Raw genomic sequence first — 144,179 nt, forward strand, 5'->3', positions numbered from 1 at the left:
ACAGCATAATGTAGCTGTCAACTTGTCCTCAGGCTATACTGCTTGGATATGTCAGATACCTCAATTGGCAGCGCACCGAAAAGGATGAGAACTTAGAATTTTATATATTCAATCATTCATTCATTCATTCATTCATTTTGCACACCGCTTATCCTCATTAGGTTCGCAGGCGTGCTGGAGGCTATCCCAGCTGACTCTGGGAAAGAAGCGGGGTACACCCTGGATCGGTCGCCAGGCAGTCCCAGGGCACATAGAAACAAACAAACAGTCACACTCACGGACAATTTAGAGTCTTCAATGAACCGAGCGTGCAAGTTTCGGGGACGTGGGAGAAATCGGAGTACCCGGAAAAAAAAACTCACGCGGGCACGGGGAGAACATGCAAACTCCACACAGGCGGGGCCGGATTTGAATCCGAGTCCACAGAACCGTGGGGCGAATGTGCTAAACGGTCCTCCGCCGAGCCGCCTGCCGATGTTCCGTGCATTTGGAAAAGGATTCAGACAAAGGTTTGTTTGCTGCAGTATTTTACAAAGGCAGTTGTGTTTGTTTTGTTTTTGGAATATGTGAGGAAACGGGAGTACCCGGAGAGAACATGCAAACTCCACACAAACGAGGCCGGATTTGAATTTAGGTCCTCAGAACTGTGAGACAGATGTGCTAACCAGTCTTCCGCCATGCCGCCCTGATTTTATGTTAGCCTAATAGCATAAATAAGTCATTTTGGAACATTTTCAGAAAACAAGAAAAAACCAACAAATTCAACAAACAAGAATCCAGTTGCCTCGATTCAAACTTTGCAGAATTACCATGACAAATCTACACAGACATGAAGAAAATCCAAATATTTGTTTTGTGTGTGACAGTAACTTCGGCAATGATGCTACTAGGCTAACGATGATGTCATTTAGACTCTGGCCATATCTTTTGTGGTCCTGATATTTGACAGACCATTAATGCTGCTAATTATGCACCGTGGTCATGGCCTCAGGTTGAAGACCTACTGTATGGACAGTACTATACGTCTGAAGCAGAAGTTGCTCTGTTCAAATTGGACATCATGACGCTTGTGAACTGAATAACGCAAACACACGAGTGTCCCTCAATTTGTCCATTTTCTTGGTGACTACAATAACGCTGACTGGTAACGTGACAGTCTGCTCGAAACAACACCATTCTTATTATTATTGGACACTGAGTGGGGGTTTGCCAACTGTTTTGTTTGTTGCCCTTTAGTGCCTGAGCAATTCCTTTCTGACTGAGAACTGCAATCCAATACAGTACATGTAAATAAACATCCCCATCTACAGGCAGAAAAGGTCATGGAACCTGTAAAGTAACACGTCCCAAGAATATTGTATTTAAATATCTGCATGTTTCTGACCATTGAGTAAATTCAAGAGAAAAATGATATCATTTTAAATCTTCTCAGAGCATTGAATCGATCGCAACTGGACTGTTCTGGTTGTCTTAGAATGGATTTATTCAATGCAATGAGAATGAAATAACCTGGATGTATGAGAATTTTCACAGGCATTTTAAATATGTGAAACATCAGCAGATGTAGTTACTGACAGAAAAAAACGACTTCACACGTGTGTCCAAAGTCATTATTAAATTGAGATCACCCAAACTCGTCCTTTAGATATTTGGAGAATAAAAACGATTCAGTTATGACCAATAATCGCAACTAAAAAAAGAAATCAATAAAAAAAAAATACACAGCCACGTTGTTGTTTTCAAAGTTAGAAGGTTGGTCCTAAGTCCAAATGTGTATTTGTGTCCATCTGTTTCTGTAATACAACTCGGTGTGGTAATTGAGATTGTAATGACAAGTATAAATAAATAAATAAAATGCCTCTGGGCACAAGTGTCAGTGGTCCAAAGGGTGAAAGAAAACCTCCCTAGGGTGTGAATAAAAATACACATCTATAACACAATTTATGCTCACTTCTCACGAGGTTTATACAAGCACCGCATAGCCGATGAACCTCCGCTCCCCTCGAAGTCGAAAGCCAGCAAGTGAGCTCATCTGCTAAAATGTAGTTACTGTAATGATATGGCCCTGAGGTTCGTTTTACATCAAATGCAAATGCAAAAGCGCCTTAAATAAATGAGCAATTAGAACATTCATTATACACATGCATGAGTTGGGAGTAAAATTGAACACAAATTATTAAAAATGATTTCATTTAAGAAGAAAAAAAAGCCTATTTGTGCCTTGCATAGTATTCTTTAGACAGACCTGAAAGATCGAGATATAAAATCATGACATTCCCAGCTCTAAAACGTAACAACTGACTGCAAATATAAAGTAGTGAAACATAATATACAAGGTGTCCCCCCAAAATTGACTCCCCATTACTCATATTTTTTCACTAATTTGAATGCAATTAAATAGTCTTTAATGTAACATTCTTTTCTTTAATTGACTTTCATAGACTCGTGCCTACATGAATTCTTCCTCTATTGGATTGGCTCATTTCTCTAAACTGAGATTCTATGATCATAACTCTAAAATCAACTGTCTTACAGTTCAGCACAACACCAATGCTCACTTGCAAAAGCTCATATCTCTTCCAAAGCAGTTCAGTCATGTGTCAGAACAAAATTCCTCTCTCACCTAAATAGTCAGTGCCCCCAAAATGCATCGTCCACTTTAGCATAGCCGAACAGTTTTTCTCCACTGGTTTGGCTCTTTCCTTGTGACAGAAGTGAATTTAGCAATGTAGCTTTAGCAGTTCAGCAAAAGAACATAGCTCACTTGCAAAGCTCATATCGCTCCCAAAACAGTTCACCCTTGTGTCAAAACTGAATTCCTCTGCCACCAAAATTCATCATGTCTTTGCCGTTGTATAAGCCCTATAAGTGGCAGAGTACCATTGAAGTAGCCCTCATGTCCACCTCTCACTCCTAGCCCGGAGCTTCGTAGACAATGGCTACTGTACTTTTCTCGTCTAATAAAATTGTGTATAAAACAAATAAACAAGAAAAAGGGATATTACAGGAAGTATTTGACAGCATACATTGCACTATGCTGCCAAGGAAATTGTAACCATTTTATTCACACCCAAGTACTATACATATCCATATATACAGTGTGTGTATGCATAACTATGTTTACATGCAGACACGCACACATTCTACTGAAGATGCAGTATAAATGTATATAATTCACAATCATGAACAACTCACTAAACATACTGTTTGATTGGCCAGCTGAGATGTGTGAAATTCCTCCCTTGTTAGTCTAGTTCTAGTTTCTCCTGTCAAATGTGTCATTCATTCATAGTATTATTTTTCATGTCAAATTTTGACATTGAACAGACTCTTGTGCATGTGATGACTTAAATAATGAAATGATGTGGTCATGCACAGAGATCTTTTGGGGAGAACAACCTCTAGACTGAGAATTCCTCATGAGTTTAGATCAACACGATCTATCCTAAGCCACAGGTGTCAAACTCAAAGCTCAAAGTTCAAAAGCCAGCATCTGTGATGGTATGGGGCTGCGTTAGTGCCAATGGCATGGGGAACTTACATTTCTGTGAAGGCACCATTAATGCTGAAAGGTACATACAGGTTTTGGAGAAACATATGCTGCCATCCAAGCAACGTCTTTTTCATGAACGCCCCTGCTTATTTCAGCAAGACAATGCCAAACCACATTCTGCACGTGTTACAACAGCGTGGCTTCGTGGTAAAAGAGTGCGGGTACTAGACTGGCCTGCCTGCAGTCCAGACCTGTCTCCCATTGAAAACGTGTGGCGCATTATGAAGCGTAAAATGCGACAATGAAAACCCCGGACTTTGAACAGCTAAAGCTGTACATCAAGCAAGAATGGGAAAGAATTCCACCTACAATGCTTTAACAATTAGTGTCCTCAGTTCCCAAACGTTTATTGAATGTTGTTAAAAGAAACGGTGATGTAACACAGTGGTAGACATGACCCTGTCCCAGCTTTGTTGGAACGTGTTGCAGCCATAAAATTCTAAGTTCATGATTATTTGCTAAAAACAATCAAGTTTATCAGTTTGAACATGAAATATCTTGTCTTTGTCGTGTATTCAATTAAATTTAGGTTGAACATGATTGGCAAATCATTGTATTCTGTTTTGATTTATGTTTAACACAACGTCCCAACTTCATTGGAGTTGGGCTTGTATTTGTCACACTTAAATGCTTCCCATCATCACACAAACTTAAATATTAGGCAAAGACAACACAAGTGAACACAAGATGCAGTTTTTAAATGAACGTTTTTATTATTAAGGGAGAAATAAATCCAAACCTACATGGCCCTGTGTGAAAAAGTGATAGCACCCTACGCCTAATAACTGGTTGGGTCACCCTGTGCAGCAACGACTACAATCAAGCATTTGCGAAAACTTGAGTCTCTTACAGCGCTGTGGAGGAATTTTGGCCCACTCATCTTTGCAGAATTTTTGTAATTCAGCCATCTCAATAAGATTCAGTTCAGGACTTTGACTAGGGCACTCCAAAGTCTTCATTTTATTTTTCTTCAGCCATTCAGAGGTCGACTTGCTGGTGTGTTTTGGATGATTGTCCTGCTGCAAAACCCAATTTCGTTTCAGCTTGAGGTCACGAACAGATGGCTGGACTTTCATTTTTGGTAGACGGCAGAATTCATGGTTTCATTTATCACAGCAAGTCTATCAAGTCCACAAGCAGCAAAACAGCCCCAACCAACACACTAACACCACCATATTTTATTGTTGGTATGATGTTCGTTTTCTGAAAGGCGGTGTTACTTTTACACCAGATGTAATGGGACACACACCTTCCAAAAAAGTTCAACTTTGGTCTCGTCAGACCACAGAGTATTTTCCCAAAAGTCTCGCAGATCATTAGATGTCTTCTGCAAAATAGAGACGAGCCTTGTTCTTTTTGCTCAGCAGTGGTTTTTGTCTTGGAAATCTGCTATGCAGGCCATTTTTGCCCAGTCTCTTTCTTATCATGGAGTCATGAACACTGACCTTAACTGAGACAAATGAGGCCTGCAGTTCTTTGGATGCTGTTGTGTTTGTTGTTGTTGTTGTTGTAGTAGTAACCTCTTGGATGAGTCATTGCTGCGCTCTTGGGGTAATTTTGGTCGGCTGGCTACTCCTGGGGAGGTTCACCACTGTTCTGTGTTTTCGCCACTTGTGGATAATGGCTCTCACTGTGGTTCGCTGGATTCCCAAAGCTTTAGAAATGGCTTTATAACCTTTTCCACACTGATAGATCTCAATTACTCTCTTTCTCATTTTATTCCTGAATTTCTTAAGCTCTAGGCATAATGTCTAGCGTTTGAAGAGCTTTTGGTCTACTTCACTTTGTCAGGCAGGTCCTATTTAACTGATATCTTGATTGAGAACAGGTGTGGCAGTATCAGGCCTGGGTGTGGCTAGAGAAATTCCACTCTGGTATGCTAAACCACAGTTATGTTTTAACAGGTTTTTGGCCCTTAATAAAAAAAAAATAAAAAAAAAAACAATTTTCTTTTAAAAATGCATTTTGTGTTTACTTGTGTTGTCTTTGACTAATTTTTAATTTGTTTGATGATGGGAAACATGCAAAAAAAAAAGGTTTTTTGGGCCAAAAAAAATGTCACACCACTGTATATGTAATATGATGAAGCATTGATATGGTTTCACAGTCATAATGGCCCTTCAAAGGAAACTGTAACTACAGTGTGGCCCGTGACAAAAATGCATTTGAAACCCATGCCCTGAGCAAATGAGGTGGTCACTGATAATGTGGTCAATTTTCTTTCCTCCTTGGAAAATTTCACATGTATAGTATTTAGTTTTCCAGTGAAGGATCTCTGAACAAAAGTGCAACCAAATCAATTCTTTACACCTACTTTTAAAATACAACTTTTAAATGACCTTAAAGGGGCTTCTATGCGCAAGACATGCTATCCTCCTACTAGACTTCAGTAAATAATCATGACTGGTGCATTAGGCAGGCAGGACTGACACAGAAAGCTTTCTTGGTCCAACTAAACTTCCTCTGACATGTTGTGGATGGTCTCAATTATCTTCATCTTCATTCGCTTTACTTTGTCTGGAGGGGTCTCATTAAGACACTCCTCGACATACTTCAGGAAACCAGCATGTGGCAACATTATCTGACTTTGATAGAATGTCTTCATGAAGTCCAGAACCTCAATTGTGGCAGGCGGCGGGGGTTTGTTAACACGTTTTTGTCCCAGCACGCCGCTGTCGGTGTGAGATGAAGATGTAGAGGACAGGGATGAGGGCATTGAGTGCTGGCTGTCTATTGGAGGAGGTGAGGGTGGAGATTCAAGCATCTTCATTATGTTAGGTGTTTGATTGTTGGTTTCAAGTGAGTCTTGGCACTGTTGGGAGGAGGAGGCGAGGGGGGCTTGGTTGTCTGGAGGAGGGATGCTGGCGTCCGCCGGTTGTTGAAAGACGACATCTTTAGGCTGCTCCTCTTCGTCACAAGATTCACAAAGGAACATTAACTCTCGATAGTGTTTCCACTTGGGGACATAAAAGTCTTCTGAACCACAGGTTTTGTTAGAGTTCACTGTCTTATGTTCACGTTGGAAGATGGTTCGCAGGTTCCTAAACTTTGTCTTTATGTCCTCCACTACGGAAAGAACAACAAAACACATTTCTCCCATTATTGTACATAAACCCAAAGCTGTCCAATGAAAATATTGTGTAGTGGAACATTTAAATGAGCTTGACCCTCAATTCAGACAATTTGGAGTTAAATCAATATCTGGAAAAATAACATCCCAAAGTTGAACAAAGTCAGACCTTTGAATATTTTGCAGGACTGAAGCCAACCTTGCTTTCACATATCTTGTGCAACTTACCAGTGGGTACCAGTGATGACAAACAGGGGAAAACGTGGTGTATTGACCATATTACAGGACATTTAACAGCAGTGGCATCGTGGCTCCTTAGTACAACATGACAACAACAACTTCACATCCAGTGTTGAGTGAGATTTACTTTATCACACCTATGGACAATTTAGAGTATTCAATTAGAATGTGGGAGGAAACTGGAGTAACCCAGAGAAAACCCACGGAAGCATGGGGAGAACATGCAAACCCCGGAATAGAATCCATCCATCCAGCCATCCATTTTCCGAGCCGCTTCTCCTCACAAGGGTCGCGGGAGTGCTGCAGCCTATCCCAGCTATCATCGGGCAGGAGGCGGGGTACACCTTGAACCGGTCGCCAGCCAATCGCAGCGGATTAGAACCCATGAATTCTGAACAGTGAGGTGGATGTGCTAACCACTCACCCACAGTGCCAAGTGGTTAGCGCACACAGTCCGACACACAGCGATTTTATTAAGCAGTAACAATATTTTTCTGTTAGAAAACGAATGGATGTTTTCAAGGGTGCCTCTATCGAATGTTACCTGTGAAAGAGTCCTGTTCATTGTTGGAGAGTAAGATGCTCAATGTCTCCAACAGACTCTGTTTCATTAACTTGTTCCTGTACCTCTCAGACTTATAGTTCCACAAACAGTCGTGCTCTGTAGATATGGAACAAAACAAACGAACGAGCGTTTAAGAAACACAAACGTAGATGCTGTTCGGAATGTTTTTTGAAGCAATGTCATATTACAATATAATAACAATAACTCGCATATACTGTAATGACATCAGTTTGTATTTATAAAATATTACAAAACGCTTCTTAATGGCAGATGAAAATACACTCTTGGCACAACATGAGGTACAACTGCAGAATGTAATGATTCAATACAATTATAAACAAAATCTGCCATGCTCAATTTTGATTGACACCCCAGAAATACATTTAAATAATGATTACATTATATTTGGGGTTCTGCTTCATTCTGAAAGGTATTTGGTCCACTTCAATTGCTAAAGTAACCAAAATATTAGACAGACCACTCAGTAAACTACAACATATTGCTGAATAGTGTTGTGCTCAAGAACACACTATAAGAGACCAAGACTTCTCCAAGACCAGAGCCTACCGAGACCAAGACAAGCCAAGACCAAAACCATAAAAAACTATTTGAAAAACCATGACAAGGTTGAACAGTTAAAGTGCATCCATCCATCCATTTTCCGTACCACTTATCGTCACTCGTGTCGCGGGCGTGCTGGAGCCTATCCCAACCAACTCTGGGTGAGAGTACAGCCTGAACTGGTCGCCAGCTAATCGCAGGGCACACATAGACAAACCACATTCACCTTCACACCTACGGGCAATTTAGTCTCCAATAAACCTACCATGCATTTTTGGGGGATCTGGGAGGAAACCGGAGTACCTGGAGAAAACCCAGAGAATAAGCAAACTCCACACAAGTGAGGCCGGATTTGAACCCGGGTCCTCAGAACTGTGAGGCTGATGTGCTAACCATGACGGTCCGCAAGCAGCTTGCTGCGGACCGGGTCAGCGCCGCCCGGACATTCTTCCACACCACCTGGACTCCGGAGGTGATCCTGTATGGAGGGAACCGCCATTGCCTGCTCCTGTATTTTGAACAGTGGGGGTTGGAAACCGTAGCAAGCCATGTACGGGGACATACCGGTAGCGGAGCTAGTGAGAGAGTTGTGGGCGTACTCAATCCACGGGACGAATGAGCTCCAGGATGAGGGGTTACGTGCCGCAACACAACGGAGGGCTGATTCCAGGGATTGATTCGCCCGCTCCGTTTGGCCGTTGGTCTGCGAATGATACCCTGAGGACAAGCTGGCTGCTGCGCCCACTGCTTTACAGAATTCCTTCCAAACCTGGGAGGAGAACTGAGGACCTCTGTCAGAGACAATGTTGATGGGTATACCGTGGAGTCTGAAGACATCCTGGACAAGGAGGTTAGCGGTTTCTAAGGCAGATGGTAATTTGGGGAGGGGGACGTAATGGACATATTTGGAAAAGTGATCAACAATAGTGAAAATGATAGCGTTACCTTCAGAGGGGGGTAGGCCGGTAACAAAGTCCAGAGCGATATGTGACCAAGGTCAGCTTGTGATAGGCAATGGACGCAGCAGCCCAGCTGGGGGTAGGTGTGAAGACTTCCCTCGGGCACGCTGCAGTTCTTTGTGGGTGGTGGAAGTGGGCCAGTTAAGGACAGCTTGGATCTTGGCAGGGTCGGGTTGTAGTTGTCCTTTAGAGATAACGTAGCCCAGACAGTGTTCGGAGGAGAGGTGGAATTAACATTTTTCAGGTTTAACATACAGGCGGTTTTCAAGGAGGCGCTGGAAGACTTGGCGTAGATGACGCCGATGTTCTTCAAGGCAGCAGGAGAAAATGAGAATGTCATCCAAATAGACAAAAACAAACCGGTTTAGCATATCACGGAGGACGTCGTTAATGAAGGTCTGGAAGACAGTTAGTCAATCCAAACGGCATGACCTGGTATTCGAAGTGTCCGAGAGGGGTGTTGAATGCGGTTTTCCATTCAGCCCCGTCTCGGATACGGATGAGCTGGTAGGCGTTTCGTAGATCCAATTTGGTGAATATCCGGGCGACACAGAGGGGTTCAAACGAGGAATCGATGAGGGGAAGCGGAGATTTATTTTTGACGGTGATGTCATTGAGACCACGGTCGTCGAGACATGGGCGGAGAGTGGTGTCTTTCTTTTCAACAAAAAAGAAGCCGGCCCCTACTGGAGAAGAGGAAGGTCGTATGAGTCCAGAAGCCAGAGAGTCATGGATATAGTCCACAAACTAATAACATAACGACCGAAATAAAATGCATTCACAGCACGCTTGTAGCCTTACTACTATCGAGACACAACTTCAGGAATTGCAGTCCAAAATCCCCACCACACGACAACACATGGCTAACAAAGTAGTCAATTCCTGATCGCTAAGCAACACGCTAAAAGTAGCCATTTTAGTTTTCGACGCTTGTATTGCAGCTTTAAACCAAAATAGGCAGGCCATAACCACGGTGTTGTCCGTGCTCCTAAACGGTTTATCCTCACAAACAGATTGCTAACATGTTGACAAACGACAGGCTATATGAAATTGCTCCCGTTCTAGACAAGTTAGCAATAGATAGAATTCTCCCACATTTGGGACCTCTCGACTTAATTAAAACTATCCGGTCTATGGTCCTGACAGGCCCCACTAATCTGGCCCACCTTGGATTTTTCCTTACAAGCCCCCAGCAGCTCTGCATGTCAATCCTGAGTTCCGAGGAAAAGCCTTCCTTGTCGCTCGCTCAATCAACGACGCCCTCAAAGATGCCACTTTGCATCTTGAGGATGTCACTTGGTACCACCTGCCCTCTGGCAGTTACGACAGCCAAATTGTGATTTCTAAGCTTTTCAAACACAAATTTAAATTTGACTCCCAAATGCTTGAACAAATTGAATTTGAAGGAACTCAGGCAATTGACATGACCAAACCAAAGACACCAGAACCCCTGTTAGCGCATTCCTGGTCTGCTACGGTCTTCAACTTAGTGGCCCTAACCATCCTCGACCACTACATGATTTTCAGCTCTACTGAAAAACCCAGAAGCTGCGGCACTGCTTAGAACAGCACTCCAATGCTTGACTGAGGTCTTCCGTAGGAAAGGAATAGCTGAACCAGACATTGACCCAACTCAAACTGTGCAGGGGGATCTTAAACTTATTAGCAGCTTCCTGTCAAATCTGGATTCCAGTCTTCAAAGACTCCTTCTTTTGAAGATAGGAACCAAAAGGTTGGGAGATCCTCTGTCCAATAAGACCAAGATTTTATTTGGATAAACCACAGATTGGACTATTACTCCTGGACGTTGAGTTATGTTTAATCACCGCCTTTTTCAGGGACGCAAATACAGCAATGAACTATTCGTTTAATATTAAAACATGCATAGAAGGCGCCGCCAAACGCCCACTGGGAAGAATTGCTGGGAGACAGGGTGAGACCCTCTGGCGTTTGAGAGTTACTGCAATGTGGACTTCCATTCAGGGTTTCGTTAACTGAAGAAAAATGTCTGTTTTGACATTTCATGAACTCTGCAGAAATATTCCAAATGTATGTCTGGATGTCTGTCTCACTGTCAACTTTACAGGTCCAGCTGTAAGATTTGAGAACTGTTCGTCTTGATTTGGAGACTAAGACTAAACTTTAAATAATCATTCTATGTGCTTGATCTATGAGTAAGAGTACAAAGTTGGGAGTATTTTATGCTAATATAATGATTTTTTACACCATTTTTATGGCTTAATTGGAGACTAAAATTCAACTCGATGGGCGTGGTCTTCTCCGGTTTCCTATTGGACACGACTCTCGTCTCTTGGGTTTTGCTCTCGTGTCCTCCTTCTCTGCTGTTCCTCCTGGCTAATCGCTTTCTTTTCTGCTGTCCTCCGGTGCCACCAGGTGCCACCACGTGCGTGAGCGCCCGCCTCAACCAGACGGTGGCGCTTTCGATCGAGGAAGCCGGCCATGTGGCTTCGATCGCTTTTCCTAGCCGTGGTCTGTTGGCGGAGCCTCAGTAAGCAATTACCGACATTCCGTACTGGTCACGCAAAGCCACAAGTTCAATCGGCAGGAAAGTTACGAGCGCATTGCAATGGGACAACTTCTTTTCATGTTTCCTCCTGTATTTGTTGTATTTTTGTGCATCCTTTTTCTTCAACCAAGCTTGCCTCCGTGCCTCCAGAGACAACTGGGACAGACCACCCCAAAGACCCACGGATCTACGGTCGTGAGTAGGACACCGCAACCGCTGCCAGAATGTGCAAAATTAGTGCCTTATAATTTGGGGGAAAATACTAGCTTCGCACAAGTTCCACCTTTGTACACCTCAACACAGTGCAACCTTTTCACATTTTCCTTTTTCCACACAATGTCCTATTTCCCTTTTCGTACGCCTATTTTTCTTTCACCATTATTCGTTTACCCTTAGTGTTATTTTCGTTTTGTAGTTAGACCCCTGTGTGTTTCTCTATAGATCCCTCATAGATTTCATTCAATTTTCTTTTCCTTTCGGCTTGTCCCGTTAGGGGTCGCCACAGCGTGTCATCCTTTTCCATGTAAGCCTATCTCCTGCATCCTCCTCTCTAACACCAACTGCCCTCATCTCTTCCCTTACTACATCCATCAACCTTCTCTTTGGTCTTCCGCTAGCTCTCTTGCCTGGTAGCTCCATCCTCATCACCAATATAATCACTCTCTCTCCTCTGGACGTGTCCAAACCATCGAAGTCTGTTCTCTCTAACTTTGTCTCCAAAACATCTAACATTGGCCGTCCCTCTTATGAGCTCATTTCTAATGTTATCCAACCTGGTCACTCCTAGAGCGAACCTCAACATCTTCATTTCCGCCACCTCCAGCTCTGCTTCCTGTTGTCTCTTCAGTGCAGTCTCTAATCTGTACATCATGGCTGGCCTCACCACTGTCTTATAAACTTTGCCCTTCATCCTAGCAGAGACTCTGTCACATAACACACCCGACACCGTCCTCCACCCATTCCAACCTGCTTGGACCCGTTTCTTCACTTCCTTACCACACTTGCCATTGCTCTGGACTGTTGAACCCAAGTATTTAAAGTCCTTCAACCCATCACCACTGCAAACAGGAAGGGGTTCGGGGCTGAACCCTGATCCAGTCCCACCTTCACTTTAAATTCCTCTGTCACACCGACAACACACCTCACCACTGTTCTGCTGCCCTCGTACATGTCCTGTATTATTCTAACATACTTCTCGGCCACTCCAGACTTCCGAATGCAGTACCACAATTCCTCTCTGGGTACTCTGTCATAGGCTTTCTCTAGATCCACAAAGACACAATGAAGCGCCTTCTGACCTTCTCTGTACTTTTCCATCACCATCCTCAAGGCAAATAATGCATCTGTGGTACTCTTTCTAGGCATGAAACCATACTGTTGCTCGCAAATTGCTTCTGTCCTGAGTCTATTCTCCACTGCTCTTTCACATAACTTCATTGTGTGGCTCATCAACTTTATTCCTCTGTAGTTCCCACAGCTCTGCACATCACCCTTGTTCTTAAAAATGGGCACCAGCACACTTTTCCTCCATTCCTCACCCGCTAGTATTCTGTTGAACAAGCTGGTCAAAAGCTCCACAGCCACCTCTACTAGATGCTTCCATACCTCCACAGGAATGTCCTCAGGACCAACTGCCTTTCCATTTTTCATCCTCTTTAATGCCTTTCTAATATCCCCCTTACTAATCATTCACACTTCCTGGTCCACCACACTTGCCTCTTCAATTCTTCAACTCCTCAAATGATTCTTTCCATCTGTCCAGCACACTACTGGCACCAGTCAACACATTTCCATCTCTATCCTTAATTACCCTAATCTGCTGCACATCCTTCGCATCTCTATACCTCTGTCTGGCCAACCTGTATAGATCTTTTTTCTCCTTCTTTTGTGTCCAACCTGGCATACATGTCATTATATGCCACTTCTTCCTGTACTTTGAGGTTCCACCAAGTCTCCTTCTCTCCTTTCCAGCCAGAAGATACACCAATTACTCTCCTGCCTGTCTCTATGATCACCTTGGCTGTAGTGGTCCAGTCTTCTGGAAGCTCTTCCTGTCCACTGAGAGCCTGTCTCACCTCTTCCCGAAAAGCCGCACAACACTCTTCCTTTCTCAGCTTCCACCACATGGTTCTCTGCTCTGCCTTTGTCTTCTTATTCTTCCTCCCCACCACCAGATTCATCTTACACACCGCCATCCTATGCTGTCCAGCCACACTCTCCCCTACCACTACCTTACAGTCGGTAACCTCCTTCAGATGACATCGTCTGCACAAGATGTAATCCACCTGCATGCTTCTATCTCCGCTCTTGGACCTCACCCTATGTTCCTGCCTCTTTTGGAAAAAAGTGTTCACTACAGCCATTTCCATCCTTTTTGCAAAGTCTACCGCCATCTGTCCCTCCAAGTTCCTTTCCTGGATGCCGCACTTACCCATTACTTCTTCATAACCCTGTTTCCTTCACCAACATGTCCATTACAATCTGCACCAATCTCGACTCTCTCTCTCTGTCTGGGATGCTCAGAACTACTTTGTCTAGCTCTTCGATAATTTCCCTTTCACCCATAGGTCACATCCTACCTGTGGGGCATACCCGCTAATCACATTATACATAACACCCTCAATTTCAAGTTTCAGCCTCATCATGTCAACCAACTCCTGAGATTTTCCTGTCATAGTCCCGACATTCAAAGTCCCCACATTCAGTTCTAGGCTCTGTGCTTTCCTCTTCTCTTTCTGCTGAAGAATCCGCTTTCCACCACTTCTTCTTCTTCTTCGACTTCGACCCACAGTAGCTGAATTTCCACTGGTGCCCTGCAGGTTAATGGTGCCAGGGGCGGACGTTGTTAACCCGGGCCACGACTGATCCGGTATGGAATTCTTTACGCGAACGCTCATATTTGTTTGGCAAAGTTTTAAGCCGGATGCCCTTCCTGACGCAACCCTCTGCATTTATCCGAGCTTGGGACCGGCCTACAGTTTTCACTGGCTTGTGCACCCCCCATAGGGCTGGATTTCGTAGATTTCATTAAATATTCTATAGAACTCCGCTATTTGTTGTGTTTTGTGTGTTTTTTGAGTTTAATAAGGAAACCTCTGTAATGTAGCATGTCCTAAATCTAGCAACCTTCAGATTATGAGACTGATCAGTTTTTTCGGCACTTTTTCCGAGATTTTATACATAATGGATGGATGGATGGATGGATGGATAAAAAAAGAGACGTGTTGCTCTTTCGAGAAAAACATTTGTTTAAATCTAATGTCAAACGTCTGTCGGACTAAACCGGAAGTGAACACAGGCGTTCACCTTCAACGAATTGATTTCTTAAATAAATTATGTTTTATCCAACGCCAATATACAATACAATCCTTTACAATATATTGGCAAGTAACACTGGCTGTTGGGCAACTGTAATGTTTTATTTCAAGGAACTGAGGGGGGGGGGGGGGGGGGGGGGGAAAGCAGTTCCTCTTCACGTCAGTCACAACACCATTAAGGTTCCAGTTTAGGAACCTGCGATTACGGGGGGGGGGGGGGGGAGTTTATTAACACATGAATTCAATCTATTTATTGTTTTTACGTGGCACTTTTCCCTAGTATCACATTAAAGAAGTTGAAAAATAGCAGATCAGTGCTGGTCTCGACCAGTCTTGATGGAAAATCCCGAGTCCGGCCGGTTCGAGACAGAGACAAGAACAAGACCTTCAAAATGCGGTCTCGAGACCGGTCTTAAGTGTTACAACACTATTGCTGAACTAATAATAAGAGTATTAAAGTATCACATTTAAAAATCCTGCACTTGCTCTTTTCGATTTGGCCAGGTCTACCTAATGTAGTGTTTGGTGGGTGTAGGTGTCACTCAGTTTGAACTGTAGCCTTTGCTACAATCATGGAAACGCACAAGTTTTCTCCTTTCCTTCAGTAGCAGCTCCGTCACAGCTAATAACTGATCATAACCACAACGTGCTACTTTCATGTGCAAGACCAGTCTTATTTACCATATCAGATGATGGAAAAAAGTGAAACAAATGACACCAAAATAAAACTGCATTACGATATACTACAAAAGCAAATTTTAAGAATCTAACATCAATGTAGGACATAAATATATAACGCCTTTTACTGTGATGTACATACCGGAGTAAAATGATATGAGCTGGTGAACTTTGGTCTCATTCCACTGGCAGCGCGTGTCAGAAATCAGCCCACATTCTAGTTGAACTGGACTGGAGGGAGGAACCTTTACAGGGGAATTGTTTGTACAAGGTTTGCAATTCAGTGGTGAACTGGATCGGGAATTTAGGAATGTGGAAGCAGTTTTTTGATTCTGTAGTTTGAGGTAATCTGAAGCTACAGAGAAGATTTGGAAGCCCCCAATAGTATTGGTGTAGGCATCCGTCTGCCTGACGGTGGAGGAGGTGTTAGTTTGGGTGGAGCATGAGGAGCTGCTCGGGGTGGAGAATGGTAATTTGTTTCCATGTTCCAGCATTTGTGCTTCCTGTAGCATCAGTATCTGCAGGTCGTCTGGTCTTTCTTCATTTTTGCACCACTCGCAGAGGAAGAGCAGCCGCTGATAGTGTTTCCATTTAGAGTGGTAGAGTTTATCAGATGTCCTGCTCACTTGCACCACTTTGTATTCACGGTTAAAAACTGTCCGAAGATTCTTGAACTTGCATTTTATATCTTCAACTGGAAGACAATACAGACAGAACAAAAATCACTTATTTGATTAAAATTGTTGTCCCAACAACCACAACTGCAGTATGTGTGTGGTGCATGAGTGCCTTTAAGGGGCATGGCGTAGTGAGTGACATCAGGAACCAGAGTCAGTTAGGCTGGCCGGATAGTTCACTGTGAGTATTTGCTTCTTCCGACTGTTCTCATTTTGTATTTGTGCGCCTGACCGTTTGTCCTGTTCAACAAATAGGTGAAAGCGCATCAGCGACTGTGGCTCTGCTTGCCCACACGCGTGTCTGCCATGTGTACTACTCAAGTACCAGTGACTCTTGCAGGCATATTCCTCGTGCGAAATGTTGGTGGAATACCTACATAATTGTTCGATGTCAGGGACATCCTACAATAGATGTTCCAATTACATTGTTTGCCATATAGAGTTTTGTAGACACTCCCACAGAGACCACAACACTTTATATTGTATAGACTGCAACTAACTAGAAAGGCCCTCAGTAGATATCCTACTGCTACGAATACTGAAAATAAAAATAATGATCGATTTCTCCTTCCTTTCGGCTAGAAGATACTTACTTGAGAAAGATGCAGAGTGGTCGGACAACCGCCTCCTCAGAATCTTCAGAAGTTTCAAGCGGAGCAGACGATTGTTGTGGTTTTTAGACTTCTTGTTCCACAGACAGCAGTGTTCTGCACAAATGTAAATTTACAATTTGCATACAGTTGATATGCTATATCCCCCCAAAAATAAACTGTCTTAAAATAGTTTTTTTTTTTTTTTATAAAATATTTTATTATTTTCCAATTGCGATAAGCACATGAAATAGTAGCCCGCTACTTATTTTAAATGACAAGTGTGAGCCGTCAACTCATTTAGACTACTGGTGAGCAAGCGAGCTAGCCCGCACCTACCTTGTAAAGTCCGATAAGCCAGTAAACTCCTCCCTCCGCAAGTCACCCACAGCTTTTCTTTTTACACACATTATCAATGCTGCTGCTACATTTGTAATGGGAATAAAACCAAAAGTTGTTTCTCGAGTGACATCTCAAAATTATGATGGTGTGTGCGTGTGTGGGAGGGGGTTGTCAATACCGCTGACTGCAAAGATTGCCTGCTTAATTTGTCTCGTTTTCATTTCACCCATTATAACAAACAGTCATGTGCAAAGGTTTTCATAACTTTGTTATGAAGCTCGTAAAGATAACAAATCTGTCTATCTATCTATTCAAACCCTGTGTATACAGTAGCATAGACATGTGAAGATACTTTTGCTGTGTCTTGAAGGCGTTAAAGCCTCGATGGCATTGAAATTTCTGAATTTTAATGATAAGAAAACAGAAGTGGCGGCACGTTGGACGACTGGTTAGCGCGTCAGCCTCACAGTTCTGAGGGCCCGGGTTCAATCCCCGGCCCCGCCTGTGTGGAGTTTGCATGTTCTCCCCGTGCCTGCGTGGCTTTTCTCCGGGCACTCCGGTTTTCCTCCCACATCCCAAAAACATGCTTGAATTGGAGACTCTAAATTGCCCGTAGGTGTGACTGTGAGTGCGAATGGTTGTTTGTTTGTATGTGCCCTGCGATTGGCTGGCAACCAGTTCAGGGTGTACCCTGCCTCCTGCGCGATGACGGTTGTGATAGGCTCCAGCACGCCCGCGACCCTAGTGAGGAGAAGCGGCTCAGAAAATGGATGGATGGATGTTTTGGACTATGATTTCAAATAGGTAAATTGGTTTGTTTTGCTAGTAAATTACTTAGTGTGACTAATCATAAATGGTACTTTTATATGGTGGTGGTACACTTACATACTGTAATTGCTCGTGTATAATGTAAATTTTTCCTCCCCAAAAATTGTCAAAAGTCAATAGTGTGCATTATAGATAGGTATAGGGAAAAATGAAAAAAACTTTATTTTATAAATGTATGCCGCCATCTAGTGGTTATCAAAAAGCTGTACATTTCATTCCAATATGTCATTGCCACCTAGAGGTCATGAGACAGGTGTCGACTTTCATTCTAGTATGCCACCGCTACCTAGAGGTTATTTACTAAATAAAAGTAGGGCTGTGAATTTCAAAATAAGAGCAAGTGAATAAAAAGAAAGTAGCATGTGTTCAAATAAAGTGCTTAACTTCAGAGTAATTAATTGGAAGAAAAAAAACTAACAAAATAAAGATAATACTTCATGTTTCAAACACATGTATAGAAGCAAAATCATGCATTGTAAAAATGTATTATACATCGGTAGAAGGGTTTTCCAGAATTTTGAGGTCAACTTTGGGGGTGCGCATTATACACAAGAAATGACGGTAATCGTTATTAAATGTATGTCAGTCGTATGGTTGTGGTAATGCTCAAAGTTAAGTGTTTATTTTTCTAGTGGAAGAGCGTGCTCACTAAAAGAGCTGGCTGCTGGCCCATCTGAGTCAAACAAATGATCAAATAAAAGTAAAGCCTTTGTTGTTGTTTTTCATTTAATTGACCTGTTTTGTCTGCCACTGCTTGTTGCAAACTTCTTGTTCATAGGAAAATATTTTTGCAAATATCCCATCTCGAGTCAGGCAGCACGGCGGACAAATGGTTATCACATCTGCTTCACAGTTCTGAGGTCCCAGGTTCAAATCCGGCCTCACCTGTGTGGAGTTTGCATGTTCTCCCCGTGCCTGCGTAGGTTTTCTCCGGGGAGTCCGGTTTCCTCCCACATTACAAAAACATGCATGAAGATGCTAAGTTGTCCCGTAGGTGTGAATGATTGTTTGTCTATTTGTACTAGGGTTGGGCATCCAGAATCGATTGGAACTGTGACTAACATTCCGGTTCTCCCGGAATACAAAGGTTTTGCTTCCCAGTTTCGATGCCTACAGTCCGCCAAGCCCAAAGAAGAAAGTGGCGAAAACCAATGAAAGAAGAACGCGCACAAAGACATGCTAGTGCCCAATGGCGGCAGAGAACAAAAGTGTTTCTTAACTTTGTTAAAATAAATGACGTCGCCTCAATGCAACACTTCGAGTAAGATTGTATTGTTCAAAGGAGGCTTTCACAATGCGTAGAAGTCAGACGTGCTCCCTCCCGCTCCGAGCCTCGGCTTACACCACGCGGAACTTCAGTCAATTGGGTGAGTGTGAAACAATGAAATACCAACTTTGAGGCAGCTACCAAGTTAAACGGTGGGTTGCACTCTTGCACTGATGCGTTTTAGCATTTATTTTAATCTTCAAAACAACATAAGAGCTGATGCCAGGCACAAAAATAAAATCTACATTATTTGACCATACTGGAGACAAAGTAGAAAGAGTCGCATTACAAGCTTAACACTGAGGTCAAACTAGCAACTTTATATCACAATGAATTGGGACAAATTTCACATAGTCTCACAGCGACCTTGTGCCTCATCGGTGGGTAGGTCAAGGGATCGTTTTGCACATAATTTGATTCCATTAATTGCTCTTTTTCACGCTGTCTTGTTTTACTTTCATTTTCACCGGTGTCGTCAGCCAAAATGCTGAGTTCCTGTGTGTACCCTTCAAAATAAAAGGCTACACGATTAAAACATCAAGTCAAGTTAAAACTTGCACATATAAACCATTTGACGTGATAAAACAGTCGCAAACAACTATTTTAACAATCCTATATTTAACTTTTAGCTGAAACATTCATTAACAAATATTAAATCAATTGGGTTAGTTCCACACACATTTAGTTCATAGGTTTGATATTGATCCTGGTTATAAAGAACTCTGAGTCAAATGTTCATTTTAGTCTATGCTGCAGGCTGCTAAGAAAATGGATGTTCAGAATTCGGACACCTCTTTAAACCGTGCAAACTTTTTTGACCCAGCCCTCTAAAAGAATCGCAATTGAGACTCATTTAGAACCGGAATCGGAACCCAAATTGCTCAAATTCAAACAATGCCCAACACTAGGTTGTACCCTGCGATTGGCTGGCAACTAGGTTAATGACCGGTCGCCTCAGTGCAACACTTGGAATAAGATTATATTGTGCAAAGGAGGCTTTCACGATGTGTAGAAGTCTGAAGCGGTCCCTCCCGCTCAGAGCCTCAGCCTACACCACACGGAACTTCAGTGAAGTTAAATTGGGAGAGAGAAACAAAATACATCTATGCAAACATTGAAGCCGCTAACGAGGTAAACGGTTGGTTGCACTTTTGCACTGATGGTTTTTAGCAACTGTCACATAGCGGACAATGACTGTATACGTACTCCGTGATGAGAGGTTGCGGGGACTCATTGTTTCCAGACATGTGCATCCTGGGACTCACATAGTCTCAAGTGTAAAATGACCTCCATCCATCCATTTTCCGTACCGCTTATCCTCACTAGGGTCGCGGGCGTGCTGGAGCCTATCCCAGCTATGTTCGGGCGACAGGCGGGGTTCACCCTGAACTGGACAGCAGCCAATCGCAGGGCACATATACAGTGCCACCAGAAAGTATTCACACCCCTTCACATTTTCCACATTTTGCCATGTTTAAAGACTTATTCTAAAGATGATTTGAGTATAGTTTTTTTTTTTTAAATGTACATAAAACATCCCATAATGACAAAGACATTTTTTTTTCAGACATCAAGTTGGTTTAAGTTGAGAGGCAGCTCTAATTAGCCTTAAGTTTGTTACTCTATAAGTCTTTAATTAAAAGGTTCAGAACAAAACCGTTGGTCTTTTTGTTCCATTTCCAACCACACCTCAAAATGGGAAGAAAATATGACATGGGAAGGGAAAATTCTTGGCTGATTTTACATGGAATGACCCAAAACATTTTCACTTTTCTCAGCACAAACGCATTGCATTAATTTTGCGGGGATTATCAACCTATGCTGTGACATTAAGAGCTGCATTATTTACCCAAGTAATCGGTTGTTTAGCATTTGCCTAGGCTCTTTGGCAATCTCTCAGCATTTACAGTATGTGCTGATTTATTCAGAGCAAATTATTTAAACGTGAAAGAATGTTGCCTACCTGCATAGAAATCAATAAGGGCACATTCCTTCTCTTCAGTCCAAAATGATTTAGCTACCATGTTTGAGAGGATGCAGGATGACGACGAGGTGGTTGTGGTGGGGGATTCAGGGGGAAGGATGGAGATGATGAGTCCTGGGGTGGTGAGGACATGCTGGCTCTCCTCCTGTGAAACAATGAATGAGGACTGCAGTGGAGCATCGGTGCAGTCGTCCGGGCCTGCAGCCTGCAAGAACATCAGCTGCTGATAGTACTTCCACTGCGGTACAAACACATCCGAACCGCACGCCTCACTCCCCTTCACCGCTTTGTACTGCCGTTGAAAGGTGGTACGAAGGTTCTTGAACTTGTTTTTGATGTCTTCCACTGGATAGGGAAAACAGATCAGTGTAAGATGGGGGCGGGGGGCGGGGGGTTGGCTGGTTGGGTTCTGCTACATAAACTACATTTCCATCAGTCGTTTAGACATGCCTGTGAAAGGAGCTGGTGGTGGCTGAGCAGACAGAAGAACTCTCAAGTGTTCCAGCATTTTCCATCTCAGCTGTCGATTTTTGTAGCTTTCCAATTTATGGTTCCACAGGCAACTGTTCTCTAGGAAATCATACATGTTAGTCTCCACTCCTCATAATCCTCACTAATACAGTACTGAACTTTTTGTAATCTCAAGAATATAATTACAGTACTGTACTTCTAAAATAGACATACTACACATTTGTTTGGAATGAAAATGATAGAGATTGACTTGGTTGTTTCATTTCACAATTAATGGGGGTACAGATGCAACTATTTGTATACAAGCAATTTAAAGTTAATGCTAGTACACTGACACAAACTTGGCTGAGACTATACATCACGTCCTTCACATGGTGGCCGAGACAGGTCACAGCAATTGCAAACACCAAAACAAATGCAAATGCATACACTCAAACCACAATACAGTGACATTAATGTACTCCCGCCGACTGTATAATTCGTCCGGGTTACTGGGGACTCACGGGTTTCCCTTTGTCTTTAATAAGGAAAAATATATTAAAAGATTAAAATTGGGATTAGAACTAAACACTCACTCTACCCAGATCACCAAAAGCTAAAGAAAACACATTTCCGAACCTTAAACGATATAGATATCGTCATTACAAGGATACTTTGATTACAAGTGACTGAGGCAGGAAGTTGCACAAGTTTTAGTGAATGCAGTTGGAAAAGTAAACGAAAGTAAGCTATTTTGGGAAGTAAGCCCTTTCTGCTTGTCATAAATCCTCCTTATTATATATCATGCATTTTACTTAGACAGCGCTTTCTAGACATTCAAAGACGCTTTACAATTTCACACATTATTCATTCAAAACTTCAAACTTCAAACAGTTGTCGAGGGCCACACCAGCATGCTAATTTGAATTGAATGTCTTTTTATGAAGCAGTATATTGAATTGTTTTAATTAGGGCATGAACGATTAATCGCACGGATGATTTATTCCGCCCTTTTCAAATCTGCAAAAATTGCAGATTTCTTGCATGTTTTTTTCATACATTAACACATTACGAAATAAGACAAAGATAATGACATTCAAACAAACAACAATACCAAGATTTCAGTCAATTTAAGCATCTTTATATATTATCTATTTTTAAATTAATCAGCCGATTAATCAGTTATCGGAATTTTAGTCGGCAAAATATCAGAATAGGCATAAAAAACAAAATCCATATCGGTCGAGCCCTAGTTTTCAGAAACTGCTTGTGTAGCTGTGGCATATGTTAAGATTAGGAAATAAAACTGTTTTAAAATTCTAAATCAGTCACATTAAAATTCTATACACTATGATTTTAAGTGATTTCCCATTCTAAATCCATATGGTTTGAGATGATGTTGGTCTACCCTTAGCAGCTGTAACACCTTCAACTCTTGTGGGAAGGCTTTCAACAAGGTTTAGGAGTGAGTTTATGGAAATGCATGCCCATTCTTCCAGGAGCATATTTGTAAGGTTACACATTGATGTTGGACGAGAAGGCCTGGCTCACTGTCCACTTGAAATCAACCCAAAGATGTTCTATCGGGTTGAGGCCAGGCCAGTCAAATTTATCCATACCAAATTCTTCATGGGCCTTGCTTTGTGCACAGTCATGTTGGAAGAGGAAGGGGTAATCCTCAAACTGTTGAACTGTACAAAATCTCTTGGCATGCTGAAGCATTCGGAGTTCCTTTCTTTGGAGCTCAGAGGCTAATATTTTGGACATTTACAATTTTGTGGCAATAGTTCGGAGATGGCCCCTTCCTGTTCCAACATGACTGTGCATCAGTGCACAAATCAAGGTTCATGAAGACACTGATGAGAAACTGATGTGGATGAACTTGATTGGCCTGCACAATGCGGAGACTGAGAGCCAGGCCTTCTCGTCCAACATCACTGTGTAATCTCACAAATCGCTTCTGGAAAAATGGTCATAAATTCCCATAAACACACTCCTAAACCTTGTGGAAAGCCTTCCCAGAAGAGTTTAAGCTCTGATAACTGCAGAGAGGGCACCGATGTCATATTTAAACTCTATGGATTAAGAATGGGATGTCACTTAAATGTATAGGAGTCAAGGCAGGTGAGTGAATACTTTTTGCAATATAATGCATCTACACATATTAACATTAGATGAGTATTTAATCCACATGCACAATAAGCATGTCTACAGGGTCCATCATTTTGTATATTTTTTTAAAGTGTCAAGCTGTGATCTCCAACACTCAGTGGAGTGGTTCGCAGCCGTGTGTGAAGCGCTTGGAATGAAACTCAGATCCTCCAAATCTGAGACTGCGCCATGACCTCAGATAAGGGCAAGAAAATGGATGGATGAATAGTTCACTGCGATACATACATTGGGCTCACATTAAAGTGAATGCTTTCAGTGATTCCTGAAATACCATAATGTCACGTTTTGAATTTGAACAGAGCAAAAAGTCAAGGGTACCACTTGTTTTTCATAGCAAACATTTGTGTTGTGAAAAACTTTCACTTTCAGGAGAGGAAGTGTCCTCCACTATTCTGATAAAGTTATAACAGTATTACAATAGACGCCCAACAAACTACTGATTACATAGAATTGGTACTGTCCATTGAATAATTAACTGTTATATTTGCTTCCTTGTTCTCATTAAGTTTTCCACAATTAAATATAAGGTCAGAATATGTCATTCATTTCAATTCAATTCAAGCACTTCTTTCCGACTTTCACAACTGTACCGTCTTCTGTCGTTCGTGTTTCGGCTGCTATGTGACGCCAATGTGCCTCAAATTGCTGGTCGCCATTGCTGTGACCTGTCAGTTGCTCATTGTTGCTCACACACAACAACAATCGGTCGAAACGAGCAACGGTTGCCAAATAACGAACAACCACACTGTCACACATCGGGACACAGTCCCAACTTTAAGAAATTGGTACTTTTTTGAAATAAATATGTTGCAATTGTGGCCATGTTCACTTACTGGAAAAGAATGCTATGAGTGTCCTTTCTTTCTCCTCTGTCCAGTACCTCTCCGGCTTGAAGCTGTTTGGCGAGACCTCCATATTCGTTGCTGCTGTTTGGTCCCCGTTCTGCTTGACTCCGTGATCACGTGATCGACAGCCCAGGCTCTGATTGGACATCAGTTACACGAGGTTCACCAATAGTATTGCACATTGCCCAGTAGAGGTCGCGGTTTAACGCAAATACACGCTCCAAGTACGTCTGCACAAGTACCATCAAACTGCATTACTCCAGTAGAAGTTGATTAATTAGAATGACTTGAGCGTGACAACCAAACTAGCTTCCTGCACAAAATCATGTAATACTCGAAATACTCGCCTGAAAGCGCAAAACATATTTGTGCAAGGGGTGGGTTCTGGGTGGGGTTATAACGACTGCAGATAACGACTGCAATAATAATAAAAGTATTTTCAATGATGTGGAGCGACCCACAGGTCCCCAAATCCCTGGCGGTGTATTTGTGAACGATGAGAGGCTATGTGTATGATGTGAATGTAGGCTCCATCATACCCGCGACCTTAGTGAAGATAAGCGGTGTATGGATGGGTAAATCTTTCCAAGGGTTAAAAAAAATCAACAATAACACAAGAGCACAAACGTGCAAGGTGACACAAAAGTGATTCGCTTAAGGTGGTGTCAATTTATATTCTGTTTTAATTTCTACTGATCAGCATTATGCCTGAACATATTGAGAACAGACATTTTATTGTACAATTATTTCAGTCACAAACATTTAACTCCGTGTACAGTATTTACAGTGGTGAGACACTTTCACTGGTTCAGAACTCTCATTAAAGTGGGTAACAATCAAATGACACTGTTGCACATGCACATTTTCATTCGTACTTGTGAAAAAAATATATGAACAACAGTTGTCTTTCATTTTTTTGGATGTCACACTATATGTATGATATGATATCAGTGGTGAGGGCATTGTTTTGGTGTTATGATTGTGACATGTGATGTTAAAGGTAGGCTTCCAAAAGAAATGTTGACGGTGAAAACATTATGACTATTTTAAGATGAGCCATTATTATTATGATGATGATATTGTATTTATTTATTGATTTGACTAAATTACCTCTCACTAAAACCAGGTTTCCATCTTTTTAACTAAAAATCCTAGTTTCAGATGATGGATTTTCTAGAATATTGTTAACCTTTCACTGCTCAGGTACACAAGTCTTCGTAATAGCCATTTGAATAACCCCTTCATTCACATGTTCAGTTACATTTTTTAGGTCATGAAGCAAACGCTTATGTACACTGTGCCACTTATCTACAGGTAAACTCTTGGACATTCCTTCTTCAATCTTCTCTCTAAAGCTTTCATGAAGTACAAATATAATGCCTGCATTGCATAGTAAAACAATTGAAGGATTGTGGGTCATGAGATGCACTGAGTTGCATCTTGAATTGCCAGAGAATATATCTTTGTGACAAAGTGACAAAGAGATTTCTTCTGTGTGAAGCCGATTTGTTTTTTGTTGTTTTAAATGTGCGTAAGTAGTAGTACACTGGTGAGGAACATTTGGGAGAACATTCACAATGATGATAGCAAAATGGATGTTATTTTGAGAATACATTTGTAACATGGTGGTAATAAATTGTATGGGCAAGAGTTTCATGTTCACAATATAAACAATTTAAAGAAACGACGTCCTCTACTGCTGAATTAGCACCAGAATATATGCAACAACAATGTTAAGGTCCTTCAAAGACAATTACTCAGAAGCAATTTCACACTCCCATTTTCAATATAGTATATTATAAAACAATTCTAATACATGACAAGTAAACAGGTTGAATGTGATCTGAGGTAGTGAAACAAACATGGCAACTGACTTCAAATATAAGCAGATGATCTGTTACTACCCACCTTAAAGTTTATTTCGCTTTTCAATATTTTCCAAAGATAAATATTAATGTATTGTATATTATTTAATACTTGGTCTCCTTCCCACATTCCCAAAAATGTAATTTAATGTGAATGTTAATGGTTGTTTGTCTATTTGTGTCCTGCAATCGACTGGCGACCTGTCCGGGTTGCGCCTCGCCTCACACCCAAAGTCAGCCGGGCGGGCTACCCTCCAGTTTGCCCGCGACCCGAAGGAGAACAAATAAGGTATGGAAAATGGATGGATGGAGTGATTTCATAACTTTCTTTTGGGTTATTTTTGTTTGTTAATAAGGAATTTACTCTTCCTTTAGTCATCGCCTTACTGTGGTGGAGGGCTTTATATGCCCCTGGTGGGTTCAACTCGGGCAAACAGGTCTTACGAGAGGGACCAGACAAAGCACAGCGTAAGACCTCCTGTGAGTACTAACAAACTTGAAGTGTGTTTTTCCTTTCCAGGACAGAGGCAACCAGGGCTCCCCTCAGGAGCCAGGCCTGGAGGTGGGGCTCAATGGCAAGGGCCTAGTGCCTGAGCCCATGGGGCTTGCTCAGACACAGCCTGACGAGACAATGTGGGTGTAATGTAAGCCGGGTGGCGGGCGAAACATATGGCGAGGGTCTAATGAGAATGTCTGGGGAGGAGTTTCAACTCCCATCTCCAGCAGAACCTTGACCACGTCCCGGGGAAGGTGACGGGGACATTGGGTCCGAGTAGGCCATGTTCCAGATGGATGGATGGAATTAAATATACACCTTGACATTTACATTTATTTGATGTGGCTGACTCATCTTCTGGATTATCATAGCATCTCGTATCTTATTCTTGCTCATCAAGTAGAAATGTACAAATCAACACAGAAGCTTTAGCAGCCGTAAATATGTTTCAGACATGTTTCAATTATACAACAAGCAATAAGAAAAACTAGCAGTACAATTCCGCTTTAAAACGATACAGCTGAATATGATAACTTCCTTCAATAAAAAAAATAAATAAATATGTCTTCCACTTTCAGTATAAAGATATACAACAATCCCACCTTAAAAACTTTGTCTTTCAGTTGAGCTAATGAATGACCAGAAATGTGACACAACATTTAAGAAAACTCTTGGGAAACCAAAAATGTGGATGCTTCATCTTTCGATCAAATCAAAACCTGGTGACATTATTGTCGTTCACAACCTCATTTTATCAACCAAATACTTGTCTTAATCCAGTTAAACACTAGCTTCACATTTGGAGCACTTTGCGGCTGCCATTCTGTTAAAATGACTGCTGGCGATGCTGGTCAGTCCAGTATAATGCCAGTCCCGTCCTCCGGTAAAAGCTTCAATGCGATTGGAGCATCATGCTGTCAATCACAAACGTCAGACGATCAAGTCACTGAACCTTTACTCACCCAGCAGCAATGGAAATGTGCTCTTCTTTTACACAAAAACCAATCAATCCAGTTAAAATGTTAGTCGCACACGCTGTGGTCCTTACGCTGGTCCATCAAACAATACTGTCCTGCAGCAGAGGCTCAAAGTCCTCATCACTGGTGGTAGGAGGAGTTTCTTCGTCACTGCCTGGGAGAGGTGTGTTGATATGGACGCCTGCCAGTGAGGACAGCGACTCTTTGCTAGCTGGGCGGGGCTTGTCACTAAGAGGCAGCTGAGAGGATGGAGAGCCAGAGGATGCTTTCTCTGGGATGAAGAGAGCAACGAGGAAGGCGACAACCACTGTACATGCCCCCAAAAGGAAAGGTGGGCCAGGGATGAGCGTTTGCTGATAGAAACAAGAAAAACAATTATTCATTTTGTTTTTTTTATCCTTGAACAATTATTCATATTTTTTTTATCCTTGACTCTAGAGCTCTGTACTGGCTGCCTTGCTCAGTTGGTAGAGTGGTCATAGCACAAGTGGAAAGTTGCAGGTTTGATACCCTGTTACAAGGCGGGCTTGAGGAAACTAAAAGAGAAGACCCGGAGAAGACCCACGCAGGCACGAGGAGAACATGCAAACTCCACACAGGCGGGGCCGGGATTTGAACCCCGGTCCTCAGAACTGTGAGGCAGATGCGCTAAGCAGTTTTCCACCGTTCCGCCGGCATAATATTAAATAACTGCAAAATTGTGTAGGACTGATGTGAAGTTCCGCGGTGGGGGCACGTTCTCTGTTAGGCAGATGAAACAGATGGAGTCCCAATAACGGAGAAAAGAGGAGATAACAAAGAATAATATAAGGTTTAGTTTCTGAAACCCCAAGGAACTCCCAACTAGTCAACGAACATCAAAATATCGCTTGTGACTAAGGGTGTCTGTTTAATTTCTTATACATACCTCAGTGGGACTGTGAAGAGGTAGGGGATCAAAGTCTCCCTGGATGGGATCCATGGTGTTGAGCTCCACATCAAAGAGGAAGAAGATGAATCCATACAGAGCTGGACCTAAACCATTACACAGACCTCTGATACCTGTTATCATCCCCTGAGCCACACCTGTGGGGAAAGACAAACTCAGGTTAACATATTAAAGCTGTAGTATGTCATTTTTGGCATCCCCCTAAGCTCCAATTCTGCATTACAACAAAAGAACAGAGCCGTCGCCTTAATATGACATAGGCAATGCATGTTATGCCCCTTATATGTTTTTCTACAACATTTTTACTCGGTTTTGAAAAGACTCATTTCCATGCCGTCATTTTCAGCGCGCCACCAACCAGGCCAGCGAGGGAAATGAATTGGGCATTCATCCATCCATCCATCCATCCATCCATCCATCCATTTTCTGAGCCGCTTCTCCTCACACGGGTCGCGGGCGTGCTGGTGCCTATCCCAGCTGTCGTCGGGCAGGAGGCGGGGTACACCCTGAACTGGTTGCCAGCCAATCGCAGGGCACATACAAACAAACAACCATTCGCACTCACATTCACACCTACGGGCAATTTAGAGTTGTCAATGAACCTACCACGCATGTTTTTGGGATGTGGGAGGAAACTTGAGTGCCTGGAGAAAAGCCACGCAGGCACGGGGAGAACATGCAAACTCCACACAGGCGGGGCCGGGGATTGAACCCCGGACCTCAGAACTGTGAGGCAGACGCTCTAACCAGTCGTCCAACGTGCCGCCAGGGCATTCACTAATTGCAAAAAATAAGATACTGACAAATACAGCTAGATGTTAGAGAAGCGGAATTACTTAATCAGCATTGTGTCATCTTCTACAGTAGTGGCTTTTTTTTTTTTTTTTTTTTAAACAAAAAAAGGTGTGGATTTTAACTTTAAGTCAACTTAGGCTATGTTCACACAGCAGAGGATGATGCCCAAATCAGATGTTTTCCTTAAAGCCAATCATTTTATGTAGTCATTCACATTACAAAAACAAATACGGCTTTTGCTAAGGACGGACTGTGACGTCACATGCATGCGCACAAAACAGGACGTCACATTGCGCGTGCGCACAGCCACGAGACGCCGTGTTGACAGAAGTAAATAGGGCCCCTCGCATAGGTCTTGTCATGACACATTTGTGGTAATTTCAAAAATGTTGTGCAACCACAGCCAACATTTCCTTATATTTATCAGTTTTAAAGCATCTTCGTTTTGCCACTGACTGTTTTCTGCCATTTGCTTTTGTCGCGTGTACAGGTCGGATGCATGCCCTGTGAGCGTCCATACTGCACTCGCGTCGGATACATATCCGATTTGTATCCGCATATGAAAGAGGCCTGGGTCGGATATGAAACAATCGGAATTGTACTGTTCACATTGGCACGAAATAATCTGATAAGTGTGAACATACCCTGAGTTAAGCTCGGAGTTTATCAAGCTGCAAGAACATGACCAATCTCAATGTTGAAACAGTGACCTATTGATGTGAGGGAGATGAAAATACGGTATAGCAAAAGAGGGGGCGGGGGGGGGGGGGGGCTCTCTTTGTCACCTTGTTTGTCAGGATCAGCAGACTGCGACACCAGAGCTGAGACCGCAGGGAAGGTTATGGAGGACATTGCTGCGACAGCACCAGCTGCCCACATCATCCTATTAACAAACACACAAACACATGCACAATGGCAAACATGTTTACGTGGGGGGAAAGAAACGCATTGTTAACAGACGGTCTGAACAGTGAAGATATTCACTCAAAAAAGAGTAATGACAAATCTCACCAAGGCTCTGATCCAAAGCCATACCAGGCCAGCTGAAGAATTTGGAAACCGAGACCCAATAGAACAGTATTTTTATTACCCAGAGTCCTCATTAGCAGTGTGAGTACGAGGGTCTAAAGAGGAAAAACAGAGACAATTTTTAGTACCAATGCATAATGAATAAGGTTCAGTGCACGAGCTGCATTAAATATTTGGTTGGCTGTGTCTTTGAAAATTCCGCCTGTATGAATATACGAACGCTGTCACATCCTATATCAGTTTCTGTGAAGAGGTGTGTGTACCAACAAAGTCATTTCGCACGTTAAATAACAAACCATTGTTCACTGCCAAACTTAAACAACTTCGCCAGGCTAAAGAGGACGCATATCGAAGTTGGGATAGGGCCCCGTATAATCGCGCTAGAAACCAGCTGACTAAAGAAATTAACTTTGCAAAGAGAAACTATGCAGTAAAGTTAGAAAAAAGGTTTACCGCTAACGACTCTAAATCAGTCTGGCATCCATTACAATCGCTAACCTATTACAAGCGACCAACCCCCCAACCTGAGAACAATAAAAGACTCGCCGACGACTTGAACACCTTCTACTGCAGATTTGAAAAGGACACTTTCACACCCCACACCCACCCAGCCGCACCACCGACCACAATCACACCTCTGTCTTCTGCGTTGACTATCCACGAACAGGATGTGAGACGCATCTTCAAACAACAAAAGATTTAAAAAGCGGCAGGCCCAGACCTTGTGTGCCCATCCTGCCTCAAAGTCTGCGCGGACCAACTCACTCCAGTCTTCACGCAGTTCTTCAATAGATCTCTTGAACTGCGCGAAGTACCATCCTATTTCAGACGCTCCACCATCATCCTAGTCCCCAAGAAACCTGCAATCTCGGGTTTGAATGACTACAGGCCTGTCGCCCTGACATCTGTGGTCATGAAGTCCTTTGAACGCCTCGTGCTGGACCACCTCAAGAGCGTAACAGGTCCACTGCTGGATCCCCTGCAGTTAGCCTATCAAGCAAACAGGTCTGCGGATGATGCAGTCAACACGGGACTGCACTTCATCCAAGAATACCTCAACGGCGCGGGGACCTACGCGAGGATCCTGTTCTGAGACTTTCGCTCTGCGGTCAACACCACCATCCCCAAACTCCTCTCCTCCAAGCTTCTCCAGCTCAGGTGAGGCTGGTGTGCAGCACCTCATCTACATGCACCATCAGCACCGGGGCACCCCAAGGTTGTGCCCTCTTCTCTCTCTACACGAACGACTGCACCTCAACGCACCCGGCTGTCAAACCCCTGAAATTTGCAGACGACACCACCGTCATCAGCCTCATCAAAGACGGTGACGAGTCTGCGTATCAACAGGAAATGGAGCGGCTGCAGCTGTGGTGTGGCCAACACAAGCTGGAGCTGAACACGCTCAAGACTGTAGAGATGATGGTGGACTTCAGGAGGCATCCTTCGCCGCAGCTGCCCCTCACACTGTCCAACTGCCTTCAAGACCTTCAAGACCTTCAAGTCCCTGAGAATTACAGTCCCTCAGGACCTGAAGTGGGAGATCAACATCAAGTCCATCCTCAAAAAGGCCCAGCAGAGGATGTACTTCCTGCGGCTTCTGAGGAAGCACGGGCTGCCATAGGAGCTGTTGAGGCAGTTCTACACAGCAGTCATCGAATCAGTCATGTGTTCTTCCATCACAGTCTGGTTTGGTGCTGCTACAAAAAAGGACAAACTCCGACTGCAACGGACAATCAAAACTGCTGAAACCCTTGAGGACTTGCACGCTGCCAGAACTAAGACAAGAGCATGCAAAATCCTCTTGGACCCTCCACAACCTGGTCCCCACCTCTTCCAGCTCCTTCCCTCAAGGTTGGCGCAACCGAACAATGCAAACTAAAACAAGCAGACATTCCAACAGCTTCTTCCCTCTTGCCATTAACTTCTTAAACAGTTAACTTACAATTCCATTGCAAAATGCTGCCAATTTTTTGTCTTGAGTTTGTTGTCACATCTCTGTCGGGCCAATTATACATTACTCGTGCACTCACTGTAGTAGTCTCGCTACGCTGCACTATTTGCATATCTGTTGTTGACCAATACTGGCCACTCATGTGCCAGAGTAGCATCTGCAACATTTGCACAATCGACATTGTCCCACATTATTGCACAGCTACTCACTTGAAACTGCATACATTTCCTGAAGTCTCGGCGCCCTTAGCACAATGGCTATTGGACCGAACTATTGTTCTATTAGTCACTTCAAACTGCTCTAATTGCTAGAGGACTCTGCATCTTTTTGCACAATTGTGAAAGAAAAGAAAAGGAAAATGTACCGGCATTACCACGTTACTGGCAATCTTTTATTGCTCAGTGACTTATTTTTTTTTTTAAATGTCTTTATGTCTCCAAAGTATTCTCTGTCAATTGACTGTCTGTTGTCGTACTAGAGCGGCTCCAACTACCGGAGACAAATTCCTCGTGTGTTTTTGACATACCTGGCAAATAAAGATGATTCTGATACCAATAGTATTGACTGTAAATGTGTTGACTGACAGAGATATGTCGTATTATTCACATTCTTCTTCTTTTGCTTTCGTCTTGTCCCGTTTGGGATCGCCACAGCGCGTCATCCTTTTCCATGTAAGTTTATCTTTTGCATTTTCCTCTCCAACACCAACTGCCCTCATGTCTTCTTCCCTCACTACATCTATCAATCTTCTCTTTGGTCCTCCTGTAGCTCTCTTGCCTGGCAGCTCCATCCTCATCATCCTTCTACCAATATACTCTCTCTCCTCTGAATGTGTCCAAACCATCCAAGTATGCTCTCTCTAACTTTGTCTCCAAAACATCTAACCTTGAATGTTCTTCTGATGAGCTAATTTCTAATCCTATCCAACCTGGTCATGCAGAGAGAGAACCTCAACATCTTCATTTCTGCCACCTCCAGCTCTGCTTCCTGTTGTCTCCTCAGTGCCACTGTCTCTAACCTGTACATCATGGCTGGCCTCACCACTGTCTTATAAACCTTTCCCTTCATCCTAGCAGAGACTCTTCTGTCACATAACACACCTGACACCTTTCTCCACCTGTTCCAAACTGCTTGGACACGTTTCTTCACTTCCGGACTCTCACCATTGCTTTGGACTGCTGATCCGAAGTATTTAGAGTCCTCCACCCCCACTATCTCTTCTCCCTGTAGCCTCTCCTTTTCAGTGCATGCCTCCACTTTTCTAACTGTTCCTCCACCTGCTCCCTGCTCTCACTGCAGATCACAATGTCATCTGCGAACATCATGGTCCAAGGGGACTCCAGTCTAACCTCATTTGTCAGCCTATCCATCACCACTGCAAACAGGAAGGGGCTCAGGGCTGATCCCTGATGCAGTCCCACCTCCACCTTAAATGCGTCTGTCACACCTACAGGACACCTCACCGTTGTTCTGCTGCCCTCATACATGTCCTGTACTATTGTAACATAATTCACTGCCACTCCAGACTTCCGCATGCAATTCCACAGTTCCTCGCTGGGTACTCTGTCATAGGCTTACTCTAGCTCTACAAAGACACAATGTAGTTCCTTCTGACCTTCTCTGTACTTCTCCATCAACACCCTCAAGGCAAATAATGCATCTGCTGTACTCTTTCGATGCATGAAACCATACTGTTGCTCGCAAATACATGTGGCTCATCAACGTTATTCCTCTGTAGTTCCCACAACTCTGCACATCACCCTCTATTATTACTATCGCTACGACTATTACAACAACTAATTAAGGCTTGGCGATATGGTCTTATAATATATTCTCATTTACAAAAAAACGACAATCCGATTTCCAATTTTCCTGTTTTGCCTGGAGAAAATGAAAACGACAATGGCATGATTCAAAACAAGTTTTGCTTTTTGTCTAGTTTTTCCCTGCTTTATTTCTCGTTATATCAAACAAGCTTTGACACTTCAACAGAAATACAAGAGGTACCTGTTTTTCTTTATTATAGATAATGAGAAAATACAGTATATGCTTCCTCTTGGGAAAATGTCCCTTTTGTCAAAACATACATTTAAACACAATCCCTAATAAATCAACTGCCAAACTGTATGGCTTGACTGCTCCATAATGTAAGAGTGAGGCCACAGCCCCTCCAACTCTCTCACACTCTTTTCTCATGTACAGGTGAGTTGTACAGGTGAGGCAGAGTGACCTCAGCAAAATGTTTGTGGCTTGGAAGCACATAAGTCTAAAGTTTTGATAAGGTCGATAAATCAATGCTTTTGCAATGTATAAATGGGACAACATGTCTCTGGCAATGTTCAGCGCGGTTGACTCCATGATTGCCTTCCACCCGGCTTGTAAAAGCCCATAACATAAAAACAGCCATAATGTAATCAATTTGCCCTTTTTAAAATGGAACAGGCCCATAACGTAATAACTCATAGATCATTTTACACGTGAGACTATGTGAGTCCCAGGATGCACATGTCCAGAAAGAATGAGTCCCAGCCCTGGAACAATGAGTCCCTGCAACATATCATCTGTGAGTACAGATACAGCAATCCGCCACTATATGACGGTTGTTGCTTTGTGGTGCCACTATATTGCAAATTTCTACTTGTACAATTTGTACAATATTTTTTGGATTATCCATTGCTCTTGCTCTCTCTCATTTTATTATGTTTCAGCCTGCCCCGACAGCAAGTTTTTTAGGACAATATATGTTCCCAAAAACGCTCACAATAAACGATAGTGTCGTTGATGTCTTTTTTGTTAATGCCACGGATGTAATTATATTTGAGAGCATAATAATTCAAGTACATCCTTTTTAAGAACAATTCACTTTCAATTCTAAAGAACATTGAACATTGGCATTGTAATGTAGAACAACAAATAAAATATCTTAGATAGAAAATATAAATAAATCAGTCGAGCCTCTTTTCGCAAAAATTGCACTTTGCAATTGCGGCTGAAATAAGTATTTAACACATCACCATTTTTCTCACGAAATATTTCAAAAGGTGCTTTTGATACATCCAATGAAAGTTGAACAAATAAGCAAATAAATTAAGTTTTCTGTAATAATGTGAAATGACACAGGGAAAAAGTATTGAACACGCCAACTGGCATTTATTTAATACTTTGTACAAAAGCCTTTGTTTGCAATGACAGCTTCAAGACGCCTCCTGTATGGAGAAACTAGTCGCATGCATTGCTCTGGTGTGATTTTAGCCCACCTATAACATCCACTACATATGGAGATAGTTTGAAAGAGTAAGGAGCAGCAGACAGGACGAGAGATCATGCTAACCAAGTTAAATACAAAAAATACATGTTTAAAGAGAGAACGAGAGAGACAGAGATGGATAGAGTATGTATTTTCACAAAAATGTCTAAAAATAAAAAGTTAAATACAGGAAGTCCTCGATTTACGAACGAGTTCCGTTCCTGCGCTGGCGACGTAAAACGATTTTCCGCGCAAGTCGGATTTCACCGTTAAAAGTCGAAATTTACGGTGAAATACTTCTATTACGGGTATTGTCCCATGTGATTGTGACAGCAAGCTCAGTGTGTGTGGGCGTGTGCGTCAATGTGTGAGTGAGACGGGACTGCGCTGGCGTCGTCCGGCGGGACTGCGAAGGAGGAAAGAGTGCGCGCCGGTGCGAGTGTGTACAGTCAAGTGTAGTGACGGCGACCGGGGAAGAGTAGCGATTAGCGCAGGACCCGTTGACGTTGATTGTGTAGAGGAGCAAATAAAGCCATTCAAGCTTCGTGCCTTTATTGTTGCCGCCACCCAGCTCAGTTGTGCAACGAGAGAAGGGAGTTAACCCCTGCGTCTCCCGACCACGGTCAGGTGACCGTAGCAGGAAAGGTTAACACTTTGTATAAAGAAACTAAAATACATTAAAATGAAAACAATGAAAAGATGCTGTGCTTACCATTACTGCTGAGTGTGTGAAAAAAGGCAAAGATACTTCCGCCGAACAAACACAGACAAGCACTATGCCCTTGCTAAGCAGAAACACTATGGTGCTGGGACAAAATGGCGGACGAGGCAGGGGCGTCGTAAAGTCGAAACGTCGTAAATCGAGGACTTCCTGTAAAGTGATATTATATTATGGGCTCAACTATTACATTTGCAAAGGTTTTTTTTTTTTTTTTTTTATTTTAACCTGGCCAACAACATAATAACCAGCCAATAACAAAATAAGTTATTATGTTATTGGCCAAAAGTTATTACATTATGCGATCAGGACTTTTATTAGATTACTGGCCAGTTAATATGTTATGGGCCTAGTATATTTTAAAAAGGGCAAATTTATTATGTTATTGGCCGTTATTACGCCGGCCGACTGGTTAGAACGTCTGCCTCACAGTTTTGAGGACCGGGGTTCAAATCCCGGCCCCGCCTGTGTGGAGTTTGCATGGCTTTTCTCCGGGCACTCCGGTTTCCTCCCACATCCCAAAAACATGCAGGGTAGGTTCATTGAAGGCTCTAAATTCCCCGTAGGTGTGAATGTGAGTGCGAATGGTTGTTTGTCTATGTGTGCCCTGCGATTGGCTAGCAAACGGTTCATGGTGTACCCCGCCTCCTGCTCGAAGATAGCTGGGATAGGCTCCCGCGACCCTTGTGAGGATAAGCGGCTCAGAAAATGGATGGATGGAGGGGGCCGTTATTACAATATGTGCTTGCTTCTACAGGGCTCCTTTCTTGTCCTACACAACACAATGTGAAAATTATTTTGCTTATGTTGTCTGTTTTTCAGCACAAACTAAACTAAACTGTGAATCAGTCTGTAAAAAAAAAAAAAAATAGGGGAAAAAAAAGTTCAATTGGCCACACTGATTCTGCTTTTGTCAACTAGCTCCTCTCTATTTGAAGCTATGTTGTTAGGGTCGATTAATCACCCAGCCCTACGACTACTACTACTAATAATACTAGTAATGATACCAATCCATCCATCCATCCATCCATCCATTTTCTTTACCGCTTATCCTCAGTACGGTCGTGGGCTGCTGGAGCCTATCTCACCGATCTTCGGGCGGGAGGCGGGGTACACCCTGAACCGGTCGCCAGCCAATCGCAGGGCACATACAAGTAGAAACAAACAACCATTCGCACTCACAGTCACACCTACGGGCAATTTAGAGCTGTCAATGAACCTACCACGCATGTTTTTGGGATGTGGGAGGAAACCGGAGTGCCCGGAGAAAACCCACGCAGGCCCGGGGAGAACATGCAACCGCCACACAGGCGGGGCCGGGGATTGAAGCCCGGTCCTCAGAACTGTGAGGCAGATGTCCGAACCAGTCATCCACCGTGCCGGCCAATAATACCAATGATAATAATAATAATTTTTAAAAATACATTGTATGTGTTGTACAATGCTAGTTGGGTTTTCTCATAATTTAGCTTCCTGATGTCATGCAAATATCGTCTCGAGTGTTTGTGTTACCTGTGCAACAATGGACAGAATTCCCACAACTCCAATAAAAACAGCAATTGTTGTCGAGGAGAAATTGACGACCTGCAGAGAAATTACAAAAGTGAATGTGATTTCACATGCTGATGAAATAGTACAAGGCTTTACAATGAAAAGATGTAGTTATTTTCCACCGTCTCTTCTGTCTCTTTCACGTTTGGGATATGACCAATAGATTATGACGAGGCAATATATAAACAAACCCTAATGAAGCTTTCCTGTCAAATTAATCGTTGTATTAGTAAGTATTAGCTCAAAATATCTTAAAGGGAAATTACATTAAGTTCCCTGACTTTTGGGGTCAGATTAGTACATAAAACTATATTTTATAGTACAACCCAAATTCCAATTCAGTTGGGATGTTGTGTTAAACATAAATAAAAACACAATACAATGATTTGCAAATCATGTTCGACCTATATTTAATTGAATACACTACAAAGACAAGATATTTAATGTTCAAACTGATAAACTTGATTGTTTTTAGCAAATAATCATGAACTTAGAATTTTATGGCCGCAAGACGTTCCAACAAACCTGGGACAGGGTCATGTTTACCACGGTGTTACATCACCATTTCTTTTAACAACATTCAATAAACGTTTGGGAACTGAGGACACTCATTGTTGAAGCTTTGTAGGTGGAATTCTTTCCCATTCATGCTTGATTCACAGCTTCAGCTGTTCAACAGTCCGGGGTCTCCGTTGTCGTATTTTATGCTTCATAATGCGGCACACATTTTCAATGGGAGACAGGTCTGGACTGCAGGCAGGCCAGTCTAGTACCCGCACTCTCTTACTACGAAGCCACACTGTTGTAACACATGCAGCATGTGGTTTGGCATTGTCCTGCTGAAATAAGCAGGGCCGTTCTTGAAAAAGACGTTGCTTGGATGGCAGCATATGTTTCTCCAAAACCTGTATGTACCTTTCAGCATTAATGGTGCCTTCTCAGATGTGTAAGTCACCCATGCCATTGGCACTAACACAGCCCCATACCATCACAGATGCTGGCTTTTGAACTTTGCGTCCATAACAGTCCGCCACGCTGTTGACACGACGTCCACAATTTCCAAAAACAATTAGAAATGTGGACTCGTCGGACCACAGAACACTTTTCCACTTTGCATCAGTACATCTAAGATGAGCTCGGGCCCAGAGAAGCCGACGGTGTTTCTGAGTGTTGTTGGTAAATGGCTTTTGCTTTGCATAGTAGAGTTTCAAGTTGCACTTTCAGATGTAGCGCCCAACTGTATTTACTGACATTGCTTTTCTGAAGTGTTCCTGAGCCCATGTGGTGATATCCTTTACACATTGATGTCGGGTTTTGATGCAGTGCCGCCTGAGGGAGCGAAGGTCACGGGGATTCAATGTTAGTTTTCGGCCTTACCGCTTACATGCAGTGATTTCTCTGAACCTTTGGATGATATTATGGACCGTAGATGATGAAATCTCTAAATTCCTTGCAATTGTACGTTGAGGAACATTGTCCTTAAACTGTTCGACTATTTTCTCACGCACCATCTGTGCTTGTGAATGACTGAGCAATTCAGGGAAGCTCCTTTTCTACCCAATCATGGCACCCACCTGTTCCCAATTAGCCTGTTCACCTGTGGGATGTTCCAAACAGGTGTTTGATGAGCATTCCTCAACTTTCTCAGTCTTTTTTGACCACCTGTCCCAGCTTTTTTGGAACGTGTTGCAGCCATAAAATTCTAAGTTCATGATTATTTGCTAAAAACAATCAAGTTTGTCAGTTTGAACATTCAATATCTTGTCTTTGTAGTGTATTCAATGAAATATAGGCTGAACATGATTTGCAAATGATTGTATTCTGTTTTTATTGATGTTTAAAACAACGTCCCAACTTAATTGGAATTGGGGTTGTAATTCATGTACAGAGCTTGAACCCTGACAATTAGTTTAATTAGCTTAATTAGTAGACATTAGCGAAGTGCCAGTTTGAAGGGAGCTATGATGTATTCTGATTGGAAAAGATGTTGTTTGGTTATTTATGATTGTATTATTATTATTTTATGTTTTCTCCATATGTTTTTCCACCATTAGACAGCTCGGTGGGTTTCATGTTGGTTACACCACTAACTAGTATAGATGTACTTAAACATTCAGGGCGATGCATCATTTAATGAAGATAATCAGATACACCTGGGCAACAAAGCACACCTGCAAATCAAATGTTCCAATACTTTTGCTCAGATGAAAAATGGATAGATTCAGATTTAGATATGAAGACCTGAAAATTAAAGCTAAAATGTTGATCCCATGTTCATCTTTTGATGTAAATGTGTGTGTGTTTTAAGTCAACAAGAAAAATAAAGGAATTGGCCTCACTGTTCCAATACATTTGACGGGGAGGGTAACTTCAAGCAGCAGATATGTTAGTGGATCTATTATGGAGAAGTGGTGTGTGTGTTTGTGGGTGTGTCTTACCTGTCGCAGGTAGAGGAAGAAGCTGGAGTACTGTCCAGCCTCTGGTAAGTATGACAGGAACACAGTGATACAGATGAGTAAGACTGTGGGGTCCTGGCCCACCTTCCTCAGAGACTGACAGAGGGAGGGAGCAAAAGAAGAATATAAAAGGCGGGAAATAAAGCACACTTTCGGGCTGCAAAAGCTCTGACTCAGTTTCTCTTTTTTGAATTTGTTTTCTTTCTCCTTTATTGTATTTTTCTCCCCAATTACAGTTTTCTGGGTCCAAGATCTATTGTCAAAGAATATCAACGCTATGGAACTTTTCTACCCCTAGTTTGCGATGCTTCGCCGACAACCGCACGGAGCTAGTGTTTTGCCTATAGCCTGAAGCCGGGCAGCGTCCCCTTGGCGAAGAATGCATCCCAGAGGAGATATAAAGAGGGACGAGAGCCGGCGCTAAATTGAAGTAACTTAAAATGACGTAGAGGATTGAATTGGACAGGAAATTTCAACCGTTTCTTCTCTTGATCATTACGGGGAATGTGAGGTTACTCACCAACAAAACAGACATTCTAACTGCTTTTAGTAAACATGCAGTTGTTTGTGTACACCCAACCATCAACTGCTGCAGCTGACGCGATTGACGTCATGTTCGTGCGATTCCAATTTCAGCATCACGGCGCCCTGACACTGGTCAGTGAAGACTTCAATAATGCTCCTCTCTCTCATCTACTGATAACTTCAATCAGCATGCAGACTGTGAAACGGGAGGTAATAAAACTCTGGATCGTATACCGATCTGAAGGGAGCATACGGCTCTTCTCTCTATTGGAAGAATCTGACCACGACTGTAGAGATGATGCTGCCCCTCACACTGTCCAACTGCCCTGTGTCAACCGTCGAGACCTTCAAGTCCCTGAGAATTACAGTCCCTCAGGACCTGAAGTGGGAGATCAACATCAACTCCATCCTCAAAAAGGCCCAGCAGAGGATGTACTTCCTGCGGCTTCTGAGGAAGCACGGGCTGCCACAGGAGCTGTTGAGGCAGTTCTACACAGCAGTCATCGAATCAGTCCTGTGTTCTTCCATCACAGTCTGGTTTGGTGCTGCTACAAAAAAGGACAAACTCCGACTGCAACGGAGTCCATAACGCCTACAATTTCATTGCAATATGCTGCCATTTTTTTTGTCTTGAGATTGTTGTCACATTTCTGTCGGGCCAATTATACGTTACTCGTGCACTAACTGTAGTAGTCTCGCCACGTTGCACTATTTGCGTATCTGTTGTTGACCAATACTGGCCACTCATGCCAGAGTAGCATCTGCCCCACTTGCACACTGACTGAGGAGTATCTGCAACAATTTCACAATCAACATTGTCCCAGATGATCGCACTACTCGTCACTTTAAACCGCATACACTCCTTGAAGTCTCGGCGCCCTTTGCACAATGGTCATTGAACCGGACTATTTCTATATTATTCATTCGAACTGCTCTAAGTACTAGAGGACTCTGCATCTTTTTGCACAATTGTCAAAATAAATAAATAATTTTCAAAGAACATATTGTACCGGCATTAACCCTTCATTGCTCAGTGACTGTTTGTTTTTGGTCAATGTCTTTCTGTCTCCAAAGTGTTCTCTGTCAATTGACTATCTGTTGTCGAAACAGAGCGGCTCCAACTACCGGAGACAAATTCCTTGTGGTTTTTTTGGACATACTTGGCAAATAAAGATGATTCTGATTGTGATGTTTCATCTTTAATTTTTATGTATGTACAGAATTTTGTTTCGGCTGCAGCTTTTTTTTTAATGTTAAGTTGAGTTCAACCACTCATACCTGAATGTATGCGTCCAAAATATAAATGTGATTATTATTGGGCTAACCTTGCACAAATGCTAATCCTCTAAAGTGAGGCAGATGCAAAAGGTATCTGTGAAGGTAAATTGGTAATAATCCAAAATAGGGTTTTTAGTGACAGTACTTACAGCGAAGGGGTCAGCCTGTTCCCAGGATATAGGCGCTCCCCAGGTGTTAAGCCTCATCTTGTCTGGCAGAGACTCGGGTACGGCAAGCAGGATGAAGCAGATGTCGACGAGAGCGATCAGTGTAGCCACCAGAACCACCAGGTTGTCTCCATACCATGCTGACAAATATGCCCCGATTGCCGGGCTGGTCACCAGACTGCCGGCGAATGTAGCCGACACCTAGATGGATTGGATCATAGGTGATGTTTAAGGAAAGGAACATTTCAGTTTGAACTGTTCGAGAGACTTTTATCATCACATAATTTTATGCATTCATAAGAGTATGCTGTAGTGCACATCAGCTAAGACTGTGTTGATGCTTTACATTATTATTCCAGCCCATCAGTACTATCTCAAGGCATTTATTTGAAATGTAAAACTGCTCCATAATAACATCATGAGACCTAATGTTGCGTGTAGAATCTGGTCCTATGGTGGGAACCTATGATATTTCACTGGCTATTAAAGCCCAATCAGCAGTGCTTTTAAATATTTCAAAACAGGACACTACTACTACTACTAAATCTATTAGTATTCTCTAAGAATCAGTTTTTTGGGGGGGTTGGAGGTGAGGGGGGGTTGGGCAGTCAAAATGGCAATTCGAGGCAGTTAGATTCTCTCATAGAGGCAGTTAGATTCTTTTACATGGTAGATTTTATGGATCACATAATTGAATATGAACAGTAATCGATAAAACTGATTTGTGTAATGATGTGCAAAACGATATTGACAAAGAGTTGTTCGTCACGTTTGGCATCATTTTGTTGCACAGACAAGATAGACTACCACAAATACCATTATTAATCAGAACAACAAATAACATACAATTTCATTGTTTGAGACCAGAAAAAAATATTGCTGCTCATTTGAAATTTGCAAAAGAGCGCCTGGATGTTCCACAGCACGACTAGGAAACGATTCAGTGGACAGGTGAAATCAAAATTGCCAACTGTGAAGTACAGTGGGGTTTTCATAATGGTTTGGGGGCTTTTTTGCTCCTTTGGGGCCTGGACAGATTGCTATCATTGACAGAAAAAGTTTATCAAGACATTTTGCAGGAGAAGTTAAGACCATCTATCCACCAATTTAAGGTCAACAAAGGATGGGATGCAACAGGACAATGACCTGAGGCACAGAAGTATGTCAACACAAGAATGGTTTCAACAGGGAAAAAAATGACCTTCTGGAGACCTAATTGCAATGCTGTGATCTCAAAAGAGCGATTCCCATGAGACATCCCAACATTATTGCTGAACTGAAAAAGTTTTATCAAGAAAGGTCCAAAATTCCTCCTCACCTTTCTGCAGTTCTGATCTGCAACTACAAAAAAAATCTGGTTGGCTGTTATCACGGCACGGGCAATTTTGAGTTTTCAATTAGCCTACCATGCATGTTTTTGGGATGTGGGAGGAAAGCGGAGTGCCCGGAGAAAACCCACGCAGGCACGGGGAGAACATGCAAACTCCACAAGAGTAGAGCCCGGATTTGAACCAAGGTCCTCAGAACTGTGAGGCAGATGTGCTAACCAGTTACCCACCGTGCCACATCACTGATGATGTCATTAATATTTTTTCAGCACAGTACTATTATTAAAAAAAAAATTTTAAATCGGAGGAGGAGGGAATGATTTGCAACAATCTACAACCCCAATTCCAATGAAGTTGGGACGTTGTGTTAAACATAAATAAAAACAGAATACAATGAGATTTGCAAATCATGTTCAATCTATATTTAATTGAATACACTACAAAGACAAGATATGTAATGTTCAAACTGATCAACTTTATTGTTTTTAGCAAATAATCATTAACTTAGAATTTTATGGCTGCAACACGTTCCAAAAAAGATGGGACAGGTGACGAAAAAAAAAAAAAGTTGAGGAATGCTCATGAAACACCTGTTTGGAACATCCCACAGGTGAACAGGCTCATTGGGAACAGGTGGGTGCCATGATTGGGTAGAAAAGGAGCTTCCCTGAAATGCTCAGTCGTTCACAAGCAAAGATGTGTCAAGGTTCACCTCTTTGTGAACAAGTGAGAAAATTGTTTACGGACAATGTTCCTCAACGTACAATTGGAAGGAATCTAGGGATTTCATCATCTACGGTCCATAATATCATCCAAAGGTTCAGAGAATCTGGAGAAATCACTGCATGGAAGCGGCAAGGCCGAAAACCAACATTGAATCCCCGTGACCTTCGATCCCTCAGGCGGCACAGCATCAAAAACCGACATCGATGTGTAAAGGATATCACCACATGGGCTCAGGAACACTTCAGAAAACCAATGTCAGTCAATACAGTTCGGCGCTACATCTGTAAGTGCAACTTGAAAGTCTACTATGCAAAGCAAAAGCCATTTATCAACAACACCCAGAAACGCCGCCGTCTTCTCTGGGCCCGACTGATGCAAAGTGGAAAAGTGTTTTGTGGTCCGACGAGTCCACATTTCAAATTGTTTTTGGAAATTGTGGACGTTGTGTCCTCCGGGCCAAAGAGGAAAAGAACCATCCGGACTGTTCTGGACGCAAAGTTCAAAAGCCAGCATCTGTGATGGTACGGGGCTGTGTTAGTCCCAATGGCATGGGTAACTTACAGAAAGAATTCCACCTACAAAGCTTCAACAATGAGTGTCCTCAGTTCCCAAACGTTTATTGAATGTTGTTAAAAGAAAAGGTGATGTAACACAGTGGTAAACATGACCCTGTCCCAGCTTTTTTGGAACCTGTTGCAGCCAGGAAACTCTTATCCATCCATCCATCCATTTTCTACCGCTTATCCGAGATCGGGTCGCGGGGGCCGTAGCTTTAGCAGGGACGCCCAGACTTCCCTCTCCCCAGGCACTCCATCCATCTCTTCCGGGGAGATCCCGAGGCGTTGCCTCGGAAGGATGTAGTCTCTCCAGCGTGTCCTGGAGAGACTACCCCTGCCCGGAACACCTCACCAGGGAGGCATCCGAATCAGATGCCCCAGCCACCTCATCTGGCTCCTCTCGATGTGAAGGAGCAGCGGCTCTACTCTGAGATCCTCCCGGATGACCGAGCTTCTCACCCTATCTCTAAGGGAGAGCCCGGACTCCCTGCGGAGGAAACTCATTTTGGCCGCTTGTATCCGGGATCTTGTTTTTTCGATCACGACCCGCAGCTCGTGACCATAAGTGAGGGTCGGAACGCAGATCGAGAGCGTCGCCTTTCGGCTTAGCTCCTTTACCACAACGGATCGATACAAAGTCCTCCGGTGGAGGAGTTCAAGTATGAAACTCTTAGTTCATGATTATTTGCTAAAAACAGTCAGTTTTATCAGTTTGAACGTTAAATATCTTATCTTTGTAGTGTATTCAATTAAGTATAGGTTGAATATGATTTGCAAATCATTGTATTCCGTTTGTATTTATGTTTAACACAACGTCCCAACTTCATTGGAATTGGGCTTGTGTATTCACCGAAAACAGACAGGTCATACATACAGTGCAACTCCTTGTGCAGCAACGTTATCTGTTTAAAGGCTCTCCTGTTGTCGCGTGATTTTCAGCCACAGAAAAAAATCTTCTGGCTCAGTGTGGCGCTGGGACAGCCGGTCCTTGTTTTCGGCCTACCACAGCAGGGGGTTCTGCATGATGGGAATTGGCTGTGTTTGTAAATAATCACTGACCTCTTCATGAGTGGTGGAATAATTTCCCTAAGCTTCTTTCACTTTGACAGAATGGGCCGAATATTTTTTTTTCCAAAATCCTGCTCAATCCCCGGCATTTTTCCCCTTTATTGGTTCTCCCTCTCTTACTAAAGCTTGCTTTCAGAAACAGAAGACAATTTCAATCAATTAAGTTTATTAAGTTCAGCCTCCACCTCAAGTCAAAAGCACATTCAGCAACTAGTTAATGTCACGCTCTAAAAGTGAAGTGGAGTAGCACACACACAACCCCTACATAAAAATAATCCGCAATATGCGGAACGCCCCTAAAACAGGTTAGCGGACTTCCTGTGTATGTTGCGATAACTGGAATAACTATGGGTTTATGACATGCCAAACTTCCTAAAATATTGTTTTGTTATGGCTGATGTCCGGACAAAAATAGCACAATTCGTGGATTTTCTGTGTTTCCTGTAGATTTGGAAATGTAGCTCCAATAATAGACAGGGGATTAGTGTAACAGAAGTGCTAAAAAAATCAACTAAAATTGTCACAGTGCACTTTCATATCAACTGTCTGAAAAGGCAACGGCAATGTCGAAGAAGCTGTTGGAATGTGTGGTGATTCGGAGTGTCGTCTTCAATATTGCCTACTAGATGGAAGGAGATGGAAATGGTAGGGTCGAGTCCGAGAAAATTTGATCTGTTTTTGAAGCATGCAAGTCATCGACAGTGGGTTGGGTGGTCATCGACGATCCTCTCTGCAGTGTAATTTCAGTCTGTTCATCCATCCATCCATTTTCTACAGCGCTTATCCTCACCAGGGTCATGGGTATGCTGGAGCCTATCCCAGCTAACTGCGGGCAAGAGGCGGGGTACACCCTGAACTCAGTCTGTTCATTACAGTCTAATTTTGTAGCACAACCAAATCAGACTGTGATGGAAGAATTAAATGACTGTTCTGTAGAACTGCCTCAACAACTCCTGTGGAAGGGTGTATTTTCTCAGCGGCCGCAGGAACTACGTGCTGTGCTGGGCATTAAGGTCCTGAGAGATTGTCGTTCCCAGGCAGTCGTTTCCTGAAGTCTACAATCATCTATGTGGCCAGATTTTGCCGGCTGCACCAGAGCGGCAGATGCTCCGCTTCCCATCAATATGCAGGCTTAGGAGTTTGACAGCTGAATGTGTTGAGGAGCAGTCAGTGGTGTTACTGCAACTATGAATATTTGGACTACATCAATGAGAAAGAAAAAAACCCCGGAAACATTGCCTTGAAATAATAGCTCCTTTAAATGCACATGCCAGATAACCCAGCCCATAATATTCCAGTGAGTCACTTGCTGCCATTTCAAGGGAAGACAAATTACGGCAATGAACCGTTCACACTGCATGGTTCGACAAAAGTCAAAGGTTCGCTGATCTTTAATGTGTCCTTGTGCGCTCATGATGAAACGTTAAAGAGTTGTAGTTTGATAGCTACAAACCGTATTTCAGTATGATTTGCAACCTGCTACATACGTGTCATTGTTTTGTTTAATTTAGCATTTTCCTTTGAATGCCTCCAGTTAAAGTTAAAGGAGTAGTATGGAAAAAGTAATTCCAAATGTTCCTCTTCCAGAACTACCTGCTACAGTTGAGAAGCACAAGTCCTTTTACAGCCACAGTGATGAAATAAAAAGATACAAAATACACAAAACTGAAAAGAAATGCCTTTCAAATACACATTCCAGTACCTACCAGACCGTAGGCTGTACTCCTCTCTCTCTCGTCCGTCACATCTGCAACGTAGGCAAAGATGACAGAGAAGGTGACAGAGAACGCCCCCGACATGGAGATCATGGCGAAGTACCACCTGTAAAATTGCACAGATATATTGGCGAAAAAGGCCAAGCATAATGTCGGTTTGAGAATTTCACTTGTCCTTCATAGAGTATGGTTATTTTTGTAGCTCTATTATAAAGGTTATGATTAGTCAATATTTCAGGAGAGGGTTTCATGCTTACAACAATTGTCATCTGATAAGTTCAGTCAAGGAAAACTGAGACTCATTAAAGTTTGAGGGTGACTTGAAAGTCTTCGGAGACTATTTGGTTGATACGCAAGCACTGTTTATTCTTAATGGCATCGGTGATAAGTTGGCCACATGCTTGCGGTCACGGAGTGAGCAATGTTGCTTGTGTACTGCTAAGCACAAACACTGAAAACACACAACACAGTCTGTATTTAAAAAAAAGACCACACTGTGACCTACCAGGGGCTGAGTCTCATTAGGGGGATTGGGGCACAGGTAAAGAAGACAGTGACCAACAGGAATGAACGCCTCCCCCACACGTCCGACAATGCACCAATCAGAGGGGCAGACATGAATGACAGAAGACCCTTCATAGCAAGAGCAAAAGTCAGTGAGAGTAGCAGACACTTTACAGTTGACAGTCACAACAAGTCAAGTCATCATTAGGTGAATCGCTTGAACAAAGGTTAAAAACAGTCTTAACAAAACCAAGATTTTGTATAGCATTGTTTTATAGTTTGCATATTCATTTCCATTTTTGTTCGATGAATTGAATTCAACTTGTGTTGGAAATTTCTCTTTTGAAAAATAATGAAGGAAGCAATTTACATGGAGACAGCGGGAGAAAGAAGCAGGAGACGAGAGCAAGAGCGAGATGCCCGGCTGTCCTTTGAACCAACAACTCGCAAGAACTGATGAGAAGGAAAGTCCTTCAGTCAGATTCAGTGACTCTCCCTCATCAGGACATTCCCACCAGCTACCCAGCCAGCTGCTGTAGCCCGCTTGTGAATGTCCTTGGATGAGACAAACAATGGCTTGCTGCTTCTAGCAAGGCTAGACATCTCAGAGAACTTGCGCCAGCGTTATGGAACAATACAAGAACACATTAGAAAGGAAAGGCATTCAACCTTATAATTGTGAATATAAGTCATTTTGCCAACTCAATCGATATCATGATAAAAACGTGGGTTTTCTGATTATAAATCCATAACAAGGGTTTTTCATCTAAGGTTAGTCAAAAGTTGTAGTTGTGTAAATTAGCCCTGCTCTCTCTAGAAAGCGCGAACCTCCATTTTTGCAATGGGTACATTTCACGCTGGATTTTCATGACATCTGATTACTTGAAATTTACAGTGTTAAATTAAACAAAAGCACATTTTTACCTTCACGCCTTGAATGAGTCCATTCATCAGGAACGTGTGCTGTGGAAATGTTTCATGCAGCACCTACACAGAAAAACCATGAAGATAGATCAAGTCTTTTTTCAAATCATTTTCATGATACACTCACGACAATTGCATCGATGCTACACAGTATACAGTGGGTACGGAAAGTATTCAGACCCCCTTACATTTTTCACTCTTTGTTACATTGCAGCCAGTTGCTCAAATAATTTAAGTTTATTTGGTCCTCATTAATATACACACAGCACCCCATATTGACATAAAATAAAACTGAATTGTTGACATTTTTGCAGATTTATTGAAAAAGAAAAACTGAAATATCACATAGCTGTAAGTATTCAGAGCCATCCATCCATCAATTTTTTACCGCTTATTCGAGGTCGGGCTGCGGGGGGAGTAGCTTTAGCAGGGACGCCCAAACTTCCTTCTCCCCAGCCACTTCATCCAGCTCTTCTGAGTTCCCAGGCCAGCCGAAAGACCTAGTCTCTCCAGTGTGTCCTGGGCGGTGAACAAAAACACCTCACCAGGGAGGCGTCCGGGAGGCATCCGAATCAGATGCTCCAGCCGCCTCATCTGGCTCCTCTCAATGCGGAGGAGCAACGGCTCTACTCAGAGATCCTCCCGGATGATCTTCCATTCCATTCTTCCCTCACTCGTGGACAAGACCTGGTGAGGACACGCCACCCTTTTCCGACTGTGGACCATGGTCTCAGATTTGGAGGTGCTGATTCTCATCCCAGCCCCTTCACAGTCGGCTGCGAACTGCTCTAGTGAGAGTTGGAGATCACGGCTTGATGAAGCCAACAGAACCACATCATCTGCAAAAAGCAGAGATGCAATACTGAGGCCCCCAAACCGGACCCCCTCTACGCCTCGGCTGCGCCTGGAAATTCTGTCCATAAAAGTTATGAACAAAATTGGTGACAAAGGGCGGCCTTGGCGGAGTCCAACCCTCACCGGAAACGAGTCCGACTTATTGCCGGATATGCGGACCGAACTCTGACTCCGGCCGTACAGGGAGTTTGGTAGCCCATACTCCCGAAGCACCCCCCACAGGACTCCCCGAGGGACACAGTCGAACGCCTTCTCCATGTCCACGAAACACATGGAGACTGGTTGGGCGAACTCCCATGCACCCTCGAGGACCCTGCCGAGGGTGTAGAGCTGGTCCACTGTTCCACGGCCAGGACGAAAACCAAACTCCTCCTGAATCTGAGATTTGACTTCCCAGATCCATGAGTATTCAGAGCCTTTGCTTAGTATTTAGTAGAAACACCCTTTTGAGCTAATACAGCCATGAGTCTTTTTGGGAATGATGCAACAAGTTTTTCACACCTGGATTTGGGGATCATCTGCCATTCCTCCTTGTAGATCCTCTCCAGTTCTGTCAGGTTGGATGGTGAGCGTTGGTGGACAGCCATTTTCAGGTCTCTCCAGAGATGCTCATCTGGGTTTAAGTCAGGGCTCTGGCTGGGCCATTCAAGAACAGTCACGGGAGTTGTTCTAACGCCACTCCTTCATTATTTTAGCTGTGTGCTTAGTGTCATTGTCTTGTGTGAAGGTGAACCTTCAGCCCAATCTGAGGTCCTGAGCACTCAGGAGAAGTTTTTCGTCCAAGATATCCCAGTATTTGGCCGCATTCGTCTTTCCTTTGATTACAACCAGTCGTCCTGTCCCTGCAGCTGAAAAACACCCCACAGCATGATGCTGCCACCACCATGCTTCATTGTTGGGACTGTATTGGACAGGTGATGAGCAGTGCCTGGTTTTCCCCACGCATACCACTTAGAATTAAGGCCAACAAGTTCTATCTTGGTGTCATCAGACCAGACAATCTTAAATCTCACCATATTTGAGACCTCCAGGTGTTATTTAGCAAACTCCATGCGGACTTGCATGTGTCTTGCACTGAGGAGAGGCTTCTGTCGCGCCACTCTGCCATAAAGCCCCGACTGGTGGGGGGCTGCAGTGATGGTTGACTTTCTAGAACATTCTCCCATCTCCCAACTGCATCTCTGGAGCTCAGCCAAAGTGATCTTTGGGTTCTTCTTGACCTCTCTCACCAAGGCTCTTCTCCCCCGATTGCTCAGTTTGGCCGGACGGCCAGCTCTAGGAAGGGTTCTGGTTGTCCAAAACGTCTTCCATTTAAGGACTATGGAGGCCACTGTGCTCTTAGGAACCTTAAGTGCAGCAGCATTTTTCTTCTAACCCTGGCCAGATCTGTGCCTTGCCACAATTCTGTCTCTGAGCTCTTCAGGCAGTTCCTTTGACCTCATGATTCTCATTTGCACTGACATGCACTGTGAGCTGGAAGGTCTTATATAGACAGGTGCGTGGCTTTCCTAATCAAGTCCAATCAGTGTAATCAAATACAGCTGGACACCAATGAAGGTGGAGAACCGTCTCAAGGATGATCAGAAGAAATGGACAGCACCCGAGTTCAATATATGAGTGTCACAGCAAAGGGTCTGAATACTTGGCTGCGTGATATTTCAGTATTTCTTTTTTAATAAATCTGCAAAAATGTCAACAATTCCGTTTTTTTCTGTCAATATGGCGTGCTGATTCATGAGGGAAAAAAATAACTCATGATTTTAGCAAATGGCTACAACATAACAAAGAGTGAAAGATTTAAGGGGGTCTGAATACTTTTCGTACCCACTGTATATCAGTGATTCTCAACTGCTGGGTGGGGACACAAAACTGGGTCGCTGACCCATTTTGGTGGGTCGCGTACAACCCGTAAAATTACAGGCGTCCCTCAGTTGACTATGGCCTTTCAACTTGCGTACATATTTGGCTTATGTCGTCAGTGTAGTAGCAGTGAAATATTTAACATGCATCCCTGGCGACCAGTTCAGGGTGTACCCCGCCTCTCGCCCAAAGATAGCTGGAATGGATGGATGGATGGATGGATGAATCAGACACATTATCATTTGCCTCTTACATAAAAGATGCCATGGGTGTTTTTATAGCGTAATCATTTAGACTGTTATAACTGTTACGGTTGCTTTGGTCTGCACTCTTTGTTTCCTAAATAGAAGACAAACTATTGAATTTGCACTTTTCTAAAAAGAAGAGATATTCATTTCTGTACATGCAGTTGTCATATGTCAGATTTTTCACTTAAAATGAGACATTTTGGCACTAAAATAACTAGTACAAAATGACTTAAGATTTTTAAAACAAGATCTTGTATCTTAAAACAAGTGTTTATGGTTTGCTGAAAATATAGAAAAAGTAACATCTTTCATGTGTTAAAATAAGATTAATAATAAAGTAAGAATTTGCGTTTTTGCATTATAAGGTGCTCTGAAAGGCAGTTCAAATATCTCAATCTTTTCAAAGGCTATTTTTGAAAAATACATTCTCTTTATTGTTCTTATCACTGGTTAAAGTGGGTCATGACTTGACAATGACAATGGGAAGCTGTGGGTCCCGATGTGACAACTTGAAAACCACCGTTTCCAAGGCTGAAATGGCTCTAAAGTGAAGTGCTGCTCTTGACAGCAATTAATAAAGTGGGCCACAGATGCTGTCACTGTTGATGAGTGTTGATGAGTCCCTATGCTGGCATGATGTGACGAATCTTGAATTGCATCTTCCGCCTTCCCTCCCACAAAACATTCTTACTCACTGTGAGCATGGGTGTGGTCAGCAAACCCCAGGCGAAGAACTCCAGGAAAATGACCACAACTGCATGGTACACACTGGGTCGGCCTATACCCTGCTGGAGCTAATACACACATGCAATACATACATACATTTTAATTAGTAATATAGTTACAGCACACAGCACACACAGCAATACAGCACACAATCTAATTCTGTCACTAGTACACTTAATTGTTGTAGTTTGAAGTGTTCAGTTTTTGATGAGTTGTGTAATATTTCCAAAGGCGACATGAAAATTTCACCAGATGTTGGGAACAACCCAAGTAACATTCAAAACAAAAAAGTAGACCAAATAAGATCAGAAATTAAGTTGTGTGCAAAAATTAGGCTTCACACAATCAGGATTTTTGGGGCCGATCACCGATCAGCGAGTTTAAAAAAACGATAACCGATCACCGAACCGATCACAAGACGGAGGAATGTGTCTATTTAAATGACCTGGTCATTTATTGTATATACGTGTACTTAATTGTTAAAAAATATATATTTACAATAAATAATAACAATATCTTTGTTACTCTATTTATGCCCGTGAGGCATAGTGACAGACAGAACAAATGAATGGTCTTCTATTAGATGGCAGGAAGTAAATACAGTCATTAATGAATCCACTTTTTGTGGCATTTTTGTTTGTTGGTGTGCAATTACAATTTTTCAATTGTAAAATATGTTCCTTGGCTCCATAAAGGTTGGAAATCACTGCTCTCGTCAGAGCTTGTATTCTCATCAGTCAGGTCAAACCAAAATTACATGACAGAAATAATGGGTGATAACTTACTGGAATTAAATGACTTTATTTTTAATTAAACTACTTCACCCACACCGAAACTAGAGCATGATTCGACAGAACGGCGGCATGTTTACAATCAACCGTTCGTGCTACCACTAGCTTGCTGGGTTACATAACATTTTATTGCTTGCTTGTGAGCCGTACCGTTTTAAAAGTATGTGAACATACATCAAGCAAGCCTAAACGAACGTCCTCTCCTGTCCTGAGCACCGGTGACCACCACCACCCCTTTTTCCCCATTTTGTCCTTATAATACATTGGACTCGCTGCACTCTTGCTGTCGTCGCCACGGTAGCGCGTGTATCTGGTCGCATTTGAGTTGACAAGATAAAGCCCAATGATCGTAAAAAACGGGATGCAGTGGTATCGGAATACAAGATTTTATTGCAGTAGTCTGCAAGAGCAAATTTGCCTTGTAGTCTGATCCGGGCATTACGTGTTGCCTGTCTCCGTCTGTCCCAAATGTTGTTTTTTTTAAATAACTTTATTGGCCGTCAGATATTTACAGTACTATGTCAAAAGACACTCGACAAGGGTAAACATAAACTACCTTTTGGATTCAAATATACTCTGCACGTGGCGACGGAGTAAATGTCTTTTGCGGAGGCGATCAAATCGGCGATCAGCATAAAATGCTAAATATCGCCGATACCGATCAGCCCAATAAAATCGGTGTAAAGTCTAGTAAAAATGTGTAATGACACAGGGAAAAAGTATTGAAAACATGAAGAAAGGGAGGTGCAAAAAGGCATGGAAAGCCAAGACAACACCTAAAATCTATCAATAATCAAACAGCAATCCAGCCCCTTGTCAGTGCAAATGAATATCACATAGTTCAGTCCTAAAAGGTCTCATTGCCAAGGTGTGATTCAAAACACATTTCATGATGTGTAAGAGCAGAGAGCTGTCTCAAGACCATCGCAAAATATAACGATGGCATTGGTTACAGGCACATGTCTAAGCTTCTGAACATTCCAGTGAGCACAGTTGGGGCCATAATACGTAAGTGGAAAGCCAATCATAGCACCATAAATTTGCCTCGATCAGGTGCTCCAAGCAAGATTTCTGACAAAGGAGTACAAAGAATAATCAGAAGAGCCAAGGACCACGTGTGGTCAGCTTCAAAAGGACCTGGAATTAGCAGGTACTGTTGTGACAAGAAAACAGTGAGTAATATACTCCGCCGCCATGCCCTGTATGCACGCTCACCACGCAAGACCCCATTGCTGAGAAAAAAAGCATGTCAAACCTCGTTGAAAGTTTGCTGAACAACATTTGGACTAGCCAGTTAAATACTGGGAGAATATAGTCTGGTCGGATGAGAGCAAAATTGAACTGTTTGGATGCCATAATGCACACCACGTTTGAAGGAGAAATGGCAGTGCGCATCACCCCGAAAACACCATACCAACAGTGAAGTTTGGAGGTGGGAACATGATGGTGTTGGTCTGCTCTTCAGCATATGGTACTGGAAAACTTCACATTATTGAAGGAAGGATGAATGGGCAAATGTACTGAGACATTCTTGACAAAAATCTGCTGCCATGATGAGAATGTGGCTGGATATTTCAGCAGGATAATGATCCAAAACATACCTCCAGGGAAACTCTCAATTGGTTTCAAAGAAAAAAAATAAAGCTGCTAGAATGGTCTAGCCTATCATCTGACTTGAATCCAGTCGAAACTCTATGGAAAGAACTGTAACTTCAGGTCCATAAAAGAAGCCCACAGAACCTTCAAGATTTGAAGACTGCTTGTGTGGATGAATGGGCCAAAAACAAACCAGAGCAATCCATGCGACTAGTTTCTCCATACGTGAGGCATCTTGAAGCTGTTATTGCAAACAAAGGCTTTTCTACAATGTATTAAATAAATACCAGTTGGCATGTTCAATACTTTTTCCCGGTGTGGAAATGGTTGTTTGTTTATATGTGACCTGCAATTGACTGGCAACCAGTTCAGGGTGTACACAACCTCTCGCCCAAAGTCAGCTGGGATAGGCACATGCACGCCCGCGATCCAAGTGAGTATAAGCAGTACGGAACATATATATATCTGGGGTTGAAGTCACCAAGGTGGTTAAAAAGCTCCCTGGTAGCAGGGCCCCGGGGGTGGATGAGATCCGCTCCGAGTTCCTAAAGCCTCTGGATGTTGTAGGGCTGTCCTGGTTGACACACCTCTGCAACACTGTGTGGACATCGGGGACAGTACCTCTGGATTGGCAGACCGGGGTGGTGGTCCCCCTTTTAAAGAAGGGGGACCGGAGGGTTGTTTCAACTACAGGGAGATTACACTGCTCAGCCTCCCCGATAAGGTCTATTCAGGGGTTCTGGAGAGGAGGGTCCGTCAGGAAGTTGAATTTCAGATTTAGGAGGAGCAGTGTGGTTTTCTTCCTGGCCATGGAACAGTGGACCAGCTCTACACCTTCAACAGGTTCCTCGAGGGTGCGTGGGAGCTCGCCCAACCAGTCTACATGTGTTTTGTGGACTTGGAAAAGGCATGCAAAGTTTAGGAATTCCTGTGGAGGATACTCCGGGTACCGGACCCCCTGATACGGGCTGTTCACTCCCTGTACCAGCAGTGTCAAGAGTTTGGTCCGAATTGCTGGTGATAAATTGAACACGTTTCCAAGGGGGGTTGGACTACGCCATGGCCATGGCCGCCTATGTCACCGATGCTGTTCATTACCTTTGCAGAGAGAATTTCTAGGCGCAGCCGACGTGTTGATGGGGTCCGGTTTGACGACGTCAGTATTATGTCTCTGCCTTTTTAAGATGATGTGGTTCTGATAGCTGCATTACATCTTCAACAGGCAGTGATCTTCAACTCTCACTGGAGTGGTATGCAGCCTAATGTGAAGCGGCTGTGATGAAAATCCGCACCTGTAAATCTGAGACCATGGTCCTCAGTCGGAAAAGGGTGGCGTACCCTCTTCGGATTGAGGAAGAGATCCTGCCCCAAGTGGGGGAGTTCAGGTATCTCAGGGTCTTGTTCAAGAGTGATGGAAGAATGGAGCGGGAGATCGACAGGCGGACTGGTGCTGCATCTGCAGTGATGCAGACTCTGTATCGGTCTGTCGTGGTAAAGAAGGAGCAGAGCAGTGCGTGAGAAAATAGTCGAACAGTTTAAGGACAATGTTCCTCAACGTACAATTGCAAGGAATTTAGGGATTTCATCATCTACAGTCCATAATATCATCAAAAGGTTCAGAGAATCTGGAAAAATGCATGTAAGCGGCAAGGCCAAAAACCAACATTGAATGCCCGTGACCTTCGATCCCTCAGGCGGCACTTGCATCAAAAACCAACGTCAATGTGTAAAGGATATCACCACATGGGCTCAGGAACACTTTAGAAAACCAATGTCAGTAAATACAGTTCGGCGCGACATCCGTAAGTGCCACTTGAAACTCTACTATGCAAAGCAAAAGCGATTTATCAACAACACCCAGAAACGCCGCCGGCTTCTCTGGGCCGAGCTCATCTAAGATGGACTGATCCAAAGTGGAAAAGTGTTCTGTGTCCACATTTCAAATTGTTTTGGGAAATTGTGGACGTCGTGTCCTCCGGGCCAAAGAGGAAAAGAATCATCCGTGACTGCAAAGCTCAAAAGCCAGCATCTGTGATGGTATGGGGCTGTGTTAGTGCCAATGGCATGGGGAACTTACACATCTGTGAAGGCACCATTAATGCTGAAAGGTACTTACAGGTTTTGGAGAAACATATGCTGCCATCCAAGCAACTTCTTTTTCATGGACGCCCCTGCTTATTACAGCAAGACAATGTCAAACCACATTCTGCACGTGTTACAACAGCATGGCTTTGTAGTAAATGAGTGCGGGTACTAGACTGGCCTGCCTGCAGTCCAGACCTGTCTCCCATTGAAAATGTGTGGCGCATTATGAAGTGTAAAATACGACAACTGAGACCCCGGACTGTTGAACAGCTGAAGCTGTGCATCAAGCAAGAATGGGAAAGAATTCCACCTCCAACGCTTCAACAATGAGTGTCCTCAGTTCCCAAACGTTTATTGAATGTTGTTAAAAGAAATGGTGATGTAACACAGTGGTAAACATGGCCCTGTCCCAGCCTTTTAGAATATTTTGTTGCAGGCATCAAATTCAAAATAAATTTTGTTTGAACATTAAATACCTGGTCTTTGTCGTGTATTCAATTGAAAATAGTTCGACTATTTTCTCACGCACTTGTTCACAAAGAGGTGAACCTCGCCCCATCTTTGCTTGTGAATGACTGAGCAATTCAGGGAAGCTCCTTTTCTAGCCAATCATGGCACCCACCTGTTCACCTGTGGGATGTTCCAAACAGGCGTTTGATGAGCAGTCCTCAACTTTCGCCGTCTTTTTTGCCACCTGTCCCAGCTTTTTTGGAACGTGTTGCAGCCATAAAATTCTAAGTTAATGATTATTTGCTAAAAATAATCAAGTTGATCAGTTTGAACATTAAATATCTTGTCTTTGTATTGTATTCTATTAAATATAGGTTGAACATGATTTTCAAATCATTGTATTCTGTTTTTATTTATGTTTAACACAACATCCCAACTTCATTGGAATTGGGGTTGTACGTTCCTACCCTCACCTATGGTCACAAACTGTGGGTCATAACTGAAGGAACAAGATCTCGCATACAAGCCGCCGAAATGAGTTTCCTCAGCAGGGTGTCCTGGCTCTCCCGTAGAGATAGGGTGAGCAGCTCGGTCATCCGGGAGGGGCTCAGAGGCGAGCCGCTGCTCTTCCGCATAGGCATGACGTGGCACAGGCATCTGGATAGGAGGCCTCCCGGCCGCCTCCCTGATGGGGTGTTCCAGGCACGTCCCACTGGGAGGAGGTCCAGGGGACGACCCGGGACACGCTCGAGAGTTTGTCTCCCGACTGCCCTGGGAACGCCTCGGGATACCCCCGGAAGAGCTGGACAAAGTGGCTGGGGAGAGGGAAGTCTGAGAGTCCCTGCTAAAGCTACTGCCTCCACGACCCGACCTCGGATAAGCGGAAGAAAATGGATGGTTGGATGGGCGTATACATACGCAGTGGGTACGGAAAGTTTTCAGACCCCCTTAAATTTTTCACTCTTTGTTATATTGCAGCCATTTGTTAAAATCATTTAAGTTCTTTTTTTCTCCTAAATGTACACACAGCATCTCATATTGACAGAAAATATTGCACTTAAGGTTGCACTTAAGGTTCCTAAGAGCACAGTGGCCTCCATAATCCTTAAATGGAAGACGTTTTGGACGACCAGAACCCTTCCTAGAGCTGGCCGTCCGGCCAAACTGAGCAATCGGGGGAGAAGAGCCTTGGTGAGAGAGGTAAAGAAGAACCCAAAGATCACTATGGCTGAGCTCCTGAGATGTAGTCGGGAGATGGGCAAATGTTCTAGACAGTCAACCATCATTGCAGCCCTCCACCAGTCGGGGCTTTATGGCAGAGTAGCTCGACGGAAGCATCTCCTCAGTGAAAGACACATGAAAGCCTGCATGGAGTTTGCTTTAAAAAAAAAACACCTGAAAGACTCCAAGATGGTGAGAAAAAAGATTATCTGGTCTGATGAGACCAAGATAGAACTTGTTGGTCTTATTTCTAAGCAGTATGTCTGGAGAAACCCAGGCACTGTTCATCACCTGTCCAATACAGTCCCAACAATGAAGCATGGTGGTGGCAGCGTCATGCTGTGGGGTTGTTTTTCAGCTGCAGGGACAGGACGACTGGACTGGAACCGAAGGAAAGATGAATGCGGCCAAATACTGGGATATCTTGGATGAAAACCTTCTCCTGAGTGCTCAGGACCTCAGATTGGGCTGAAGGTTCACCTTCACACAAGACAATGACACTAAGCACACAGCTAAAATAATGAAGGAGTGGCGTTAGAACAACTCCCGTGACTGTTCTTGAATGACCCAGCCAGAGCCCTGACTTAAACCCAATTGAGCATCTCTGGAAAGACCTGAAAATGGTTGCCCACCAACGTTCACCTTCTAACCTGACAGAACTGGAGGGGATCTGCAAGAAGGAATGGCAGACGATCCCCAAATCCAGGTGTGAAAAACCTCATTCCCAAAAAGACTCATGGCTGTATTAGCTCAAAAGGGTGCTTCTACTAAATACTGAGCAAAGGGTCCGAATACTTCTGGCTGTGTGATATTTCAGTTTTTCTTTTTTAATAAATCTGCAAAAATTTCAACAATTCCGTTTTTTTTCCTGTCAATATGGAGTGCTGTGTGTACATTAATGTGGGGGGGGGGGGTGAACTTTAATGGTTTTAGCAAATGGCTGCAATATAAAAGAGAGTGAAAAATTTAAGGGGGTCTGAATACTTTCCGTACCCACTGTAACCCTGAACTGGTCGCCAGCCAATCACAGAGCATATATATACAAACAACCATTCAAACACACATTCATACCTACGGGCAATTTAGAGTCGCCAATTAACCTACCATGCATGTTTTCGGGATGTGGGAGGAAACCGGAGAACCCAGGAAAACCCGAAGCAATCACGGGGAGAACATGCAAACCCCACACAGGCGGGGCCAGATTTGAACACGGGTCCTCAGAATTGTGAGGCAGATGTGCTTACCAGTTGTCCACTGTGACACATATACAGTATATGTAATTCAAGGCAGCTATACATAAAAGTGAATTTATACAAGCACAAGGGGGAATGTCAAATCCAACGTTATTTTCTTGAGCAATCAGCAACAAAACCGTTTGCTGCTTGCTATTCATGCAACGATGTATCAGTGTCGAGCGCAGGTGTCAAATTCAAGGGGCCACATGATTTTATGTGGCCCGCGAAGGCAAATCATTCTTGTCAAAATCTGTACCAAGATTTCAAATAACATTGAGATATTGCAAGCATTTTTGTGTTACCAAATATGAACCATAGTTGAAAAACCCATTACCCTTGATTTCTGATTCCAAAACTAGTTTATACATTTCGGGCGTAATAATATGACGAGGACAAAAAAAAAAAAAAAAAGATGAGGTGAGGTGATTCAAGATTTGTATGGTTTTACAGCCCTCTGAACGGAACCGAAAATGAGTTTGACACCCCTGTGCGGTTCCAGTGCGGTGGGCTGAGCTCAGTGGAAAAGTTAAAATGGACGCTGGAGCATGTAAAGGGTGCAGACGGTGCAGACGGCGCAGACTGCCGCTGAACGCTGTGTGTTTGGAGGCCGCGCTGTTATGTAACAGATGGCTCCATCCAATCGCTCTGCTCTGAGCCGAATGATCGATTACAACACACCAAAATCACACAATGTGGGGCTCTTCATCAGCTTTCGAGTTTCATAACACGCTGCCTATATTTTCTGATGGACTGTTTCATTTAAATACACGGTCATAACCTCGAATCGGGCGTGCTTTGTTGTGAAAAGATGTATTTCATAAACGGAGAACGACACCGTAACGTTTGTTGCCATGTATCCGTTTTAAAATCATTTTACTTGCAACATAACATTTGCTGGGTGAATTTAGGACGTTATTGATGGGCTTGCTGAGTCAAAATGGAATCATGTACCCACCGCGGCTCCGTCCTTCATGATGATCTTCTTGACAAGAACCACTCGGCCGGTTCCCGTCGGCGGTTCCACGGCCATCTCTTCACACCTGCCGTTGGGGACGGAGCATCCTTGCCGCGTTGATATCCGCGGTTCTCCGGGTGCTTCCAGGATGTCACCCTCAAGAGAGCCCCGAAGAGGCTTTACCGACCGAAGGTATTAATAACAGAATGCAAGCGCTATTAGATAATCTCTCAACAACGTCTCAGTGTGGGTCGCTACTCGATCAGATCAGTCCGCACTCAGCAGTTCACTACCGTGAGGATGGTGCGTTCACTGACACTGACAAGTTAGACATTGCGAGCAAACTCCTTCCGGTTTGGGTCACGTTTCGTTTCGGCGCAAAGGTCCAACACATTTTTAACATTGCAGCATTTATTGATGCAGTCGATGTCCGCATACCTATTTTACTCATTATGGAAGCTATTTCAAATGAATAGGTATTTAACTAATTTAAATGTAAATAAAACCTGTTCAGGTTACAGATAACTTGTGTAGTAAAAAGAAATTTTAAAAAAATAGGTAGCTACCGATACAACTCTTGTAAAACAGTACGTACTCTGAAATGTGAGCGTAAAAATGGAAATAATCTATTTTTATGGTCAAATACGTACCCGTTTTGATAACTTGGCACAAGAGGAAAAACGTCTCACGAATAGTTTCCTTCTTAATTGCTCGTACTTAGAAAGAAATCACGCTGCATGTCGGATGTTGTTGTTTTTTAACCTTTACTTCTCTAGTTTAAATCTTTCCATCATATGTCGTCATTTGCAGAGGTTGAAAAAAGTTATGGGCCTATTTTGACAAGGAGTAGAAAGTAAATATATGTGTTCATACAGGGAGTATGAAACGCCGTCATAAATATTCAAGTAAAGTACACATACTTGAAAAATCTACAGTAGGCCTCCATTAAGGAAGTGTTTGAACTATGATACTTTGCACCACTGAATTTGATAGCATGGAGCTTCCTGGACAAACTATTCATTGAATGCTGTACCTTCGCAACATCCTTGTTTGTAATCAATAAACAAAATAAATCGATCAAAAGGAATTCATGTCGTTTGTTTCAACATGAAAGAAGGATGTCGTTTGTAAACCAACGCTTTGCGCCTGTGCATTTGGCAAAGTATTTCTTTTAATTTGAAATTAAACCTACATTCCGGTTGGTATGGCCGTAACAGACGGAGTAGGATATTTCATAGGAGTCTGAAACTACATCACGTGTAAATAAATGGCTGTGGTCGACACAGACACGAGCAGGCACGACTGCGTCCGTGTGTGTGTGCGCGTGTGTGTGCGTGTGCGTGTAGGTGTGTGTGTGAGACTGAATATCCGAGAGATGATGAAGGGAAACGTGACCGCCACTTGTCATCAATCAGCAGAGACAATATCCAGCAATGTACGAAATCATAATACATTTTGGCCCCTTAATGGGTGAGTCCAGCCATGACCATTATTAATGCCTTTCCTATTTTCTACTTTTTGCCAAAGTAGAACTGTAAACTTATTAGTAAAAGAGAACAGTGCTGTTCTTTTCCCTCTTCTTTTTTTTCAATATAAGTTTTTTTTCTTCGAGAAAATTCTATTTTATATATATATATATATATATATATATATATATATATATATATATATATATATATATATATATATATATATATATATATTTGGAGTTTGCATGTTCTCACCGTGCCTGGGTGGGTTTTCTCCGGGCACTCGGGTTACCTCCCACTTCCCAAAAACGTGCGGGCTAGGTTGATTGAAGACTAAATTGCCCGTAGTTGTGAATGTGAGTGCGAATGGTTTGTTTCTATGTGCCCTGCGATTGGCTGGCGACCGGTTCAGGGTGTACCCCGCCTCCCACCCGAAGATAGCTGGCATAGGGTCCAGGAGCCCGCGACCCTAGTGAGGATAAGCGGTAAACAAAATGGTTGGATATATATATATATATATATATATATATACACACAGTGGGTACGGAAAATATTCAGACCCCCTTAAATTTTTCACTCTTTGTTATACTACAGCCATTTGCTAAAATCATTTAAGTTAATTTTTTTCTCATTGATGTGCACACAGCACCCCATATTGACAGAAAAAAACGGAATTGTTGAAATATTTGCAGATTTATTAAAAAAGAAAAACTGAAATAGGCGGCACGTTGGCCGACTGGTTAGAGCGTCAGCCTCACAGTTCTGAGGTGCGGGGTTCAATCCCCGTCCCCGCCTGTGTGGAGTTTGCATGTTCTCCCCGTGCCTGCGTGGGTTTTCTCCGGGCACTCCGGTTTCCTCCCACATCCCAAAAACATGCATTAATTGGAGACTCTAAATTGCCCGTAGGCATGACTGTGAGTGCGAATGGTTGTTTGTTTCAATGTGCCCTGCGATTGGCTGGCAACCAGTTCAGGGTGTACCCCGCCTCCTGCCCGATGACAGCTGGGATAGGCTCCAGCACGCCCGCGACCCTAGTGAGGAGAAGCGGCTCAGATAATGGATGGATGGATGGATGGATGGTGTTCGACTGGTTGGAGCGTCTGCCTCACAGTTCTGAAGACCGGGGTTAAATCCCCGGCCCCGCCTGTGTGGAGTTTGCATGTTCTCCCCGTACCTGCGTGGGTTTCCTCCGGGCACTCCGGTTTCCTCCCACATCCCAAAAACATGCATGGTAGGTTGATTGAAGACTCTAAATTGCCTGTAGGTGTGAATGTGAGTGCAAATGGTTGTTTGTCTGTATGTGCCCTGCGATTGGCTGGCAACCAGTTCAGGGTGGACCCCGCCTCCTGCCCGAAGATAGCAGGGATAGGCTCCAGCAGTCCCGTGACCCATGTGGGGATCAGCGGCTCAGAAATTGGATGGACAAACTGAAATATCAAACAGCTATAAGTATGAAGACCCTTTGCTGTGACACTCATATATTTAACTCGGGTGCTGTCCATTTCTTCTGATCAGTCGGGAGATGGAAGAAAGTTCTAGAAAGTCAACCATCACTGCAGGCCTCCACCAGTCAGGGCTTAATGGGAGAGTGGCCCGACGGAAGCCTCTCCTTAGTGCAAGACACATGAAAGCCTGCATGAAGTTAGCTAAAAACACCTGAAGGACTCCAAGATGGTGAGAAATAAGATTCTCTGGTCTAATAAGACCAAGATAGAATATTTTGGCCTTAATTCTAAACGGAATGTGTGAAGAAACCAGGCACTGCTCATCACCTGTCCAGTACAGTCCCAACAGTGAAGCATGATGGTGGCAACTTCATGCTGTAGGGGTATTTTTCAGCTGCAGGGACAAGGATGACTGTTTGCAATCAAAGAAAAGTTGAATGCGGCCAAATTAGAGGGATATCCTGGACGAAAACCTTCTCCAGAGGGCTCAGGACCTCAGACTAGTCCGAAGGTTCACCTTCCAACAAGACAATGACTCTAAGCACACAGCTAAAATAACGAAGGAGTGGCTTCAGAATAACTCCGTGACTGTTCTTGAATGGCCTAGCCACAGCCCTGACTTAAACCTAATTGAGCTTCTCCGGAGACACCTGAAAATTGCAAACATATCTTGGCAACTCACCAACTATTACAGTTTGTTGTTACCTGTATAGCATGGGCTTTTTAAGTGTCATGAGCCACCTTGCAGTACCACGGTTGGAGCCTTGGTGGCGCCTTCCGCCATCTTGCCTTCTGTCTCACCGCTTCCCTCTCTCTCTTTCCAGCACCTTCCTCGGCCACAAAGCTTTCACCAATCAGCCCTCGTTACCACCTGCATAAAAGCCTGCCAGATCCCGGAAACTGTTGCCAGTGTATTACAGCTTCTCCAGCGGTACAACGGCTCCCCAGTCTCCACGGAAGCTACACAATTCCTTGTCCCCTTTCTGACCTCCGTGTCGCTCCTTGTCCTCAGTGTTTCTTCCGTGTTCATCAACAAGTGAATTCCTACCGCCACGCCGTCAAGCCAGCCGCCTGCCCTTGTCACTGCCTGCCACGCATTCCCTGCCCCCACTACCCGCCAGCGCACCTCAAGGACCATCTACATTGCCACATTTCAATAAATTGTTCATCACAACCTGTCAGCCTCCGCCTGCTCATGGGTCCATTCTCCATTCTGACGTGACAGAATACTCTGGCCACAAATGGACCCAGCAACCCCGGAGGCACTGAAAAGTGCACTCACCCTCCAAGGTGCCCACATAGAACGACAAGACAAAGCTCTTCAGGAAATCAAGGAATCCTTCCACTCCCTTACGCAACAAGTCTCCCTCCTTTCTTCAAAGATGCAAAACAACCACCCACCCGTAAGTACTCCTTCCGAGCCTGCAGCCTCTGAGCCACTCCGCCTCCCGTACAAAGAACCTCATGTCCCTCTCCCTGAGCCCTACTCCAGGGACCTAGTGCATGTAGCCAGTTTTTACTTAATTGATCACTTGTTTTCAACCTTGAACCGTACAGTTATCCCACCGAACAGTCCAAGGTCACATTTGTCACAAACCCCCTCCACGGTAAAGCAGCTAAATTGTCCACCTCGTTATGGCACAACTCCTCCACGGTACTCCAGTCATTTGATTCCTTTTCCGCCGAACTGAAAAAAGTCATTGATCAACCCGTTCAGGGCAGAGAAGCCACTCGCCTGCTCCTTACCCTCACTCAGGGCGCTAGTTCCGTAGCAGCTTATTCGATCGAATTCAGGATACTTGCGGGTAAATACGGTTGGGATGACGCTGCTCTTAAGGGAATTTTTCATAATGGGCTGTCGGAGCAGCTAAAGGACGAGCTCGCTGCCCGGGATGAGCCCTCCTCTCTCGAGGAGCTAATTGAACTCCCCATTCGCCTGGACAGCAGACTGCGGGAAAGAGCTCGAGAGAAGGGGGTTAGAGCATGTAATGTCACTTCCCTCGTGAGCTCTGCGCTGTCAGCACCTCACCCGCATTCTGCACCTCCTATTGCCCCTTTGTCACCACCCACTGGACCAGATGAGCTCATGCAAATTGGTTATACACAATTAGATCCCCCGGAACGTCAGCGTCGCATCACCCAGCGGCTGTGCATTTATTGCGGTCAATCAGGTCACTTCCTTTCCACGTTCCGCCTGCGACCAAAAGACCAGGCTCACCACGATTCGAGAGTGCCGTGGTGAGCTCTTTGACCCATCATTTGAACACCTCTGCGATGCCCAAATATTCACCAAATTGGACCTACGAAATGCCTATCACCTCATTCGTATCCGGGAGGGGGATGAATGGAAGATCGCTTTCAATACCCCTGTCGGACAGTTTGAATATTTAGTCATGTCATTTGGATTAACCAACGCCCCAGCAGTCTTCCAAGCATTCATCAATGACGTTCTCCGTGACATGTTAAACCCATTTGTTTTTGTTTACCTGGACGACATTCTCATTTTCTCCCACTCCCCCGAAGAACACTGTACATATGTATGTCAAGTCCTCCAACGCCTCCTTGAAAATCATCTGTACGTCAAACCAGAAAAATGAAGCACCCTTTATCATCTGGACTGATCATAAGAACCTTGCCTACCTTTGTTCTGCCAAAACGCCTTAACCCCTGACAAGCTCGCTGGGCCCTCTTTCTGAGCCGATTTAATTTCAGCCTCTCCTTCCGACCTGGACAGCAAACCCAATCCCCTGTCCCGCATATACTCATCCCCCTCCAGCCCTGCTGAACATGAACCTATCCTCCCTCCCTCCTGCTTCATTGGTGCTGCCACATGGAAGATTGAAAAGATAGTCAAACGCGCTCAAAAGACTCACCCTGACCCCAAGACCAGACCGCCGAACTGTCTATTTGTACCTGATTCCGCACGTTCTGACGTCCTTCAGTGGGCCCACAACTCCAAGGTCACGTGTCATCCCGGCATCACCCACACTATTCACTTTATCCAGCAACATTTCTGGTGGCCCAGCCTGGTCAAGGACACCCGGGAATCTGTCCAAGCCTGCTCCGTCTGCACCCAAGGGAAGGCTTCACAGCTGCCTCCAGCTGGTCTGCTGCGCCCCTTACCCATCCCGAGCCACCCTTGGTCCCACATCGCTCTGGACTTCATTACTGGCCTGCCCCCTTCTGAAGGTAACACATTAATTTTCACTATTGTCAATCGATTTTCGAAATACGTCCATTACGTACCCCTCCCCAAGTTACCCTCTGCGTTCTAAACTACTAACCTCCTTGTTCTCCATGTCTTCAAACTCAACAGTATCCCTATCAACATCGTCTCGGACCGAAGTCCCCAGTTCTCTTCCCTGGTTTGGAAGGAATTGTGTAAGGCGGTGGGCGCAGCAGCCAGCTTGTCTTGCGGGTACCATCCACAGACCAACGGCCAGAGGGAGCGGGCAAATCAATCCCTGGAATCAGACCTTCGCTGCGTTGCCGGATGCAACCCCACCTCCTAGAGCTCGTTCTTTCCTTGGATTGAGTATGCCCACAACTCTCTCACCAGCTCAGCCACCGGTCTGTCTCCATTCATGGTTTCCAATCTCTGGTATTTCAGGAACAAGAGCATGGGGTGGCAGTTCCCGCGGTGCGGGATCACTTGAAAAGGCTCCAGTCCGTATGGAAGGACGTCAAAGCGGCCTTGGTCCGATCTGTGGGAAAAAATAAACGGCTCGCGGACCTTCATCATTCCCCTGCGCCTGAGTACAAGGTGGGTCAGACCATTTGGCTTTCCTCCCGTGACCTCCCCCTCCAAACGGAATCCCGCAAACTCACTCCACGCTTTATCGGTCCGTTTTCCATCACTAAGATAATCAATCCCACGTCTGTCCAACTCCAGCTCCTGTGGTCTCTAAAAATGTATCCGACCTTCCACGTGGCATTGCTCAAGCCTGTCTCTACCTGCGCCCTGAACACATAAAATTTGAGAGATTTAAAAATACTTATTTTTTTTCCTCTGTTCTTTTTTAATAGGCTAGAAAAGTGTAAAGACCATACAGTACTTGGTTGAAACTTTTTTAACAACAAAAATACAGCAGCACACCCTCCCTTCTTGCCTAAAAAATGTTTCACAATTTATCCATCTATCGATTTGATTACAGTTACATAACATGCATGTTTTGGTAATGTGGGAGGAAACTTCGTCAGGGTACCTATTATCTTGCAGACCGAGTCGGTTCCATTAATATGTTTGTTGGCATTGCTCGGCAACAGTGTACATGCAGAAGAAAGTGTAGCCCAACCTGAGCAGCCGGGGACTGAGAGGTAAGTCATCTTTGGCTCAGTACAACCTGAACAATAGCATCAGAAAACCAAGACAAGTAGCAGGTAGGTTTCATCCAGCTAAGAGAAAATACTACAGACAAGAACATACAATCCTTTGTAATTACTATTGAGTAATGACATTCGTGTCAGGACATACTGTTTGCAATGTAAAGTTGCAAAAACTTGCAGATTCACTGAAGGTAATATCTATTCTATCTGTCTACATTCATTTGAACCATAACTTATTTCAAGCAGGTCCCACGTACACATTCCACTGTTATAATTATACAGTACAGTATACTTTATGTCTGCATGTGTGTCCAAACAATAGAGATGGTATTGGCTAGCGGTCACTGGTTGGACAAAGAGAGGAAAGGAGAGGTCCCAAGTCCCAGGTGGGTCATGTTACTACGACAATTACTGGTACTATTGCTGTTTCCCCACCATAGGAAGCAGGTTTCATGGAATTTAAAAGCTCAATTAGCGATCTCAGTAGAGTGCAAATTCATATGATTTGGTTTGTGTGTGTTTGATTGTTATTTGACTGTTGTGTCTGTATTGCTTGTGCCTTCTCAAGACAGATATGGCCACGCTTCAGCTTTGACAGGGAACATAATCTTTCTCTTTAGAGGAGCCTCCAACATCAACCAAGAGGTGACTTGATGTGGAATTTGTCACATGGAAACTTGATACCACAGCCTTCTATAAATTTGTTTCAAATGATTCATTTAGAAGGACAACCCTGTTTACTTTGATGACTTCTACATGCTAAAAGGTACTGTATTTTCTGAGACCAAGTCGTAGATCTTGCCGGACTGTTTTGGAAAGAGATGGATGATTCATTTTGTTTTAACTTGAAGCTTAATTTAAAAAAAAACGTTTCTTGTGCGATTAAATTATGCCATAATTACTTTAAGACACCCATCCATTTTCTGAGCCGCTTCTCCTCACTAGGGTCGTGGGCGTGCTGGAGCCTATCCCAGCTGTCATCGGGCAGGAGGCGGGGTACACCCTTAACTGGTTGCCAGCCAATCGCAGGGCACATAAAAACAAACAACGATTCGGACTCACAGTCACACCTACGGGCAATTTAGAGTCTCCAATTAATGCATGTTTTTGGGATGTGGGAGGAAACCGGAGTGCCCGGAGAAAACCCACGCAGGCACGGGGAGAACACGCAAACTCCACACAGGCGGGGCCGGGGACTGAACCCGGGTCCTCAGAACTGTGAGGCTGACGCTCTAGAGATGGGAAGGATGTGCAGCAGGTTAGGGTGATTAAGGATAGAGATGGAAATATGTTGACTGGTGCCAGCAGTGGGCTAGCTAGATGGAAAGAATACTTTGAGGAGTTGATGAATGAGGAAAATGAGAGAGAAGGGAGAGTAGAAGAGGCAAATGTGGTGGACCAGGAAGTGGCAATGATTAGTAAGGGGGAAGTTAGAAAGGCATTAAAGAGGATGAAAAATGGAAAGGCAGTTGGTCCTGATGACATTCCTGTGGAGGTATGGAAGCAACTAGGAGAGGTGGCTATGGAGTTTTTGACGAGCTTGTTCAATAGAATTCTAGTGCGTGAGAAGATGCCTGAGGAATGGAGGAAAAGTGTACTGGTGCCCATTTTTAGGAACAAAGGTGATGTGCAAGAGCTGTGGGAACTAGAGGAATAAAGTTAATGAGCCACACAATGAAGTTATGGGAAAGAGTAGTGGAGGCTAGACTCAGGACAGAAGTGAGTATTTGCGAGCAACAGTATGGTTTCATGGCTCGAAAGAGTACAGCAGATGCATTATTTGCCTTGAGGGTGTTGATGGAGAAGTACAGAGAAGGTCAGAAGGAACGACATTGTGTCTTTGTAGAGCTAGAGAAAGCCTATGACAGAGTACCCAGAGAGGAACTGTGGTACTGCATGCGGAAGTCTGGAGTGGCAGAGAAGTATGTTAGAATAATACAGGACATGTGCGAGGGCAACAGAACAGCAGTGAGGTGTGCTGTAGATGTGACAGACGAATTTAAGGTGGACGTGGGACTGCATCAGGGATCAGCCCTGAGCCCCTTCCTTTTTGCAGTGGTGATGGATAGGCTGACAGATGAGGTTAGACTGGAATCCCCGTGGACCATGATATTTGCAGATGACATTGTGATCTGCAGTGAAAGCAGGGAGCAGCTGGAGGAACAGTAAGAAAGATGGAGGCATGCACTGGAAAGAAGAGGAATGAAGATGAGCCGAAGTAAGACAGAAAATATGTGCATGAATGAGAGGGTGGAGGGGGAAGAGTGAGCCTACAGGGAGAAGAGATGGCAAGGGTAGAGGACTTTAAATACTTGGGGTCAACCGTCCAGAGCAATGGTGAGTGTGGTCAGGAGGTGAAGAAACGGGTCCAAGCAGGTTGGAACGGGTGGAGGAAGGTGTCAGGTGTGTTATGTGACAGAAGAGTCTCCGCTCGGATGAAGGGCAAAGTTTATAAAACAGTGGTGAGGCCAGCCATGATGTACGGATTAGAGACAGTGGCACTGAAGAGACAACAGGAAGCAGAGTTGGAGGTGGCGGAAATGAAGATCTTGAGGTTCGCTCTCGGAGTGACCAGGTTGGATAAAATTAGAAATGACCTCATCAGAGGGACAGCCAAGGTTCGATGTTTTGGAGACAAAGTTAGAGAGATCAGACTTTGATGGTTTGGACACGGCCAGAGGAGAAATAGTGAGTATATTGGTGGAAGGATGGTGAGATTGGAGCTGCCAGGCAAGAGAGCTTGAGGAAGACCAAAGAGAAGGTTGATGGATGTCGTGAGGGAAGACATGATGGCAGTTGGTGTTCGAGAGGAGGATGCAGGAGACCCCTAACGGGACAAGCCGAAAGGAAAAGAAGATATAAATTGCATTTTTGTGTGTTTAGGTTTGGGCGTGGATTTGTTCTGGTTGGTGACCAGGTTTTCATGTTTGGAGGTCATGGAGCCAGTGGAGAATTCTGTAAGGATCTTCCTGTTCTTAATATTGGTAAGTAAGTTGGCCTGAACAGAAAAGGTTATGTGATCAAAACTCACAAAAAGAAAAATTGTTGTGATTTGGAACTTCATAAGAAGAATGAAGAATGCATAAGTACCTTGGATTTGAAGTTGTATTCATGTGGTTCAGCATGGTGCGTTAGTAGTTAGCACATCTACCTCACAGTCGAGAGGTTGAGCGTTTGAATTTAGGTTCAGGCCTTCCTATGTGGAGTCTTCCACATTCCAAATGCATGCACGGTAGATCAAAAGACGCCTCTACGGGCAAATCTCACTTCATTATTTGCAACATCCCAGCTCCTCGTTCCTATGTTTACATGTTAGTGTCTCCCTCCAGAAATCCCATCAAGGAGACGAGAACAACAGAGGAGTGAGGAGGGACAAATGCTTGTAGAAATTAGACAATCGTTCCTCAATGTCATTTCACGGAGATGACAATACAAATGATGTCACGTCATTAACAATTTAACACAGGTCAAGTATGATTAACACTCTTCACAACTCTGCAGATGCAGAGCCAATCTTGAGCGGGCTTCCCTAGCCTCTCACCACCTGCCGCTCACACTCCTCGTTTGCACCGCATAAATAAATATTTATATTGCGTTGATATGTTGCTTATGTATTACGCGTAATGCAAAAACAGGTTTTCGTCCTGGCTGTGGAACTGTGGACCAGCTCTACACCCTCGGTAGGGTCCTCGAGGGTGCATGGGAGTTCGCCCAACCAGTCTACATGTGTTTTGTGGACTTGGAGAAGGCGTTCGACCGTGTCCCTCGGGGAGTCCTGTGGAGGGTGATTCGGGAGTATGGGGTACCGAAGCCCCTGATACGGGCTGTTCGGTCCCTGTACGACCGTAGTCAGAGTTGGGTCTGCATATCCGGCAGTAAGTCGGACTCGTTCCCGGCGAGGGTTGGACTCCGACAAGGCTGCCCTTTGTCACCGATTCTGTTCATAACTTTTATGGACAGAATTTCTAGGCGCAGCCGAGGCATAGAGGGTTTGGTGCCCTCAGTATTGCATCTCTGCATGTCGGAAAAGGGTGGCGCGCCCTCTCCAGGTCGGGGATGAGATCCTGGCCCAAGTGGAGGAGTTCAAGTATCTTGGGGTTTTGTTCATGAGTGAGGGAAGAATGGAACGGGAGATCGACAGGCAGATCGGTGCAGCGTCTGCAGTGATGTGGACTTTGTATTGGTCCGTTGTGGTAAAGAAGGAGCTAAGCCGAAAGGCGAAGCTCTCAATTTACCGGTCGATCTACGTTCCTACCCTCACCTATGGTCACGAGCTGTGGGTCATGACCGAAAGAACAAGATCCCAGATACAAGCGGCCGAAATGAGTTTCCTCCGCAGGATGTCCGGGCTCTCCCTAAGAGATAGGGTGAGAAGCTTGGTCATCCGGGAGGATCTCAGAGTAGAGCCGCGGCTCCTCCACATCGAGAGGAGCCAGATGAGGTTGCTGGGGCATCTGATTCAGATGCCTCCCGGACGCCTCCCTGGTGAGGTGTTCCGGGCACGTCCCACCGGGAGGAGACCCCGGGGACGACCCAGGACACGCTGGAGAGACTACGTCCTTCGGCTGGCCTGGGATCGCCTCAGGATACCCCCGGAAGAGCTGGATGAAGTTGCTGGGGAGAGGGAAGTCTGGGCGTCTCTGCTAAAGCTACTGCCCCCGCGACCCGACCCGGATAAGCGGTAGAAAATGGATGGATGGATGAAAACACAAATGAAAATAATGGTTGTTTCCATTTGTAGTGTTGCTGCCATTTCTGGTCCAGTCCAGTACCCTCATTCTTTCTCAGCTGAACTGAAAAGAGAGAGATAAACCAAAGTTTGAACACAAGTTCACAAAAACATGAAAAACCCTACAACTACCTACCCTGATTTTTCAGATCATCACAAGCGTTTGAAAGATATCTAATTAATTTAAAAACAAATAATAATGCATTGAAGCTTTGTAGGTGGAATTATTTTCCATTTTTGCTTGATGTGCAACTTTAGTTGCTCAACAGTCCGGGGTCTCCATTGTTGTATTTTGTGCTTGATAATGCGGCACACATTTTCAATGGGTGACAAGTCTGGACTGCTGGTGACCAGTCCAGTACTCACACACTTTTACTACAAAGCCACGCCGTTGTAACACATGCAGAACATGGCTTGGCACTGACTTGCTGTAATAAGAAGGGACGTCTCTGAAAAAGACGTTGCTTGGATGGCAGCATAGGTTGCTCCAAAACCTGTACGTAACTTACATCATTAATTGTGCCTTCCCAGATGTGCAAGTGACCCATGCCATGGGCACTAACAGACGTTTTCTATAAATGATACATACGTGGTGCCTTCATTTTAGCTAGTCCATGGAACCTCTTCTCGATCCTGTCTAAGCATCAAGGAGTGAGGAGCTTGGAACGTTGCAATTAAGAGAAATGAGATCCACCCAAAATTGTCCACATTTGTGAATGGTTGTTAGTTCTGATGTATATGTGCCCTGTGATTGACTGGTACCAGTTCAGGGTCTACCCCGCCTCTCGCTCAAAGCGACCCTCCTGAAGCCATAGAAAATGGAAGAAATATTCATATACTATTTCATTAACAGCCCTCTTTGTTTTTACTAATAGAAAAATTGGTATGGCAGAAATGGGAGTCAAAGGTAATTGAGTTTCCTGCAGCTTGCAGTGGACATAAATTGACTACACACCATGACAAAGTACACATGTTCATGTACGACACACACAGATACACCATGTTAAAAGCATCCTTTGTGTTTACTAAAGTAATAAATGTGTAGTGTAATACGTTTGTCACACGGATTTTATGTTGCTACATTCACGATTGTTTATGTATAATTAGGATATTTACCTGTTTGGTGGCAAAAGCATAAATGATGACCATAGAGTGATGTCATCCAATGATATTCACAAATTCAGTATTGGTGAGAGCAAATTACAAGATTAATGAAACAACAGAAATCTATCCTTCCAAAGAGTAACTTTGTACTGTTTGTGTCCTTAGCTAAAATGAAGTGGAAGGTCCCTTTGTATGTTGCCATTCCTCCAGCCCGACGAAATGGACACACTCCCTTCATCGTTCACAGCCATGTCAGTGTGCTGTACACTAATACTGTAATAGATGATATTCTGACGGTACTCGGTTTATGCTGGAGTTCCGTTCCTACAGGGCAATGTAACTGGAATTTGTTGAAATGTACTGTATCGCTTAAGTTATAAGGATTTGTATATAAAAAAAAAACACTTGTAGGCCATACATGGTAAACAATACAGTAAATATGGCAGTAACTCAGTTTGCCTTCTTGTAACGCGTGACGACACATTTTTAAATTTGCAACCTCAAAATGTCTGGGACTTGTAAACCGAGGACTCCTGTTTGTGGTGTATTTGTTTGCTCATAAAAATAGTGTTTTGGGGTTTCACAGTTGTACATATTTGGAGGAAAGAATGAAGAGCAGGAGTTTAATGACCTGAGGGTGATGAAACTCAACCCCTCAGAGAGGCAACCAGGTATTAGCATCTATTCATGTCACAAACACTAACCCATTTTAACACATAATGTGATGTAAATCTGGGATGTAAAAGCTGAAACACAACTTCTCACCCGTAGTCGTGAAGGAGATTCTCTCTGAGTTTGGTCTTCAAGGATTCAGTCACAGGTGTGTGTGTGTGTGTTTGCATGACTCTCATAATACACTTTTAAAATTTCAATTCTGGTTTGGTCAACCAACAGTTTCACGCCCACATAAATTCCCAAATGTTCGCTATGAGCTGAGTGAATCTGCTACAGCCAACCATTCCAAGAGTATAAAAGCTCATCCATAGGTGATCACCGCAAACACACACACACACACACACACACACACACACCCACACACACACACACATACACACACACTGTCATGTGTGTGTTCCGGGTTTTGTCTTCCCCCCTGTTTCACACACACCTGCTCATGTGAGCATCTTCATCACCTGTGCCTCGTTCACCCTAATTACCCCTTGTATATAACCTCGTGTCTCATTTCCTCTCGTTGCCAGTTCGTTGTACCTTGTCGTCGCGTTCCTGCATTCCTTGTTTCCACGTCATAGATTCACAGTAAGACCTGACCCTGTTCCGATTATCGACCTTGTCTCTTTGCCTCATGTTTTTGGATACTGTTGCCTCTTTTGGATTGCCTGCCTGTGTACCGACCTATGCCCGTCTATTAAACCTCTCTTTTTGGAAACTGTCAATTTGTTTTGGAGTCGTGCATTTTTGGGTCCTATCCGCTGTTCCGTTCATGACAGAACGAACTGGCCAGAACATGGACCCAGCAGACTCAGACCCGGTGCGCAAAGCCCTTCAAGCGCAGGGTCAACGCCTCGCGAAGCAGGATGAGCAGATTGCCGCCCTCCACCTTCATCTAGAGGGACTGTCAAGTTATCAGGACAATATGATGAGACAGGTGGCCTCGCAGTTTGAACTTCTTATGAAATTTTTTCAAGAGAAGGAACCAGTTGGCACCACACCCAGTACCGCCACGGTACTTCCATGTGAAGTAGTCACCATGCAGCCACCTGCCACCTCCGCTGCTGTCTGCCCACAGCTCTCTCGACCGGAGAGGTTCTCTGGAGAATCTGGGAACATTAAGCCGTTCATCACGCAGTGCGAACTCCACTTTGAACTGCAGGGAGACGCCTTCCCCACCGAGCGGGCAAAGATCGCATTCGTCATTTCCCACCTGACTGGTCGTGCGGAGGCGTGGGCTACTGCTGAATGGAGCCGCAATTCCGCCGCGTGTCATTCATGGGCTTTTTTCGTCAAGACTATGGAGCAAATTTTTCAATTTTCCACTCCTGATCGTGAGGCAGCTCGCTCCCTTGTCACCTTACAACAAGGCAAGCGCAGGGTGTCAGATTACGCGATTGAGTTTCGCATTCTAGCAGCTGAGACTCATTGGAATAATCGGGCGCTACTTGATGCCTTTTTTCAAGGACTATCCCCCGCCGTCAAGGATCATTTAGTCCCGCTAGACCTGCCACCCGACTTGGACACTCTCATCGCTCTCGCCCTCAAGATCGACAGGAGCCGCGATCCTGGTCTCAGAAACTGGTTTGGGTCGAATTCTCCCACAATTCCCTCCCCTCTGCATCCACTGGTCTATCGCCTTTTCACGTTGTGCATGGTTACCAACCATCTCTGTTTCCTGCCATAGCCCCAGAATCCACAGTTCCAGCAGCATTAACCTTGGTGAGACGCTGCAGGAGGACCTGGGAGCGAGCCCGCCAGATGCTGCTGCGCCAGGGACGGTCCTACAAAGCCGCTGCTGACAGTCGGAGGACACCGGCCCCGAACTACAAAGTGGGTCAGCGAGTTTGGCTTTCGACCAAACATATTCCACTCCGGGTGGAGTCCAAGAAGCTCGCTCCCAGGTTCGTTGGGCCCTTCCCCATCACAAAAATAATCAACCCTGTCACCGTGAAGCTGAGGCTCCCAAGGTCTATGCGGGTCCACCCTACTTTTCACGTCAGCCTACTCAAGCCAGCCCGGGAGTCCCCTCTGGTCCCGCCTTCCAGGCCCCCTCCTCCCCCCCGGTTTGTGGATGGGGGCCCTGTCTTCTCTGTGAAGCGGCTGTTGTCATCTCGTCGGAGGGGCAGGGGGTTTCAATATCTGGTGGACTGGGAGGGCTATGGGCCTGAGGAGCGTTCCTGGGTACCGTCGGCGTTTATCGTGGATGATTCGCTCATTCGGGACTTCCACGTTGCGCATCCAGGGGCCCCAGGGCCGTCTGGGGCCGGCCGTTAGGGGGGGGGTACTGTCATGTGTGTGTTCCGGGTTTTGTCTTCCCCCCTGTTTCACACACACCTGCTCATGTGAGCATCTTCATCACCTGTGCCTCGTTCACCCTAATTACCCCTTGTATATAACCTCGTGTCTCATTTCCTCTCGTTGCCAGTTCGTTGTACCTTGTCGTCGCGTTCCTGCATTCCTTGTTTCCACGTCATAGATTCACAGTAAGACCTGACCCTGTTCCGATTATCGACCTTGTCTCTTTGCCTCATGTTTTTGGATACTGTTGCCTCTTTTGGATTGCCTGCCTGTGTACCGACCTATGCCCGTCTATTAAACCTCTCTTTTTGGAAACTGTCAATTTGTTTTGGAGTCGTGCATTTTTGGGTCCTATCCGCTGTTCCGTTCATGACACACACAGTTTATTTTGTCGAGGGCAAGATGTGTTTTGTTGGGTGGTTGTTAGTTTTAGCTACTTTTCAGTCTCTCACAAACAAAAACAATGAATATTCACTACATACAAGATACTAGTTATTTAGGATCGTAGGTTTCTTTTGCAGATGAAAGGTTAGGGATATATATGAGAATGTAATCTTTATCCAATTGTCGTCACAAGAGGTGGACATACAGTAGATTCTCACTGACTCAGCAGATGGCCTTGACCTTGATATTCAGTGGGACGGCCTAAGGTTAATAACAAAGTGAAAAATCAATGTCCAAGAAACAAATCAAGTCATATCTCATAATAATGCCCTGTAGTTAAGGGTTTGTTTTGGCAAATTGTTTTCTGACAGAATAAGTAAGGAAGCAATCTTGTCTTTGTAGGTATTTATTCCAGGAAAAAAAGAAAAGTCTTTACAAAGAGAGTAAAAGGTACAAGTCTTATGAGTTGTCACCCCTTACTAAAGCCTAGACAAAAAACACACAAGGAATTTGTCTCCGGTAGTTGGAGCCACTCTAGTACCACAACAGACAGACAATTGACAGAGAACACTTTTGAGACATAAAGACATTGATAAAAACAGTCACTGAGCAATAAAGGGTTGCTAGTTATCTGGTAATGCCAGTACATTTTTTTTTTTGACAATTGTGCAAAAAGATGAAGAGTACTCTAGCACTAAGAGCAGTTAGAATGACTAATATAGCAATAGTCCGGTGCAATGACCATTGTGCAAAGGGTGCCAAGACGTCAAGGAGTGTATGCAGTTTAAAGTGACTAGTCGCGTGATAATCAGGGACAATGTTGTTTGTGCAAATGTTGCAGATACTCCTCAGTCATTGTGCAAGTGGGGCAGATTCTACTCTGGCATGAGTGGCCGGCATTGGTCAGCGGGTGCAGCGTGGCGAGACTACTACAGTGAGTGCACGAGTAATATACAATTGGCCTGACAGAAATGTGACAACAAACTCAAGACAAAAAAATGGTAGCATGTTGCAATGGAATTGTAGGTTATCTGTTTAAGAAGTTGATCGCAAGAGGGAAGAAGCTGTTGGAATGTCTGCAAGTTCTAGTTTGCATTGATAGGTAGCGCCAACCTGAGGGAAGGAGCTGGAAGAGCTGGTGACTATGATGTGGAGTGTCCCGAGAGGATTTTGCACGCTCTTGTCTTAGTTCTGGCAGCGTGCAAGTCCTCAAGGGTTGGTAGGGGGGTACCGACAGTCTTTTCAGCAGTTTTGATTGTCCGTTGCAGTTGGAGTTTGTCCTTTTTTGTAGCAGCACCAAACCAGACTGTGATGGAAGAACACAGGACTGATTCGATGACTGCTGTGTAGAACTGCCTCATCAGCTCCCGTGGCAGGCCGTGCTTCCTCAGAAGCCACAGGAAGTACATCCTCTGCTGGGCCTTTTTGAGGACGGAGTTGATGTTGATCGCCCACTTCAGGTCCTGAGAGATTGTAATTCCCAGGAACTTGAAGGTCTCAACGGTTGACACAAGGCGGCTGGACAACGTGAGGGGCAGCTGTGGCGAAGGATGCCTCCTGAAGTCCACGGTCATCTCTAAAGACTTGAGCGTGTTCAGCTCCAGGTTGTGTCGGCCGCACCACAGCTCCTGTCACGTACGTGGTTAGGGCGAAGGCGAGTAACACAAGGCAAGAACATGGTGGACCCAATCGCAGGGAAGCAGGGAGGCAAGGCAGGAGTGCGGGAGTCTCAAAATAATAATATTTAATCTTCAAAAAGGGAAAACTGAACAAAGTCCCACAACAGATACCAATCAAATCAAAGTAACAAAGAAACACAACACTATGTGAAACCAGAGTATATCAATATCTAAAACTGGAAAAAAAACTATGACCTGTGAGTAAGACGTGGAATAGAAAGGGAAAATGACACCTGACAATGACATACCACAATGATAAAGACAACTGGCGACTATGACAGGGCAAAGACATGTGACAACGACAATGAACCGACAAGAACTGAAAGAAACCAGGGAACTAAATACAAACATTGACGAGACAACGAGGAACACCTGGACAAGACACGAGTGGCTCGAGAGAGCTGATTGGTCGACACAAAGTAGACGGGAACAGGTGGACACCACAACCTAATGAGCACACGACAAACATGGAACACAGGAAAACATGGAACAAAACTAAACACAACTCAAACCAAAACACAGACCATGACAGCTCCAGCCGCTCCACTTCCTGTCGATATGCAGACTCGTCACTGTCTTTGATGAGGCCGATGACAGTGGTGTCATCTGCAAACTTCAGGGTGCCAGCCGGGTGCATTGAGGTGCAGTCGTTCGTGTAGAGAGAGAAGAGCAGTGGAGAGAGGACACAACCTTGGGGTGCACCAGTGCTGATGCTGCGTGTGGATGAGGTGGTCTCCCTCAGCCTCACCTGCTGTGTCCTGCACGTCAGAAAGCTGTAAATCCACTGGCAGATGGCAGGCGAGACGTTGAGTTGGAGAAGCTTGGAGGAAAGAAGTTGAAGTCCACGAACAGGATCCTCGCCTAAGTCCCTGCACTGTCGAGGTGTTCTAGGATGAAGTGCAGTCCCTTGTTGACTGCATCATCCGCAGACCTGTTCGCTCTCGATGCGCCTTCCTTAGCGTGGCGAAGTTGCTTAAGTTTGGCAGTGAACCACGGCTTGTTGTTATTGAATGTGCGAAATGACTTTGTTGGTACACACACATCTTCACAGGATGTGACAGTGTCCGTATATTCATCCAGGCTGCCAGCTGAATTTTCAAAGACACTCCAGTCTGTGCAGTCTAAACAGCTTTGAAGTTCTATCTTTGTTTCATTGGTCCACTTTTTCACTGTAGGCTTCAAGCATTTAAGTTTTTGCCTGTTTGTCGGTATTAAGTGAATTAAGCAGTGATCAGACGAGCCCAGGGCTGCACGAGGTTTGGCACGGTATGTGTTATTTAGCATAGTATAGCAGTGGTCTAAAATTTTATTTTCCCTGGTAGGACAGTCGATGTGCTGCTTGTGTTTCGGGAGTTTGTGGTTGAGTTTAGCTTTGTTAAAGTCCCCGAGAATAATGAGGGGTGAGTCCGGGTGTTTTTTTTCAATTTTGTTTGTTTGTTCGGCGAGCATTTGCAGTGCGGCATTCGTGTTAGCTTGAGGCGGAATGTAGACACCGGTGAGAATGAATGATGCGAACTCACGAGGTGAGTAGAATGGCTTACAGTTCAAAAACAGAGATTCCAAATGCGGGCTGCAGTGTGTGCTGAGCTCCGTGACGTCCGTACACCATTTTTCGTTGATAAAGAAGCATATCCCGCCGCCTTTTGTTTTCCCTGATGATTCCATGTCGTGGTCTGCCCGGTGAAGATGGAAGCTGGGAAGCATGACGGCGCCATCGAGTACAGCCTCACAAAGCCAAGTCTCCCTAAAGCAAATGGCGGCGGAACGTCCGAAATCTTTACTGGTCTTTATCAGAAGATGACACTTGTCCATTTTGTTGGTTAGGGAGTGTAGATTCGCGAGGTGGATCAACGGAAACGCCTATCTGTATCCTCTCTTGCAGTGCTTCACCTGGATGCCGGCTTGCTTCCCTCTGTGGCGCCGCCTCTGTCTCCAAGACCGCGGTCGCTGCTACGGTGAGTAACTCAGGGAAAAAAATGTGCGGATTTGTGAAAGTTGGTGAAAGAAACTCCGGAGGAGCCTCTTTGATGGTTAGCAATTCTCCCCTTGTGTAAGTGAGTCGTGTAATGTCTCCAAAGACGAACGAAAAACACCAAAACAAAAACAATACTAGAGAGCGCGTAACCGAGGCGTCCACACGGGTAGGCACCATCTTGTCAGATCTCACAAGATAAGAGCATGGTCATGGACCGAAATAGTCACAACATGGCTGGGAACAACTAGGACCCACAGCATGGCCGGAAAACATCTAGTAGTCACAACATGGAACAATAAACCATGTGAAGGTGGTATAAACTAATAGAAGTAATAGAATCAGAATCAGAATCAGAATCATCTTTATTTGCCAAGTATGTCCAAAAAGCACAAGGAATTTGTCTCCGGTAGTTGGAGCCGCTCTAGTACAACAGACAGTCAATTTACAGAACACTTTGGAGACATAAAGACATTGACAAAAAACAACAACAAACAACAATTGTGCAAAAAGATGCAGAGTCCTCTAGCACTTAGAGCAGTTCGAATGGCTAATATCGCAATAGTCCGGTGCAATGACCATTGTGCAAAGGGCACTGAGACTTCAAGGAGTGTATGCGGTTTAAAGTGACGAGTACTGCGATAATCTGGGACAATGGTTGTGCAAATGTTACAGATACTCCTCAATCAGTGTGCAAATGGAGCAGATGCTACTCTGGCATGAGTGGCCACTATATGCAAATAGTGCAGCACGGCGAGACAACTACAGTGAGTGCACGAGTAATACATAATTGTCACAGAAATGTGACAACGAACTCAAGTAAAAAAAATTGCCAGCTTGTTGTAATGGAATTGTAAGTCAGCTGTTCAAGAAGTTGATTGCAAGAGGGAAGAAGCTGTTGGAATGTCTACTAGTTCTAGTTTGCAATGATCGGTAGCGCCTACCTGAGGGAAGGAGCTGGAAGAGCCGGTGACCAGGGTGGGGAGGGTCCGAGAGGATTTTGCACGCCCTTGTCTTAGTTCTGGCAGCGTGCAAGTCCTCAAGGGTGGGTAGGGGGGGTACCGACAATCCTTTCAGCAGTTTTGATTGTCCGTTGCAGTCGGAGTTTGTCCTTTTTTGTAGCAGCACCAAACCAGACTGTGATGGAAGAACACAGGACTGATTCGATGACCGCTGTGTAGAACTGTTTCAGCAGCTCCGGTGGCATATATAATAGTTGGTATATATGAAACATACATTTTCCAACTCAGGTTTTACAGATTTGTAGTTATTCTGTGTATATGTCCTCATTGTAATATGCAAAACCGCATTGACCATATCTAATATTAAAGGCCCCCAACAGTGTTTCGGAAGATCTGTAATCCCTTTGTCAAAACCTATATGGTGTAACAATCCAACAAAGAAAAGCAAACAAACAAAAATCTATATAAATAAACACAACTCTGACATGACAGTGACGCCATGGGGTGTGTACCCATTCCTTCTTATAGGTGATGGTTATAGTTTTTTGTTTTTTTTTAATGGTTAAAATTTATATTTAGGGAACATAGGGATTTTATTTGCTGTGATGTACACTATGAGTGATAGACCCTGAATTTTCCTATGGATCAATAAACTACAGTATCTGCCTAACCTAACCTAACCTAACCTAACCTAACCTAACCTAAGCTAACCTTACCTAAGCTAACATTAGTATAATTTTCATTGATGCATTATGTGTTGTGTAGTGTAATTCTTCTTTTGCAGATATTTGTCCACAGAGACTTCAGTGCAGTGCGAAATAAGGCCATGTCAATGATCCAGACAGCATTCATTCGACTGAACCAGGAATTCCAGGGGCTGGATCAGTATGTTTATTAAACTTTTCAAAAAAATAAAATAAATAAAAATAAAAACCAAACATTTAATTTAACATAAACATAACCTGTTTAATGTGAATTGTAAATTAACATTGATTTGTTTGTGTTGCCTTGAGATACTTATGAGGTATTTATTTCGGTCCATGACCATGCTCTTATTTTAAATATATATATATATATATATATATATATATATATATATTTAATATTAATTATTTTATTTTTATTTTTTATTTTTTTAACCAGTACTGTTCAGCCAGGCATGGCTGAACAGATATTTGTCCAGATATTTGACCACAAGTAACGTTAAATCGTGTTCTTATTTGTGGATGGGGGACATGCAACAACTAACCAATTGAACAAGATGAGAGAGGACAGAAAAGGGCAGGACAGGACAGGATGTGGGAAATGAGCAAGGCAATGCTACTGATGAGTGGTGCGGTGGGATGCTTTTTATAGTGTCTAAACACCTGTAAGACCCTGTGGGCCCCCTCCACCCGCAAGTGGGGGCCAAGCCAGCGAGCCCATCCCGCGGGTGACCCAGCCAGGGGGACACCACCCACTACCCAGGACACGGGGCGGTACCCCAGCCCAACTGAAGTGCCCCGACCAGTCCCAAAGGGAGGGTCATGGGTACCGGACCACCGGCCCCCACGCACAATCCCCCCGACCCAGCACGCCCCATCACCACCACCGCCCTCAACACCTCCGGAGAGCATGGGGGCCCCAGCCACCAACAGGGCCCAAGGCAGGAGCCAGCTGCCACCTGAAAAAGGTCACAGCCTCCCAATAGTGAGCCCATGCTTAGCACCCGTCGCAGAAATGATGGGCGAGGGCGTCAGGAGAAGGAAGAGGAAGGCGTGGAGCCAAGAGGAGGGAGGGGGGTGGGAACCCCATCTCACCGCAGCCTGACAACTGAAGGGGGTTGGGTCACAGGCCAAGAGAAATGTGAAAACCCACCACCCACCCTATTACTATAGTTATCAGGTCCCCGACTGGCAACCATTATTCCTGTACCGTGATCGTGTGTGGTGGGGTGTCGTGCATTAAAGTTGGGGAGACCGGTGGGGGTGAGGCGAGACGGTCACGGGGCAATGACGACCCGCAACCGTCACCCTCACCCAGGCCAACCAGTTCCCCAAAGGATGTGTATATGTATGGGCTGCATTAAAAATCGGGCGGGGAAAAGGATGACGGGCCAGGGAGAAGGCCGGACTGCCGGAACACCTGGCAGAGTGTCCTCCCCGGCCTGACACTGCCCTACCCCCACTGACGGGTGTATGATGCATTAAAACTGGAGGATCGGCAGGGCAGAGAAGGGAGGCGAACAAACCGGAGACTAGTACAGATGTGCCAGTACCCGGCCTGGCATCTGCCTCATCATGCCTCATGCCAGTTCCCCAGGGGACCCTGAATGAGATGTGAATGAGGCCAGTGTGCGAAATATGTACGGTGTAAGTAATAAAAATGTGCAGAGTGTGTGAAGTAAGAGGGTAGACTCCTACAGGCCTGGCCCATTCTGACCAGCTGGCAAACCACAGAGAAAAGAGGGACTGCCCCCCCACCACCACCACCGACCCCCAGAACAGGCCAGAACAGGGCACCAAAGGCGGGCCTGTCCAAGGTAGGAGGCACGGTGGCCGACTGGTTAGAGCGTCAGCCTCACAGTTCTGAGGACCCGGGTTCAATCCCCGGCCCCGCCTGTGTGGAGTTTGCATGTTCTCCCCGTGCCTGCGTGGGTTTTCTCCGGGCACTCCGGTTTCCTCCCACATCCCAAAAACATGCATGAATTGGAGACTCAAAATTGCCCGTAGGCATGACTGTGAGTGCGAATGGTTGTTTGTTCCTATGTGCCCTGCGATTGGCTGGCAACCAGTTCAGGGTGTACCCCGCCTCCTGCCCGATGACAGCTGAGATAGGCTCCAGCACGCCCGCGACCCGAGTGAGGAGAAGCGGCTCAGAAAATGGATGGATGGATGGATGTATTACTGCAGATTTATGTCCAGTAATCATTGTCAGTAGACACTGAGAGATCTTTTCCCCATTTTGCGGTTGGTAATTGTATTGAATTAGCACTTGAGATTAATTTGAATACATTTGAAAGGAGTTTTTTGTTTTGTGGGAGTAGTTCCACTATTTTCTGAACAAAAACGGGTAGTTCTAAAGTATACATGTGTTGAGAATCTTTTTAGGATTGCTGTTCTTACTTTATAGTATTGAAGGACGTTACCACCTCTAATTTTTTCACACACTAGTTTTCACACGACATGAATGCATTGTTTTTGAAGAAGTGATCTATGCGGTAAATTCCACTTTGTTCCCATGGGCTACAGTAAAGGTTTTTTATGTTAATCTCAAAATCAGGATTGTGCCAGATTGGGGAGCAATGATATGGTGCTGACTGAGATTGTGTGGTTTCCAGACTTTTCCATCAAGATGATAAAGTGGCTGCATCAATCGTATTCTTAAAACAACTCTGGCGTTTGAGACTTCTGCTGATAAATGCGAGGTCTGAAAGTTTGGTGCTATGGCAGTCTATGTGTTCCAGTTCCAACCAAGATTGTTGTTCAACATTTGGATGTAACCATTTAATGAGGTACTGTTTTTAGCTAGCTAAATAATAATGTTTGAAGTTGGCTGTGTCAATTCCTCTTCTGTTTTACCTTTGTGAAGAGTCAATAGGCTAATTAATTTTTTCTTATTTTTAGAGTAAAAATTTTAAATGGCAGCATCTAGCATTTGGAACTATTTTAACGTGAGTTTGAATGTGATAATTGAAAATAAATAGTTAATTTGAGGTAACGTTTTCATTTTTAGCGTAGCTATAAGTCCTAAAAGTGAGATAGGAAGGTTGTTCCAAGGGAAGGAGCCTGAGTTGGTGTGTGCGGTTGAGAAAATCCGACTAGATATCGTCAGGCTCGCCTCCACATACGGCTTGGGCTCCAGTCCTCTTGAGAAGGGTTGCTCCGTCATTGGTCTTCTGTGCTCACCACGGATTGTCCATAACTAACATCATATTCAAGCATAAGGGTGTCCACACATGCACTTGGCACCAGGACACCCTAGGTCGCAGTTCAATGATCAACTTTGTGGTTGTGTCATCGGATTTGTGGCTGCATCTCTTGGACACTCGGTGAAGAGAGGGGCGGAGCTGTCAACTGATCACCACCTGGTGGTGAGTTGGCTCCGATGGTGGGGGAAGATGCTGGTCCGACCTGGGAGACCGAAACATATTGTGAGGGTCTGCTGGGAACATCTGGCAGAATCCCCTGTCAGAAGGAGTTTCAACTCCCACCTCGGCCAGAACTTCACCCACGGGGGACATTGAGGCCGAATGGACCATGTTCCTCGCCTCAATTGCCGAGACGGCCGACCGGAGCTGTGGCTGTAAGATAGTCAGTGCCTGTCGTCAATCCCCGAACCCATTGGTGGACACCAGCGGTGAGGGATGCCGTCAAGCAGAAGAAGGACTCCTATCGGGCCTTTTTGGCCTGTGGAACTCCTGAGGCAGTTGATGGATACCAGCTGGCCAAGTGGAATGCAGCTTTGGTGGCAAAAACTGAGGCAAAAACTGGGACATGGGACGAGTTTGGTGAGGCCCTCGAGATCGATTTCCGGACGGCTTCAAGGAAATTCTGGTCCACCATCCGTCGTCTCAGGAGGGGGAAGCAGTGCACCATCAACAGTGTGTATATTGAGAATGGGCACTGCTGACCTCGACTTGGGACAATGTGAGTCAGTGGGGAGAATACTTAGTAGACCTCCTCAATTCCACCGACACACCTTCCCATGAGTAAGCGGTGTCTGGTTTCTCTGAGACGGGCTCTCCTATCTCTGGGGTTGAGGTTGCCGAGGTGATTAAAAAGCTCCTTGGTGGCAAAGCCCCCGGGGTGGATGAGATTTAGTGTTCCTAAAGGCTCTGGAAGTTGTGGGGCTGTCCTGGTTGAAACTCCTCTGTAACATCGCGTGGACATCGGGCAGAGATTCAGGAGGAGCAGTTTTCATCCTGGCCATGGAACAGTGGACCAGCTCTAGGGTGCATGAGAGTTCGCACAACCAGTCTACATGTGTTTTGTGGACTTGGAGAAGGCGTTCGAATGTGTCCCTCGGGGAGTTCAGTGGGGGGGGGGGGGGGGTGCTTCGGGAGTATGGGGTGCTGTTCGGTCCCCGTACGACCAGTGTCAGAGTTTGGTCCGCATTTCCGTCAGTAAGTCGGACTCATTTCCGGTGAGGGTTGGACTCCGCCAAGGCTGCCCTTTGTCACCGATTCTGTTCATAACTTTTATGGACAGAATTTCTAGGCGCAGGCGGGGCGTAGAGGTGGTCCGGTTTGATGGCCACAGTATTGCATCTCTGCTTTTTGCAGATGATGTGGTTCTGTTGGCTTCATCAGAATCAGAATCATCTTTATTTGCCAAGTATGTCCAAAAAACACACAAGGAATTTGTCTCCGGTAGTTGGAGCTGCTCTAGTATGACAACAGACAGTCAATTGACAGAGAACACTTTGGAGACATAAAGACATTGACAAAAAACAGTCACTGAGCAATAAAGGGTTAATAGTTATCTGGTAATGCCAGTACAATTATTATTATTATTATTTTTTTTTTTTTTTGTTTACAATTGTGCAAAAGATGCAGAGTCCTCTAGCACTTAGAGCAGTTCGAATGACTAATATTGCAATAGTCCGGTGCAATGACCATTGTGCAAAGGGCGCCGAGACTTCAAGGAGTGTATGCAGTTTAAAGTAATCTGGGACAATGTTGGTTGTGCAAATGTTGCAGATACTCCTCAATCAGTGTGCAAATGTTGCAGATGCTACTCTGGCATGAGTGGCCAGTATCGGTCAACAAGAGATATGCAAATAGTGCAGCGTGGCAAGACTACTACAGTGAATGCACGAGTAATATATAATTGGCCCCACGGAAATGTGACAACGAACTCAAGTCAAAAAATTGCCAGCATGTTGTAATGGAATTGTAGGTTAGGTGTTTAAGAAGTTGATGGCAAGAGGGAAGAAGCTGTTCGAATGTCTGCTAGTTCTAGTTTGCATTAATCGGTAGCGCCTACCTGAGGGAAGAAGAAGAAGAAGAAGAAGAAGAATCACCTTTTCTTGTCATGAACATGCATGCATGCACACGAAATTTGTTCTCTGCATTTAACCCATCACAGTGAACACATACACATGTACATGTTAGTGGAACACACTGGAGCAGGGGGCAGCAGAAGCGCCCGGGGAGCATTTTTGGGGTATCAGTGTCTTGCTCAAGGACACCACAGCCGTGAGTCCGGGGAATGTTTTTGAGGATGGAGTTGATGTTGGTCGCCCACTTCTCTCAGGACCTGAAGTGGGCGACCAACATCAACTCCGTCCTCAAAAAGGCCCAGCAGAGATAGGGTGAGAAACTTGGTCATCCGGGACCTCAGAGTAGAGCCGCTGCTCTACCTCGGATAGGCGGAAGAAAATGGATGGATGGATTTTATGTTAATTGTTAGACCATGTGGCTGTGGTGTTTTCCATCGTCTGCTTGAAGGAGGCTGTCGTTTTTTCAAATACACAATGTGTCATTCTCTTTGTTTTGCAGTATGTATAGTTTTCAAGCAAACGCTACCGTGTAGCTTGAGGCCTCTATTTACTAATTATATCAGCCAAACCGCTGCTTGTTGTCTAGTGAGTGGAGCCCCCGCTGCCATACAGCCCTCATTTCTCAAGTTTGTTCACGCAGGTCAAAGCAAAAACTCGGCCAATCGACGGCTCGTATCTCGAAAACCTCGTAAATCGGGTCACTCATATCTTGAGGCACCACTATACTTGTAATACAGTTTAAACAATTCAAATTCTTTCATTCTCATTTTGTTCTTTTATTGCATCAAAATTTACTTTAACAATATTTTTGCATTACCTACACTTTGAGTGGCTAAAGTTATTACGTGATTCTGGCGTATGTTCCATTCTTCTGTAAGACCAATAATGTTCTGCGGCAGCAGGTTTTATTATATTTTACAGTATTGCCCAAATGCATTACATTCTGACTGAACCATATCCTTTCAATCGGTGTTTTTTGGCATTTTACCTTGGATTGCATTGAAATGCATGCTGAAGGCAGCATCCTGCTCCATGATCTTTATTCTTATCCTATTCCTTTATTGACCAGCGGGTGACAATGTCCATCCATCCATCCATTTTCTGAGCCGCTTCTCCTCACTAGGGTCGCGGGCGTGCCGGAGCCTATCCCAGCTATCATCGGGCAGGAGGCAGGGTACACCCTGAACTGGTTGCCAGCCAATCGCAGGGCACATACAAACAAACAACATGTACGGTATTTACCCAGAATAAATGTATTTGCTCGATTTGAATCTAAATATGAATATATTCAGCTCCATTTTTGTAACTAGCGCAAATCCAGCGCTGCGCTTGGCGTAAGTTTGGGAGGAGGGAGGCTCGGCCTTACTTTTGTGGACTGCATACCTCCAGCACATTCAAAGTGGAACGTCTGCGCTGGTGTGGGCATCACCATAGCCGACTTCGATCCTGTCCAATAGAAGCGACTTGTTTCATTCCCTTTCAAACTGGCACGAATAGTCTCGCGTGGAGACATCTCTGTAAGTGGAAGAGGACACAGCGGTCCGTGTGGGACTTGAGCATTAAAAGTTAGCAGGGACCTTTATTAAATACCGAATGAGCTGGCGAAAGATAGCTGGCAACTTGAATATGTCTCCGGACCTCGTTCACCCCCCCTACACACACACACACACACACACACACACACAACCCTCTTAGCTGCATGCTGGCCAGTGCGTGGGATGATTTCATCCATCTTTCCATCCATTGTCTGTATCGCTTTATCCTCGCAAGGGACGCGGGCATGCTGGAGCCTATCCCAGCTATATTCGGGCGAGAGGCGCGTTACAGCCAGCCAATCGCAAGGGAAGATTTCAAAAATAGAATAATGATGATACTACTTATAATGTGTTCAATGAATTGATTTCTAAAATGAATAAGAGGGTTGAATGCTCACTGTTGAAAGACGTTTTTCATCCACCAGACGGCGCAGATCTTTCATGGCCATCTGCCTGCATGCGCCCTGATCAAATTCACCAAAATGAACATTAACTCATCTCCACCAAAACTTAGACGTGGTCCCAGTGAGCGTAAGTTTAGACAGACTTTCTGACACCACAATCTCACTCCGTCAAGCACATCAAGCACAAGGGCACACCCTTGCTGCGCCGACACGCCCATCTTGGTGCAGACCGGTCTGCCAAATTGGTAAAAGCGCAGTGAGTCTTGTGCTTGTATGTAAAAGATGCGGCAGCTTTTACACTGAAGCGCAACACCACCACCTACGAAAATAGAGCCCATTGTGTGTAGGACAGCCTGGAGGTGCCGCTGCCCCGTTGATTTTTTTTAAACTGAGATGTTTATAGGTAACGCATGTGAAAGCCATTTCTTAAATTGATTCTTTCTTTATTAAACATTTTCTGTCCTACCTTCCCTGAAATTGGGTTCTAACTGTTTATACTATATAATCATTTGGTTGCTGTTTTCTTGCAACTCAAGTGTATATCTGCCACACTTAACCTATCTTTCCAGCAAGAAGAGAGAGTTGTCAAAATCAGAAGACCATGAGACCCAGAAGCAACATTATTTCATAGAACTATTTTAATCTAACACAGCTTCAGTGTTTCATATGCTTTAGAAACCAATGTCGTGTTTGGTGTGTGTGTGTGTGTGTGTGTGTGTGTGTGTGTCAGGAACTGCAGGAGATGGTTGCAGACATTGCTCTCAAAATGAGGCATGGCTTCGAGCCAGAGCTGAGGAGAATGACCGAGAAAGGAGGGAGCTCTGTAGACTGAGGGTTAATTAATTCTCACAAACACACGCAACAAAACGCAGGCACATTTCATACATGACTTGTTGAGTCATCAATGGAATAGGATTTAGGTATGGACTATTTGTCCAATAGGCTTCCTGATTGCTCAATAATCTCTGGCTTTCGAAAGGACCCCTATCTCACTGGCCTGCATGAGAACCAGTTGGTGACCTGATGGTGACTCAAGTCTCCACTGGTTGCTTAGACGTCTCCTCGAGTCTCCTGGAGACTAGCCAGGCCGTCAGGGAGTTGTGGTTGGAGAGACCTTTCGGAGACTCCTCTGAATGGTCACTATAGAGAAAAGGGTGAACATAGTTTACTGTCACAAAACTGTAATCAATCGTCACCCAAATTTATGTGGACATCTCTACTTATGCCCACTTCAACCTCTTAAAATTGCCCCAATATTGTGGATTTTATGGACATTATAAACGTTTTCCTCTCCATATGAGCACTAACGCAATTAAGGTTAAGATGTAGCTACTCAATGAGAGTAGACTTTGAACTACTTTGAACTCCGTCAAAGTAGTTCTGCCTGTGTGGAGCAGAAACCTACGACTGTATCTGTATCAGAGCGGACTCGGCGCATGAGAGTTAACTGTTGCGATAAACTCCTGATATAGTGTTGTTTCGTTCGTGAACGTTTCGTTCAAAAGAACAAATCTTTTCAGTTAACGTAATGAGATGAATCAGTTTATGAAATGATTTCGTTCTTTGAGCTCCGCCGCCGTTAGCCAGCCCGCTCGGACCGGAAACAGAAGCATTCGAGCCGGCTGGGACCGGAAATGGAAGCGTTCTGTGCAGTCTCGACGTGTCAATTGAGACGCACAGCTCTTGCGGCAGAGAAGATCCGGTCAATTTTCCAAATCAAACACATTGACACGCGAATTGCAATACAACAGAAATGATATAAATTGCTCATTCTTTCTCTGCCGCCCCGTAACAAATGCGTCACGGCCCGGTACCGGTCTGCGGACCAGTGGTTGGCGACCACTGCATGACCCCAATATGCTCCCTCTCGGGCCACTCCTTTGTTCTCTGGCAGTATGTTTTGGGTCTTTGTCATACTGGAAGGCATGGAAGTTTACATCAGGTTTTACATTGTGGCTCAATTCATTGTCCCTCGATGTGGTGGCGTCTCTCTGTACCATTTGCAGAAAAACAGCTTCAAAACACAACATTCCACCTCCCGTGCATGATAGTGTTCTTTAGGTCACAATCATATCCTTTCTTCCTTCAAACATTGCACGTGGAATTGATCCCAAATAGCTCAACTCTGGCTTCTTCTGACCTCAGGACTTTCTCCATTTAAATGTTCACTGTGCATGTATGTGCCTTCCTGAGCAGGAGGACCTTGTGGGCGCTGCATTCCACTATAGTGCAGGAGTTACGAACCGTTTTCTTGGTGACTGACGTCCCAATTGCCTTCAGATCACTAAGTGGCATGTACTTTGAGGCTCCTCCCCTACCTTTCTCATGATCACCCTCATTCGACAAGGCAAGCTATTGCATTGAGCTCCATAGCGAGGGTGATGGTCATTTTGTGTCAAATAATGCCACAATAGTTGTCCCCTTCTCACTAAACCTTTTCCCGATGGTTTTATAACCCATTCCAGTCCTGTGCAGGTCATACATGCATGGATAGATACTGACATCACTGACATCTTTTATTTCTCAAGATTGGAAGGGAAGAAAACAAACTGTATACACATGACAAGTTGAGATCAGGAGTATTGCATTGATCAGGGATTCTTACTCGTATCATATTTGAAACAGTTATAGTTATAAACCTTAATTTGAAATATAAGCACACTTTGAAAAATACCGCACTACCTCCTCACATACTGTACAAAGCCCTCAATAACGTTTGCTCCCTAGTACCTCTAGGACCAACCCATCTCTGGTCTTCTGACACAGACCTGCTGACTCCCATAAGTGGGAACAAGCTACGCACAATGAGGGACAGAACCTTTGCCATTGCTGCCCTAACCCTCTGGAACACCTTTCCAGCAAATGTTCACAGCTCTGAGTCACTCAATTCATTTTCAAACCAATTCAAAACACATCTCTTTGGAAAAGCCTGAATGTAAATGTATTCTTTCTTAAATGTAAAGCGTATCTGTGTACTTGCTATAAAAGCGCTATAATCTTTTTCATTTTTTTATTCTTAGGAGGAGATGCTCCAAGAAAAAGAGCGACTGAAGGAGGAGCACAGCAGCATCCAGAAACGTAGCCAACATCTGCTGTCTATTATGCGCGGTTTAAAGGGATGTAAACAGATAGACAGGTGGGTAAGCAGACTGATACCATCGTTTGGTAGCTATAGACCTACAGTACATAGCGATACATGACAAACATTTATAAAGGTATTTTGACACCTCTGTCTGCATGCTGCTTCAACTGGCACAAACAATACTGACAATATCTATCCATCCATCCATCCATCCATCCATCCATCCATCCATCCATTTTCTGAGCCGCTTATCTTCACAAGGGTCACGGGAGTGCTGGAGCCTATCCCAGCTGTCATCGGGCAGGAGGCGGGCTACGCCCTGAACTGGTCGAGGCCAGCTTTGAACCCGGGTCCTCAGAACTGTGAGGCAGATGCTCTAACCAGTGGTCCACCGTGCCGCCACCTGAGTGTTAGGGTTTAGATAATTCAATAGAATAGAATTTAATTAAATGTTTTTTTGTTCCTCATCCATACTAACATCTAAAGCGGTCCCTTGAAATATGAGTGACCCGACTGAGGAGTTTTCAAATTTTTGGAGATAGGTGCGCTCATTAAACTCGACTCAGCTCACTTCTGAACAACTTGCAGTTCGGCACGGTGAACAAATCTTCAAAAAAGGGGCTTCAAGCTGTTTTTAGTGTCACTCTCAGTTGAGGATGACTGTCGAACTAAACTTACTAAACGCAGCTGTTCACTAAGTGGTGAACCTCACCTCATTCTTGCTTGTGAACAACTGAGCCTTTCGGGGACGCTCCACCCAATCATGACACTCACCTGTTTACAATGCACCTGTCCATCTGTGTAATGTTCCAAACTGGTGTTTTTGAGCCTTCCTCAACTTTCCTCGTCTTTTGTTGCCCCTGTCCCAGCTTGTTTTGGAATGTATATACACCTGAAAATTAAAAACACATTTAAACACATGAATGGTGTGTTCACATCGAATACATGGAATAAAACTGTGGCAGTATTTACTTGCACTTATTTTAATTTCTTTTAAATTAGCAAATCAGCCATTCAAACAATATATAATATTTGAAATAAAAAACAACAACAAAGAGAAATTAATACAAACTAACCCCACACATGCATGCACGTACGCGCACGCACACATGGGTTATTATTGTAACATGAATGTTTTGTGTAAACACGCATTACAAACCCATATGTTACATCTAATAATTTGCCTGAATGGTGTGTTTTAGATCGAATACATGTTATAGAACTGTGACAGTATTTACTTTCACTTATTGTCATGTCATCATGAGCAAACTATACCAATCCATACAATATATAATTGGAAATAAAAAAATTGCAATCAAGAGAAATTAATAAAACACACGCACACACACACACACACGGGTTAATTATTGTAATATGACTGTTTTGTTGCGGTTGGATGACAGTACACTGTAATATGTAGCGAATGAGTTTCAATAACGTTTGAACCCATACACAATGAAATCATGTCTGTCATCCAAATAAATAACCAACAGAAATGTTATTGTGTAAAAGTAGTCTTTTCTGTTCGTGTCATTTGTCAAGTCTCTCGAGCACACGGTCGCTCTCCTCCTCCTCCTCCTCTCTCCGATTTCTACAGAAGGCTGGAACACAATTAAGCAAGAAGAAAAGCGTTCTGCGCCATGCTTTTCTTCTAGGTTGCACTATTTGGCAGAGCGCGGCCCGGGCGGGGAGACAAAGAGAATATGGTGAAGCCGCGACTCTGTGGCCGGAACAGAGTCTGTAAAAAAAATAAAAGCTATGTTTGGGTGACGTTACAATTTCAGTAGTCGCTGTTAGATTTCGATCAGACAAGCTAGATTCTCTCGCTCTCTCTCTCTCTCTCTCTCTGGTTAGTACATCCACCTCACAGTTCTGAGGACTCGGGTTCAAATCCAGCCTCACCTGTGTGGAGTTAGCATGTTCTCCCTGTGCTTCCGTAGGTTTTCACCGGGTACTCCGGTTTCCTCCCATATCCCAAAAACATGCATGCTAGGTTAATTGAAGACTCTAGATTGTCCCTAGGTTTGAATGTGAGTGTGAGTGGTTGTTTGTTTATATGCGGCCTGCGATTGGCTGGCGACCAATTCAAGGTGTACAAAGGTGTACCTCTTGCTGGGATAGGCTCCAGCACGCCCGCCACCCTAGTGAGGATAAGCAGTACGGAAAGTGGATGGATGGATGGTATCACGTTGTGTGTTTAGTGCAAAATTATCTTTAACCTGTATTAGTTTCATTGTTGTACTATATTGAATTATCATTTATGTACACCTTATCTGGGGTCATGTCGCAGGCGCAGCAGCTTAAGCAGGAAAGCCCAGACTTCCCTCTCCCTATAGCCACTTCGTCCAGCTCTTTCGGGCGGTTGATAACAACAATCACAACAAATACACAATTCTCTTAAATAAGGCAAGGCAAAGTTATCTATATAAGACATTTCATACACAAGATACCTCAATGTGCTTTAGATGATTAAAAGTATTTAAAAACAAAGAGAACAAAGAGCAAACACATGGATGGGCAATATCTTACTTCTCCAAATCTGTCATTCTTGTTCAAGTTCTGTCTTATAATTCACTAAGATCTCAATCAATCAATCAATCAATCAATCAATCAATTAATCAGACTATGTCTCGCTATTTAAATCTTTTTTTTAATGTTGTGTTGTCATCCATGGAGGTAGATAAATGTAACAAGTCTTTTATTACAAAGCAAGGAGTACAAAGTAACGATTTCTGTTTTCAAATGTAGGTAGTGAAGGTAAGAAGTCGTCCAAAAAATAAATACTCAAGTTAAGTACAGATACCTGAAAATCTACCTCAGTATTTGTACTTGCTTACTTCCCACCACTGATGGTCTTTATTTCTGTAACAAATTGGATGGATTGAAACTATCCATCCCTCCATCCATTTTCTGAGCCGCTTCTCCTCAGAGGGTCGCGGGCGTGCTGGAGCCTATCGCGGCTATTATCGGGCAGCAGGCAGGGTACACCCTGAACTGCTAATGATCATCAAATTTATTTGGGGGAAATATTCTTTGAAATCAATGTTTAGGTTCATAAACTTGAAAAAAAACAAAAAACCCTCGTGTCGGGCACGACGCATTATTTTATTTTGAAAGGCATTGCCGGAACTGCCTCAATTGTGCGGGGTCGTCTTAACTGAACTTTATACGGTGAGATGGCCGTGCAGTGGCTGCGCGTTCCCGTGAATCCGAAACGGGTTCTGTGGACGGTCAGCCGAAGGCGAGCCAACTCAGCGCAGTCCTCTTCAGCACCCTGTGGTGGAAAATAAGAACGGTAAGACACAAGCCAACGCGCACTTGGCGCTAAAAAAGCGTGTCGAGCTGCGGGTAAACCGCCGCTCGTTTTGGCAGTCGGTTAGTGTGGCGGCTGGCGGGGGAGTGGGGAGTGGGGAGTGGGGAGGGGCAGCAGCAGCAGCAGCAGCAGCAGCAACAGCAGCTGCTTCTGCTGCTGCTGCTGCTGCTGCAGCAGGAGACAGCCTGAGACACAAACCCGTCCGCTGCTTTCTTTCTTCCTTAAGTATCGATGTCTTGGCTTTTTGGGACAGTCCCTCATCCCTGCCACCCCTTCACACCCCACTCTTTAATCTGACGGGTTTATGTGTGTTTAAACAATCGAGAGTAAATCAAGCGAGCAACATGGCTGACGATGGCCCTGCACAACCTGCTTGTTCGTTTCCTTGTCACTGGGGATAATGTCTGTATATTTATCATTTTCTCACTCTCATAGATTTGCATTGGTCATATTAGCAACCTTATTTCTCACAGTGGATACAAAAGAAAACACGCAATTTGGGTCATAAAACAGAAGAAACAATTATTTACTGCATTGGCATTATGTTATTGTCTGAGCATAACGTGCTGCTGTACTTTGTTTTTCTTCAATGGATTAAAAACCTCCAATGTTGTTTGCCCATAGTCACCTTTCTAACTAATCAGAAGCAAAAGTCAACAAGAAGTGTGATCTTGCAGGTAAACCCGTCCAGAGGCTTTCCTACTAGTACGCCGGTAAAAAGAAAAACAAAAAAAAAAGGTTAGCATATAAAGTATCTATGCAGTAGAGTAGAGATGTCACAATTTGTTGATTAATCAACAACTCATCCATCATCAAATGAATCAACAACTCTACTGATAATCAATTAATTGTTGGGAGAAGTGGTTCTCAAATTTTTGACACACCTAACCGCCACCTAAAAAACGTCTAAAAAGTACCACTATCAGGACCGACATTAAAATACAGTAGTGTAATTGGCCAAAGTGTTCCTAAAAAAAATGTAATATTATAGTCAGCCACTGTACCAAGATACAGTTTGAACATTAACACGGTGTTTTAATTGTGGGAAACAAAATTCTTACATGCAAATGTCCATCCAGGGGTCGCAACTAGGGTCGCGGGCGTGCTGGAGCCTATCCCAGCTGTCATCGGGCAGGAGGCGGGGCAACCCTAAACTGGTTGCCAGCCAATCACAGGGCACATACAAACAAACAACCATTCGCACTCACAGTCATGCCTACGGGCAATTTAGAGTCTCCAATGAATGCATGTTTTTGGGATGTGGGAGGAAACCGGAGTGCCCGGAGAAAACCCACGCAGGCACGGGGAGAACATGCAAACTCCACACAGGCGGGGCCGGGGATCGAACCCGGGTCCTCAGAACTGCGAGGCTGACGCTCTAACCAGTCGTCCACCGTGCCACCTAAATGCAAATGTATTATACTAGAAGGTTAAGGACAACAGAACTGTACTCAGTGATTCTTTTGCATATCGCTAGAGCGAGCCTGTGTACCACTAGTGGTACACGCACCACATTTTGAGAATCACTGGTTTAGAGCCATTGTTTATTTTAAAACATACATGCAAATCAGTCGCCGCCTTTCGGCGAAATTTGCCATTTTGAACTCAAAATAGGCCATTTACGTGAATCGTTTAGATCCAATGAGTTTTTCCTAGGGGGGTGGGGGGGTCGCTGTCGTCATAGGCTGTTTCGTAGTCCTTGAACGCTGACAGCTAGCGGTAACGGTACTTTTACTCCGTTACAATGATCTAAATGTCGCTCGCTACTTTTATTGATCAATTATTGCTTATTCGTCAACTATTTCGTGCGCGAGACTACGACTTCCGCAATGGGCGCTGTTTGCGGCAGTCTAATTTAAGTGCTAGTGACGTTTAAGTAGTTCATCAAGCAAACAACAAAAGAAGGTCACATGACCTCACACAACGTCTTCTCTTGGGCTTCTCGGGCATAGGCTAGGATAAGCCTGGCCCGCCGATCCTCGTGCCTATGTGGCAGCCATTTTGGGAAGGTCGTCGTTACCATGAAGGCAACGGTGCGCTCCTCTTGTGTACATTTAGACAAACAAAAACAACAGCTTTCATGTATTGTAGTATTTGTCTAGCACTGTCTGCTCAAACGTGAATATTTCAGCTCACTTATAACGTGAGAAAACACCGTGCAGTAAATTGCGAATGTTTTTTTATTTTTATTTGTTTGTGCTATTTACTCAGAACTCGAGTAATTATTTCACTGTGTACTTTTTACTCTTACTCGAGCAATTTTTTGGAGGACTGCTTTTTACTTGAGTCACATTATTGTCAAGTAATTGTCAGTACTCTTACTTGAGTACAATGTTTGGCTACTCTACCCACCTCTGGAGCGGACATCCTCTATTACTACTCTCACGTTTAAGCAACATTTTTGTGCTGCAGGTCGTGGCCCTGGTTGCGGTCCCACCGGAACCGCGAAGCACACGTAACATCGGCTACAAGAGCTGATGCGCTAGTACATCTTGTATTAATTAGGAAACACGCCTACAATTAGCTAATTAGTTTACAGATGTTAATGCTAAATGTATTAAGCGACAGAGCAATGTTAGGGATTATGTCACAACACAGAATGAACTAAAATTCAGAAATGGCCAATAAAAACAGAAAAATATTGTACTTAATATTTTCCTGGACGATGCATTTGGAATTAGCCTTTGAGGTTGGTAGTAGTGAAAAACGAAACGAAACAATAAGACACTGATTTTAGTCAATTATCTTTCCAGAATGAGTGTGCTTAAAGAGGAGGATGCTATTCATGTGGCACAGCTTGAAGCAGGCATCAGGCGCAGGTGGAGATGGGCCTAGCTCAAGTTGGAGGCCAGAACAAAAAAGCAAAGAAATGAGGCAAAGTGAATCCATCCATCCATTTTCTGTCGCGCTTCTCCTCACCAGGGTCGCGGGCGTGCTGGAGCCTATCCCAGCTGTCATCGGGCAGGAGGCGGAGTACACCCTGAACTGGTTGCCAGCCAATCGCAGGGCACATATAAACAAACAGCCATTCGCACTCACATTCACACCTACGGGCAATTTAGAGTTGTCAATGAACCTACCCTGAGGGCCCATGATGACGTCATTGCTTAATAAGTCAAATGAAAATCATTTTTGCAAAAAGATGTTTGTCATACGACTTTGCCTGTTTCACTCTCATGTTACAGGGTCCGACGTTAAGCGTTTTTGAGAGGTGCCTATACCTCAGAACTGTGAGGCAGATGCTCTAACCAGTCGTCCACCGTGCCTCTATAAATAAATACCAGTACATAAAAATAATGCACAATATGCAATATTTTTTTTATATATATATGTAAGCGGTACAGAAAATGGATGGATGGATGGATATAGTGTATATATAAAGGCAGCCTTCCCCAAACGTTTTAGCGCCTCTGACTGTTTTCATGTTAAGCCATTTTTGGTTATTTACTCCATAGAGATAAATAACTACGTTTTTACGATATCTATGATTCACACACGCCCACAGGCCGACCGTATGTCGTATTGTGCCACAAGTCTGCCAAGTGTTACGACAGTGCCGTAAAGTGTCAGGGTGATTATGATTGGCCCGCGTTGTCTTACTATTTTGATGAATAAAGTCCTTGTTAGCGCACAGTTGTTTTCCGCACATTATTGAAGAAAATAATCAGGCCAAGAAGCTTGTGTTGCTGCCTTTGTGCCTCGCCGCCATTCTGTTGTCCCGCTGCCGCTCGTATGACTCTGTTAAGGATAGCGACGTTAGCTTGGTTAGCTTCAGCTATCGACTTGAAGTTCATTTGTGCTTGTTTGTCCAGTCAGGTGCGTGCCGGTCGCGGTTTTTCCTTGTGTCGTCACAACATCCTGTTTCGGACGGGATGTTTCGGAGACTAACCCTAAACCTGAATACTCGTTAGTGTATTGTGTAGCATTGTGAACTGCGGGCCACTAATGCCATTTGGAACTCTTTTGAGATAAAGGGCTAAATAAATAAACAATACTTGACTAGCAGGTATTGCAGCGGATCCTCCGAAGTCAAACACAATCTGCTCTGTGTTGCTACTGGTTGCCGCTTACGTTCTAATTTCAAAACAATTTGACCCACAGGAACGAAAGGAACTTGTTCGAATCTACAGTAGGCTCTCACTGTCATGATCATAAAAGACAAACTTACACTGACAGTGGTGTAAGTAACTTTTTGATATTCCTTACTTTCATACTGGTGTAAAAAGAAATTAACCACTGTACATAAAAGAACAAAAAAGCTGGTTATCCCCAAAGATGATGGAGAGGGAACAGGAAGGTTTTTAACAGAGTGATACTGTCACCTTGTGGCGCTTTATAGACAATGCTGTAATCAGACATGGACTTGCTGGATGCTTTGAGTAGTACATATTGTACTATAATATGGATTAACATTAGTATCTGCTTGGTCAAAGTAATTAGGGAATATAATTAAAATACCTAATTTTATTGCTCATATTGTACTGAGCAGCCTATGATTTTCCTGGACTTGTTTCTTGTTTCACTTTGTCATTTTGCGTGGCATTCACATTCGTGCACTTATTCCCTCATGAGTGAAATGTTTTGTGGCAGTATGCCCTCAACTGAATATTTATTGACCCAATTTGTGATCAGTTCGTTTTGGAGTGTGGTACTTTGGCTAAAGAAAAAACCCATTCAGTGTTGGTGCAAATACATTCATCATCATTATTAAAGCTTTATTTTGTGCTCCTCTTACTACTCTTACAGTGCCCTTAATCCAGCAGTGTGTTACTAATAGCAATAATTTACAGGACTGATGGAATCGTCTAACCCGACTTGTTGAGATTTTTTTTCCAACTATATAAATCTTGTCATTGTTCAGAGGTCTACATTAATTTATTATTGTAAGAATTGGTGTCAGAATTCAGATTTCAGTAAACATATTTTCACATAGGCGGCACGGTAGCCGACTAGTTAGCGCGTCCGCCTCACAGTTCTGAGGACCTGGGTTAAAATCCAGCCTCACCTGTGTGGAGTCTGCATGTTCTCCCCATGCCTGGGTGGGTTTGCTCTGGGTACTCCGGTTTCCTCCCACATCCCAAAAACATGTACGTTAGGTTAAGTGAAGACTCTAAATTGTCCGTAGGTATGAATGTGAGTGTGAATGGTTGTTTGTCCATCAGTGCTCTGCGATTGCCTGGTAAATTCAGGGTGTAGCCTGTCTCCTGCCCGCAGTTAGCTGGGTTAGGCTCCAGCATACCCTCGACGCGAGTGAGGGTAAGGGGTGTAGAAAATGTATGGATGTATATTTTCACATATAAATTAAAAAAAAAAATCGGACAACTTGATTATATCCAGAATGGTTTGGTGGTGAACAGAGTGAAAGATTTTCTTTTGGGGGGGGGGTTTCAATGCTGCACAGGATGGCATTGAGCCATTTCTGTCTAGAACAACTCTGCCCCACGACGACAGATGACAAATCATGCGTTGCCCTGGGCAACGAGAGAAATCACCACCAGCTGCGGCCAAACATTGTAAATGTCTCCTTTGTTTCTAGAAGGTTGGTTGCCTCTTCAGGTAACCCAGCTGGGATCAGCATTTGTCAGTCTAAAATGTCTGCTTATGGCAGGTTCCTGCTTCACCGCAGCTACTGCTGTTGTGGTCACGTGCCACGCTGCAACGCCTGTGGTCACGAGTCAAGACTCTTAAGGTCATTTTGACACCATGTCACTTATTAGTTCCAAGTTGGATCCTGTTTTTGTTTTCCTGTCCCAATTTCCATCTCCCTTGACAGAAGAGTGACTTGGAGTAAGTAATAGTTGTTTGTGGTGACGGCTTAGTCCCCCAGCTTGCCAAAAAAGCACTGGGAGGTTCTAATAACAACTTTATATGAACTCATGCTTCCTTCCATCATGTGACATTTGCCCCTTGAATGGCTTTACTAATCCTCTACAGCTGCAGGGGGACACCTGAGAAGGAGGCATATTTTTATTCTGCTAGATTTGTTTGTCATGGCCCAGGTCTTCTGTCCACAAAATTCTGTGCATGTGTCATGCCATTAACCACTTTTAGCATGCTTTTAAGTTAGATGAGTTACGTAAGATCCTGCTTGTAGATAAATAATACACAGGGGACTCCCTCTCTGGCTCAAGTCTCATGTTCCAGACATGAAAACTTTATTGAGCAGACTCACCTGTCTAGAACAGTTATTTTCACCACTTTTGCCACTCATCCTTGTGAAGTTTCATAGCAGGGAACAACGTACTGTCTGATACATTTATTGCAGAATTTCCAAGGATTTGCTGTCCATTGATTTCCTATACGGCGGCACGGTGACTGAATGGTTAGCATATCTGCCTCACAGTTATGAGGACTCGGGTTCAAATCCAACCTCGCCTGTGTGGAGTTTGCATGTTCTCCCCGTGCCTGCGTGGGTTTTCCTCCCACATTCCAAAAACATGCATGGTAGGTTCATTGATGACTCTAAATTGCCCGGTGGTGTAAATGTGAGTGCAAATGGTCATTTGTCTGTATGAGCCATGCGATTGGCTGGCGACCAGTTCAGGGTGGACCCTGCCTCTCGCCCATAGTTAGCTGAGATATGCGCCACCACACCCGTGACCCTAGTGAGCATAAGCGGTATGGAAAATGGATGGTTTCCAATACAGTGATGTTTTGAGATACCCGATTTCCATGTTTCTTGCGATACGAACTATCATTTGGCTGACAATGAATGAATGAATTAATTTTGCTTTGACTAGAGATACAAGCGCTGTATGGTGGCAGTGAACTCAACTCGTTTCACAATAAGCAGCTCTTTGGCAAATAGTGAGCAACCCTTCACAAAAGAGGCTTTGAGCTGTTTAATGCCACTCCCATTTGAAATTTACTGTCAAACTAAACATCAAACTAGGAGAATTATACATTGTGTATTAAAACAAGACCATAGCTTAGTCTTTAGAATGCTAGCTTAATGCTAATGCTAACACATAATGGGAGACAAATATAACCATTTAAGCAACTGATATTTGATCACAAACTGTGGCAACACTTACACACTCAACATAACATTAATCACAGTCATACATTCTTTATCCGCTGCAAGGAGCTGAGAGGAGCTGTGACATCTACTGTATACCGTACAGATGTCCATGTGTACCGTACAGGTGGTGGAGGGGTTTGTGTGACCCGATGATTCTAGGAGTTAAATGGTTAATGGTGAATTGACTGCACTTATATAGCGCTTTATCTACACTATCACAGTGCCCAAAGCGCTTTAAAAAGCCTCACATTTACCCACTCACACACACATTCATACACCAGTAGGCGCTGCCAGGCCCACTGGGAGCAAATTAGGGTTCAGTTTATTGCCCAAGGACACTTGGACATGCGAACAGTCGCAGCCGGGATTCCAACCAACTACCCTTCAGTCACCGGACGACCCGCTATACCTACTGAGCCACAGCCGCCAAGTTGTCAGGGGCTTAACGTCCCAGGTAAGGTCACCCATGGCAAACAGGTCCTAGGTGAGGGACCAGACAAAGCACGGTTCAAATGACCCCTTATGATGATGAAAATAAATGGACCTAGGTTTTCCTTGCCTGGAAACGGGTCATCGAGGCCCCCCTCTGGAGCCAGGCCAGGTGGTGGGGCTGAACCCATGAGTTATGTAAGATCCTGCTTGTAGATAAATAATACACGGGGCCCGGCCGAGCACGGCCCAAAGAGGCACCGAAGGTCCCCCTTTCCATGAGCTCACCACCTGTAGGAGGTGCCAAAAGGATCAGGTGCGTAGTGAGCTGAGTGGCAACCGAAGGGAACCTTGACGTTCCAATCCTTGGCTACAGAAGCTGGCTCTAGGGATGTGGAATGTCATCTCTCTGGCAGGGAAAGAGCCCGAGCTGGTATGCGAGGTTGAGAAGTTCCGACTAGATATACTGTGTCTTTGTGTCTGTCATCAGCTCTTACGTTGGTTTGAAGATTAAAATAAATGGTAAAAACCATCAGTGCAAACCACCGTTTATCTTGTTAGCTGCCTCAATGTTGGCATAGACATATTTTATTGTTTCGCTCACCTAATTGACTTGACTGAAATTCCGCGTGTCAATGCTCAACGTAATAAACAAATGGATAACTTTAAGAAAAACTTTCCACCTTTTGCGTCACTGATGGTGTAGCGGTACACTCGCCTGACTTTGGTGCGGGCAGCGTGGATTCAGTTCCCACTCAGTGACGGTGTGAATGTGGGTGCGAATGGTTGTGCGTGTCTATATGTGCCCTGCGACTGACTGGCGACCAGTTCAGGGTGTAGTCCGCCTTTCGCCCGAAGTCTGCTGGGATAGGCTCCAGCGCCCCGGGACCCTAACCAGGATAAGCGGTGTTGAAAATGGATGGATGGGGGGAAAAAATGGATGAAATTCCGCGTGGCATAGGCTGAGGCTCGGAACGGGAGGGAACGCGTCAGACTTCTACACATTGTGAAAGCTTCCTTTGCACAATATAATCTTCATCCAGGTGTTGCACTGAGGTGACTGATCCATCCATGCATCCATTTTCTGTACCGCTTATCCTCACAAGGGTCGCGGGCGTGCTGTAGCCTATCCCAGCTACCGGAATGTTAGTCCCGGTTCCAATCGGTTCTCGATTCTCGATGCCCAATCCTACCGATAAGGCATAAGGTTAGTGTTTGTGATACTGTGAGACGGTTATGTGAATTTTGTCCCAATTCATTGTAATGTAAAGTTGCTACGGTGAGGTTTTTTTTTCTGTCATCGGTTCTTACATTGAAGACTAAAATAAACGCTAAAAACCATCAGTCCAAAATTGCAACCAACCGTTTACCTTGTTAGCTGTCTGAATGTTGTCATGGACATATTTAATGATTTCACTCACTCACCCAACTGACTGAGAGTTGACTTCACTGAAGGTCCGCATGGTGTGGGCTGAGGCTCGGAGCGCGTCACACGCTACACATTGTGAAAGCCTCCTTTATACAACGTAACCTTATTCCAAGTGTTGCTCTGAGGCGACTGGTCATTAATTTGAACAAAGTTTAGACAGACTTTTGTTTGCCGCCGCTGCCGTTTTGGGCACAAGCATGTCTTAGTGCGCATTCTTCTTCGTTGGTTTTCGCCTTCTTTGTTGTTTTTCGCCAGTTCTTCTTCGGGCTCGGCGGACTGGGCATCGTAACTGGGAACGGGAATTTTACATTTTTTAACAATTCCGGGAGAACCGGAACATTAGTCCCGGTTCTAATCGGTTCCCGATTCTCGATGTCCAACCCTACTTGTTATATGTTATTATATCCACAAACTGGAGCGGTCTACCTGCCATCTACTCTCCTCCTCTTAGGGCAGTGCTTCTGTTTTCTGTTATGACCGCCCCCAGGAAGAAGAAAAAAAATTGCGACCCCCCCCCCACCCGCAGCCTCCGGGAGTACAACTCTATACAACATTGTATATAAAGGATAATCTAATCTAATCCTTATAAACATTGAAGAAAGTACAAAAGAAAGAGATATAGACTGCCATCTACTGCAGTGGATGTGCAATTACACTTTATTCTAGTACAGCAAATCATGTTCCTCAGGGTCTCACACGACCCCCTGTCCCCACTATTTGAGAAGCACTGTTTTATGGTGTGGGAAAAACTGTACAAGCATTACACACAGCACAATTGTAGGTAGGTCTTTACGGCCTGCAATGGCAATTTATTGCAAACGAATGTAACATCAACATATTTTTAAGTTTTAAGTTTATTTAGCTTCAAGTCATTGGCTCTGCTACTTTTTCTTGGCATTTATTTTACTCTTATATTTCTGTTGTTATCAACTTCTGGTTTATGGGCTACCACTGTGTTTTACAGTCGCAGGTTTGGTCTGGATTTATGTGCAGCTGAAGAGGAGCCTGAATCCTGGAACACTACTTAAAATCTACTGACAGAAGACTGTAAGTACTGTACTTTCCCCCCCCCCCCAATTAATAAATAAATACATTTTTTATTTATCATTATGTTTTGTTTTTGGCGGGGGAACCAACCCGGAAAACACTTATTGGTGGTTTATCTCTGCTTGGTCATATTTTTTTTTTTTGTGGTTTAAAAAAATGTTCAATGCAATTATAAAGGCTGTCAATTATCTGCATATTTTTGCTATTCTTAGTCCGCCCCAGTCCCTATCACCCGCGAATAGCAGGGGTCCACTGTATTGTATACACAAACAGGATGCTGGTGGCAGGGCTTGTCGCTGTGTGAATGCATACAGAAATGGTAATATCACTTTTTCTTTGGGTTCTCTGTGAAAGACACAGATAAATGAATCTCTAAACTCTACTGACAGGACTCTGCAGTGAAACATTATAAAGGAATGAACTTGTTGTTCAGAGTAACATTGTAACTTTTTTGTGTGTGAGATAAAGAAACCCTGTTATACACTGCTGTTAAAAGACCCAGTAAAAAGTAGATCTACTGTATATACTGTACGTAGGTAGATTTCTTTTACTGCTTAAATGGCATAATCCTTCCTGTGTGATTGGATTTTTTATACTGTGCAACTATTGATAAAACTGCCTTTCTGTCTTTTCACATCCTAGCTTTATTGTTTACATAGTGATGTGTGATACTACTTATTGTTCCAGAATATGTGCTTGTACATATTTTACTATTATATGATACATCAATCAATAACATCAATAAATGGTGATGCTTGCAAGCTCCAATCACTGAAACGTTTAAAAAAAATATCGTTATTGTGATATTTGCTAAAATTATGAGTATATTATTTTGAGGTTATATCGCCCACCGCTAGCAAGAATGACTGCTGATTAAAACAGTTCCAACGGGCTGGCTTGGTTTTAAGATAACATTTTTGAAACCAATTAGTAGTGATGCACCTAAATTTGGGCTTCTGCAATGTTTTTGGGCGAAAATGACCCAAAAGTGCATTTTCGGTTTCGGATCGAAGGGCTTTTATCACCGCAATAAAATGTCCAAAACAGAGTGTTGATATGATGCAAGCAAAAACTGTGGCCACTCCATGGTCGTGTACACTATTTTATATTGTAAAAAAAAAAAAAAAAAAAACGCCATGTCCACATTGAACAGTTGCTCAACCTCACAGCTTTCCGATGTTTGGGTACTAAGGGAAATGGTTGTTGCACAAGATTATATGACGCCCGAGCTACCTACGAGCTACAGCTTTGCAGGTTTGCTTTGCGTCCGGTGTCAATGTAGCATAAGTCACTAATCATCGCCTCCATGGCAGCAAATAAGCTACACTTCTGACGAAGTGAGGACGAGGAGTAATTCACCGGAGAAAGATGGGGATGTCATGCTAATAGCTAAGATATTGTGACATGAAGTCGCAAAACACCAAAATAAGTGACTGGGTGATACAGTCCACTTGTCACATAGGTTTGGCTGGAACCATGTTATTGCTGAGAGGATCATAAAAAGGGAGTATGATGTCTCCAGCTAGTTCTATTTTAGAGTGACAAGGTACAATGGGGTGTGCTCTTGTTACAGAACACAGACTCCTTGAAGAATTGTAGAATTCTTATTTTGGTGCATCTTTCACCACCAATTACTGTAACTGTGATTCGGAGTGTTATGTTTTTGGAGCCAGATTACTCTTAAGAGGCGTTGGGTATGTTGAACTGGTTGGCAGGCAGCCATGTGTGGGGCATGTGTGCTTTGTTCTAATTTGTCCTGTTCACCAGTAAAGGTTACTAAGATGCAGATGTGCAACAATACACAAAATTCACGGTTCGGTTCGATACTAAAGTGTCACGGTTCAATATTTTTTCGAAACAAAATAGAAAAATGTTCATGTCTTTTGAACTTAGTTAATTGAAATTACCTAACGTAAAAATATTAATAAAAAATAAATATATCTGGTGGAGAAATCCGTAGTGTTCTGCGGTGCCTTCTTAGCAACAGAGTATATTTTATAAATAAATGTTTTCTGATAAAATTACACTCTGTTGAGTGAAATCATTCAAGTATTGCGGGGATTTCAGCTGAGCATCCAAAGCAGTGCACTTTTGTGTAGGTAATCCTGAAGGCCAGGATCCGCTCCAGGTCATTCCTGATGGGTTTTTCTTGTCATCGTCAGACTGTGCCATAGAGTTCAGCATCTTCATTTTAAGTGGCAAGACCATGGATGCTGTCGAAGATGAAGCGTCACACATCATGATTGTCACAGTTTTCAGGGGTTTCATGACTGTGACAAGATTTTCAGCCAGTTTATGGTCATCATGAGATGGACCTAATAGTAGTAGTAATAGTTCCTCATAGTCTTCTTCACAGCGCTGTGTCGCATTGCGGAATACACTGCAGAATACTGTTCAATATCTTTCCATCATATCATCGGAGAAGTTCCACCTAGTTGGAACATCTTGGATTAGTTTGTTTTCAGTAAGCTGCAACACATGCTGTTTTCTCTTCAACACGTTGTTTCCTCCTGTGCTTCTGTGAAAGAAGGTGACTATTTTTCCTCATTTTTGCTAGGAGATGGGAAAACTGCTTCCCTGCCATTCCTTTCTGGGCAGCTAGATGAATTATATGCGCAAGGCATCCCATTTGTGGACCTAGCCTTGACATCATTAACTATATTCCTGGCATTGTTAGTTGTCACAAGAGAAAAGGGTCACATGTCGACACCAGTAAAAGTAGCAATAGCCCGGTTGATTTCTTTTGCCCTCATTGAATCATGTGCCAATGTCTGTCCAAATAAGTTGGATAAAATCTGTAGGACATGTGCTATTTTTTTTTGCCTGGCACTTATTTCCACATTTGGGTGATGTCGGCGTAAATGGGGAGTCATGTTTGTTTTATTTCCACGGATGTACTTAAGGATTGTGTGACACTACCGACATACCGTTGCACTTTTGTCCACGACACATTTTCCATCTGGAACATACGTACTTAACACTAAAACCAAAGTAGTTCCAAACACCATACTTGAAGGATGGTGGTGGATTTTCGATTTCAGAAAGGGGCATGGCACTAGCCATGTTGCAACGGCTAGCTGGCTTTGCATGTAGCTTCCATTTCAGCAGCTTGGGGTGCGTTCAGATATCTCCTCTGGTCCTGCTTGGCTACACTCGGGACCCCACACTCTGAGAGTAGTAGAGTTATTGTGTCAACATGAATTTCTGAACCCAGACTTCCTTGGTCGGAATGAACGCTCGAGACGAGTAGCATAGTGGATATGCGCTCAAGGATAAAGGTGTAACGCAGAGTAGTTTAGCACAGTCAGAGATTGATACAGTAAACATAAAATGTCATTTAGTGCGTACCGAACCCTGACCACTGTATTGAACGATTCGATACAGATACATGTATTGTTGCACCACTGGCTGCACAATAAATCAAATTTGAATCATGATCACAATTTTGGCTGCCACCATCAAACGAGCCCCATCGTTTGCTATTTTCTTCCTTTAAAATGTGGGAACTGCGGCATATGAAATAGCTTCATTTGAAGCAGTGCCTGCAAACTAGTCAGCCAGCCATCAGGGGGCGAACGCATGGTTAAGGCTTCATTCAGCTCTGGCACAGTGCTTCAAAATAAAAGCCTAAAATAGCATTGATGTCCAATGTCATAATATATGAAGCTTTTATTTTGGTGTTGGTCCTCTCAGTATGTTGGCAGAGAGGTGGCCTGTCACAGTGAGAGACTTAAGAATCGTTGTAGCGGCTGCCTTGACTTCAACTTTTTGGCTGGCCTGACCGCAAGGAAAACAATTCCAGGAGTAAATAGAGAGGGAAAGTTAAGTTCAGTTGAGTTCTTTGCATTTTGTGGTCGTGCATGACTGACCAGTGGTTAAGCAGAACAATGAAGATGTACCGTCCTCGACAGATCATCATATTGACGGGGATTTCTAAATGAAGTGCTTGCTGGTTAAAGTTATTGCCTCCTATGCATTAATTTGATTTGCTTCCTTTAAATTGCAAATTCGTGATTGCAGTTTGTAAAAGCACATTTATTCACTTAGCCCTTACTAAAGTTTTTTGGGGTAATTTAAAAAAAAATCATTATCATGTATTCTTAGTTGAAGCTTCAAGTGTTGAATATTGTTTGTTAAAAAGTAGTGCAATAAAATAAAAAATATTCCCAAACATGAGGAATTCTTCTACTTTTCCTTTCGGCATGTCCTGTTAGGGGTCGCCACAGCGTCTCATCCTTTTCCATGTAAGCCTATCTCATGCATCCCCCTGTCTACCACTGCCCTCATGTCTTCCCTCACGACATCCATCAACCTTCTCTTTGGTCTTCCTCGAGCTCTCTTGCCGGGCAGCTCCATCCTCATCATCCTTCTACCAATACACTCACTATCTCTCTCTGGACGTGTCCAAACCATCAAAGTCTGCTCTCTCCAACTTTGTCTCCAAAACATCTAACTTTGGCTGTCCCTCTGATGAGCTCATTCTTAATTTTATCCAACCTGGTCACTCCTAGAAGAAAACCTCTACATCTTCATTTCCGCCACCTCCAACTCTGCTTCCTGTTGTCTCTTCAGTGCCACTGTCTCTAATCCGTACATCATGGCTGGCCTCACCACTGTTTTATATACGTTGCCCTTCATCCTAGCAGAGACTCTTCTGTCACATAACACACCTGACACCTTCCTCCACCCATTCTAACCCTGCTTGGACCGGTTTCTTCACTTCCTTACCACACTCACCATTGGTATGGACTGTTGACCCCAAGTATTTAAAGTCCTCCACACTTGCTATCTCTTCTCCCTGTAGCCTCACTCGTCCCCCTCCGCCCCTCTCATTCATGCACATATATTCTGTTTTACTTCGGCTAATCTTTATTCCTCTCCTTTCCAGTGCATGCGTCCATCTTTCTAACTGTTCCTCCACCTGCTCCCTGTTTTCACTGCTGATCACAATGTCATCTGCTAACATCATGGTCCACGGGGATTCCAGTCTAACCTCGTCAACCTAGCCATCACCACTGCAAACAGGAAGGGGCTTAGTGATCCCTGATGCAATCCCACCTCCACCTTCAAATCCTCTGTCACACCTACAACACACCTCACCACTGTTCTGCTGCCCTTATACATGTCCTGTTTTATTCTGACATACTTCTCTGCCACTCCAGACTTCCGCCTGCAGTACCACAGTTCCTCTCTGGGTACTCTGTCATAGGCTTTCTGTAGCTCTACAAAGACACAATGTCATTCCTTCTGACCTTCTCTGTACTTCACCATCAACACCCTCAAGGCAAATAATGCATCTGCTGTACTCTTTCGAGCCATGAAACCATACTGTTGCTCGCAAATACTCACTTCTGTCCTGAGTCTAGCCTCTACGACTCTTTCCCATAACTTCATTGTGTGGCTCATCAACTTTTTCCTCTATAGTTCCCACAGCTCTGCACATCACCCTTGTTCTTAAAAATGGACACCAGCAAACTTTTCCTCCATTCCTCAGGCATCTTCTCTCCCGCTAGAATTCTGTTGAAAAAGCTGGTCAAAAACTCCACAGCCACGTCTCCTAGATGCTTCCATACTTCCACAGGAAGGTCATCAGAACCAACTGCCTTTCCATTTTTCATCCTTTTTAATGCCTTTCTAACTTCCCCCTTACTAATCATTGCCACTTACTGGTCTACCACACGTGCCTCTTCTACTCTTCCTTCTCTCTCATTTTCCTCATTCATCAACTCCTCAAAGTATTTTTTCCATCTGTCCAGCACACGACTGGCACCAGTCAATGCATTTCCATTTATATCCTTAATCACCCTAACCTACTGCACATCCTTCCCACCTCTATCCCTCTGTCTGGCCAACCTGTAAAGATCATTTTCTCCTTCTTTAGTGTCTAACCTGGCATACATATCATATGCCTCGTTTGGCCTTTGCCACCTCTATCTTTTCCCTACGTCGTATCTCCATGTATTCCTTTTTCCTTTCCTCAGTCCTCTCAGTGTCCCACTTCTTCTTAGCTAACCTCTTTCCTTGTATGATTTCCTTTACTGTGAGGTTCCACCACCAAGTCTACTTCTCGCCATTCCTGCCAGAAGATCACCTTGGCTGTAGTGGTCCAGGCTTTTGGAAGCTCCTCCTGTCCACCAAGAGCCTGTCTCACCTCTTCCCAAAAAGCCGCACAACACTATCCCTTTCTCAGCTTCCACCACATGGTTCTCTGCTCTGCCTTTGTATTCTTAATCTTCCTCCCAACCACCAGAGTCATCTTACACACCACCATCCTATGCTGTCGCCACACTCTCCCCTGCCACTACCTTACAGTCGGTAACCTCCTTCAGATTACATAGTCTGCACAAGATGTAATCCACCTGCGTGCTTCTACCTCCACTCTTGTAGATCACCCTATGTTCCTGGCTCTTTTGGAAAAAAGTGGCCACTACAGCCATTTCCATCCTTTTTGCAAAGTCTACCGCCATCTGTCCCTCCAAGTTCCTTTCCTGGATGCCGTACTTACCCATCACTTCTTCATCACCCTTATTTCCTTCACCAACATGTCGATTACAATCTGCACCAATCACGACTCCCTCTGTCTGGGATGCTCAGAACTACTTCGTCTAGCTCCTTCCAGAATTTCTATTTCACCTGTTGGTCACATCCTACCTGTGGGGCATAGCCCCTAATCACATTATACATAGCACCCTCAATTTCAAGTTTCAGCCTCTTCACTCGATCTGATACTCTTCCTTTAAAATAACCCCTTATCCATTTATCTTTCCGTCTACACCATGGTAAAACAATTTAAACCCTGCCCCTAAACTTCTAGCCTGACTGCCTTTCCACCTGGTCTCCCACTCACACAATATAGCAACCTTTCTCCTAATCATCATGTAACCAACTCCCAAAATTTTTCTGTCCTTGTCCCAACATTCAAAGTCCCCCCATTCAATTCTAGGTTCTGTGCTTTCCTCTTCTCTTTCTGCCTAAGAACCCGCTTTCCACCTCTCCTTTGTCTTCGACCCACAGTAGCTGATTTCCACCCGCGCCCTCCAGCTTAACGGTGCCGGGGGCGGACATTGTTAACCCGGGCCACGACCGATCCGGTATGAAATTCTTTAGATGAACGCTCATATTGTTTGGCAAAGTTTTAAGCCAATCCCCTTCCTGACGCAACCCTCATTATTTATCCAGGCTTGGCACCGGCCTACAGTTTGCACTAGCTTGTGCCCCCCACCGGGCTGCATTTTTTCCCAAACATGAGGAATTATCATGAATAATAATTGTGATTACAATAGTGATCAAAATAATCGTGATTATTATTTTTTGCCATAATCGTGGAGCACAGTATATATAAAGGTTTGATAGTCTGTTCAGTTCAGTTTATTTTTGAAAGGGGACAATGCAATTTCATAAAACACATGAAGTACACATGGTTAAAAAAGCCAGAATTAGCCAGAAGGCTAGTTTTCATCTGTAGTCCCCTGGCCATGATGTAAAAAAGCAGTAAAATACATCTACAAGACAATATAATACAGGATACATAATCAAACTATACTATTAAGAGAGAATAAAACCATAATTTTTTTGATCATAACAAAAAGACAACATAACATACTTGTCTTTTAGTGTTGGCAGCTATAGGTGTTAACTAGCCACATGTATGTGTTACTCCTGTTCTGTTTTTCACCCTTGGAGAGTTTTGCATTGTAGCTCTGTAGCTGGGCAGCCTGGCTGCCTCCCTGCCTCCAGATGAATGAAGAGCACTCCGGATCGCAGAGACACTGCTGATACAGGTCCCAATTTATTCAAAACTTCAAATTGTGTCACTGTGTCTCTTTGTGTCTCTCATATAAAATGTGCATAAAACGTCCGATATTCCATCTACTATTAAATTGTTCTTCTTGTTAAAACTATAACTATTATGTAGTAAATATAATTAGTGTTAAATGGCACACCAAACTACCACATGATTGGAACTTACTTCTAATTTTATTTTTTTGCATGTTGACTCCTGTAATGTTGCTACATCTCAGGGCATGCAGGTGTTTCTGCAAATATGATGAAGAAAAAAAATCCCAATAAGTGAGTGACCACACCACACTGAAGGGTATTTACAGCACAGTGACTGGTAATGTTGACAGTCTTGTTTCCTATCTCCCTGAAGGAAACATAAGAGCAATCTGGGTCCAACCACCAAAGTTCTGTCACAGCCACAACGCAACATTGTCGGCTGCAGGATCCAACACATCTGGAAGGATGGAAGTGGGCATGTAGTATGGAAAGGGACGGTGCTCGACCAGGTAAGAACTACTGCTTCAACTAATCTGACTAGTATAATGCAACTTCTGAATGATATGCATGCGACTAGTGTGATTTAGGAGAAATTTTAGCATCACTTCTCATGCTCGTAAGGTGCTCAATGTTGCCATAAGTTACCTAATGAGAGCATTTGCAACTAAAATTTCCAACAAGTGTATCAACTAACATTAGCGTCACTACAATTTACTAGGAGCACGACTTTCCATCTAGTGGAGGAAATTCCTCCTGATATTTAGGGCGCAGGTGGGAGACAGGCATCAGCTAAGAGACGTGGAATGTGGGATGAATTTTCAGATACTGTGGAAGCTTCAATTGGTCGGAAGTGGGATTAATGATCCAGGTAATGGGGAAGGGACCAATGAAACGCGGAGTGAGTTTCCGGGACTCTGTCTGAAGCAGGAGGTCGTGAGAAGAAAGCCAGACAGATTGGCCCACCTTGTATTCGGGTGTTGGGGAGCGATGACGGTCCGCGAGCTGTTTATTGCGTGTGACGGACCGGGTCAACGCCGCTCGGACGTCTTTCCGCACTGCCTGGATTCTCCGGAGATGATCCTTGACGGCAGGGACTGCCACTGCCTGCTCCTGTTCTTTGAATAATGGGGGTTGGTAACCATAGCAAGCCATGAATGGGGACATACCGATAGCGGAATTGGTGAGGGAGTTGTGGGTGTACTCAATCCATGGGAGCAATGAGCTCCAGGAGGAGAGGTTGTGTGCGGCAACACAACGGAGGGCAGATTCAAGGGATTGTTTTGCCCGCTCCGTCTGGCCGTTGGTCTGCGGATGATATCCTGACGACAAGCTGGCTGCTGCGCCCCTCCTTTACAGAATTCCTTCCATACCAGGGATGAGAACTGAAGACCTCTGTCAGAGACAATATCGATGGGAATACCGTGGAGTCTAAAGACATGCTGAGCAAGGAGGTTAGCAGTATCGAAGGCGGATGGTAGTTTGGGGAGGGGTACGTAATGGATGCATTTGGAAAAGCGATCGACCATAGTGAGAATGATAGTTACCTTCAGAAGGCGGTAGACCGGTAACAAAGTCCAGAGCGATATGGGACCAAGGGCGGGTAGGGATAGGCAATGGACGCAGCAGCCCAGCTGGGCGCAGGTGTGAAGACTTCCCTCGGGCACAGACGGAGCAGGCTTGGACGAACTCCCGGGTGTCTTGAACAAGGCTGGGCCACCAGAAATGCTGCTGGATGAACTGAATGGTGCGGGTGATGCCAGGATGACAGGTGAGTTTGGAGTTGTGAGCCCACTGAAGAACATCAGAGCGTGCGGAATCGGGTACGAGCATGCGGTTTGGAGGCCCGGTCTTGGTATCCGGGTGAGTCTTTTGGGCCTCCTGAACCACCTGTTCGATCTGCCAAGTGGCTGCTCCAACAAAGCACGAGGAAGGAAGGATGGGTTCCGGTTCGTCAGGGCTGGAGGGGGGTGAGTAAAGTCGAGGCAGGGAATCTGGTTTGCTGTTTTTGGAGCCAGGACAGAAGGAGAGACTGAAATTAAACCTGCTCAAGAAGAGAGCCCAGCGAGCTTGTCAAGGGTTAAGGCGTTTGGTGGAACGGAGGTAAGAGAGATTCTTGTGGTCTGTCCAAATGATGAATGGTCGTTCAGTCCCCTCCAGCCAGTGCCGGTGCGGGCAAACGTTGCAGTTCTTTGCGGGTGTTGGGAGTGGGCCAGTTAACGACGGCTTCGATCTTGGCGTGGTCGGGTTGTCCTTTAGAGATAACGTAGCCCATGAAGTGTACGTAGGAGAGGTGGAATTCACATTTTTCAGGTTTAACATACAGGCGGTTTTCAACGAGGCGTTGGAGGACTTGGCGTACATGACGGTGATGTTCTTCAAGGGAGCAAGAGAAAATGATAATTTCACCCAAATAGACCAAAACAAACCGGTTCAGCATATCACGGAGGACGGCGTTAATGAGGCCGGGAAGACAGCGGGGGCATTAGTCAATCCAAACGGCATGACCTGGTATTCGAAGTGTCCGAGAGGGGTGTTGAAAGCGGTTTTCCATTCATCCCCCTCTCAGATATGCATGAGGTGGTAGGCGTTCCGTAGATCCAACTTGGTGAATATCCGGGCGTCGCAGGGTCGATGAGGGTAAGCGGACATTTATTTTTTACGGTGATGTCATTAAGACCACTGTAGTCGATACATGGGCGAAGAGTGGTGTCTTTCTTTTCAACAAAAAAGAAACCGGCCCCTACTGGAGAAGAGGAAGGTCGTATGAGTCCGGAAGCCAGAGAGTCATGGATATAGTCCTCCATTGCCTTTTTCTCAGGTCGGGAAAGGTTGTAGAGTCGGCTGGAAGGAAAAGAGGGGCCCCCGGCAGCAGATTAATTGCGCAGTCATACAGGCGGTGGGGGGGTAGAGAAATGGCCAGGTCTTTGCTGAACGAACGAGAGAGATCATGGTATTCTTTAGGGACTCGGGAGAGGTCAACGGGCGTGGAAGAACGTGGTGATTTATAAGAGGACGTTATAGCTGGGAGCAGGCAGTGTGAGTGGCAGTGAGGGCTCCATCCGGTGATGGCTAAGTGTGTCCAGTCGATGGTGGGGTTGTGTGTTTTGAGCCAGGGAATTCCGAGGACTAATGGGGTATCAGGGGAAGGGATAACAAAAAGTGAGATGTTCTCACGGTGATTACCCAAAATGAGCAAGGTGAATGGCACTGTTTGGTGCTGTTTGGTGGGTAACAGGATTAGATGATTCGGCCATCCAGGGCTGTGACTTTCTTCGGGGACGGAAGTGGTTGGAGAGGGATTTGGAGCTGGTGATTTATTGCTTCATGAATGAAGTTGTCATCGGCACCGGAATCTATAAGGGAAGTAATGGGGGTGTTCTGAGCAGAAACTATAATGCAAGCGGGAACGGTCATGCAAGAGGGAAAGCTTGAGGGAATGGAGGTTTGGCTCACCACGACGCTCTCGGGTCGCGATGAGCCTGGTCTTTGGATTGGAGGGGGCATGAGGAAATAAAGTGACCGGATTGACCGCAGTAAATACACAGCTGCTGAATGACTCGACGCTGACGCTCCTGTGGGTCTAGACGCGTTTTACCAATTTGCATGGGCTCTGTGGTAGCTATGGGGAGTGACGGAAGTGCGGGAGGCGGGTGAGAAGCCGATGGCGTGGTCCTCTGAGTGGGAGGATTATTACATACGCGGACCCTCCTCTCTCGTACTCTCTCTCACAGTCCGAATGGAAAGGGCGATGAGATCCTCGAGAGAGAGGAGGGCTTGTCCCGGACCGCTAGCTCATCCTTGAGTTGGTCGGAGAGGCCAAGGGACATGAGGTTCTTTGTACGGGAAGCGAGGTGGCTCCGGGCTGCAGACTCGGGAGGAGTACTTACAGGGGGTTGAATGGATTGCATCTGTTGGGAAAAGGTAGTGGAGCGTTTCTGTGATTTCTTGCAGGTTTTTGTCCTGTCGTCCAATGTGGGTGCCTTGGAGGGTTTCCATAGTGGCCTAAGTATTCTGTCACGTGTGGGGAGTAGCTGGACCCAAGAGCAGGCGGAGGCAGATGTAAAATGATGAACAGTTTATTGAGGAAATGTTATGGAGGGTGTCCTGGATGTGTTGGCAGGCGGCGTCGTGGACAGGTGGCAGGCAGTGGACAGAACAGGCGGCTGGCTTGGTGGCGGGAATGATCACAGGGGAGCACTTGGAACGAGGAGACACAAGAGTTAACAAGGGAAGCGAGGAACCGTATAGCTTACTTGACATAAGGTGGACCATTGTACCGCCAGTACATGCTGCAATACTTAGGCGAGGTTTTCCGGGAACAGGCAGGCTTATATACACCGGTGGTGATGAGGCTGATTAAAGACAGGTGCTGAAAATAGAGAGGGGAGAGGGGAGAGAGAGAATACACAAAGCGCCCTCCCGGCTCCAATAATGGAACAGCAGGGCAGTATATGACACTTTTTTTTAATCCAGGCAGCACGGTGTGGACTGGTTATCATATCTGCCTCACAGTTCTGAGGACCCTGGTTCAAATCCTGGCCTCGCCTGTGTGGAGTTAGCATGTTCTCCTCGTGCCTGCACGGGTTTCCTCTGGGTACTCCGATCTCTTCCCACATCCCAAAAACATTCATGATAGATTAATTCAAGACTCTAAATTGCCTGTAGGTGTAAATGGAAGTGTGAAGGGTTTTTGTCTTTATGTCCCCTGCGATTGGCTGGTGACCAGTTCAGGGTGTACCCCGCCTCTCGCCCAGAGTCAACTGGAGTAGGCTCCAGCATACCCGCAACCCTAGTGAGGAGAAGCGGTACGGGAAATGGATGGATGGATGGATGTTTGAATTCACCCATTTTTCCATTGAACATAGGTATTCGGACATCTGTTTGACAGGTGTGTTTTGTTGCCCAGGTGTGTCCTCTTACATGAGATTTTGATTTTTGATTAGAGTTGGACATGAGAGAATTCAGGGAAAATGTTTCACAAACATTGGCCATAGCCAATATAACCATTTGGAAAGTCACCACAAGAATTTTGCCACTTTTCCAACAAAGGTCCTCATGTAATCATTGTTATTATATGAATAAAGTATCAGATTCAATTCAGGAGTAAAGTTTGATTTAAGAGACACAACTGTGTCTGGTTAGAGCGTCAGCCTCACAGTTCTGAGGACCGGGGTTCAATCCTGTGTGGAGTTTGCATGTTCTCCCCGTGCCTGCGTGGGTTTTCTCCGGGCACTCCGCTTTCCTCCCACATCCCCAAAACATGCATTCATTGGAGACTCTAAATTGCCCGTAGGTGTGAATGTGAGTGCGCATGGTTGTTTGTTTGTATGTGCCCTGCGATTGGCTGGCAACCGGTTCAGGGTGTACCCCGCCTCCTGCCCGATGACAGCTGGGATAGGCTCCGGCACGCCCGCGACCCGCGTGAGGAGAAGTGGCTCAGAAAAATGGATGGATGGATGGAACTGTGTCTCCTGTGGATGCCTTCACAGTTCACAGTCACATTTTCTATAACGCAAGTGACAAGAGTAATGAGAGATTCTATTCCATTACATATTACATTGTTAACCGTTACCGTTGTTATTTTTTGTCATGAACTAACAAAATGTACAACAGTATTATTTCTATATTAGTTTTTCAATAATGAAAAGAAAAATCCTGTTTGGTTGTTATAATACGCCCTTCGGTACGTGGATAAGCGGATTTGCTTCATCATCATTCCAATGTTTTACAGTCAAAGGAAAGTTTCATACAATATGTTCTGCAACTTTTTAAAGACGTTTGCCCTCCTTGTAAATTAACTTTTTAAAAGTCGAACACAGTCAGATGAAGGTGTTTACATGCATTTGAAATGTTTGGTTTCCTTCGTTTTTGTTGCAATAGTTTTTTAATTCATGCAAACTTACTGAGATGTCTAAAGAAGGCCTGAAAACAGCTGTTACGTCAACTTTCAGAGGCCAGGAGTGAAGGTATGACAATCTACTGTTTGAAGAAGACTTCATGAATAAGTACAGAGGCTACGCCAGAAGTCTGATATAATCTACTTATTGGCAAGACAAATTGGAAGGACAGAACTGGTATTTTCCAGAAAATTAACGAGACGTTCCTCAAATTCGGTGACTGATGAGACAAAGATGAACCTTTACCAAAGTAATGTAAAGGCACCTTGTGAATGTAAAGATCTGATGATGATCCCAAATAGAAAAGCTCATCTGTGAAACTCAGTGTCATGGCTTGGGCTTGCATGGATTCTTTTGATACTGCTCATTAATATTCATTGATGTAACACATGATGGCAGCAGTAAACTGAACTCAGAAGTTAACAGAAACATTTTGTCTTGTTTTGAAAGAATGGGACGGACCCAAACGGATTAGGAAATCCTTTGTCAAGCAAAACAACAAAGGTGGAAGAAATAGATTTCAGACTGACCAAGTCAGTCTCCAGACTTAAACGGTTGGTAATAACACAACTGAAAGAGGCTGCCTTGTAAAGCATGAACAAAAGAATGCAAGGTTCGTGGGGTTGTTTGGACACTATGGATAGGAGCAGCTGAATACGAGAGGATCATTATTTGCTCATTAAAGTTGGCTTACTCCGAAACAGTTTGTCCTTCCCCTCCCGTACTTTGTCTTCTATGTTATGCGTCAGATGCAGATGCAAATACAAAGCTGAAAAACGGAGCTCTCATTTTCATCTTGATGTCGGATCCAAATGTTTTCACTGTACAGTAAAAATAGTTTTGTAATTTTTATTGGCTTCACTGTTTCAAAGCTTTTGGAGGACAACATATGGTGCTAATATGCAGAGAAAGAAACAGTCGATTTAGGTTTGTATTGTTAATCCTTGAAATGTTTTGGATATTTTTTTGTATTCCTTGTTAAATGCACAGACAATAGTCCGTATAAAGATTTGACATTCTTCCTTTTAATTCCTATGTTGTTATCCTGCCTTCAGCGATTAGTGAAGGGCGTTACATGTTTTTCAACCAAACAGGTGCCAGTGAATCCATCTCTTTATCTGATAAAGTATGATGGCTTTGACTGTGTCTATGGTCTGGAGCTCCACAAGGATGAGAGAGTTCAGGGCCTGGAGGTTCTCCCTGACCGACTGGGTAAGTGTGAGCTGACAGCACGACGCATTGGAATGCATCAGTATGTCCGCACTGCTTTTCCATTTTCAAGATATATTTTAACTCAGGTTTTAATAAGGAATTTACGAGGGATGTTTGATACCACTTTTTTTTTTCCCAGACCAAAACCAGTACGACTTTTCACTCTTGACTACTCAACGATTCAGAGGACCGATACTATGAGTACTTTTGTTGCAGACAATTTCAAACTCAATGACAGATGATTAAAGATCTTTCTTTCTTTCTTTCTTTCTTTCTTTCTGACGCACATGATGATGCGCAGATGTCAAACGGCCGCAGTCATTACCAGATCGTTTTGCCTGAAGTATCCGTGGGTGGTATCAGCGGCCTTCACGAGTACCTGATACGTTGACAAAAGGCTGGTATCGGCCTGATACCGATACTACTCGCCCATCCCGAGAATTAACGATTTCATTCTTTAAAAATTGGCTTATCGTTGCTTCTTGCATTAGTTTTTTCATGATAGAAAAGTATGCCTCATCAATAGATAGAATAGAATGAATGCATTTAAATGGCTTCTCAATCAAGAGTATTGAATTAGTGCCCATCCCTACTGAATGCATACAGTCTCCACACACGATATTCATTGTGCTGTCTGAATTTTTAGACGGTGCAGTTTGAGTAAAACGCCATTCCCGTTTGAATGTATCACAATATTTATCTATTGCGTACACTGTTCTATGTTTCATTGACATAACTTGACAAATAGTTCATCAATTACTCCCCTTGTTTGGACCCCTCTCACACTTAATGAATATATGATTCATCCCAACCTTTACTCCGGGGATTTTCACTAGATTGTATTACCAATCAACGGAAAGAAGACCCGAGCCATTGACTGTACGTCCAAAATGATCAAATTCAACACGGTCTCACTCACACACCGAGTGTGATGCATGTCAGCTGTGTTTTTAGCGCTGCACTCACAGATTAGAAAGGCATCCACGCAAGAAACCTTTTGTGTTTGAAACGTTTTGTGTCCGCTCATGATGTATTGTCTTCAGAAAATAAACACTGCTTTACTCTAAGCCTTTGGTTTTCTTTTTAGGTGTGTTTGTTTTGTGAACATCCCAGCTCCATTGATGCGCAAACATGCATGCAGTCTTTTGTTACATCTAAAACTGTTACCCATTGCATAACTTCCCTGAAAGCGGCTCATGTCTTGCTTTTACTTTCCAATTTATGCAGCTAAATCCCGCCTGACAGATGTCAATTTAGCAGATACAATGATAGGAAAAGCGGTGGAACATATGTTTGAGACAGAGGAGGGTCCAAAGGAAGAATGGCGGGGAATGGTGCTGGCCCGGGCTCCCATCATGACCACCTGGTTTTATATCACCTATGAGAAAGACCCTGTCCTCTACATGTACCAGCTGCTGGATGACTTTAAAGAAGGAGACCTCCGCATCATGCCTGACTCTAGTGAGTGCAATTTGCTAGCGGCCGCATGAGCGCCATAAACAGTGTGGACAGTGTGTAACATTCCAGTGAAATCACAAGACAAAAATTTGTTTGCAGTGTTTAGTGTGTCAACAAGAAACAATCCTCTTCAAATGATCTCTGTTGTAACCTACTGCATTTTTAAGTACAATAATAGAGGTTCTACAGTTAATCAATTAATCAACAACTAACCCCTTATCACATTAATCGACGAGCTTCCAAATCCTTGGAATTTTAGCCTCTCAACAACAAATATTCTCTCATTTCTGTTGTCCTCCATTGAAGGAGACTGATTATGTTTAATCAAAATAAGACATTTGCGCACATCTGCTTTCACTTTAGAAAATAATTATCCAAACCTTTGCCTGTTTTCTGACATGTTACCGACCAAAACAGTAATTGAATCATAATCTCCCCTTTTTTGCGCATTTTCTGCGCTGTCAATTTGAAATAATATCCCGTTTTTGAATGAAGGGATGAAAATAAAAAGTTTTTTTTATCCGATTCATCAATTAATCAAAAGAATAATTGACAGATTAATCTGTTGTCAAAATAATCATTAGTTGCACCCCTAACCAGTATTACAGAGTGCTATTTTCCTATGTTGTGTTTATGGGACCCATGTTAGTGGAACACACTGGAGCAGGGGGCAGCTGAAGCGCCCGGGGAGCATTTTTGGGGTATCAGTGTCTTGCTCAAGGACACCACAGCTGTGAGTCCGGGGGATGTTGGCAGATGGGACTGTATTGGACATGCGATGAGCAGTGCCTGGTTTTCTCCACACCGCTTAGAATTAAGGCCAAAAAGTTCTATCTTGGTCTCATCAGACCAAAGAATCTTATTTCTCACCATATTGGAGTCCTTCAGGTGTTTTTTAGCAAACTCCATGCGGGCTTTCATGTGTCTTGCACTTCCGTCGGGCCACTCTGCCATAAAGGCCCGACTGGTGGAGAGCTGCAATGATGGTGGACTCCCCTCTCTGGAGCTCAGCCACAGTGATCTTTGGGTTCTTCTTTTCCTCTCTCACCAAGGCTCTTCTCCCCCGATTGCTCAGTTTGGCCAGCTCTAGGAAGGGTTCTGCTCGTCCCAAACGTCTTCCATTTAAGGATTATAGAGGCCACTGTGCTCTGAGGAACCTTAAGTGCATCAGAAAGGTTTTTGTAACCTTGGTCAGATCTGTGCCTTGCCAGAAATGGACAGCACCTGAGTTAAATATATGAGTGTCACAGCAAAAGGTCTGAATACTTATGACTGTGTGAAATTTCAATTTTTCTTTTTTAATAAATCTGCAAATAATTAAACAATTGAATTTCTTTCTGTCAATATGGGCTGCTGTGTGTACATTAATGAGGAAAAAAAATAACAACTGATTTTAGTAAATGGCTGCAATATAACCGAGTGAAAAATTTAAGAGGCTCTGAATACTTTCTGTACCCACTATGTATATATATATATATATATACATACAGTATATATGTATACAATATATGTATATTATTATAAATAACAATAAGTTTCCCCCTTTGTTTTAATGCAAAACAAAACAAAAAAGTACATTAGAAAAATAGCTAGATTTAGTGACTTAATTATTATTATTTATTTTTTTACAAAACAATATCAGATTTTTTTTTCATAAAATGTAGCTTGTTTGTCATCTATATGTGTGCATAATAACTGATCACAGGGATTGTATTTAAAGACACCAAACTTTCAGTCATAGGTATTTGGAGCTGAAAAGTAGAGTATTGCACTTTAAAATGTAATAAACTTATTACGACCCAAAACATTATGACCATTCAATTTTCTACGTGAGCATAGAAATTCTCCAAATGATCCTTAACCCCCATCACCAAAATGTCCTATGTATTTTTTCACTTTCAAATTCATCCTGCGGGCTGGAATCTACCCCCTACCGGTCTGGTTTTGGCCCACGAGCCGTATCTTTGACACCAGTGCTATACAGTATGTTCTCACTTCCTGCCAGATGATTGTGAGGACATGTGAGCAGTCTGTTTGTCTTACCTATTGTTTGTCATTCCTTCTATCTGTAGATGACAGTGTCCCAGCTGAGAGGGAACCAGGTGAGGTGGTGGACAGTCTGGTGGGCAAACAGGTGGAGTATGCCAAAGAGGACGGAGGCAAACGAACAGGCATGGTCATCCATCAAGTGGAGGCCAAGCCTTCTGTATACTTCATCAAGTTCGATGACGACCATCTCATTTATGTCTACGACCTGGTCAAAACCTCATAAGACATTGCAGACATCCTGGGCCCCTTCTCCCAGGACAGAAACAAAACACGAGACACATGTTGACACATCTGAAACCCACCCAATCCAGTACATGCTCTGCAGACCCTAAACGACGACAGCCCTTTTAAAAGCATAATGTTATTGTATACTGTGAAAAGTAGATGAAAAGACAGCAGACCAAGTCAGCAATTATGTCAACATACAGTAATTGTATGTAATTCAGACTTAACTCGTACTTCGAAAAACAATGTGATTGAGAAACCAAGTCATTGTACTTGGAGAACGCCATTGATTTCCATAATGGTTAGGTAGGTAGCAATGTAGCAACATGGTAGGTATTTCTTTGTTAACGAACAAGCTACAAGAAGCCACAATTTGCCAGTGCTTGTTAGTGTAAAAGGCAATGAAAAAATAGACCTCATACTCCGAATAAGAGGACATGCAGCTTGTATTATTTCAGAATCTTGACACAAAAAAAGACATCCTCATCCTTGTCCGTCACATCTATTATTGACTTGTATTCGGACCATATGAATGCGCAGTTTATAATTTTAAGGCCACGAAAAGAACACACATCTGAATCGTGGTATACCGAGCCTGAAACAATGTTAACTACTTTTGTTTCTGATTCAACTTTATACATTGTTGAGAATCGATATGTGTAATCAAAGTCCGAAAAAAATATACTGTAAGTCCGGTCTTTATTTTCAAAGCCCTTTGCACTTCCATGTTACCGATGTCACTCTTTTGAAAGAAGCATTTGTATGCACGCAACAGTGCCACCTAACGGTAAAACAATCCATTGTTTTCATTTTCAATTTTATTAACCGTTGTTAAAATGTTGGATTTGTCTTTTTCTTTAGTTTTGAATATTTATATAATCCTTATTTGCACCGATCGTCCCATAATTTCAAGATATCCTTTGACCTTCAAGCATTATTAGATTTGAGCAGTCTCCAAAAAAGTATAATTTGGATGTAGGTATGATTCATTTCGAGGTCCGGTATTTTGCCAAGCCCACTTTTTCTAGTATTTGGGATTTAATATTGGCTCTACAGTGCCTCAGTAAACAAATCGTCCACACATTCCTGAGTTGCAGACGTTTTTCTGCCGAGAGGCCTGAAATCAGGTCATTCGAATTTCTCAAGATTATCTACGTCGCTAGCTAAGATCTCCACCTACCTCTCCGGTCCGAGCCAGCGCTGTCAACGTAACAAACACGTGTGCTCACACAAGTGGGTCTTCTACATGGAGACAACCAATCAGAGGAAATGGGGCAGTCTTAGCCAAATATGGACAAAGCGGATACAAGACTGGGTCAAATGGAAGTAGCTGTCGGACACTCGTATGACAAAACCAGTATGGTTTTTGAAATGAAATTAACACTTTTATACTAAGTCCATGTTAGAGTCACTCTATGAACGTCTAAATAGCCCAAATATGGGACTTTTAAAATATATTTAATTGCGCTTTACTGTCAGAAATGGGCTTTTGTCAACCAGCCATTCTTAAGTTGGCTAGTGGGCCAATTTCCTAGTTTGTCAAACGCAAAGGGACAGGACATTTTTTGTAAAGTTAAGGATGAATATTGATAAGATCAAAACTGATGGTATCCCAAACAACAAAAGCAGGGTTTTGTACAGAACAAAGCGAGAGACATTGACAAAAAGAAAAAGACCATTTCACAACTGAACATTTATTCAAGATTGATGGAACTCTCAAGATGTCTGCAGATAAAAACTGTGATTTAAAAAAAAATGAATTTTTTTTTTTCTGATTTTATATTGCCAAACTGCTTCTTAATGTGCATTTTTTTTAAAGTGTTGCAAACTGTGTTTGTTATGATTTCACTTAAGCCTTTGCATATGCTTTTGTGTACTTGCTGAAACTTCGATGGAGTTTAACAGAAACAAAACAAAACGTCTTTGTGTAGTGTAGTTTGTGACTTACACACACTTATTATTATGATACTGTGATTATTATTATACCTGCGCTTCCTCCAGTTAAACATGTTTGAAGACAGTTATGCATTATTGGTGTTGAAATTCAAGGAAAAATATTTTTGTTGCACCTTAAATCCCAAGGAAGTGGTTAAAAAAGATAAAACAACCAATATTTTCTGGGACAGTCAATGACAGTTGAATGAAAGAAGTTGAGTGTAAATTTTTTGGAGTAATGTAAACCGGATTCCTCGTGTTCATCACTGCATTTAAACTAGACACACAGTGCCGTGAAAAAAATATTGTCCACTTCTCAAATTCTATTTTTTTGCATAGTTTTCCCACTTTAATTGTTTACGATCATCAAACAAATGTAAATGTCAAAGATTACCCAAGTAAACATACAATGCAGTTTTGAAATCCATCCATCCGTCCATTTTCGGAGCCGCTTCTCCTCACTAGGACGTGCTGGAGCCTATCGCAGCTAACATCGGGCAGGAGGCGGGTTACACCCTGAACTGGTTTCCAGCCAATCGCAGGGCACATAGAAACAAACAACCATTCGCACTCACAGTCACACCTACGGGCAATTTAGAGCTGTCAATGAACCTACCACGCATCTTTTTGGGATGTGGGAGGAAACCGGAGTGCCCGGAGAAAACCCACACAGGCACGGGGAGAACATGCAAACTCCACACAGGCGGGGCCGGACACTCTAACCAGTCGTCCACCGTGCCGCCTTAAGTCTTTCAGTTTCTTTTCATTCACAACATGGAAAAGAAGACTTAGTAATGTTGGTGTGATTGTTTTTGGTCAGCTCCACACCATGGATGCGGTAGAGACAGTAGTTGTTTGTATGATGTAAAGTATGTGACACAATGATCCACCAGGGAATGTTTCTTTACATTTTATTTTGTTTACTCACAACTGAAGGTTTCCCATAACACAGACAACAGTTTTTGCACATCTGTCAATCATTCATGAAAGTCTCAAACTTAAGAGTCTGAATAATTGTTTGCTCTGTAATTTCTAAACAAAGCAACCTAACATTCTACATATCATTTTGGGATATGTTTTTAGGTTAAAAAAAATAATAATCAAATGTTTTCTCGGTAGGTTGATTGGGGATTGGGGACTAAATTGCCATTAGGTGTGAATGTGTGCGCGAAAGGGTTGTTTGTTTCTATGTGCCCTCCGATTGGCTGGCAACCAGTTCAGGGTGTACCCCGCCTCTCGCCCGAAGATTGCCGGGATAGGCTCCAGCATGCCCTAGTGAGGATTAGCGGAACGGAAGATGAATGAATGTTCTCTCATCTAAAATGTATACTGCAGAATAAAATGTGAGGGAAAGAAGACTTGAGCCAATAAGATTTTTTGGTTGAATGCATGTACAGATGAGTTCCAAATGTCAAACCTTCAGTTTGTGTACTTCCTGTGATGCAGATAGATGACACCTATTATTCATAACTGCACCAAAAAGAAACCCTCTCCAAGACATGTATGTGCATATAGAATGTTTTTCCATACGGAGAATAATGATCATCTCAACATGCACTGTTTTAGTTGGTGAGTGGCGACAACACAGTTGTGTAAAGTTGTGTCCAAAGCAATCGGTTCATTTTGCAATTACTGATTATTCTTGTTGATGTCGGAATGACATGGCTTTTTCTATCATCCTGCCTTGTAATTGTTTGTTTTTGTATGATTAAACATGTATGTTAATTTTTATTGTTCATGCAAAGCAGTGATTTGTGTTCTTTCCAGTACGGTGTTCTGTCGGTGGACAGCAGAACGGAATGGTTGTCCTTGTCTTAGTTTCTTTCCTTTTGAATAATTTTCATTATGTTGCCCTCAATTACATTGGTGGCTTATGTGAAATGGAACACATAATGGACTATAAAATAAATAAATTGAAATTAATTGCTGCTGTGGTTAAACTGAAAGGCCAAACAACTGCACCGAGGACTCGATTGCAAATACGTCATAGCATACGTAGTAATCCACATACCATGCAAATATGCCCACATGGCCACAAGGAACTGAAGTATGAGGATGACATCAGAGCAGTCTGATTGGATGCTTAATAACCTAATAACATGTCTGCAGTCTTGTATTTAATCATTGCGATGTAATATGTTCTCATTCCAGAGGTTATTAGTGGGGTTTGGGTCTGGAGATTTGGCTGGCTTGGAAGACTTTTGAGCTGGTGGTCCTCCATCCATGCCTTCACAGACCTGCCTGTGTAGCACTTAACATTTGTCCTGCTGGGGTGGGGGTTGAAATTGGGGAATATTGTCTGCAAAATGTGAATGCGGAAGCTGCAGTAGGTTACAGCAGTCAGAAAGTGGGTGTCCAGGATCAAAGGCGGGTAAAAAAAGAGCCTGCTTGGAGTGACCTCCATGACAAGCAAAGGAACAGCAGACCATCTTCAGCGGTTAATCCTGGAAATAGTGCTAGGATTGAGGCACTGATTAGAGAAGCTCGTAGAGCAGCTATGTCATTGTTGTTCAGCGGCCACATAAAGCCTAATTTAATGTCAAAGGGACAGGACCACTAAAAGTTTACCACAACGGCTATAATAATAAATAACAAGTTCTGCCCTTTGTTTGAATGCAAAACAAATCAAATATATTTGGAAAATCTTTAATTAATTTTATTTTTAATCATTTTACAAAACAACCTCTGATTTCTTAGTCATGCTGTAAACATGAGAAGACCGTGCCTGGAGCTAGCGGCAAATGGCCATCATTCTGCAGAGCAATGTTGACGTCAGATGGGACCATGGACCAATCAGATGACAGCGATTCCATACTTCCTCTTTTAAACATTGTATAAGTTGGGGGCAATAACATATAGCTTTGTTCAGTCTGCGCTGTCACTGCTAAGACTAGGATAAGTGTGGCTGCTGACCCAGAGCTCTGTAAAATGTATAGACTCCTCTGTCAGGAATAAATTGGTTGACTTTTAACACGTCGTTATAATTGTAGTTCTTTCACGAAAACGAACACGCATGGAACCTTGTGAGTAATAGGTGATTAAAAAATTCAGGTTCCTTCAAATGGTGACCCCGACGTGATCCTGGAAGGCCATTAGATAAAAAGACAGAGGAGTGGACAGGGATTCAATTGGACTGCAATCTCCCCGGTGCACCGACAGATAAAGATGAGCGGAAACCTGTTTGATTAAATCACGAATTCTGCACATTGGAAATTGTGAAATTTGGGAGGCTTGTGGTACAGTTGTTTCATTGTCAATAATTACTAGGACGTTGTGTTGTTATTGTTGTGTTAATAGGAAGTCAGGGTAACGAGGTTCCTGACCGACCAGGATAATGAGACCCTGGGAAAAAGTAGGGTAACGAGGTACCTACTCGTCCCGTCGTAGACTGACTTGAAATCGGACACAGTTTCAAATTGTAACGTTTCAGTAGACGTTGGGGATTTTGGGACCCCCAAAAACCGATTTAAATAAGATGAGTGTGCCACCAAAACCCTGGGGTGTGTATTGGACAGTCGAGTGTAGAAGTAATGAATGCGATATGTATCGGAGTGATTACCAGAAGTCATTAGAGGATTTGTGGATTAAAATAGAAGGTCAATTCTTAGCTGGCATTGAAGGAAACAAGCAGGATTTAGAAGTGTGTGGGCAAAGTGGAAAAAGGAAAAGTTGGACGCTGCAGGGTGGATGGAGAAAAGAGAATTGAATAAGAAAATAGAAGAGAATGAAAAATTGAGGAGAAAAATTCATGAGATTTGTCTGGTGTCCACTGCCGTGGCACCTGTTCAGTGGGGGGGGGGGGGGGGGGAAGAGCAGCAAATTCCCCCACTAAATCCAATTACGGACCTTCCCAAAAGCAGCCGCCCAGTGACTTCCCTTTATCCGAGGGAGCTGCTTAAATGACAGACCAATTGTAGAGGGGAAATAAAACTCCCATCAATTCCGCACAAGCCCCCATTCAAAAAGGTGGGTTAATATACCAAGAATTGTCTTTAAAAGATTTAGAGTTTTTACAGAAACGAGTGCCCGGACTGGCTGCTGGCGGTGAAATGTGGATCCAGGCGCTGAAAAAGTTGACGGACAGCATGAGCAGGGCGTGTGCTGACGTAGAGAGATTGATTCGCGCCTGTTGCATTTCGGTTCATTAAATGGATAATGTTTTGACACGGTCTTGTCTGAATAATGTCCAACCTGAAATTTTATTTGCCCCTTTTGTTCCTCCAGTGTTTGCGGTCATCCATGACATGTTCCCGCACTCCTACCCGACGGTGACGAAACACCCAGACTTCAAATCTCTCATGGGTCCAAGTTCTCAGTTCGAAAATTGCACAAGTATTTGGACATATAAGACAGGGTTACATCCCCCCCGTTTAAGGGAGGCAAATGTTATTTATAGAATTGCTTTTCTTGACACATTGCCAGCTGAACCTATTAAAGACCCTGACCTCATGAAAGGGGGAGATAGCTACTTTAATCGTCATGTATGTCACCATTTGTCGACAGACAACACAAATCATCAGACGAGGTAAAGGACTTGCAAGAACAACTTTTGAAGTTTCAATTGGCCCAGGGCCGAAAAGTGGCCATTGACAACAAACAAACATTTAGTACTCTCCTCGTACTGAATGTTTTTGTATTCAGGGTGCCAAGGTGGACGGGGAATATTGGAGCATGTGACTTTGGCGCGATTTTATGGCAGAGCGCTCTCGGACCATGAGGACGCCGCAGAGCTGTTGAATTCGCTGACGGACTCACTGTGGTTCGAGGGGCCTGCAGATAGGGGTCTATGTGCATCCGTGACTCCGGTAACATTCGATGTAGACCCGACTGCTTTTGTTAACGTGCCGTAGTATCCCTGTAAACAAGAGGCCGCTGAAGACATCGTGGAGACCCAAATTCTGAATTCCAAACGCTTTGGTCCACAAATGATTTTGTGAAACCCTCCGTTCAAGCTGCAGAACTGCTGGTCATGTGCAGGGCCCAGAGTTCAGAGTTATCTGAAGGTCAGAGTATTACTATTTATTAATGGTGCGGCTGATGCCGCGGCTTAAAGAAAGAAAAAAAAGTAGCAGGCTAATCACATGGATGCTGAAGGAAAATATGTTGTAAAACAGGATCAGTTGATTGACTTTCACCCTGCAGTAACAGTTGATGTAGTGCGACCTCCAAAAGGCGACGCCAGAGGAAGACAAACGTGAGTGGCAAAAGAATGATGCTGAGTATGACGACAAGGAGAAGCTGTGATTTGGCCCGACGAGAGGCCCTAGGAGACTGGTCTTAACTACAGGAAAGTTCATGTGGTTAGTAGAGTTATGTGTCAATGCTGTACAAGCTGCGCTTTTGGTGGCACCCTGATCTTCTGCGTAAGGTAAAAGATTTTTGTGTTTTTTGTGAATATATGTCAGAATTTCAGTGTTGGCCCTACAACGAAGAGGAAACTGCAACACACTGAGATGGGCCGATGCCCGAATGATGTGATGGTAACGGACTGAACCGACAATGGTGGTCCCAGTCCAAGGCATAAGGTACTTATTAATGATTGTCGACACTTTTTCTGGATGGCCCAAAGCCTATCCTTGTGCAAAAGACGACGCGCCGTCTGTCGTCAAAGCGCTGGTTAACCATTATATCCCGACACGAGTTTCCACGAGTAATCAGATCGGACAAGTGGTTCTACGTTTCACAGACATGTCCTGCGCAGGCCTCTATTGTAGAGAAAAGAAAAAAAAAAGTGGATTAAGTGTGAATGGTATAAATATTCTGTGTGATACGTTTTATAAATTGTGTACACAATATAAAGTAAACCCAAGAACGATGATGAATATAATTATATGAATATATATGTAAATATTTATAAAGTGCTTTAAAGGTTACCCATTATATATATTACATAAATAAGGTATACGTATTGTGTGTATACATAGGTATGCACACGATATTCTGGAAGATTAATTAAATAATAGATAAATTAACGCGTATGCCCGGCGGATGTGCTATGGCGCCTTTAAATCCTGATTGGAGAGGGCCGCTGTAAATCGAGGCACACAAAGTTTGAATAAATGGCGTGCAAGTTTCTATCTGAGATGGTGAATGGAATTTGATATGTATTGCTTCGAGAGTGGCGGCACGGTGAACGACTGGTTAGAGCTCCTGCCTCACAGTTCTGAGGACCGGGCTTCAATCCCCGGCCCCGCCTGTGTGGAGTTTGCATGTTCTCCCCGTGCCTGCGTGGGTTTTCTCCGGGCACTCCAGTTTCCTCCCACATGGGGGGGGGGCAGCTTTATGACTGGGTGCGTGTGTGAGTTTTACGATCGGCGGAGCATATGGTAGAGGCGTAGTAATGGGCCTTTTTGGGGTCCACCCTCTTGACTTTGTTCTGGAGGAATAAAAACTGGGATACAAGGGGGTGGTATTGCAAAGGCCACGGGTCAATACAATAGGTTCGCTTAATTAATGCAATGGATTAGAGGCCTCGGCTGTAGTAGTTGAGGGTGACATGATTTGATAATTTGCCAGATGTAACATTGGGAATTAGGGGACTTAGACAAACAGTTAGTTACGGCATATTAGCGAAAGCAATGAAGGACACCTGTAGACTTGTGAAGGTGCCTGGGGTAAATTATGCGCAGTATCGTGTGGTTAGTTGAGCGACATCTAACCAAGCCACTTCTTTTACACCTGGATAGTGCTAAAAAAAATATTATTATTAGCCTGAGCTATTTTTAAATCGTCAATCTAGCAGAAATATCGCGTTACTGAGGAGGAAGACCTAGTGTAGGGATTGTAATATATATTTCTAACCTATCCACTTTCAAATACAAGCTGCGTGTTTGCAGGGGATGAGCTAACTGTTAACACCTCTGGACAATTTGAGTCCCAAATGAACCAAAACAATGTTTTGGAATGTGGAAGTAAGCCAGAGTATACCTGGAAAAATAAGAACTCCACATATGAAGATCGGAGCTGAAATTCAACCACTGTGTTGTAACGTACGGGTGACGATTAAAATCACGTCAAAAATTTATTGGAAAAATGCAAAATACATCTCAAAATTTGTCAGTTTATAAATCTGAATCCTTTGAATAAAAGTGGTGGTATCTTATACAAACACTGTGGATTCATTAAAAAGCTGATTAGATTACATTGATCTGCTGCCTCGTTATCGTTCAAAGCTAAAAAGAAATAGTTTTATTTAGCCATCTGCACTTCTGAGGGGACAGCAAAAACAGTGTGAGGAGAAATGCCAGTCACTATTTTCAGAAATGTGCAGAGATGACTTGTGGCTTATCGGTTAAACAATATCTGTGGCAGCCTAAGCCGTAACACTATTTCACTGTTTGTTTTGGTGTTAGGCTTGTGTGAAATAAATTGATACAATGCTCATGCAAAGACAAACTTGTAACATTGTTCATTTTAAATGAAACTCTTGAACAGTTCGGTTATTCAGCTGGCATGAAAGAATGAAGGACTGTGGGTAAGAAGGGTGCAGTTCAATAGCAGCTGTGTCCCACTTCAACTTCCTGGAAAATGTCACTTTTGTTATATTTCGACATTTATTTCAGCTCATGTTTTTGTGCCGGATGAAAAAAATGCCACAAATGTCCCACATAATCCTTAAACAATGAAGTTCAATTAATTGTATTGAAGGAAAATTTCCTCTGTAGCTTGCAGTTTATTCCACTTTGTTGTCCTCTTGCATATAAACAGTTGGTCTGTACGCATGTCCACACATGTCACTTGTGTGTGATCCATGCATGTTGGCACTGAGGCACGTGTGCACGTCACAACTTGTGGCTGTCAGTCGTCGATGAAGGTCAGCCGGCCCGGCCCTTCGTTCTTCCTCCAGCGTCTGTACCTCTTCATCTTCGGGTCAGTCGCCATTTTCACCTTCATCTCCTCTTCCTGCTCTGCTCTGTACAGCTGGAGGAGAGACAAGAGGAACATTGATGAAACGTGTAAAAAAAGAGAAATATTGTATATTGAAAACAGCAAAATGTTAACTAAACCCTATAATTTCGAACGAATGTCTACTATCTTAATGGTTACATATATTATTGAGACAGGCTAACTAATCATGTAATCATCTAATTATAATCATTCATGTAACAGTAAATATAAACCTATATACAACTGGTACTTTCACATACAACCCCAATTCCAATGAAGTTGGGACATTGTGTTAAATATGAATAAAAACGGAATACAATGATTTGCAAATCATGTTCAACCTATATTTAATTGAATACACTACAAAGACAAGATATTTAATGTTCAAACTGATAAACTTTATTTTTTTAGCAAATAATCATGAACTTGGAATTTTATGGCTGCAACACGTTCCCAAAAAGCTACGACAGGTGGCAAAAAAGACGGAGAAAGTTGAGGAATGCTCATCAAACACCTGTTTGGAACATCCCACAGGTGAACAGGCTCATTGGGAAGAGGTGGGTGCCATGATTGGGGATAAAAGGAGCTTCCCTGAATTACTCAGTCATTCACAAACAAAAATGGGGCGAGGTTCACCTTTTTGTGAACAAGCGCATGAGGAAAATAATCGAACAGTTTAAGGACAATGTTCCTCAACGTACAATTGCAAGGAATTCAGGGATTACCATCATCTATGGTCCATATCATCACTAAAAGGTTCAGAGAATCTGGAGAAATCACTGCATGTAAGCGGCAAGGCCGAAAACCAACATTGAATGCCCATGACCTTCGATCCCTCAGGCGGCACTACATCAAAAACTGACATCAATGTGTAAAGCATATCACCACATGGGCTCAGGAACACTTCAGAAAACCAATGTCAGTAAATACAGTTCGGCGCTACATCCGTAAGTGCATCTTGAAACTCTACTATGCAAAGCAAAAGCCATTTATCAACAACACCCAAGCTCATCTAAGATGAACTGATGGAAAGTGGAAAAGTGTTCTGTGGTCCGACGAGTCCACATTTCAAATTCTTTTTTGGAAATTGTGGACGTTGTGTCCTCCGGGCCAAAGAGGAAAAGACCCATCTGGACTGTTATGGACGCAAAGTTCAAAAGCCAGCATCTGTGATGGTATGGGGCTGTGTTAGTGCCAATGGCGTGGGTAACTTACACATCTGTGAAGGCACCATTAATGCTGAAAGGTACATACAGGTTTGGGAGAAGCATATGCTGCCATCCAAGCAACGTCTTTTTCACAGACGCCCCTGTTTATTTCCGCAAGACAATGCCAAACCACATTCTGCATGTGTTACAACAACGTGGCTTCATAGTAAAAGAGTACGGGTACTAGACTGGCCTGCCAGCAGTCCAGACCTGTCTCCCATTGAAAATGTGTGGCGCATTATGAAGCGTAAAATACGACAACGGAGACCCTGGACTGTTGAACAGCTGAAGCTGTACATCAACCAAGAATGGGAAAGAATTCCACCTACAAAGCTTCAACAATTAATGTCCTCAGTTCCCAAACATTTATTGAATGTTGTTAAAAGAAAAGGTGATGTTAACACAGTGGTAAACATTACCCTGTTCCAAACAGGTGTTTGATGACCATTCCTCAACTTTCTCAGTCTTTTTTGTCACCTGTCCCAGCTTTTTTGGAATGTGTTGCAGCCATAAAATTCTAAGTTAATGATTATTTGCTAAAAACAATCAACTTTATCAGTTTGGACATTAAATATCTTTGTAGTCTTTGTAGTGTATTTAATTCAATATAGGTTGAACATGATTTGCAAATCATTGCATTCTGTTTTTATTTATGTTTAACACAACGTCCCAACTTCATTCGAATTGGGGTTGTACATGGAGCAGCAACACATACACTATACACAGAGCATACAAAAACACCCCACAGGTATAAGTTTCTGTAATATTAGTCATTTGTTGTCGAGGATAAAGGATATATGCCTGTGAGTTAGGGCTGAACAATTTTGGAAATGACATTGCAATTTTTTTTTAACCTGCGATATATATGGGGATGTGAAATGATACGGAATCAGTGATCCTAGGAGCTAAGTTGTCTGGGGCTTTATGCCGCCTGGCAGGGTCACCCATGGCAAACAGGTCCAAGGTAAGGGACCAGACAAAGCACGGCTCCAAAAACCCCTATGACGAATACAATTAATGGATTCAGGTTTCCCTTGCCCGGACGCGGGTCACCGGGGCCCCCCTATGGACCCAGGCCTGGAGGTGGGCGTCGAAGGCGAGCGCCTGGTGGCCGGGCCTGCACCCATGGGGCCCAGCCGGGTACAGCCCGAAAGGGTAACGTGGGTCCCCCTTCCCATGGGCTCACCACCTGTGGGAGGGGCCATAGGGGTCGGGTGCATTGTGAGCTGGGCGGTGGACGAAGGCGGGGACCTTGGCGATCCGATCCCCGGCTACAGAAGCTGGCTCTAGGGATGTGGAATGTCACCTCTCTGCCAGGGAAGGAGCCCGAGCTGGTGTGTGAGGTCAAGAAGTTCCGACTAGATATAGTCGGACTCGCCTCCACGCAGAGCTTGGGCTCTGGTACCACTCCTCTCGAGAGGGGTTGGACTCTCTTCAACTCTGGAGTTGCCCACGGTGAGAGGCGCCGAGCAGGTGTGGGTATACTTATTGCCCCCCGGCTCGGCGCCTGTACGTTGGGGTTCACCCCGGTGGACGAGAGGGTACCCTCCCTCCGCCTTCGGGTGGGGGGACGGGTCCTGACTGTTGTTTGTGCCTATGCACCAAACAGCAGTTCAGAGTACCCACCCTTTTTGGAGTCCTTGGACGGGGTGCTGGAGAGCGCTCCCGCTGGGGACTCCAAGGTGGTTAAAAAGCTCCTCGGTGGCAAGGCCCCGGGTGTGGATGAGATTCGCCCGGAGTTCCTCAAGGCTCTGGATGTTGTAGGGCTGTCCTGGTTGACACGCCTCTGCAACATCGTGTGGACATCGGGGACAGTGCCTCTGGATTGGCAGACTGGGGTGGTGGTCCTGCCCAAAGTGGAGGAGTTCAAGTATCTTGGGGTCTTGTTCACGAGTGAGGGAAGAATGGAACGGGAGATCGACAGGCGGATCGGTGCAGCCTCTGCAGCGATGCGGACTTTGTATCGATCCGTTGTGGTAAAGAAGGAGCTAAGCCGAAAGGCGAAACTCTTGATTTACCGGTTGATCTAGGTTCCTACCCTCACCTATGGTCACGAGCTGCGGGTCGTGACCGAAAGAACAAGATCCCGGATACAAGCGGCCGAAATGAGTTTCCTCCGCAGGGTGTCCGGGCTCTCCCTTAGAGATAGGGTGAGAAGCTCGGTCATCCGGGAGGATCTCAGAGTAGAGCCGCTGCTCCTTCACATCGAGAGGAGCCAGATGAGGTGGCTGGGGCATCTGATTCGCATGCCTCCCGGACGCCTCCCTGGTGAGGTGTTCCGGGCACATCCCATCGGGAGGAGACCCCGACCCAGGACACGCTGGAGAGACTACATCCTTCGGCTGGCCTGGGAACCCCTCGGGATCCCCCCGGAAGAGATGGATGAAGTGGCTGGTGAGAGGGAAGTCTGGGCGTCCCTGCTAAAGCTACTGCCCCCGCGACCTGACCTCGGATAAGCGGTAGAAAATGGATGGACAATCATGTATTGTATTACAAATGAAACAAGGAACACATTCACTCCCATTTACGCAGTGTCCTTGAAGGCACCTCACGCACGAACGCAGCTGCCGCGTGCCTGCCTAGGTTCATTCTGAAGAGTGAAATAGGAAATGCAGCAGATGTACATTGTGTTCTCTTTCATAGTTACCATACAAGGAGATAGGTATACAACACTTCGGGCTGCACCGTGTGTTGTTTGAAGGGTTATAATTTATTGAAACATGGGTGCTAATGTTATAACCATGTCCAAACAGGTCTCTCTGTTGGTCACTTACAGTTGATTTTGAAGGAGGTTGAGCTGGTAACAGAGCATTTTATTGTCACAGACCTCATAGTTTTCTTTGATCCAGAGCTGTTTTTCCAGGAAGGACTGCCTGGTGATTTCATCCAAACTGTCAAATTGAGACTGGGAGATCTTCATGTACCTCCTAAGCTTAAAAAAGTAGAGAGTGGTAAAAATGGAAGCTGATGGTCTTATTCAAACACTACATTGGAATTGACCTTCCATAAACAACTGACCTGATTATGTAAAGCTTCTCCTGGTCCCCATACTCCTCCCTGCAGATGGTGAAGTGGTAAACCCAGGAGACATACCACGCCACGTAGTTTATCAGGTAGCAGGGGAACAATACTATCTGACACAGCAGGATGTCTGACAGGTTGGGTTTCTGGTAGCCACCTTTGATGTCGATCTTAGTTTTGATGATGTCTCTGATCACCTCCTCCTCCTGCTCTCGGATCTCCTCTTTGGAGCGCCGGTTCTTGCCCTTCTCCCTGGTGCGGTTCAGGAGGCCCTGCTCCTTGGCAATCAGGGTGGCCTGGATGCGGTATTTGGGAACGTTCGCCAGGCAGTTAATAGCTTCGTTGTAGCTGCTCCGCCAACTGTAATACTGGAGACGGGAGAAGACTCAAGTGAGATACAGCTTGTGTATCTCACTTGAGGGCCAGTTTAACAAAAAATTATTGAATGATTTTTCCTCACATTAAGCCTGTTTAATACTAAGGTTTCAAATCTGTGATTTTGAAATGAAACTGAACGATAAGTAATTAGGAAGCTAGCTGAACCTCGTCCACTTTCTGTACCACTTCTCCTCACTGGGGTCGTGGGTATGCTGGAGTCTATCCCAGCTAACTGTGGGCAGGAGCCCGGAGAAACCCCATGCAGGCACGGGGAGAACATGCAAACTCCACACAGGCGAGACCGGAAATGAACCCGGGTCCTCTGGCAGATGTGCTAACCAGTCGGCCACCCTGCCGCTGTTTATATAACGTCTCTCAAAAACTATTTACGACAATAAAAATGATAAGTAGAAACGTTTGCAACTGCAATATAGTTACTAGATAAACTAAAAGTTATCCTAGCTCCCTCAATTCCTTCTTCTATTCGTCTTTGATATTATTTGTATTTTTTGGCAGTCTGGATACCCAGTGGCACCAAGCGACCTCTCACAGGTCAGGTCTGGTACAACAGACTTCTGGTTTGAGGACATAGAGTCACAATTTTCAGTGGACATATCTTTATGTGATGGCGGCCGACTGGTTAGCACATCCGCCTCACAGTTCTTAGGACTGGGTTCAAATCCCGAGCCCACCTGTATGGAGTTTGCATGTTCTCCCCGTGCCTGCGTGGGTTTTCTCCAGGTAAATGCTGAGCTGTAGACTAACGTTGATGCCCTGCAAGTCTAAACATTTTCAGCCCAATTTTTGTTTGGCTGAATTGGGCTTGGTTAGAAGACTTTTTGAACGTCTTTAAATAAGGAGAAATTGTCAGCATGTGATCAGTCAACATGAGATGCAAACTGTTTAAGGAGGCTGCAAAGAGGCCATAGTAACAGTAACATTAAAGGAACAAGGGTTTCTGGCAAGTTCTGGCCATGTCCTTCTTCTCCCCGTGCCTGCGTGGGTTTTCTCCTGGTACTCCAGTTTACTCCCACATCCCAAAACCATGCATGGTAGGTTGATTGAAGACTCTAAATTGCCCGTAGGTGTGAATGTGAGTGCGAATGGTTGTTTCCTGCAATTGGCTAGCGACCAGTTCAGGGTGTACCCTCCTCTCGCCCGAAGATAGCTGGGATAGGCTCCAGCACGCCTGCGACCCTAGTGAGGATAAGCGGTCCTGAAAATGGATGGCTATCTTTAGGTGTATATGGTCTAATTTCCGAGCTCTTTTTCACCATTTCAGTTGTCCGGATTTATGGGGTGTGGCTAAAACCAAGCCCACTGGCATGAGTCAGCCCTCTCACCACTATTTAAGTACTTTTCTCCTTCATTCCATTAGTGGCTCATCACTTATCTAGTAATAATACCTTTTCCATTACCATTTCCATCAATACAGCATTCAGTTAGCTAGAAAGCTATGCTAAAAAAAATGCATCCTTCCTTAAGTTTGATATGTTTTGTGTTATTTGGGCTACAGTGTCTCAGTTGTGTGGACCAACAGGCAGCGCACATCGCGAGGCTATAAACTGGATGGCTTCGCCGCTGGTCGGCGAACCTGCTTGCTGCTCATAGCTAGTAGCTGCTAGCGCAGGCTCGTGGACCTGCGGTTTGGAGTTGTGGCTGTCCAATACGCCTCAGCCTCGCTACATGTGCGTGCGTGGGTCCACGCAACACTGTCACTGTTAGTGTGGGAAGCTAAACAAGGCTCCCATTCAGCTACACAGTACCTGGAAAATAGAAATGGCACATATGGTGACAAGGATTACGATCCTGGCATCCACTTTGGGGGTGAGTTGTCGGCGGTAGTAGGTGTAGTAGTGCTGGTAGTACTCCTCAGGGTGGTCCAGCATGTAGTCGTAGTCCCTCCGAGTGTCCTCATCCTGCACATATTTTGGGTTTGCTTTTAGAGAGAACTGCAAGAGGGGCTCAGCACTACAGGGGTGTATCCTCTCAACCGAAAAAAAAAAAAACATTCTGTACTATATTTTTTTCAAGCTAGATTTTTGACAAACCAATCTATTTAGATATTGATAATTATTTATGGCGGCACGGTGAACGACTGGTTAGAGCGTCTGCCTCACAGTTCTGAGGACTGGGGTTCAATCCCCGGCCGCACCTGTGTGGAGTTTGCATGTTCTCCCCGTGCTTGCGTGGGTTTGCACTACGGTTTCCTCCCACATCCCAAAAACATGCATTAATTGGAGACTCTAAATTGCCCGTAGGTGTGACTGTGAGTGCGAATGGTTGGTTGTTTGTATGTGCCCTGCGATTGGCTGGCAACCGGTTCAGGGCGTACCCCACCTCCTGCCCGATGATAGCTGGGATAGGCTCCAGCACGCCCGCGACCCTAGTGAGGAGAAGCGGCTCAGAAAATCGATGGATGGATAATTATTTATTTAATTATTATCTTTGCTAGGGCTCTTTTATTATTTGAAATAGTTTGTGTGTCGTCGTGGTATGTTCAGGTCCCTGCCACATGTACTGTATGCTTGTCTGCCCAATGTGGCACTTTCCCACTGGACAGGCACTGAATCAAAGGGTTGTGTTGGCCAAACTCATCTATGGCCAACTCACTGTTCACTTCTAAATTATCTTGCTTTGACATCAGTCATCTTTTTTTTTTTTGTTATTTGAAAATTATGCATTACTAAGATTCCCAATGTCATTGCTGAAATCATTCAGACAGGGCACAGCTGCTTACAGTCACTAGGGGCTACTGTAAAAGTTCAACTCGAAGTTTGCCTCAGGTGAAATGACGAAAAAGCAAGCACACCCACTTTAAATCACTTGTGCACCAAGGATACCCGATGCAAGACAGATACTAACAAAACAATGGTCATGCCAAACAAAACCACGCATTACTGTTTTAACATTATTTTGGAAAAACATCCCGTATTTTATATTTGTTTTTTTATGGCGCGTGTCGAACGTTGCGGATGAGAAGGGGAGCAAAACTCAAGCTAAAACGTAATTTAAAAAACAAAACAAATACATTGTAAACACATTCTGCCCCGGCATGAAAAGAAGCCCTGTTTTATTGTAATCACATAGGCGAGGAGACTGAAAATATGTCGACAAAGTCACGTAAGAACTGAACCGACCTTCAAAGTCTCGTACGCTGTAGCAACGAGCAGGAACTTTTGCTGGGTAGATTCCACAGTTTCTCCCTCCGACCCTGGATCTCCAGGTCTGAACCGGTCCGGGTGGTAGCGACGGGCCAGCTGCCGGTACGCCCGAGCGATCTCCGCTTTGGAGGCCTCCCGTTTGACCCCGAGCACGTCATAGCAGACCTTCGTCCCGCAGTACAGACCTTCTACCAACGCCTTGGCCACCGGCAGCGACAACGTGGACAACAATAAGGCCGAGAGCCACCACCAGGACCCGCGGCGGAGCTCCGCGAGGGTAGCCATCTCCGCGACTACCGGTGCCCGTGTTAGCGACTTGGGAGACGGTTCATGTGTGTGGCCAAGGCCTACGTCATCAAAAAGCACTGATGACAACGCGCTTTGGCGTCGCGCGCTGATGATGTAGCCAATGCGGGGCGAGCCCATCCATTTTCTGAGCTGCTTCTCCTCACTAGGGTCGCGGGCGTGCTGGAGCCTATCCCAGCTGTCATCGGGCAGGAGGCGGGGTACACCCCGAACTGGTTGTGTGGGGCGAGCCTTCAAAGGTTTTCCTCTCAACTTTATTAAGTAAACTACAGTTCAAGACACATTCCGCAAGGAATCATCACAATAAAAAAAAATGAGTAATGGCATACACAAAAAAATGCACAAACAGTACCTATAACAAGATTGATGGAAAAATGCAAATAATCCCAACAATTAAAACAAAAGTCAACAGTTTAATCAGAAAACAAAACATTCACATCACATGCACAGTCAAAGCTTGTTTGGTTTTGACCAATTTCATTTTTTTTTTATTTTTATTTTTTTACTTCATTCATATGTCAGTTATTCCAGATATAAACATAATGTGGAGGAGTTTTGATGATAAATTAGTTTCCAGTACAAGAGGAACTGCTGATGAAACTTGGACAACTTAAATGGGGCTTGGTGATTAGAAAAAAAAAAAAGAAAAGTCACATTTTAGCAGAAATTCTATTCCGCCACATTTCTCAAATATTCCATCCATCCATTTTCTGAGCCGCTTCTCCTCACTAGGGTCGCGGGGGTGCTGGAGCCTATCCCAGCTGTCATCGGGCAGGAGGCGGGGTACACCCTGAACTGGTTGCCAGCCAATCGCAGGGCACATAGGAACAAACAACCATTCGCACTCACAGTCATGCCTACGGGCAATTTAGAGTCTCCAATTCATGCATGTTTTTGGGATGTGGGAGGAAACCGGAGTGCCCGGA

The 144,179-nt window shown here is 44.1% G+C and overlaps 5 protein-coding genes across 15 annotated transcripts; 2 read left to right on the forward strand and 3 right to left on the reverse strand.

The window, feature by feature from the left end:
- Positions 1–4,243: 4,243 nt before the first annotated feature.
- On the reverse strand, positions 4,244–24,854 carry LOC133489791 (uncharacterized). Of its 2 annotated transcripts, XM_061798904.1 has the most exons (7): positions 24,614–24,853; positions 21,609–21,728; positions 21,138–21,503; positions 16,741–16,854; positions 15,613–16,164; positions 7,408–7,524; positions 4,244–6,619 (listed from the first exon to the last, which is right to left on the reverse strand). In XM_061798904.1, the coding sequence occupies exons 1-7, from the start codon at positions 24,771–24,773 to the stop codon at positions 6,006–6,008; spliced, it is 2,043 nt and encodes a 680-aa protein (XP_061654888.1). In that variant the 5' UTR covers positions 24,774–24,853; the 3' UTR covers positions 4,244–6,005. The 2 variants fall into 2 exon arrangements, with proteins under 2 accessions (XP_061654888.1, XP_061654889.1); XM_061798905.1 differs by lacking the exon at positions 7,408–7,524 and having other exon boundaries at positions 24,614–24,854.
- A 436-nt stretch (positions 24,855–25,290) lies between these two features.
- On the reverse strand, positions 25,291–61,784 carry mfsd14ba (major facilitator superfamily domain containing 14Ba). Of its 2 annotated transcripts, XM_061799878.1 has the most exons (12): positions 61,453–61,784; positions 53,089–53,187; positions 49,431–49,493; positions 48,508–48,635; positions 47,994–48,108; positions 42,591–42,809; positions 40,621–40,734; positions 38,144–38,215; positions 30,698–30,810; positions 30,472–30,569; positions 28,871–29,028; positions 25,291–28,316 (listed from the first exon to the last, which is right to left on the reverse strand). In XM_061799878.1, exons 1-12 carry the CDS (start codon positions 61,525–61,527, stop codon positions 28,044–28,046), a joined length of 1,527 nt encoding a protein of 508 aa, XP_061655862.1. In that variant the 5' UTR covers positions 61,528–61,784; the 3' UTR covers positions 25,291–28,043. The 2 variants fall into 2 exon arrangements, with proteins under 2 accessions (XP_061655862.1, XP_061655863.1); XM_061799879.1 differs by lacking the exon at positions 53,089–53,187.
- Positions 61,785–69,016: 7,232 nt separating this feature from the next.
- On the forward strand, positions 69,017–94,149 carry zmp:0000001301 (uncharacterized). The gene is made up of 16 exons (XM_061747605.1): positions 69,017–69,078; positions 69,265–69,337; positions 69,419–69,483; positions 71,576–71,676; positions 74,297–74,385; positions 74,529–74,610; positions 74,691–74,776; positions 75,112–75,196; positions 75,297–75,347; positions 75,420–75,475; positions 83,277–83,377; positions 83,894–84,164; positions 84,917–85,013; positions 91,144–91,247; positions 93,434–93,549; positions 94,146–94,149. The coding sequence occupies exons 1-16, from the start codon at positions 69,017–69,019 to the stop codon at positions 94,147–94,149; spliced, it is 1,443 nt and encodes a 480-aa protein (XP_061603589.1).
- A 2,501-nt stretch (positions 94,150–96,650) lies between these two features.
- On the forward strand, positions 96,651–129,025 carry LOC133490069 (spindlin-Z). 9 transcript variants are annotated; one of them, XM_061799628.1, is made up of 9 exons: positions 96,651–96,790; positions 106,652–106,734; positions 113,711–113,825; positions 114,418–114,515; positions 114,756–114,804; positions 114,887–115,022; positions 121,505–121,622; positions 122,850–123,083; positions 125,153–129,025. In XM_061799628.1, exons 4-9 carry the CDS (start codon positions 114,476–114,478, stop codon positions 125,350–125,352), a joined length of 777 nt encoding a protein of 258 aa, XP_061655612.1. In that variant the 5' UTR covers positions 96,651–96,790; positions 106,652–106,734; positions 113,711–113,825; positions 114,418–114,475; the 3' UTR covers positions 125,353–129,025. The 9 variants fall into 9 exon arrangements, with proteins under 9 accessions (XP_061655612.1, XP_061655613.1, XP_061655611.1 ...); XM_061799629.1 differs by having other exon boundaries at positions 113,749–113,825; XM_061799635.1 differs by lacking the exon at positions 96,651–96,790 and adding an exon at positions 100,214–100,624 and having other exon boundaries at positions 113,749–113,825.
- Positions 129,026–134,297: 5,272 nt separating this feature from the next.
- dnajc25 (DnaJ (Hsp40) homolog, subfamily C, member 25) lies at positions 134,298–143,315 on the reverse strand. Its single transcript, XM_061747233.1, has 5 exons — positions 142,924–143,315; positions 141,550–141,702; positions 139,403–139,773; positions 139,212–139,311; positions 134,298–135,209 (listed from the first exon to the last, which is right to left on the reverse strand). The coding sequence occupies exons 1-5, from the start codon at positions 143,230–143,232 to the stop codon at positions 135,087–135,089; spliced, it is 1,056 nt and encodes a 351-aa protein (XP_061603217.1). The 5' UTR covers positions 143,233–143,315; the 3' UTR covers positions 134,298–135,086.
- Positions 143,316–144,179: the final 864 nt, after the last annotated feature.

Source organism: Phyllopteryx taeniolatus, chromosome 15 (genome assembly GCF_024500385.1).
Source record: "Phyllopteryx taeniolatus isolate TA_2022b chromosome 15, UOR_Ptae_1.2, whole genome shotgun sequence".
NCBI lineage: Eukaryota > Metazoa > Chordata > Actinopteri > Syngnathiformes > Syngnathidae > Phyllopteryx > Phyllopteryx taeniolatus.

Bases quoted from the DNA above. Each gene is read 5' to 3' on its own strand.
- LOC133489791 (XM_061798904.1), bottom strand. From the start codon at position 24,773: ATGTCCAATCAGAGCCTGGGCTGTCGATCACGTGATCACGGAGTCAAG. The intron at 21,504-21,608 runs GCATGTCTAAAC...TTCCCTATCCAG, and splicing joins ACCACCAGCTCCTTTCACAG to TGGAAGACATCAAAAACAAG. The intron at 16,855-21,137 runs GTAGGCAACATT...ACATTTGTGCAG, and splicing joins CCTTATTGATTTCTATGCAG to AACACTGCTGTCTGTGGAAC.
- zmp:0000001301 (XM_061747605.1), top strand. From the start codon at position 69,017: ATGGTATTGGCTAGCGGTCACTGGTTGGACAAAGAGAGGAAAGGAGAG. The intron at 69,338-69,418 runs GTGACTTGATGT...TTCATTTAGAAG, and splicing joins CCTCCAACATCAACCAAGAG to GACAACCCTGTTTACTTTGA. The intron at 69,484-71,575 runs GTAGATCTTGCC...TTGTGTGTTTAG, and splicing joins GTATTTTCTGAGACCAAGTC to GTTTGGGCGTGGATTTGTTC.
- mfsd14ba (XM_061799878.1), bottom strand. From the start codon at position 61,527: ATGGCCGTGGAACCGCCGACGGGAACCGGCCGAGTGGTTCTTGTCAAG. The intron at 53,188-61,452 runs GTGGGTACATGA...TGTGTGTATTAG, and splicing joins TCATGAAGGACGGAGCCGCG to CTCCAGCAGGGTATAGGCCG. The intron at 38,216-40,620 runs GTAAGACACACC...ATTTCTCTGCAG, and splicing joins TCTTCCTCTACCTGCGACAG to GTCGTCAATTTCTCCTCGAC.
- LOC133490069 (XM_061799628.1), top strand. From the start codon at position 114,476: ATGAAGAGCACTCCGGATCGCAGAGACACTGCTGATACAG. The intron at 114,516-114,755 runs GTCCCAATTTAT...GCTACATCTCAG, and splicing joins CAGAGACACTGCTGATACAG to GGCATGCAGGTGTTTCTGCA. The intron at 121,623-122,849 runs GTAAGTGTGAGC...CAATTTATGCAG, and splicing joins GGTTCTCCCTGACCGACTGG to CTAAATCCCGCCTGACAGAT.
- dnajc25 (XM_061747233.1), bottom strand. From the start codon at position 143,232: ATGGCTACCCTCGCGGAGCTCCGCCGCGGGTCCTGGTGGTGGCTCTCG. The intron at 141,703-142,923 runs GTCGGTTCAGTT...AAATATGTGCAG, and splicing joins CAGCGTACGAGACTTTGAAG to GATGAGGACACTCGGAGGGA. The intron at 135,210-139,211 runs GTCTGTGACAAT...TCTCTCCTCCAG, and splicing joins GGATCAAAGAAAACTATGAG to CTGTACAGAGCAGAGCAGGA.